Source organism: Electrona antarctica, assembly GCF_951216825.1.
Source record: "Electrona antarctica genome assembly, chromosome: 24".
NCBI classification, from domain to species: domain Eukaryota; kingdom Metazoa; phylum Chordata; class Actinopteri; order Myctophiformes; family Myctophidae; genus Electrona; species Electrona antarctica.
Window position 1 is genome coordinate 23573417 of NC_136803.1, and position 143565 is coordinate 23716981.

The window sequence follows — 143565 nt, forward strand, 5'->3', positions numbered from 1 at the left end:
GTCAACTCTAATGTGACACAGAATGATGAGAATGTCTCCACCAGGGCAGGTCAGGTTGTGGCCTCCTGGTGGCGCTATAATAGGCCAATGTGAAAAGGGTGCCATTTCTTCTTATGCCTTGGATGGCAATTGGATGATTTGAGGCATTCTTTTTTTTTTTCTTTTTTTTTTTGCGGCTTACGCCTTTTATTGGTTTTTGAAGGGACAGACAGTAGGCTGACAGGAAACGGGAGAGAGATGGGGGAAGACATGCAGTAAAGGCCGTGTCGGGCTCGGGAGTCGAACCCGCGGCACACTGCGACTGGATTACCAGTCGGGTGCCCAGACGGTTACGCCACCGCCTGGGCGATTTGAGGCATTTTGTTCCAAAAATGTGTTTTTGGACAGAATCTGGAGGAGTAATAGCAAAAAAATTGTTTTTTAAAAGTCAGCCTCCTGGTGGCACTATGGCCGTTCTGAAGAAATTGGGGCAGAGGTTCATTGTTGGCATCCAGGGATTGTGTGTGCAAAATTTGGCATCGACCAGGTTAACGGTGCCGGAGATGCAAAACATACTCTCTCCCCATGCCTTTGGCCTGGTGGAGACAAAGATGGCTATAGCTGAGAGAGAGAGAGGGCAAGAGCAGAGGAAAATGGAAAACGGAAGAACAAATGAAAAAGGATGGAAAAGCACTAAGATGTCCGGGGTACGTTTGGGTTGGGATTAACAATTTACACCCTAGTATACTTCATCAACCTCTATACTTGGTTTCCCCCTCACACCTTTCTCTGGTGTGGCTCACAAGCTCACAAATCGAGTTTGTAGATCTGCTATTTTCACTGAAAGGTTACCCCAGAAAAGGGATGCTGGGGCGCCCGCTGGCCTATATGGTCCAGGCGCATGCCACATATAGGCTCTGGCCTGACAGCACGTTGCGTGTTCGAGTTCGACCTTTGCTGCGTCTCTCCCCTTATCTCTCTCTCTCTCTCTCTTTCTCTTTCCTGTCTATCTTCACTTGTAACTATCAATAAAGGCAAAAAGCGAAAAACAAATCTTTAAAAATAAATCAGACACGTCTGAAGTGAGTGGTGCAATAGGACTCAGCTTCCCATCATGCACCTGTGCACAGTGTGACTCTCAACAGCGCCACTTTGAGGGACGGACAGACATACAGTAGCTGGGCATTGGAGTGCTGCACCCTATGGTTGCACCAATCAAAAAAAGAAAAGGGATGCTATTGAGCAGTGAGAAGTTAATCTTAATGGACATGGTTCTTTGCCTCCTAAAGCTTAGTTGTCCCAACTCCCGAGTCCCAACTTGTGTTGTGCTGTGACTGCACCATTATTATGTTTAATCAGAACACAACTTTATTTCTTTTTTTGTATTCTTGCAGCTGGCTGCCATTATTGTTAGTTCCCTTTTTGGTCATTTTGATCCTATAACACAGAGGGACGGGTGTCTCTGCTGTTTTGATTTCGATCCCATAACCAGGAGGTTGCTTTCTAATTGACGAGTTGGTTGTCAAGCAACAGCCCAACAGGCCAACAACAATTGACATTGACAGAAAATACATATAAAAATAAGAAACAGTCAGAAGGCAGTGTCTCTGGCATAGACTACTGCTTTAAGAAATGATTATCATTTTAGGGTACAGTACATTTATGCTATTTAAATCCTGCTCAGTGTAACTTTAAGCCGTGGTTGCCAAGTGCTACACACAAAAGGCGCAGCAAAACCAGAAAGCAATCCTAAAAGAAAAACAGAACGTGCTAAAAGCAAGAAGAGGACCACAATGCGGCACACAAAAAAAACATGAAACAATGCCATGAGATACTGCAAAAAAGCGGTGAGAGAAGGTGCGCCATTTCCTGCTATTGTTGGCGAGGTGTAATTAGATTTTCAGCTCTAATTAGAATTAACCCATTTTGGCCCGACGTCGAAATTAAAAAAATGTCTTCTAAATCCTGACAGTTTTCTGAAAAACCTCATGTTTCTATATCAGTGGTTCTCAATATTTTCATGTCAAGGACGCCAAAAATTATCTGTATTTGGCCGCCGACCCCCATCTGAAAATATGTTGTTCCAGGGACCTCCCCAGAAGCAAAGATTTGAGTTAAAAACTCACTCTGAAAGAATATATATATTCAAAGATTTCAGGCACATTTTCAAGATTTTTCAAAAATAGCAGACCTACAAGCTCGTAGCGCGGCACTCGGTGCCGCGCTATGAGCTTGTAGATCTGCTATTTTTCAATAGCTAAAGCATAACATAATGCCAAAACCAAAAGGAGTTCCCGCCCAAAATGGGTTAAGCCACTTAGTATATTGTAATGATGTTTGCCTCACGGAGCAGCCCAGATGCTGTCCATCAGTGAAATTAAATATTAAACTTACCCCACTGCTGTATTAGTAGCAGTGCATTGCACAGCCCCTGATGTGTGTGAGTGAGTGTGTTTGTGTGTCCAATACAGTAGGGACCTCTACGGTTGTGTCTACAGACAGTCAACATAATGCACTATGGAGCCTTATTGTACTTTAAAGACACATGCACGCACGCACGCACGCACGCACGCACGCACGCGCGCGCACACACACACACACACACACACACACACACACACACACACACACACACACACACACACACACACACACACACACACACACACACACACACACACACACACACACACACACACACACACACAGGATTCTCATACTGCCACATATGGTAAGCATTCGCACACAAACATGCACGCAAACACCACACGTGGACACAAACACACAAAAATAAATGACCTATTTTCACTACACACACTGTCAGGAACTGTCAGGAGTGAGGACACCACAACAAACAGAACCACAAGGGGGGGGGGGTGGGGGTTGCGAGTGTAAAACGTGCAGGTGTGCACTGGGGCGTGAATCTAATGCAAAAAATTAGTGTTATCGTCACGGCAAATAATTCATGATCCCCGTCCGTCGTCGACCATGAGTATATCTCTCTCCGCTTGGGAGAAAATCTCCTCGTTCTCTCGGTCTGCGATGTGTCACATCCTCCATGATAGAAATGGCCATGTTTTATTCAGAATGTCACAGGGCGCAGTAACAAGTAAATAAGAGGCTTTCAGGTCTTTCTTTTTTTTCTTTTTTTCCGCTTTCACCCCTTTGACTGCATGGCAATTATGGTTTGATCAGGAATGTGTGGAGATCAAGGTCATGAAAAAAAGGGAAAACTCACTGGTTCACTGGGTGTATTTGTGTGTCAGTCAGTCAGTCGGTCCGCACGCACGCATGCGTGCGCGTGTGCGGACGAAGGCTTTGTGTGCACACCCAGTAACTATAGCCCTAGGGCTCCTAGCATAAAAAAACCCTAAATAATATGTCTACATTTAGAGAAATCAATGGGTGTCGCTGGCCTACGGGGCAATCAGACATCACTCTGGCTAAATATTTTCACAAAAGAGCAAACAAACAGGGGTGGGAGACAAAAGGAGGCCAGGCCCACGCAGGCGTCTGTGGCCGCACGGCCGCAGCGGAATCTTGGCCGGGGAAACGGTGACCAGCATTCGGTTGGTTCTTCTCGTTCGCAAACGTACACGCACACGCGCGCGCGCGCACACACGCGCAACGAGTACCGACATCCTCAATCTGTGCCTGTGCTGCATGTGTTTTATGTCTTGATGGGGGCTTAGATGTCTGGTTGTGTGTGTGTGTATGTATATACAGCGAGTGTGTTTGTGGGTGTGTGTGTGTGTGTGTGTGTGTGTGTGTGTGTGTGTGTCTCATTATTACTACCTTTGTATGACAGTAATGACACAATAAAACTAGAAAAAAAACAGACCTTGTCGTGGTCCCCATGAGGATAAGTGTAACTGTTAATAGTTTTTTTTTATTGTATTTATTCAGTTCAATTCATTTGTCCCAGACGGGCAATTGCAGAGGCACGCAAGGCGTGCCTGGGTGTCGGGGGGTAAGTTAGCTGCGTGAGCAGAGAGGGTCAGGGACGGTTAGAAGTAGGTGGAGGAGCTGGACACTAGCCTTGGGGACAGACTGACTGGCTGCCCTTCTCCTGAGTCTCCTCTGTGTCCTACAGGCAGTGCTGGAAAGTAACTAAGTACATTTACTCAACTACTGTACTTAAGTAGTATTTTGTGGTATTTGTACTTTACTTGAGTATTTCCAATTTTCAATACTTTCACTTTCACTCCACTACATTTGTTTGAAAACTTGAGTTACTATTAGTTACTTTGATTATTATTACAGAACATATAGGCCATCCATCAAACCTCAGCCATGTACATTTCGGCCATTTGAAAATAGCCGATCTACAAGCTCACAAGTCACAATGCGTCGTGATGTGAGCTTGTAGATCTGCTATGTTCAAAAATTGTATACATTTTTAAATGGGACATTCTTCATAGTGAGTACTTTTACTTTTGGTACTTTTAAGTACATTTTGATGGCAATACTTTTGTACTTTTACTCAAGCACAATTCCGAACGCTTAAGTAAAACATTTGAGTACTGTTTCTACCAGTGCATCCTGGGCAGGGAGGGAAGCCGGTGGGCAGGGGAGCCTCTCAGATGCAGCAGGGAACAGGACACGTCCTACCAGCTGACCTTAGCATCTGCCACATGCATGGGGCGGAGAGGGGACTCTGACATGGGAGTCCGGTCCCCTAAACCTAACCTATAGGGCGGAGAGGGGACTCTGACGGGGAGTACGGTCCCCTAAACCTAACCTATAGGGCGGAGAGGGGACTCTGACATGGGAGTCCGGTCCTCTAAACCTAACCCATAGGGCGGAGAGGGGACTCTGACGGGGAGTCCGGTCCCCTAAACCTAACCCATAGGGCGGAGAGGGGACTCTGACAGGGAGTCCGCTCCCCTAAACCTAACCCATAGGGCGGAGAGGGGACTCTGACATGGGAGTCCAGTCCCCTAAACCTAACCCATAGGGCGGAGAGGGGACTCTGACAGGGAGTCCAGTTCCCTAAACCTAACCCATAGGGCGGAGAGGGGACTCTGACAGGGAGTCCGGTCCCCTAAACCTAACCCATAGGGCGGAGAGGGGACTCTGACAGGGAGTCCGGTCCCCTAAACCTAACCCATGGGGCGGAGAGGGGACTCTGACAGGGAGTCCGGGCCCCTAAACCTAACCCATAGGGCGGAGAGGGGACTCTGACATGGGAGTCCAGTCCCCTAAACCTAACCCATAGGGCGGAGAGGGGACTCTGACAGGGAGTCCGGTTCCCTAAACATAACCCATAGGGCGGAGAGGGGACTCTGACAGGGAGTCCGGTCCCCTAAACCTAACCCATAGGGGGGAGAGGGGACTCTGACAGGGAGTCCGGTCCCCTAAACCTAACCCATGGGGCGGAGAGGGGACTCTGACAGGGAGTCCGGTCCCCTAAACCTAACCCATGGGGCGGAGAGGGGACTCTGACAGGGAGTCAAGTCCCCTAAACCTAACCCATAGGGCGGAGAGGGGACTCTGACAGGGAGTCAGGTCCCCTAAACCTAACCCATAGGGCGGAGAGGGGACTCTGACAGGGAGTCCGGTCCCCTAAACCTAACCCATAGGGCGGAGAGGGGACTCTGACAGGGAGTCCGGTCCCCTAAACCTAACCCATAGGGCGGAGAGGGGACTCTGACAGGGAGTCCGGTCCCCTAAACCTAACCCATAGGGCGGAGAGGGGACTCTGACAGGGAGTCCGGGCCCCTAAACCTAACCCATAGGGCGGAGAGGGGACTCTGACAGGGAGTCCGGTCCCCTAAACCTAACCCATGGGGCGGAGAGGGGACTCTGACAGGGAGTCAAGTCCCCTAAACCTAACCCATAGGGCGGAGAGGGGACCCTGACAGGGAGTCAGGTCCCCTAAACCTAACCCATAGGGCGGAGAGGGGACTCTGACAGGGAGTCCGGTCCCCTAAACCTAACCCATAGGGCGGAGAGGGGACTCTGACAGGGAGTCCGGTCCCCTAAACCTAACCCATAGGGCGGAGAGGGGACTCTGACAGGGAGTCCGGTCCCCTAAACCTAACCCATAGGGCGGAGAGGGGACTCTGACAGGGAGTCCGGGCCCCTAAACCTAACCCATAGGGCGGAGAGGGGACTCTGACAGGGAGTCCGGTCCCCTAAACCTAACCCATGGGGCGGAGAGGGGACTCTGACAGGGAGTCCGGTCCCCTAAACCTAACCCATGGGGCGGAGAGGGGACTCGGAGTCGGAGTGCAACAAGTTGCACGATGGAGAATGTCACGACACCCTCAATTAAGCCTGGGCACCTGCAACTATTGATGAACTGTGATTTCAGTGTGTGTGTGTGCATGTGCATGCGTGCGTGCGTGCGTGCGTGCGTGCGTGCGTGCGTGCGTGCGTGCGTGCGTGCGTGCGTGCGTGCGTGAGGTTATGCTTTTAGGGATGGGAGGTGTAATGTCAGTGGAGGCGGGATGTGGTGTGTGTGTGTGTGTGTGTTCTTGCAGGGAATTGTGTCTGTGGATGTTGGTGATGAGAAAGCAGCCGAGTTAATGATGAGTTTCTCTCTCTCCCCGTTCCGTTTGGCGCCCCGGCTCTCCACCGTCAACTACTGCGCTATAAGCAGACCCCAATCAAGTTATTAAGGCATCTGACATATATGGTTAATATATACTATAAACTTAAATTGATTACGTCATCCACATACTTCTTTTAAACATTTTACATAAACACACATAGTTATGTCATCAGCCAATCCCTGATTGGCCGAGCAACGTCAACACAAGAAGGCGATCCAAAGGGTCAAAGGGACCACCGACATACGCAGCAAGCTGCCAACTCGCGCGCTCTGATTGGCCGAGCGACGCACCGACGTACGCACGCAGCGCCCTGATCGGCCGAGGGCGTCACCGACATACGCAGCCGAAAACAGCACTTGAGCGCGCTCTGCTCGCACAAGTAATAATAATAATAATACATTTTACCAGCTTCAATGCTCGAAGTGAGACCAGTAGACAATACAAAGAAAACTGACATTTAGAAAGCCAAAGTGAATGAAAACATTCAATTGACAACAAGTAGTCAAATGTCTTCTGATAACATCCTGATTATACCTGCTGCCATTCACACAAAGTGCTGTCCATAGAAGACCGCTATAAGGTAATCATTACTTATCTTGTCTACAGTACGCATATGGGCCTCATAAACAGCATTGATTGTCCAACTTGTCCTCAAGTGACACTTGAAAATATGAGGTCAACGTGACACCTGAGAAAGCATGTTTATCAGTCAAATGACAGGACCACGTGAGTCTTATGATGAGCCATGTGTCCTATTATTTTTATGGGACTTTATAAAGTGTAAACGATTTGATCGACAGCGGTATAGCTCCAATGAAAGAAAACAATATTCAGGATGTAATGACAGAGAAAATTATTATTATTATTATCCAAATTATTATCATCTGGTAGTGACAGTGTACTGTATATGTATATCACTGTCCTTATTGACCTTTCTGCAGCCAGACTCCAAAATATGTAACACCTATACATCTTTTCCCTGCCGTTTGTATGAACCTGAGCAAGACACTGAACCCCTAATTGCTCCTGACCTGATGTGCTGGTTGGTCGGTGCCTTGCATGGTTTCCGCCGCCATCGGTGTATGAATGTGCGTGTGAATGGGTGAACGCACAATCTATGTAAAGCGATTTGGATAAAGGCGCTATATGAATGCACCATTTACCATTAACTCTGTGATATTTTATAATACAGACAGCAAAGCAAATGACAGGATTCACAGCCTTCATGACTTGGTTTGAGTTCCTGCCCATCTTTCCATGATATACAGTATATGTGAATAATATAAATTCAGTTGTATACATTATAGCTTCACTGCCCTCTATTGGTCAATGACACAACAGCATCTTGTGATCCACAAACTGATGCAACAAAACTGAACGGCAAAGAAGAACCTCCTAACCCGAATGCAAGGTACATACAACCACAATCTAACCCGAATGCAAGGTACATACAACCACAATCTAACCCGAATGCAAGGTACATACAACCACAATCTAACCCGAATGCAAGGTACATACAACCACAATCTAACCCGAATGCAAGGTACATACAACCACAATCTAACCCGAATGCAAGGTACATACAACCACAATTTAACCCGAATGCAAGGTACATACAACCACAATTTAACCCGAATGCAAAGGTACATACAACCACAATTTAACCCGAATGCAAGGTACATACAACCACAATCTAACCCGAATGCAAGGTACATACAACCACAATTTAACCCGAATGCAAAGGTACATACAACCACAATCTAACCCGAATGCAAAGGTACATACAACCACAATCTAACCCGAATGCAAGGTACATACAACCACAATCTAACCCGAATGCAAAGGTACATACAACCACAATTTAACCCGAATGCAAGGTACATACAACCACAATCTAACCCGAATGCAAGGTACATACAACCACAATCTAACCCGAATGCAAAGGTACATACAACCACAATCTAACCCGAATGCAAGGTACTGTACATACAACCACAATGTATTCCTATCCTATACCTCTGGCCCACAAGCAGCTCCCACAGAGAGGGGTCTGGTGAAGGTCTCACGGACAGGGGAGACAGCGGAGACAAGAAAGTTCACCTAAAGTTTAGAACAGCTAGTGTTCTTTTTCTCTCCCACAATAATTACAAACATGAACTAGAATCACTAAATGAATGAGTGGTTGGTAGTTTGAACGGTAAGAGGGCTGCTTCTCTAAACCTTTACGTTAGCAGCGCCACCACCCGCACTTTGCAGGGAATATCTGTCCGCCATGGTATTGGAGCCATGGAGCAGGCATCGAAGGGCACATATGATCTTTATTTCCTTCTGCTAAACAAAAGAAAAGTCAAGGGGGAACCTATTCGATGAGAAAGAACTGATTGTGTAAATGTTTCTCTGATATCCTAAACATTCGCACAATCAGAGGCTCACGTGCATATACACGTATGGTATGTATCCATGCACAGTTGCACACACGCACGCACGCACGCACGCACGCACGCACGCACGCACGCACGCACGCACACACGCGCGACTGAACCGATCATATTTACCAATAAAGTCCTGTGATTGCAACCTAAACAAATGAAGCACAAGGGGAGGTCTGACGCTTGCAGTCACCTGAGTGTTCACAGACATGAGGGCGTGTGCACTTTGCCAGTGTTTCCTTGTATCCAACCAGCACACACACGCACGCACGCACGCACGCTCGCACGCGTGCATTTGGGCGTCTGATCACCAAGACGCGTGTGCAGAAGCTGCACACTTAAAACAGTGGGCTTCTGTCAAGCTACAAAGACTGATTCGTCCTTTGGAGCATTTTGCACAACCCCACACATTTAAGGCTGATGTTGCTCGCTGCCGTTATAGGCAGTGAAAATAGCAGCTCACGACATGTCAAAAAGAAACATTGTACTTTTGAGTACTTTTGAGACATTTCTAGGAAAGGACACAAACTTGGGGGGACCCAAACATAATTATTATGATTTAAAAGGTTTGAAAATGTTGAATTTTCCTTTTTCTTTACATTTTGGGGGAAATATCCTATATTTCAGTACATTCAATGCATTATATTAAAAAGAAAACTTACTTTGCGATTTGTACCTTCGAATACTTGAGTATTTACTTTGTCCACCGCTGGCCTTAACCCGCTGGCCCCTTGAGAAATAAATAAAGCTTTTATTCCGTGAATAACAGATGAGGGAAAAGGACAGGGGCACAAAAACGATGGACCGAAACCGCTGCGGAGCACAGTAGTGGTCAGTCAGACCCACCACGCCTCAGCAAATGTTTGTCCAAACCTGTTATTTCTGGTATTGTACTCCCTCAAAGAGATCATTTTATTCTCTGTGAGGAATGTTGCCAGCTATAAATAGCCCATAGATGAAGGAGGGGAAATCAGAGATTTGTAGAGTAATGATAGAGTACATCGCAAACCCTCATTTTTCATCAAACCCTGTCTCCACTGTCTGTCAGTCTGTCTGTCTCTCTGTCTGTCTGTCCTTCTGTCTGTCTGACTGACATGCACTGAGAATGCACAAGAGTGTGTGTGTATGTGTGTGTGTGTGTGTGTGTGTGTGTGTGTGTGTGTGTGTGTGTGTGTGTGCGCGTGCGTGTGTTGGGGACCTTCTCTTGGGGGCTCAACTTCCTTTTTGAACTTGGTTTTGCAATGTATAACTCGGCAGCAGTGGCCGAACGGTTTGCGGAGCGGTCTTGATACCGGAAGGTCGCCAGTTCGTATCCCCGGACCGGCACGTTAAAATTACCACCGCTGAAGTGCCCTTGAGCAAGGCATTGAACCACTACCATGAAATGTTCTATGAGCAGGGCCTGGCTGTAAACAAGTATCTGATGCTTAGTCCAGTTACCCTGGGTAAATATAGTAACTTTGCTTTGCTTCTCTCCCTTTGCAACAGTTGAGGGTACTATACGTGAGGAGCATGTTGGGTGTTTGGAGGCACAAAAAAAATAAACCTGCCGGAGAGAATACTTGTCCATCAAATTGAGCCACATTGTGCCAGGAGCAATTTACTGTCACACCATAGCAATTTTGCCATCATGCTTACCACTTTCAACGCGTGAGACGCGAGAAGTGACCAATCGTGGCTACTTATACTCTCCCGGTGTCTTTGGATATACCATCTTCTGGGGTGGATATATAACAAGCTCTGTGCAATTACATACTGTATTTTCTGCCATCCCTTTCAATCAAACCTTGTGTTTTCTCTGTATGCGAGTCAATCACTGCGTCGTCCACCGCTGCCTTTTGTGTCTTGCGCTGAGAGGAGGCATAGTGGTATTGGGTTCATTAAGAAAGACACGGAACTAAAGTCTCATCGGGAGAAAATCAGACAGAGCAATTTAGCGCTGCAGGGAACCACTGGACATTTATGTCTTTTGTTGCGAAGAGAGCGGTCTGCTCTGCATGTGTGCGCGTAGTTGTACGTGGGCCCATATCAGTGAATGTAAAGCTTTGTTCAGACCAAAGACACGCGAGGAGGCAAAGCTTCAGTTAATCCATTTTGACCTGAGATCAGATTCTAAAAATGTCTTCTAAATCGTTCTTCGATTTTTCAAAAATAGCAGACCTACAAACTCTTAGCGCGCCACTCGGTGGCGCACTATGAGCTTGTAGGTCTGCTATTTTTCAATAGCTAAAGCATAACATAATGCTAACACCAAAAGGGGTTCCCGCCTAAAATGGGTTAAGCTCAATGTATACTTTGCCGAACGACAAACAATGTATCGTGGACAGGATACGTGACATTGTAAGCTTGTTGTTATTTTTTATTTTCAATATATATATGACGAAACATAAATTAAGAATTTGGGATGTTAAATACAGAGAAGAATCTGAATTTTACTTAAGAATTTTTGAGTGTGTATGAATTACACCTACTACCCCAATGGACATTTGTACTTAAATATGGGTTTCATTCATAACTGCAATATATTCCCAAGTACACCCAGCGGCTGTATGATTAGTTGAGAATGCATTTCAAGATGTAGTCGATGAAACAACCTTTGTCTGTTATGACTCTTAAACAGTCACCATGCACCCTACTTTGAATCGGAAGGGAAAAAACAGGACCCTGCAGGCAGCTATATGGCAGCCAGTCAGTGGTAGAAATGAATTGCTGTTTGCTTATCTTGTTGTAATTGATTAGCCAGGACCGCTTCGCTGTCAGGGCCGTCACAGACCGCTCCAGACATTAACCAAAGCTGCAGTCTCCAGAGACAGCAGGCCTGAATGGGGGACTCGCTGCCACTGGATCCATGGCCTGAAACAGCCAATGGACGCACTCCCCCGGTGGTTCAGCGTTGGGGCACCGGCGTGATTTGGGGTTCTGGTCATCATACACGTAGGACCTCCTATTTCCTTCATATGCCGGCTTCATTGCATCATTACTCATACTCTGACACTTGGCGTAAACAGTGAGGCAAACGCAGTAGTGTAAGACCGTGCTATCACACAAGGAGGGGGTGGCCACTGTCAGAAGCAACAAAAGGACATGGTTTTTATGTACAACAGTGTGCAGGAAATATACACACAGTTGCCAATTGCCATACTTAGGGAGTGCAACGAACCATGTACAACCCAGATTCGGCACAAACAAGGGACTAAATTCTTTTCGCTCCTATGCCACCAAAATGTGGAACGCCCTACCAACAGTCATTAAGACATGCAAATCCCTTGACTCCTTCAAAACCGCTCTCAAAGGGCACCTACGGACGGCTGCAATTAGAAACTGGCCCCCGTAAAAATCTGAATCCCCCCACCCCCCCCCCCCTTTTTCCCCCTCACTGTATATGTTTCTTTTCCCTTTTTACCTCTATGATGAATTCCTGTTCTGTTCTTTGACTATATAGAAGTGTCTATTTGTACGTCTCTAAATGTTTTGATGAATTGAACATGGTGGACCCTCTTGTAAACAAGTGTAATGCTTAATTGGGTCGTCCACTCACAGTTAACAGTCTTTGTATTTCAATCAATCAATCAATCAAAAACTTATGCTATTTTCCTTTGCCCACCGTGTTCTCGCTACAACATGAAGAATGCTGTTTGTTTTGATGGACTTGCGGAGGCAAATAAGAAATGTGCAAAGATAGTGAACCCTTTTTTTTAATGAGTTAGGGTTAGGGGTTTTGTATCTACAGGTACATCTATGTTTTGCCTGTTCATGTTGACACTCAATTCATGCTTCACCTTTTTTCTTTGTTACCCTTTATTACTGCAAGCCAGAAAACAAAACCCAAATGGTACTCCACTGTACTTTTGCTCTTCTTCTGACTAGACTAACATCTACTCTCCTTTTCTTTCCAGTATAGCCTTTCTCTCAGTGGTGGAAAAAGTACTCAATTGTTTTACTTAAGTAAAAGTACCAATAATGCAATTTAGAAGTACTTCGTTACAAGTAAAAGTACGGAATTGAAAATGTACTTGAGTACATGCCGATACAAAAGTATCGGCATCAAAATGTACTTAAAGTACTAAAAGTAAAAGTATTCATATTGCAGAATGTCCCATTTCACAAGTTCAAAATGTGTACAAAATCTATTGAAAATAGCCGATCTACAAGCAACGCGACGCATTGTGAGCTTGTAGATCGGCTATTTTCAAATGGCCGAAATGTATAGGGTTGAAGTGGTTAAAATGTATGTCTTCTAATCAAAATTAAAATCGCCAAAGTAACTAGTAACTAAAGTTTTCAAATATTTGTAGTGGAGTAAAAGTACAAATGTTGTCTCTGAGATGTAGTGGAGTAGAAGTAAAAGTATTGGAAATTGGAAATACTCAAGTAAAGTACAAATACCTCAAGATTGTACTTAAGTACAGTACTTAAAGGTATATTCAGTGATTTTACTTAATTCAAATATCACTTATTTTTTCTTTTTTTTTCTGGATAATCCTCCCTACTATAGAGTGTGCTGACCATATAAGGAGTTCCTCCCTGTCCCCAGTGAGCCCCTGGGGTCAAAAAAACCCTAGTTTCAGTTTTGGTGGCGGGTGGCAAAGCCTTCATCCAATCAGGATGAGAGGGGCCTTCTTCCAATCATGATCGAGTGGGGGTGGGCCTTGGTGCACATACTGTTGGCCTGTTGCACTTCCCCCCACTGTAGAGCGTGCATGTGCACATTTTGTTACCGGGGCGGACTGGGTGGTTTTCCAAATCACCCAAATCACTGAATGCTCCGTTAAGTACAAGTACTTAGTTACTTTGCACCACTGCTTTCTCTTTTAGGCATACGGACTGCTCGTATATGCTTGCATTGTAAATGCTCTTTGTGGGATATAAATAGACTCGTCTGGCAGATTGCTGTCATTATCACGAAGACCCATCTAATTTTACACAGTGAGAGACCTCTATTTGGCAAATTCATCCAGCAATTAACCAAACCCAGAAGTGAGCGGCAAGTGGGGCCCACCACGGTGAGTTCCTGTATTACCAGGGTAAGACCAAACACTGTAGATGGAGTCTGTAATAATGACAAATGCAACAGGGAGCATGTGCATATAATGTGTCTGTCTGTGTCTGTGTGTGTGTGTGTGTGTGTGTGTGAGAGAGAGAGAGAGAGAGAGAGAGAGAGAGAGAGAGATAATAGAAATGTGTGTGGGTTTGTACAGTTGCGCACGCATCAAAGATGGATAAGAAAGTAAACTTGGGGATAAACATGAATCTTCTGCGTGACATTTCAAGCTGTAATTGAGTTGCAATTAGCAGATCAAATGGAGCATACATGTCATGTATACTGTTTGCCATGCCCATTGGCCATGTATAATATCATACAAAAGCAAGTATGTTATATTCAAAAACCTTTCATGAAATCAGTTGATCTTGATACACAGCAGGTGTGTGTAATTTAGGAAGGAAACAAACCTATAAGAAACTCTGTCTGAGAGTCTTCAACCACTTAAACTCATAGATACTTCATTGACCGGGGTCCCTCAGGGGTCCGTACTCCATACTGTACTTGGCCTACTTTTTTCCACTCAACACAAAATGTCTTTGATGATCAAATTATTTTGTGCAATTAAATCGGCTAGATAATGGTGAGTATTGATATGATATTTCAGGATATTGTTTACTAATGAATTACAATGTTTCGGTACTTTGGTGTTTAAACTTTATCATTCCTACTTCATCTAGTGTAAACTCTAAACAACTATCTTCTCTCTCTCTCAATTCAATGCGGTTACCGTTTATGTAACCCTAAATGCTTCGTTAAAGGGGGTCCCCCAGGGGTCTACACTTGGACCCTTTTTTAGTTTTTACACTCTACACCAAATCTTTTTTCCACAGATGGCGGCCGTTCTACAAGCCATTTGCCTTTGCTCGCCAAACAAATATTATTCCCAGAATGGGGACGCTAGGGTCTAGTGCTGTAAAAGGGCTGCCTTGCTCTGTAGGAGACACTTGGCATAATTCACACCGTCCCTTTGTTGTGCTAGGGGTGGGGGCGGATGGGAGGTTAGATGCAATTTACAGACTTTCAGAGCACTCTGTCTCCAATCATCGAGAAATTATAGCTCCATGAGACAGACCTATAATCAAAGTCTAAAGTGGCTCCTGAGGATCATCTACAGTAAACCGGAGCAGAGAATGCAGAGTAGGTGTGGGCTGACACCCCCCCCACAACCACGCGTGAGGCCACGTTATGTTCCTGCTGAAGCTTCCTTTACCTGAGTCACGGCCAGCACATTCAGTAAGAGTTGCAACAGTTAATGAAACAAATCAATTTAATCGCCTTGAATTCATAGGCGGGTTTTTTTTTGTTGCATTCCTAAGCCAATAATTTGATGACCGCCACAGTAAGCAAAGCAAAAGCAAAGTTCTTTGTTTACCCAGGGTGAATGGACTAAGCTCGAGATGCTTGTTTACAGCCAGACCCTGCTCATAGAACATTTCATGGTAGGGGTTCAATGCCTTGCTCAAGGGCACTTCAGCGGTGGTAATTTGAACGTGCCGGTCCGGGGATTCGAACTGGCGACCTTCCGATAACAAGACCGCTCCGCAAACCGTTCGGCCACCGCTGCCCAGTGCCCACAGTCTCCGGTAGAAGCCTCGGAGAGTCTCCGACCTACTGACCGATGACCCGGTCATCAAATGATTGGCTCAGGAATGCGACATAAACTAAAAGAATCTCCATGAATTCAATCAAGGCTTCATGGGGGGGGGGGTGTATAAGACATTTTTTGGGTGAACCACCCCGAAGAATCAAAAAATTAAGAACTTGATGAAAGGTATTAATGCAAGACCCAAATGAACAGAAAAAAATAGATAATAGATAGATAATAGATAGTCCAAAACACTGCTCATATGATGACTTAAAGTCTGTTGGAAAAGGTTACTGCATGAAAAAATCACACCCGTGTGAACTGAGTGGTGCTAGGTCTTATATAGCCTGATCAGCTGTGGTCTGACGTAATGTCAGTGACCATAGTAACCATGCTCATTCTTTTGAGGGACAGGTACACAAACACACACACACGGGTACTAACAAAGCCAGTTGTTGGAGTGGTTTGCACCACTCAAAAATAAACAAAACAAACTTTTAAAACACCTACACTAAAAGGGACAGGCACTCTGACAAAGCCCCCGACACGATGACTCAGACATATTGGTCGGATCGGCGGTGCGACGTAGTTGTGAGGGTGGCATAGTCAGTGGGCCGAAGTCTATTATGAGACGGCTGTTCGGGCCTCTTAGCGACTTGTAGACGTGTTTCTTTATTAACAGTATGATGACAAAGTACCGGTATATTTGGCTTAAATGGTTAAAAGTAGGGTTGTCCCGGTCCGATCACGTGATCGGAAATCGGGGCCGATCATGGCATTATCAAATGATCGGAATTGGATCGGGAGCAAAAAAAGAATGTGATCGGGACATCATTAGTATCAATATTATATCCATATCGTTATTAGACTGGATATTGTCTGTAATTTTGGATATTTCGGATATTGGTATTATTGTGATATGGCATAAGTCCTGTATCGGCAGATACTCAAAATCAAATGATCGGAATCCGATCGGGAGCAAAACAGCGTGATCAGGACATTCCTATAGTTAAAAGGGAGAGGAATATGGAGCCCTGCGATGAAGGCTTTTCACCTCTGCAGATGAATATCTAGCAATGAAAAAATGCATTCCGGTTTCTACCAAAATGTCAAAGTCAAGCTAAGCGACAGTATCATTCAGTGTGTAGTTCTGGTTTTATGCTGCTGTTTTCAAGTTATCGGAGAATGTTTTGTTAATTCACCTTTGCAAACAAGCCAGTGGGCATTCAGTTCATCAATTTCAGATAGCGTTAATTTTAATTGATATATCAGTCTAGTTTGTACTCTTTTGGTTCTGTGTAGTAAAGTGTCATCACATTTATATTACTATAGACCAATACTGCCACTCTGTGGTAGGTTTTAAGTACTGCATACATCTAATTTAGATTTAGACCAAAGTTGAAATTAAACCATTTCAAGAGTCACCACCCTCAACGCACTGAAATCAGCCAAGGATGCTTCCTCAAGGTACTTATCTAGCACATACATGGGCAACTGGCGGCCCGGGGGCCACATGCGGCCCCCACCTTCACTTAACCTTCAGGTTTGTCAGAATACTGATTTCAGCTGTTACAATCCCAACCATGCAAACATGACCCTCTTAACTTACTTCAGTCTATATATGTAGCTTAATGAGTAGTATTAGAATTGTATTGTCTTTTTTTATGTCCAATGTATTTGTATTTATAGTTAAGTTAACATAACTATAACTGAGTGCATTTGAAATTAAATAAAAAGGTTACTTTGCAGGATTCCAATTCAACAATAGCAATAAATAATTCAGATATAGCAAAAACAGCTGATCAAAACGTTTTGAGTTTGTAGATCGTCTATTTTGCTATGAGAGTAATATAATATGCAATGTGGCCCTCTGGAGTGAGTGTGGGAATATAGTGGCCCTCTCCATCGCCAAAGTTGCCCACCCCTGATCTAGCATATCCTATGCTTCCTACTGTAATGAGACAGAGTAAGCGGACATATATTCCAAGAAATGCTACAGATACAGGTGAACTCAACAATCAAACACAGGTAATGAGGGACTGAAAGTGTAGCAAGGACGGCATCCAGAGGATAGGCAAGGGAAATCATGACACAGTACCCCCGCCCCAAAGCACATGGTGCTGATATAACATGTCGACCAGGAGAGGGTGCAACTGAAGCCGGAGAGGGGGAGCCCGCAGAACAGAGAGGGAGAAGTGAAGCGCAATGGACATGGTGGCCCATCATAGGTACTACAGCGTATTACAACTGGGGCCAGACTCATGAACGAGCTCAAACGGTTTCGACCAATTGGCTCAACTCACAAGCTTGTGCACCTTGTTGCGCACTGAGGTGACACTACTGCGCATGCGAGACCATAGATATATTTTTAAATCACACCTGTGTGAAGTCACCAAGAATGGTGGTCCCTAATTGGCCAAGGATTTCCACCGGCATACCGGCGCCTGATTTGCTGAGACACATATGACGTAAATTGTCCATTTATTGTCAATGGCATTTAATATTTGTGTTAAGACAGAATCTACACTATAACTGTTTATCAAAAATAGATGCCTCATTGGCCGCTGCAGTGCTTTGGAGCCATGTGTATCGACGGGCGGGCGGAACAATTTACACTCTGGGGCGAAAGTGCGCCGGAAGTGTGGAATGCACGCTACGCCACGCTGCCACTCAAGTGACTACTGGCCAATCACAGTGCATCTATTCCAGGAATTGTGAGACCCGAACATCCGCTCTGTGACGCACACAGACGTTTGGCAAGCTTCCGCTCATGCTTCGCAAGGAATCTTGGGAAAGCTTTGCCCCTCCTCTCGAGAACACACGCCCCAGAGACGGAAGAGGCGTCTACGTTTATATGTCTATGTGCAAGACGACACACAGAGGCCCCATATAGACCCCGCCCGTCAAACTTTCCCAACAGTGGCGTGCACAGACATTTAGAGGGGCAGGTGCTCAAGTTAAAAAAGGGCACCTTGTGCAGCGCGTGGAACCGGCCGGTTGCCTTAATCTATTTTGGGCGGGAACCCCTTTTGGTGTTAGCATTATGTTATGCTTTAGCTATTGAAAAATAGCAGATCTACAAGCTCATAGCGCGCCACCGAGTGGCGCGCTACGAGCTTGTAGGTCTGCTATTTTTGAAAAATCCAAAAAAAAAAGAAATAAAAAAGTTTTTTTTTTTTTTTTTTTTTTTTTCAAAAGGGCACATTGCCAAAAGGGGCACATTGCCAAAAGACACTAGGGGGTGCTCTAGCACCCCCTAGTGTCTATCTGTGCACGCCACTGTTTCCCAACTCAGAAGAAGGGGTGAAAAGGGAGTATGCGCTGCGTGAGCAACTCCACACAAGTGAATGGGTGGGGATTTCCGGTTCCCTCTCTATTATTTGTAACTATGTGAGATGGCTGAAAACTTTAAAACACGCATGCAGAGGACATACAGAGAGGTGCTGAGGGAATCTATATAGACAAACTGGGGTGCGGGAACAATTCTGCCCTTGAGACTGTGATGAAGCACAGAGGGAGAGGGCCCCATAATCTAGCCCTTCTCCGTGGCATTATGTGCACAGGAAACAGAGCGTGCGCAGAAGACCTTGGAGACAGACCCCATGCAGGAGATTGAGATTGCGCAGCGACAATGTACGGATCGGTCCGAATGGTCTCAAGGTGCTTTGACAGAGCCACTCCGACCAGCAAGAGCATCGAAGCTTGTGCTCTGAGAGCTGCAGCTGAAAACCTCCCGCACACTTTCAGAGAGATCCCAGAATGGCTGAACCCTCTCCTATGCAGCCAAGACTCAGCCAAACGTCTCACTCGCAGTGGCAATGCTCCAGCAGAGGAAAGCTAGGCTGTCAGGTAACAGGCAGGTCAAGGTAAGGTGAAACATCAACAGCGGTAGGCTGGGTAGTATCCATTCACTTGGGTCCATGGATAGGTTCATAGTTCATACTGTTAACTGTTATGACTGCATAGGTAGAACCCAAGCACAGATACGTAGCAGGCAGGAGAAAGTGAATCATAGAACCCCAGAGGTGGGGGAATAAATAAAGCTACTCTGAGAGAGAACTAATATATTTGCACACAGAAAATACATTTTGCATTTTTTCTGAACCAAAGACTAACTGAAGGCCCTATATTGTGTGTCTTAAGTACAAGGTCTTATGACTTAACTTAAACCTGGTACTTGTTCTGGCACTTGTTCTGGCATGTTTAACCTATTGACTGCAAAAAGAAAGAAAGAATACAACTGTTATCTGTGGAAAACCCAGCATGTGTATAGTAGCTAGACAGAGTGGCGAGCAGGATAATATGACTTATAGGGTTAGTTCAGATTTTTGGACAAAACCATAGTTCCATGTGACAGGGGGGGTGAAAGTTGAACTATATGATAGAAATAGGTCAACAATACAAATTACACTAGTTTTGTGGATTAATTTATTTTTAATGCGTGGCCCCGCAGTGACCCAGGCAATCAATTAATACCTTCACAACCAGTACCACTATAATAATGGCAAGTATTTCCTACTGCTTTATGTCCAAAAAGCTGAACTAACCCTTTAATGTCACAAGCTTACAAACTGGCCACATTTACATGCAGACATTCATTCGGAATGAATGGATTCATTCCAGTCATGAGAATAAAAATGCTCATGTAAACACCTCAATTGGAATAGAATATCCCATTCCGAATGAATTTTCATTCGGGTCTGAAGGGGTGGTATATACCGTTTGCATCGGTATAGAGCTACCATATAAACACCTTATTCCGAACGCTTCCCCGTTTGGAATACATGAATTATTTTGCGCATGTCCATGCTGTGACGTTAAACATAAACAGGAAGAGAAACAGCAGCACATGGGCACAATAATACAAGCTGACACTGGACTGGAGCACTGGAGGATCGAACAGAGAGGACAATTCTCATTGTTCAATCCAAATTTCCAGAATAATGTTTAGTTTAAACAAAATGTGTGTGGACACATAACTAGTAACATTTCTGCACTTGCGCAGGAAACCAGGTTCAAATCCGGGGTAGAAGAGGAAAGTTACATTGTCCTGCTTTAACATCATAGCATTAATCATAGCTGGTAACAGACGGACGGACGGACGCACACACACGCTTGCTTGCTTACTATGCACGCACGCACGCGCGCACGCACGTGCACACACACACACACACACACACACACACACACACACACACACACACACACACACACATCTAATTTATATGCGTGTTTGCGGGAAATAAGGGTGCTGCGGAGCGCGAATTACGCACGGGGAGCAATGCCCATTCGATTCTGTCAACTGCAGGTTGTTTATAGCAGAAACGAATATCTCATTTCTTTGGTGGGCACAAATCAAATAAAATAAAAAGAATAGGCCAGCCTACATCATTTAGTAGTAGGCCTAGCCTAGGCTACTATAGCGTTGACGAGGTTGTTGAGGAGGAGGAAGATTACGAGGGTGACAGCTATCTGTATGTTCTGAGATGGACTGCGGTCACCGCAGTTATACCCAGGGGGCAAAGTGGTTTTACAGACTTGGAGCGTTGTAAAAGGTTGTGCACCAGAAATGATATCTAGGACCATCACTGATCACAACCTAGGTGGACAACCTGGTCAACTAGCTACTGGAAAGCTACAGGGTGGGTTCAAACAAATCCCACCCCAATCTCTGAAAAGGCAAATCCGAATAGGGCAAAAGAGACAAAAAAAAAGCCTATAACTTGATAATGCTCACTCTTATCTTCATCAAATTAGCTGTGGTATGAACCAGGAGCCTACCCTACATCACCAAAGAGTCAGAATGCAATTTGCCATATGAAATACTGAAATATTCCCCTTTAAACATGTTTTAGTTTAGGCGGAAAATGATTTTTTGTGGTTAGGATTTACTTTCTCTCATTTACAAGAAAAACAGATTTACAGTACTCAACTAAGCTGTTACTGCATTGCCTAGGGTGCTATTAAACAATAACCAGTGGATGTGTGGAGATAACTATTACAATTTTATTGCAAATCAGATTTCTTTAGACACATTGGTATTTTAGGACATTTTAGGCATTTAGTCTTAGTCTTATGAGTCACTGCTGCTATCACTGCTCTCAAATGTGACAGTGTGTATCCGCAACGACACCCTATGTAGCATGGGACAGCCTTCTTTGCACATGAACAGTTCTTCTGGCAGCCTTTGACACATCCACATGATATCATCTTGTCCATTGACACAGGCCAGGCTGGCTGTGTAGATGGAAGTGGAACTACATTTCCCTTATCCAGAAACCAACCAAATTCTGTAAATGAGGGAATTTGTGGTTTGGCGATGTGTGCACTCTTGTCAATGAGTGTTGCCAGAGCAGCCCTTTTCAGGTGCAGGAGAAATGCATTCTCTGTTGGAGGTAGTAGCTTTAAGAGTGTTGATTTGTTGTTCAGGAACTTGTGTGCTCTTAGTTTGCCTAGATCAGCACCCTCAAAGTGATCAGCTGTGGATGTGTACACAGCTATGGTGAGGTCCCTTGCCTGATTGAGGAGGTCATCTGTTATGGCATCGTCAGGGTTCTCACCAAACTCTTCAAGTGCAGGTATATCCAGCTTCATGCTGCTCTTGAACCATGCCTTCTTTCCAGTGAAATATGGATAACTAGTGATATCTCTACCACTCAGACTGTGGACGAAGGGCATGGCACAACACTGTGAATGTCCCAACGCCACTACCATTTCATGTATAGGCAGGTATGCATTCTGGGCTGTTCTTACCCACAGCTCTGGGAGGTCGCTGAGGTATGTTGCACCATAATACAGGCACAAGTTAATGATGTCGGTGTCATTTGCATGTATGTCAACTCCTTCATTCTTGACACTGTAGAGGGTGTGGAGTATTATCCTAGTGTCTGCCTCCTGCTGTGTGGATTCCAGAGCAGGAACATCCATAACTGAACCTGCTGTGAGCACCACACTCTTTGTCTCTTCTGTGAATCCACCACCCAGATAGAGATGGGTTGGGCCAAGAGCAGGCTCCAGTTGCTCATTCTCACACCATTTCTCACAGAGGAAGTTGAGAAAGTTTGCTTTGTTAGCTGACACTGCAAAAAACTCCTTTGGATCAGGAGCTGTGTACTGCTCACTGACTTCATATACTCTGGCTGATTTTGATGGGCCGTATCTCTTTTCCTGTTCAGCTGACTTAAGACTGGATTCACTGTACCTGTCACAACAAAAGTGTATGATCTCAGAGCCAGCAGGCACATCATTCAGCAGCAGGTGTTTGTATCGCTCAGCAATGGTTCCAAATCTTTCACCTTTGTGAAAAGACCATTGTCGAATCGCACACATAGCATCAACGACTATTGCTGTCTTTTTGTCATTTTGAGGTAGATCAGGGATGCTTGTAACTTTTGTCTCCTCTTTCAGGATCTTCACTAGGCTTGCTTTGGTACCCGTTCTCATACCGCCATCTTCCTGGAAGAGGGATGGGGGAAGGTCACTGCATTCATGGTTGCCTATGAAGTCAACAATGTCCAGTTCTCCACCACTGGCAATGATCTGTGTCATGCGAAGAAGGGCAGTAACTTCATTGCTCTTGCCAGGTGCAGAAGATTTCCCCCTGGACTTCTTTTGCTTCATGTTCTGTGTATGGAAGGTGTTAAGCTTCACAATATGTGTCTTCTTCTGTTCACTGGACAGTGAATCAGACAGTGCCTTCAGACCAATTACTTTCACGCTGGTCAGGTTGTCCTTGACTGTGGAATTTGCACACTGTCCAGTTGATATGTTGATCAGTGATGTTGAGGCTGTTGTGAATGGATTGGTCTCTACTGCTGCCATGACCTTGACTACCATCTCTGCATCCCTGGTGACACGTCTCAAACCAGATTCATGGTGTGGGCTGGAGGAATGGAGGTGCAGCATAGACTTCAGCTCTGCAGAGACAGCTGCAGTGAGTGGTTTTGTGTAGACCCACTTCATCCGAGCAGCAGGATTTAGGGTAATGCCATCCAGACCACTTGCCTCTTTGGCATCTGCATTATAAGTCTGCTCCAGAAGCATGTCAGGAGAGACCCCATTGTGGTTGCCATTTGCTCTTCTCCCAACAAATGCACCTGCCATCAGTGCTTCATGTACCTCTGGAGCCGTTTCTGGCAGTCCCTTCATCTCTGCCAAATACAGAGGCAAAGACTGCTGTCCATATTTGTAGTGCCCTGCTGCAGTGAGGTATGGTAGCATCCGTGCTGATTCACAGAGATGTCCTACCCAGTTACCCTCTCGCTGGTAGTATATAAACCTGTGCAGAATGTCTGTCATCTCCAGGAAGATTGACCAGAAAACTGCTGTTGGCTGGTCATTCAGTGATTCCTGGAAAAGCTGCCCTCGTAGGACTGATAACTGTGGACTTGAACTCTGGATGATCTCTAACTTCTGAGTGGGAGTGGTGTCTTTGTCAAACAACGTCTTCAAGACATTTTCCACCTGTGACTGCCAGTGTGTTTCTCTGTCTGCTGCCCAGGCTTCAAATGCTTGCCAGTACAGTCGCCACATGGCCTCACTGAGGATTCTGAGGGCATGCATGGTTTGGTAGTAGTCAGCCTTCTCACCAAACATCTTCTTGGCAGTCCCTTCCTGACACAGATAATGTCCTTAATAATCTAAGCAGCTGAGGCTGCTTAGATTATTAAGGACTGCTACAATACACCAACTGGTTATTGCTAACAGCATCCTGGGCAATGCAGTAACATCTTATTTGACATAAATTTATGTTTTTCTTGCAAATGAGAGAAAGTAAGTCCTAACCACAAAAAAACAATTTCCGCCTAAACTAAAACATGTTTAAAGGAGAATATTTCAGTATTTCTTAGGGCAAATTGCATTCTGACTCTTTGGTGATGTAGTGTAGACTCCTGGTTCATCAGCTAATATGGTGAAGATAAGACTGAGCATTATCAAGTTATATATTTTTTTTGTCTCTTTTGCCCTATTCGGATTTGCCTTTTCAGAGATTGGGGTGGGATTTGTTTGAACCCACCCTGTAGCTTTCCAGTAGCTAGTTGACCAGGTTGTCCAGCTAGGTTGTGATCAGTGATGGTCCTAGATATCATTTCTGGTGAACAACCTTTTACAACGCTCCAAGTCTGATTTTCCAAAAAATGGGACTTTGCCCCCTGGGTATTATATTTTATTTTCCAAATGCTGCTAATGTATTTTAGTGTTCTGACGGCCAGGCCGCTGTGACAACTGACTGCTGCTGTAAATGTTAGGCTATATGGGAATGTGTTGTTGGGATGGAAATGTATAGGCTATTATATCATTGGTTATATTTAGAGCCTATAGGCTATTGTGTGTAACGTCATGGTACATACAGTATATAGTTAGTTTCATTCCAAATTATTTTGGGCCTGATTATGAGAGGTTACCTACCAGCACCTGTCATCAACCACAGCTTGTACCCATCTGAGGGAGGGAGGATAGGGATGTGTGTCCCATCTATAATCCCCATAATTTGGGGAATGCGGTGTGCTGCCTGGAACCGCTCCGCTATTGCCATGGCCTCCTCCTCATTTGGGACACGGACAAGTTGTCGAATCGGCCCACCCAATCCCCTTGCAAAACATGTATGTGAATTTATGGACTGTGCTTTTGTGTATGCCGAATTGATTTGCTACTAGCCTGTATTCCCCACAGCTCCCTAATTTATAAAGCACTATGGCCACTCGCATCATTAGAGGAATGGGCGCTCTGACCGTAACCTCGTCAGGGGCCATATATCTCTCCATTAGTGTGCAGAGTCTGACAAAAGACGCACGTTTCATCCGAAAGTCATTTTTCCATTCGGCGTCTGTATATTCTAAAAGAACTATACGCTCCCACCAGTCTTGGCTTCGGACTTTCATCCATTCTCTCCTGCTCTTTCTTGGCGGTGGGGGAAGAGGCTAGCCTGACACTCAGCCTGAATTTTCATTTCGTTTCACCTGAATCGCCTGAATATATTTTTTTAATGGGCGTGGCTAGCGATTCAGGGGCTGGAGCCAGGCTAGGAAGAGGCGCAACTTGCCGGGGAAAGTTTGTCGCGGCTAAACGCAATAACTGGTGACGTTTCACCCGACTCTTTTTTTTAGCCTGAAGTAAAAAAAAATAGCTGTTCAAATTGCTGCTTAACTAAAAACAAAATGTCAATACAAATGGCAGTAGCCAGGATACGCTGTCGTGCGTCCATCTACATTCACTTCACTTCCCTGTCAACTCAAATGTCAAACTTGTCTTGAGCAGGTTACACCCCAAACCACTTACTGCGCATGTCCAAAGTTATTCGGAATGAGCATGCATGTAAACACATGAGGAATGAGGAATACCTTTATTCAAGTTCCATGTAAACAGTTGAGTATGAATCTCTGTTCGGAATGAAGTCATTCATTCTGAATACATTTTGTGCATGTAACTGTGGCCAATGTTGTTCTGAGCTTGTAGATCTGCTATTTTATGTGCAACAGCAACTCCAGTAATTCAAGCTTCACATGATCATGAAGTACGGATAAGCAGACACAGACGCATCTGTCTGAAAACTAGACGGCACATATTCCATATTGCGTTTGTCTCAACACATCACTATAACAAAAAAACATTGCATGGATGCACCTGGGACGTATCCTCAGTGATGTATCCTAAGGTCATCAGGGTTTTGGGTCTCTCGAACATCATACCCCTCACTCAGGCGACCCAGCCGGGGTGATCAAGTCCCGACTTACGCCCCAGTAGCTACCCTCAATCAGTCCCATTAGGGAAAAACCAGGGCCACACAATCCGTTGGAACTACTCCAGAACTACTCTGCCAGGGCTGGGAGGTATGCTTCTGGCGCAATGGAAGGACTAGGCTCTGTGGGTTGACTCCTGTCCGGGGCCCCTCCTACGTCTCACCAGGTCCACTCCTGCTCTCACCAGGCCCAGGACCTGTGCGTTGCACCAGAGTCCCAGCACCAGACACTTCATCACTGCTATATCTAGTAATACTAAATTCACTTCCGTTATTCTTAAATTTACTAAATTCAATACAGAACAATAGTGCTTCAAAAACCTACACACAGTCATATATTCTCAATCCAGCTACTTAGAGAGCAAAGTTATATAAGCAGTCCTTTCCGAGATAACATAGACTTTCACGGTTCAATAGACCGGACACCGGCCTACTCAGGGACCACGCCAATCAGGAATGATGTAAATTGCGAACGATGCAAGTTGGGAATACATGGCGCCACACCCACTTATGCAATACCCCTTGTCCCTGTTGTCAGAGTACTCACCAGTCGTTTCTTGGAAACCATTGGCCTGTCCGAATTGCCACTGGCACTAGTGCACTCCCCCAGGTATGTAGGGACACACGTGCCAAGTTCGAGGTCAAACTGTCGTATGGCGCCAGAGTCCAGGACAGACATGCCTACACACACACACACACACACACACACACACACTTTGAGAAGAGACTATACAATCTGCATCAAACGGACAAGCGCTTCAGCTTTCCTGAAGTCATGTTCTGTGACTTTTCAAGTATCGTTTATACATTATTAAGTTATCGTTATATAATTTGTCTTTATCATGAATTCATGACAATACTGAAATACAGTACTTTCAAGTAATATGGAATTCATAAAATGTTAAAACTACATTATCGTAACTATTAACCAACGAGAGGATTTTATTGACCTTCTCTCTTCATGGCTCATGGGTCCATGAGAAAGAGTTCCAGTCGCGTCCTCACATGCAGGATAACAGAATGTTGATGCAGGCCTGAAACATATTATAAAGCATCCCCCAGGGGGACCCGGACCCCACTATTGAGAACCACTATACTATGTATAGTACCACGATACTATGTTTTAAATGCCATTTATCATTTAAATCTTAGTGCTTTGCCAATAATTAGGCGTACTTCCCCTTTTCAACCCAATGTTAAACCTGCTGTTAAACACCATGACATTTTTCAAATGAGCAAAATGGTAAAAAGTGGAATCAAAACATAACAAACATAAGCCTGTAATCAAAATACAAATTTGTATTAGAAGAAAGAAAATGAGGTGCTTGGTTACATGATATCACGGAATAATTCAACGTTATTTCCACACAGAAATAGCCACAACTCAACTGTCATATTGTAGGCTATAAAGACACAAAGGTAACCGACCAACAATGTGCCAGTGAGGGAATTTGCTGTGAAGCTTTTCCACCGCGTGTGTTTACTTGACAGTAAGTAACCTAAGCTCTTCTCTTCTCTGAGTGCGTTTAAAAAGTTGATTTGGTGATGTGAAGATGATGATAGCTTTAAAACAAAAACAAAAGTGGGGTGGCCTGCTGCCTATTCAGTGGATAGCCTGCCAAACACAAACTTGTGTGACAACAAGATAATAAAACGAAAACACTGAGAAACTGAACAAATGATATGATGAGTGTAGGGTGTAGCCTCAAAAAATGTGGCTTGGTCTTGGTGTCCGGGCCGGGGGTGAAAAGCCTGGTGACGCGAGGTTAATTCTGATTCCCTGCAGCTGTGCCAGGTCTGTGACGCGGCGACGCCTATATGCGTCTCGTATTCATATTAATATAATACACAATTACATCGAATTGGCTACAACAACACATATTATCACACTGCAACAAGGTTTACAACATCCATGAACACCACCTAGTACTAGTAGACTAAAATACTACTTTTGTATGGAAAGAAATAACATGTATTTGTAATACCCACCCAGAACGTATTCTTTTTCTGCACCATCCGACGCAGTTGCGCCCCAGATCCACCAGGTGGGCTCATAACACATAGCAGTGGTTTTCAACCAGTGGTCCGTCCCCAGCTAAATGGTGGAGAGTTGGTAACAAAATGAACCCTTATACATCTTTAACTCTTGAGTGTAAAATTAAACCAAATGGACCCGTAAATTATTGTTAAACATCTGAATTTATGGTGGTCCGTGGCTCAAATGCTGACTAAATAATGTCCCTTGACATAAAAAGGGTTGAAAACCACTGAGTTATTTGACCAGACCCCCAAAAATAAAAGAATGTCCCCCACCACCCCCACTCACTGCAAGGACTGGCCACTGTGTTGTAAGATAAGACTCTTCCTGATTTGGAAAATATATATATATAAAATAGAAAACGTGATTTGAATAGCTTATTTTATAAATGCAAGAGTCAAGACATACCTGACACCGGTTAACCTCGCCTCATAGGCCGTGAGCCAGGACCCCAAATCTGGGGTCATCTGTACCGATGGGGTGAATAAGTCTCATAGTAATTTTTGGGAAGGTTTACATCCCTAGTGCTAGGAAAAATGTGATAGCATTGCATCTGTGGTAGCTTTCTGTGTGTTATCACTCCATTTATAACCACATGCCAAAACTCAATTTTCTAAATCCGAATGGAACATTCTACTTCAAACTGATGGTTCTCTCCTATTATTGATCATATATCTTTGAAGAATGGTTGGGATACAGCTCATACTATATATTTCTCTGAAAAGTTGTTAAAATTAGCACATCTAGAAATGTTATCTATTACAGGAGAGACAACATATAGGGACTATATATTACATGAGACGTACTTCTGTTTTCATGAAAGATGCAGCACAAAGGTTCCCGGATCTGTAAATAACTGTAAATATTTAAAACCATCTTAGAACATAAATTCTAATGAAATGTTTTATGAAATTCAATAAACTAAATATAGTGTAAGTGTACAGTGTAAGTAATGCATAAGATAACTTTCCGTTCACCATTACATCACCTTTTAGTCCATTTGACACTTCTATCTGTTCAATACCAAACCTAATAATGCTGTTTCATATTACGTTTTTGTTGTTTATTTGTATTTGGGGACAATTTTAGCTTGGTTGCCCAAACTTTGGTAATTGGCATAATCAAAAAAGGCCTTTATATCAGGTCAATCTCACATGTTAAAGGTCTGGTCAATGAAACAGAAACAACTATTTATATTTCTATAACAACTTATACTTATACATTTGTAATAATAGCATAAGAAAATATGATAATATTTATCTTTTGCAACTACATTCAATATCTGTAAGCTTCAACTCATAATCAGGAACATAAAATCAACCTACCACATCCCCCTAGCCCTCCTGATTGGCAGCAATATCTTACCCAAATCCTGATCTACCTCATTGTCAAAAGTATATCCTCTTTATTATCAACATCACTTCTCATTTGTAGCTTCAACATCTCATCAGGTGTCAGGTCACCCTTAGCAAAATGTGGATCTCCCATCCAAATTGTGTGACATCACCTGAACTTTCAAATTGAGCTTGGTGGTCTGCCACATTCCACTTGTATATGAGTACAACTGTCGTGGTACAACAGCAGCAACAGATTGTTACATTGTGACACCCAACTCACCCAGCACATCAGGGTAGTCTGGGAAGTTCCCTGCCAGCAAAGTATTTTGTGCTCTGATCTTGCCTTTGCACATGGATATGAGGTTGCACAGGACTGTCCCATTGAAGGTCGTTAATGTCATGGCAATTATGTTTATGCACTGTCAAATAGGTCTACATCTATTCTATGGTAACATATAGCTGTATAGTCATATTATCCTGCTCATTACTGTGCACAAATGTATACATCTTTGTTTGTGTTTGAGCACAAATGCATTTTGAGAACCCCCACATTTTCAGTAAAGCGTGCACGCTGTGCGGCCCCCCACACACCATCATTCTACAGTTCAATCTAGTTGAATACCCCTGCTGTAGGTTACAACAACAAACAGCTGCATATCAATGGTAAGGTGAATACTGTGCATGTCAACCAGTGACCATACTGTTTCTGCTGCATGCTTGGACACACCTGCTTATGAGACAGACATTGACCTGACCTTTAGCACATAAGATTGACCTACTTATAAGAAATTGATTTTATGTGACAGTTATTCTGTTCATTTTGTAATTGTATTGTTTTTACATAATGCAGTACAATAGAACATCACTTTGGGTGTGGTATGGACACCATTTTGGAATTGGCAATACATAATTAACTAGTGATGGGAGATTAATCGGCAAACACATCGGTTTGATTAATCAGACCGATTACGTTTTTCAATAAACTTTTCCCTACTCCTTTTTCGAACATAGTAACTGCGAGAGTGAGGTCTAGCCAACACCAACTCAGGATTCCTGGATCGCTGCCCTCCACAATGTCCTATCCAACATCAGGTTATTGAGCTCTGCAGTGTTGTTAGCCAAGCTGTCGCGCCGCAGCATGTCTACATAGGTGGTACGCTTCTTTCCCCCCCTTGGCTTTGCCCTGGGTTTGGCTCCCATAGTCAATTTACTTGCCTCAAGTTCTGGGTACCTGACGCAGTGCCCTGCCAGCCTCATCCTTCTCTCTCTGACTTTGTCCGTGACCCGTGGTAGGTCCCCATAGAAGAGGTCCACATTTCTGATGTGACACCTAGTGCCATTCGTAGCATTCTTGTGTAGACTCCATCCAGGGATTTTTCCTGTTGTACTGTGAGGGTCCATGTCTCGACAGTATCTATGAACAGCCGCCTCTTAAGGTCTTCTCCCATGTCTGATTTTCACACTCTCCTCATCCTGTGCAAGGCTTTCCAGGCAAGTGCTCTCCGAACCTTCAGATCCTTTTCAGTTGAGGCAGTCCAGGCCGAAATTAATGAATCGGTCTGTCTTTACAGATAAACAAGCCCAAAGTAACAGTTTGAACAGATCTACAAGCTCACAATATTATAAAGGTATTTAAGTTAGATGTGACTTGCCTAAGCCTGCAGTGCAGACACCCTGTTACATGGATTTTTCAGAATGGACAAAATGATAATCTCAATACAGAATGAGATCGACATTGGTAATATTGGTTATCGGCCATAACAGCAATTAATTATATCGGATATCGATATCGGCCAAAATGTCTCATCGGCACATCCCTATAATTAACTGATCACTTTCACTGATTCAGCCACATTCCTTTAGTCCTAAACCCCCAAATAATGATGAATTAGTATTAGTTATAGCCATGTTAAGCTCCTGGCAGCCATATTGGACGCCATCTTGAAAATGACGCCTTTCCAGAACATATATTTTCCTATATTTTCAGTATATTCTTAAGCATGCCTAGAGGTACCAGAACCAATTGGAAAAACCTTTTCTATCATTTTTGGGGGGTGTATTACTATTTTTTTTTCCATATTGATCCATGCAGTGCAGTGTTATAAAATAAAATGCATGATAGCACTCATAAAGCTACCACGGGTGCAATGCTATCACATATTTTCTAACTCTAGACATGTATACCTTCACAAAAATCACTATGAGCCTTATTCAGCCAGATGGTACAGACCAACCCCCCTGGCTCACGGACTATCACCAGGCTTTCTAGTTTCCACCACCTCGGGCTCGGAGGAAAAGATACCGGTAGATTAGATATAATAGCGATAATACCATATCTACATGGCAATCGGCCTAGCCCTAGAATGGCTCTGTTGTTACATACAGTATATACAGTATATACATGAAAATTTACGAAGTTAATTAAATGATCACAGGCATTCTAGGTCTAGCAATCGGCCCAGCCAATCACAGCGCGGCCTGGAGTTATTGGACGTAGAATAACCTTTCCCTTTGGGGGCATGCAGCGGAATCTCCGACTGAAGCCATTACCAGGTATTAGTTGTGTGTATTTGTCTCTTTTTGTACCGTCACCGTGTACAATCTTATTTATGTTTGCATTGTAGATAAATTGTCAAATTGCCAAGCATTGGTTAGTTAGTAGGCTATTAGTGTGTGTTTGTGGTGGACCGTGTGGAAGGGACAGATTGTAAACAGTGCGGAGTGAGTCCATCATCATCATCGTCTTCTTGTGTTTACAAGTTTTAAGCCTAATCATAGTAGTTGATTTTACTGTCTTTCGCCTGTTGTCGTTTCTAAAGATCCGTTTTAGATTATTTCACCATAATCGACGCTGACTCTGAGAGCAAAGAAAAGTTTGGCCAAATTAACTTTTTTCCATCGATCGATGCGATTGCGTGCGACCCCCTTAGCCTTTTCGTCGTACGACGGTATCGCGTGTAGAAAACATCCGATTTGCAAGCTCACAGCGCGTTACATCCGCAACGCGATGTGAGCTTGTAGATCGGCAATTTCTACGCTCACGTCACACCCTACTAGCCAAAACAAATGTCAACAACACTCGGCTAACTTAAATATTGACTTTATGATTAAGTTTACATTATATGAACTTCATCCCTGTCGACATATGGACGGACCCCTGGCCCTGGCCCTTTCACTTGTCATTATGTTAAACTTAAACTATTGAATCCTAGCAAGATAGGCCTAGCAGCATGTTGGAACGTTCATCGAAAATAGCAGATCTACAATCTCACCATCTGTACATTGTTCATTTTCTTATTCAGAAGTCTTTGTGGATTACAGTTTTAGCCCATGTGTGAGCTTCAGCCTTTCAGCCAGTCTCCACTCTCCTGCCGTGCTTACAAGTCATAATGGTAAGTAGGCTACAGTACAACTTATTCACAAACACAAACAATATATATATATAGTTAGAAAAGCTAACAAATCTCTTTTGTGTTTCATCATAACGTGTCTTTATAGTTCATGTCTGCCTCTGAGACTGAGACCAGCAGGGGTCCAAGACAGAGACCAAGACAGGAGTCTTGGTCCCCTGAGCCAATGGATCTGGATCAGGAGGAGCACACCAGACCCTTTGCACACCGCCATGCAGCCAGGGTCCCATACTGTGACGATCCTTACTACCAGGGCACCGTCATCCCCAACCGAATCTTTGTCGGTGGAATAGACTCCACTGTGAGATTTTTTTAGCATGTAGTGGGATTTAGTTTTGTTGTTTCTTTTGTGAGCTGTCATTTTATTTCGACAACACATTTCGTCTGGTACCAAGACTTTGTGTGTGTGTGTGTGTGTGTGTGTGTGTGTGTGTGTGTGTGTGTGTGTGTGTGTGTGTGTGGTGTGTGGTGTGTGGTGTGTGGTGTGTGTGTGTGTGTGTGTTCTCCAGATTCTTGAGAATGACCTGGGGCGTTTTTTCTCAGAGTACGGTCAAGTTAATGAGGTGAAGATTATGACAGATCCCTCAGGATGTCCTAAGGGGTGAGTTAATTCATATTTCTAATATTTGTATTAGCATTTACTCTACTAATGACATAACCGTCTTCTGCCCATGTGTTGTCTAATCATCATTGATCAATAATACCATTGTGCTAGTGTTTTATAATCTTAGTGGCTGTGCACGTAATGCTGTACTGCTCAACAATGCAACACTTTTAGACTGTTTTTTGTAATTGTAATTGCAGCCTATTGTCTACGAAACAGCACTGAATGTGTCTCTTTTGATTCTTTCTATCCATCAGATATGGGTTCGTCAGCTTTGAGACAAGAGAGGACGTACAGAGACTCCTTCAGAATGTAAGTATTACGAGTGCCCCGTCATCCTCACTCCCTCTCTATACCTTCTGCTAACCATCTTTATGTATTGTTTGCTATATTTCCATCTCATCCCTGCCTTCACTTAGAACGCTGACAGAGTCCAATTCAGAGACAAGGTTTTCTACATTGCCCCGGCAATCCGCAAGAAACAATTTCACCAAAGTAAGTAGTGAATTTGTGCTGAATTGCATTGATGTAGTACCACCACAATAATACGAAAATATCAAAAAATCACACCTGTGTGAAGTGAGTGGCGCTAATATATTAAAGTCTAACTCAAGTTGATTAGGTGATGTAATGGTGATCTAAAACAAACGGTGCCAACAAAGAGACAATATGACGTACATTTTCCCTTCATTGTCAATGGCGTTTTTAAAACAAACATTGAACTAAAAACAAACATTAAACCTGTATATAGGAGGGGCTAGCACCCCTCAAAAATATATCATTTTCGGCCAAATGAAAATGCGCTGGGGGGTAGGTCAGCTAGGTCAGGAGGTAACAGCGAGCAAATAGACAAGACGGATCTTGGCCACACCACTCGGACTCAGACCTAACCATAAACAAACCCAATGCGCCTATACTGTATCTAGGCAGGAGCACACTAACCATGTCACCATGACTCGGACAGAACCATAAACACGCCCATATACTGTATAGGCAGGACCAGGGGCATGTCACTATGATTCAGATATAAACATAATGTGTTTCTCAGTCTCAAATTTTCACCTGCAAGTACCTTTAGGCCGTACGGAGGTGATAAGAGATCCATATGGGTACATGACTCATTTGTATTTTCCCAGAGAGAAGTTACGAGGGTCATACCCGCAGCTACAATCCCAGGCTTCCCAGCACGCCCGTGCCAGTGGCTCCCCCACCAGTACCCTGTCCAGCACCCTGTCCCTATGGGCCCGTATACCTAATCTCCCCCGATGGTCTCCATTACACCTACCACAATGGTGTGGCCTACTTCCAGATGCCTGAAGAAGACATCCAGTCAGCACACCACTGGACTTCCAGCTCTGGTACCCATCATGCATATGTACGTAACACACCAGTTCAATGAAATGGTATTATGATGTTTCTTTTGCTCATTTTAGGCGTTGATTCTCTTTTCTTTTTTTCATTAAGTAAGCACTCTACTACACACACAATCTTGAGTGTTGAGTTGGCATGTGTGTAAAAACTACAAACATGTGTTTTATCGGTCTCTGTACCAAATGTTAATAAAATAATATTTGGTATATTTTGCAGTTGAACTCAACCAGGACAAAGATGAGTGAGTTGCAAACACCTTTATCTTTTATTTTCAGCCTCCAGTGATTCTCAGCCCCCCTCCCCAGTTTCCCCCTCAGCAGCCAGCCTATCACTATTACCAGGTCAGCGGTAACCCACCCAATATGTACATATGTATGTTATAATGATAAAATCACACCTGTGTGAAGTGAGAGGCGCTTTACCAACCCTCATCTTACATCATCGCGATATCATAACATAACATCATATGCCGATTTGCTCAGTGACAGACAAAACAAACATTAAACTCTGTCCATTGTCAATGGCATTTAATGTTTGTGTAGACAAGACAAACCTTAAACCTGTATATAGGAGGGGCTAGCGCCCCTCAATAATGATCATATGAAAACACTTTTTCATTTGTTAACCACCGTCAAGCTCACAGTCTCAACAATCAGATTAGGGCACGTTGTGGCCAAGTATTGTTTTTGAGTGGTGTAAACCACTCCTACGACTGGCTTTGTTAGTTTACGTGTCTTTCTGTCTGTCTGTGCTCAAAAAATGAGCATGGTTGCTACGGTCACCCAGTTCACCCGGGTGTGATTTCATTACGTCAGACCACAGCTGATCAGGCTATATAAGACCTTACACCACTCAGTTCACACAGGTGTGATTTCTTTGAGTGGTGTAAACCACTCCTACGACTGGCTTTGTTAGTTTACGTGTCTGTCTGTCTGTCTGTGCTCAAAAAATGAGCATGGTTGCTACGGTCACCCAGTTCACCCGGGTGTGATTTCATTACGTCAGACCACAGCTGATCAGGCTATATAAGACCTTACACCACTCAGTTCACACTGGTGTGATCTTTTATATATATTTTGCTTGTACTGACATGCCCATAATATTGACACTGGTCAGCGGGTTTGACTACAATCTTGATTACAAAATTGGGCACGGTGGCACAGTTGGTAGTGCTGTCGCCTCACAGCTAGAAGGTCCTGGGTTTGATTCCCGCTCGGGGCGCTGTGGGTGCTGGAGGCGTGTTTCCTCCTCCGCGTCAACAGTGCCCATACCCGAGGCGGGGTTGGCGAAAGGGCCTTTCTGTGTGGAGTTTGCATGTTCTCCCCGTGTCCCCTAGGGTAGGTAGGTACCCTCACAAAAAACATGCAGTAATCCTGGTCTCTAAACTGCCTCCCCCTGGCCAGCCGGGGCGTCTGATGGAGGGGAAGGAACTCCCCCCTGTCAAGTGTAAAGGAGCAACTTGGACACTCAGGCATGAAGGAAGCATGAGTTCAAGTCTGTTGCTCTCCCTATGTCCCCCATATATGGGGACTAGGTTGGCGGAGGGTGTGTAGAGCCCAGGATCACATTAGATAATTGACACAGGGGTGAAAAATGGGTTACAAAATCGTGGGATAAAAATTATAAAAAATAAATAAAAAAAAACGAGCAATTCCCCTCCTCACGATCTCAGCAGCAGGAAACTGATTCATTTTACAGACTGATTTTCCGTGATTCTCTTGCTATTCCAATGATCTTTATTTATTTTTTGTCCCCATGTGTGTGTGCGTGCGTGTGCGTGCACGCGCGTATAGTACATGCAGGAGGAGTACTTGCAGCACTCTGTGTACCTGTACCAGGATGTAGAGCAGCCCAGGGCCTCAGGGGGCTGGGTCCATCCATCTGTGCCTTACCCTGCCATATCAGAGGTACCCACCAACAAACACTTCATTTAATGCCTGTGTAGTTTGTCGTATGACAAATCGCAAAAGAAATAGCAGATCTACAAGTGCATCGCATGGCAACACATTGTGAGCTTGTAACAATTGGTAGGCTTATTACATCACTAAAAGGTGAAAGGTGAGATCAGTCATTTATTTGATCAGAATTCACCTTTAGCAAAGCCCTGCCCTCTCCCACTTACACTCGGACACTTTCCAGCCAGGCTCATTCATTCTAATGGATTTTACACATTAAATGCTGGTTCATTTTTGGAACCAGACCTTCAAAATCTCTTCCAAATCCGTCAACAAGGCCTGCCACATGCACTAGAAAAATATGTGCGTGACATTTCTTTTTTAAAACAATGTTTTATCATAGGGAAACTATTGGTGTAGAGGTTTCTCTAAACCCATGTTATGCTTAGCTGTGATTGGACCATAGCAGTTTGGGGAGGGGCTTAGCTATAGGTCAATTGAGAAATGAAAAGAAACATAAAATGTAGGCATGGTTATGTTGCTGTGGGGGATGGGGAATCAGATCTAAAACTAGCTGTTACAGGTGTAAAAATAATAAAGATTCCGCAATTTCATGGCATATTTACACCTAAAACCGTATACGTCGCTTACAAACAAGCCGTCAAAGATTCTATGGGCCTAATTTTCTGCTGCCCGTACTATGAGGTCTTTCGACCAGTGTTTGATCCGCTGGGGGACATGCGGAGCTGGGAGCTGTCAGCTGTGTGTGTGTGTGTGTGTGTGTGTGTGTGTGTGTCCGGAATGTGTATGCGGTGTTCACACACACACAGACACACACTCACATGCACGTTGCTTTTGGCGGAGAAATGTCTGTTTCAAGACAAACTTAAGAGAAGAGAACCAGTAAACTGAGGAAGCTAACCAAAACACGGAAGCGGCGGAGCCTGTCTCTATCAATATTAATTAGATATGCCTACGTCACGTCGTAGAAATCAAACACATGTAACTAATATTATGTAATGAGCTGTGCCAAATGTTTATTTTCCACCCAGAAACCTGGAAATACACAAATAGCTACAGAAACAGCAGAAAGCTCAGAAACCAGAAGCCTATGAGCAAGTTGTACTATATGATTGCTCCCTATCACAAAGGACAAAATTATTTTGGTTAAAATCTAAGAAAAAGTGATTTGGCGTGTCCCGTCCCTTTTAAGCATTTTTCGAGATGTCTGTTTGGCTTCAGATAGCTTCACTTTGCTATCTAAATACACTAGACCTGCGCATGTTGGTGTCATAGCACCCGTTTTAACTATCTGTCTGTCCATTTTGTGCCCATACTGTATATGGAGATCTCTGTATCTGTCTGCCTGCCTGTGTCTGAAGAGTGCAAACTGACTGTGAAAAGTCGACTGGTTAAGTAATAAAATGGCAGGTGTGGGGTCGCCATGGCAATCAATTGGCTGAGGCAGAGGCTGGGAATTCTACAGGTGAGGGGACTTAGGCTGATTAGGTCCACTGGCAGAGCCTGACCAGAGCCTTTTGTGGCGGTGGTGGAATGCGTGTCAAATTTGAAGTCGGTGTGGCAAACGGTTCTCGAGTTACGTTGATTGTATGTGTGTATGACACAAGGGGCGACTGGCTCAAGAGGTAGAGCAGGTCGTCCAATGATACATGTCGAAGTGTCCTTGGGCAAGACACTGAACCTCAAATTGCTCCCGATGTGCTGGTTGGTACCTTGCATGGCTTCCGCTGCAATCGGTGTATGAATGTGTGAATGTAATGGGTGAATGTAATGCACAATCTATGTAAAGCGCCTTGGATAAAGGCGCTATATAAATGCACCATTTACCATTTACCACAACACACAGAGCAGTGGAGCATTTATTGTTAAGATAAACGGCTTAACCCCAGCATCTCTCCCCTCCAGGAGCAGACCGTTCAAGACCGTTCAGTGCCACGTATAAAGGCCAGGCACAGCAGGCGCTTCAGCCACAAGCACAGAGCGGCCCCCATGGCGTACATACCGGAAGTCTCTGAGCCGGAAGAGCCCTCCGAGCCACCGGTCACACAAGCAGTTGAATAGACCTAGACCTGGCCTTCGTTCTAAGTCCGCTGCAGGTGTGATTGCTCTTTGGTGTAATATGTGGAATATCTTAAAATTTGCACTACTGCACACTGGGTGCTGAAAATTATATTAAGTTCTCAGTTATGCACAGACAAAGAAACAAAATGTAAGTGAGCCTAGAAGTACTCAATTTTCTGTGGACGTGGATTCTTAAAGCAGTGCTGTCCTCTTTTACTGCAGCCTTATTTTTATTTTATTTATGTGGAACGTGTATTTTACTGCACAGTTGAGCCTTAAGGCAAATTGTTAAAGCCAAAGTTTACAAACACTATTTGTGCTTTTAAAGTGGAATTTTGTTTTTCTGTACCTTTTAATATATTAAATTGATTGCACTATTGTTGTAGGGGTATTGTTCAAAAGCAAAAAAGGATCAGTGAGTGACACTGACCTCCCCTACTGTTCTCAGGTGTTTTACTGAAACCGTATCAAACGTTTACAGACTTATTTGTATTTTTTAAATTGATTGTATTTGATATTTTACCTTTTTATATATTACTAGATAAATATAGTATTATATAAGTGTTGTGGTAGTGCCAGCCAGTTCTGTTAAAAGGCAGACCACAGTCAGTGAGTGACACTGACCTACCCTGTACTGCTTTCTTAGGGTTTCAGGGTATAGAGCGTCGCAGTCCCGCCCCCTACCAGGGCCCAGGAAATGATTCTCCGTTCATTTCAGAAAGTATTTATTTAAAGACGTTTACGCCACGGACAAAGCCAACTCTTGTCGTGACAAATTATGACAAACACAATTTTTCGGGCCAAACAAAGAATTAGAAAGTAGAAAAAAACGGCAGGTTACAATTTGTTTGTTTTTCTTCTATGTAATTATTTGTTTGGTCCAAAATATTGTGTGTTGTCGTCATGATTTGTCAAGACTCGAGTTGGCTTCATACGACGCTTAAAAGGTCTTTAAATAAATACTTTTTGAAATGTCTATGGGAAAAATGCATTGTGATTCATTTCCTGGGCCTGGCGTCGGAAAGGGGGCGGGACTGTGACGCTCTATTCTGATACACTCACTGTTTAAGAGTGTGTTCAGTCTTGCACCTTGCATAATTGTTTTAGCCATGCTGGAATTGTTGAATGCTTCTTGTTGTGCCATTTTGTGTGTTCTGATGGAAATAAAGGTTTCCTTGGTGAACTGGATTTGGAAATTGCACTGTAGTTTATTAACCATCCTAAATCCTGTGTTGGGAAGTTGCCCACACCTTTAGTATTTGTGGGTCAAATAACAACAGTATGGACGTTTCGGAGATTACGATGAGGAAGGCCTCTGGGCCGAAACCACCATACTGAGTGCTTGCTTTTGCTTTCTTCTTCAAATACCTTTTTTACCCATGATTCAAAAATCCAATGTTTTTAAGCTCATAACTTGTATGAATTTATAACCATGTATTAAGTGTTATCATACATTATACAGCATTGTAAGCCTGTAGATAGATTTGGCATTTTATCATGAATAAAATGGTGCATTTATATAGCACCGTTATCCAAGGCGCTTTACATAGATTGTGCATTATATTCACACACACTCATACACCGATGGCGGCGGAAACCATGCAAGGCACCAACCAGCACATCAGGAGCAATTAGGGGTTCCGCGTCTTGCTCAACACTAACTCTGGGGGAGCCCGGGTTCAAGCTGGCAACCTTGCGGTTACCACCCAGCCACTCAACCACTGAGCCACCGCCGCTCCCCCTCATGCAAGTACCCTAGTGCTCCACATAAGTACCCTAGTGCTCCACATATAAGTACCCTAGTGCTCCACATATGACGCAGGCCAGAGATGTAAATAAACAGTATCTGGGTTTTAATTAGAAAACATGAATGCGTGTCCACCAGGGACCAAAAAAAAAAGAAAACATTTACATTGGTTTGATGTATGAGTAAAGAATTAATTATCAAATATGAATATAGAATAAAATGACACTCCAAAAGCACGAGTCAGTGGTTCTCAAACCTCTTAATTTCAAAGGACCCCATAACTGAGTTTACAAATGGACCCAATTTGAGAACCACTGCTCTAAAGGCAATTGTGATTGATTATTCACCTCAAGAAAATGTAGAATAAATAAATAAACCCTCATCATGTACAGTAACAGTATGCTGTCTGGAGGAGGGAGTCTGGGTTGAGTTTTCGGTCACAAACATCCCTCTCACGTCCTGGATAACTGCAGTGTTAAGCCTGATTTATACATAGTTGTGCATGGTCTCGTACGGATCTACAAGCTCACAACGCATTTGTGGTCAATATTGACATTACTAACAGTGAAAGACAGTCCCTAGACGGGGTGCATACTTAGTTTAGACTAGTCATTGGTTAGACATGGGTTAAGGTTAGGTTTAGGTGTGCTGCCCCGTGGGAGGTTAGGTTTAGGGTGAGGGTTTGAGATAGGTTGTAGTTGTAGGACTAATGACTGGTCTAACCAATGACTAGTCTAAACCAAAAACTGTCTAAACTAAGTAGCGCCTCAGCTGAACACATGAAAACACAAGCTGATGTAGAAGACTGTGGGAAAAGAAATCACAAACAACTAATGATGACCAGCGCCCTGAACATGTGGAAGGACAAAGATTGTCTTTGAGCAACAAGATGTACCTGGAATCATGAAAACAAACCCACACCATGAGGTCACAGTGAAGTAACATTTTTAGTTGTGAGCTTATATTTTCCAGTGTTTCAGCACAAGTACAGTATAAATCAGACTTTACTGTAGGTTTCACCAGTCAGTGTAACCGTTGTATGTCTGCTGTCAATGAAACAAATATAGTACATTTCATCATGAGACACTATTAAGTTTTGATTAAAAACTAAAAAAAACAATGCCATCAAATTCCTTCCCGATTTCCGTCAGATAAATGTTATCTTGCTGTGAAACCAGTGACCCGGTTAAGAAGCCACCTGAGATTTAGTGAAGTAAGAACATTGATGAAAAACCTAGCCACGTCTGTGTATAACAATATAAAAATAAGATTTACTTTCTCCAGCCAGGTTAGATTGGATTTTAAAAGCAAATGAGCATATACACATGAGTTCCCCCACACCAATCTGATACTTAATAAACTACGGTAAAATGGGAGCATGAGAATATTTCAAGAGCAGGGCCACACGCTTTGGAAGAACATGCCATGAGCTGGCATCGTTTTGAGGTAATTGGAAAGCCACAAGAAAATGTGCATACCAATGCACAATTCTCACCTCAAACCTTGGCATGAATGTTTATCCAAAACGGCACATGAATGTACTATGCATTTAAGTGGTTTAGCTGTGCTATACCCATAGAGCTATAAGAGTCAATGGCCACCTATGGGTTGTGGCTTTCCAGATGTAAACCCCCCAAAACAAATACTGAGCCAAGTAACCAAATCACTTTTCAATAATGTGCCACCGTGTGTACATTTCTGAATCCCTCCACAGCATTGGAAAAATAGGTTTGTCATGAGCATCGTATCTATAATAGCACTATAAAACATAATCGCTAGTGCATTCTAATGAGCTACATGTCTTAGATCTCTAACACTATATATATATATATATATATACGTAAAATTACAATATTTTTTGGCTTGTTCATTTTGGCATAATATTGTGTGTCCATCAAATGTGGGCAAACAGTATTTGCAAAGTAACTTCTGGGTATTTGTTTTGACCTACAGTAGGCACGGATGTGGATTGGAACAGATTGGAATTCAGATACATTGTTAGCCACAGGAAGGTACACTAAACTGGTTTTAAATACTTGCCTGTAATAGGCTGAACCTTACCATTAGAAACAAACTCAACAGAGAGACCATCAAAAGATTTGAGGAGAAAGCCTGGGAGAAGAGAGAAGAGATACTCAACACAGCCAAAGGGTGAAGAATGACCGACCACCCTTCAAACCATTGGATTTTCTAATTTTAGCAAAGCCCACCACTCACTGGCACCTAGGTCTAAAACAAAAAGCCAGCCAAAAATATTTTGCAAACAGCCTTCGTCCCCCACCCCATCTACGGTACTTATTTGTGTGTGTGTGGGGCTGGGTGATATTGACAAATTCAAATACCTCAATCTCTCCATTCTGACAACATTGTATTGCAAAAATAGCAGACCGGCTACAAGTCACGATCACAATGAGTTGTTGGGCTTGTAGATTGGATATTTTCACTGACGAGTATAAAACAATGTTTAAGTGATTAAAACCAGGAAAAGATAACGCACATCAAGCCATATCACACGATATTTTTAGTCTCATTTGACAATATCGCCCAGCCCTGTGTGTGTGTGTGCATGTGTGTGTGCGTGTGTGTGTGAGAGAGAGATGTGGCCCAGATGAGTCGTCAGTCTTCACTCTCTGCTTCTTCTTCTTCTGCGTCATTCTGAGTCTCGTCCTCCATGATGGGCACTATGAGGTTGTCCTTGGACATCAGGTTGTATTTCATGACGAAGCGCGTGAACCGATGACATAGGAACGTCTCGTTCTAGAATGCAATCAGATGATGTACCATTAGAATCTAGTCTGCAGTATGTACGCAGCGCACTCGTGAAGTGTTCAAAGAAAAGCAAGAATATATACACAATATATACAGAAATACATGAATATATACACTTTTAACCACTTAAATACTAATCCTATATACTTCATAAACAGACCAGGGACCCAAGGGCTCTATATTTCACCTTCCTTTTTACTCTACACCAGTGGTTTTCAACCAGTGGTCCGGGGACCACCAGTGGTCCTTGAGGAGGTTCCAGGTGGTCCCCAGCTAACCACCCGTACAGGTCCATTTGGTTTCATTTTACGCTCTCAAGAGTTACATTATTGTTAGACATCTGCATTACTTCATCTACACAATTAGAGAATGTAGAATAATTGTTATTTTGATAAACGTTTGTCAAAAGCATGGAATTGTAGACAAAATCTTATCCAACGACAACAAAATATTTAGTTTTGGGTCTGAGAGGCTAAATTTCATCAAATGGTGGTCCGTGGCTCAAAAGACGAGTAAATAATGGGCCTTGAAATGAAACGGGTTGAAAACCACTGCTCTACACCAAATCTCTTTGCTGAAAATAACCGATCTACAAGCTGACAACGTGTCACATTGCAGCGCTTTGGGAGCTGGTAGACCTATTCGCCTATTTTTGCTGAATGCCTATTTAGAAGAGTCCAGCATAGGGACGCTAGGGTTCATGTTGTTAACCCATTTTGGGCGGGAACCCCTTTTGGTGTTTTAAAGCATTAGGTTATGCTTTAGCTATTGAAAAATAGCAGATCTACAAGCTTGTAGGTCTGCTATTTTTGAAACATGGCGAAAATGTGGCGCAAATCTTTGAATATATTCTTTCAGAGCGAACGTTTTTAACTCAAATCTTTGCTTCTGGGAGGTCCCTGGAACAACATATTTTCAGATGGGGGCCAATTATCATTTTTGGGGTCCTTGACATGAAATATGGAGAAACATGAGGTATTTCAGAAAACTGTCAGAATTTAGAAGACTTTTTTTTAATTTCGACGTCAGGCCTAAATGGGTTAAAGACAGTCTTTGTTATCCCCCAATATAACGTATATCAAACTGTACATATGCCATGCTGTACTGCCAAACTGTACATATGCCATGCTGTGCTCAAGTCTTGTGATGTTTGACTGCATAGTGCATCTTAAATGTTTCAATTGTCTAAATTCACTCAGCCTCTAACAAATGCAGAACACAGAACATGTTTTTTCTACCTCATATTTGTCGAAGATCTGACGATGGTGAAAGTATGCGTGGGAGAAGATCCTGTAGATCCTCCGACACACTGAACCCAGCTTCGCTACCGACGATTCTTTGATGCTCACCCTGTAGAGACACCACGGTATCTTCACAAAGTGTACGTACGTTCATTACACTACTAAGGATTCTTTATACTCTACCGCAGAGATGCACGACTGCTTACTTCATTACAAAGAAGAAATGAAGTGGTACACCAACCAGAGAGACTGAAAACATTTTTATATTTTCCTGTTGATCTGATCATCAAAAATGTTAAACCACCCCTCCTCCGCAGTCTCTTCCAATAGAGCCCCGAAGTCTGACGTCGATATCGGTAGAGGGCGCATATCCACAGGTTTGTGTACTTTTTATTTGCGTTGTAATCCCCATAGGGGGATTTTAGATCGCCTCATATATAAGGACTGTGTTTGAAAAATAAACAAATCATCCAGGCCGCTTCACTCATATGGATATGAAGAATCAACGGACTGCGAGAAAACTATTGTTACTGCTAACGAATTAGTTACATTTTCGCTAGAAACAGACTTATCATATATGAGTGACTGACTGTTGCAAACGATACAGACACCTCCCCGACAATAACGCTGAGACAGCTTGTTTATTTTTGGACCACAACGCTTATATGAAACGATTTTAAGATGAGCCCATGTTATTCTCCATAGAGAAATGACTTCCGTGAACCAAGGGGAATCGAGGGGACGAGCGAGTGACGTCAGGACTTCGGCGCTGTATTGAGGCGTTTACAAGGGGTATATTTATTCTGATCATTCTATGATCATTCAGTTGATTAGTGGTCCATGAACCCAAATTTGGACCACATTCATTTCAGTATAATTTGCAATAACTTGAATGGCCTAATACTGTACATGTATCATGTTGGGTGAAAAAGTTTGAGCACCACTGATATTGCAACACATGCTTTTCAGAAAGCGTTTTGGATTTAGAAGACATTTTGTAGAATCGGCTTCGGGTCTTAATGGGTAATGCTGTTGGTCAATGCTTTTACCTGCTGGGAAAGTACTTGTTACTGTTGAGGAGGCAAGCAGCTCCGTCTAGTGTGTGTCGGGTGTAGTCAATGGCTGGGCACTGCAAAAAGAAAACAAATTAGAGCCATGAACCTGTCGTGATTTATAATAATCCATAATCAACTTTCCATGGGAGGTTTTCCACAGTCTTGTCATCATTTCCAATTGAACATTTCCAAGTCAAATAGAACAAAAGGAAAATAAATATCACAGGAACTGTGATTGAACAGTGACTTATTTTGACATTCAGAACTGGATTTGAGTTCCAGGTAGGGCTATCACCATCTTTCTTTTTTTTTAAATTATTTTCTAACAAGAGATGTAAATCACCAATGCACATAGGTGGTCTTACACAGGGACAGCTAATACAATGAAACAAAGACAATAAAAAGGGGGGGGGGGGGGGGGGGGGATGGAGAAAAAAGAACCGTTACAGACAAAAACAAAATCGATATTCATATATAAATATACTGTAACTTGAAAAATATAACAGGATTTATTTTTTATTTTATTTTTTAAGAAAAAAAAAGGGAAAACAGAAAAACAATATAACAAATACAAAACATACAGACACTACAGACCAGTACAAGACAAACACAAACAAACACAGACAAGGAGACAAGACAAATAAGACATGTACAGTACAAGGGCTACAGATACAGACAGGGGAGCCAAAAGCAAACCGTTGGTCACGTCATATCAATTAAATAATGAATTGAACTGCGTCAAGAGCTTTGGACCAGTTGTTGTCCAGTGTCCGCTCTGGCGCCATTCATCTTGGCAGTAGAACGCTCCAGTAAACAAATATCAGAAAAGCAATTAAGCCAATTTCTCTTCAAGTTAACAGTCGGTTCAAACCCGTTTTTGATAATTGTTTTCTTAGCAGCAGTTGAGGCAGCTAATAATATGCGTTTGTCCTGAAAGGTTAATGCGATGTTTGGGTTATAACCAATAAGAAAGAGGGCTGGGCAGCTGGGAAGAGCTTTACCAACAATGGTTGCTACAATCTCCTTAATCCAATTCCAAAAACTTTTGATAGAGGGGCAATGCCAAAACATACAGTATGCAAGAACAGATGGTACATAAGTCTGAATAAGTCTGAATAAGTCTGAATTGACTAATTTACATCATTTAAATCTATGTAAAATGTATGTATAAACTTATAATGAATAATCTGGTGAGCTGTATTTTTAGATGAGGAGAAAATAATATTCCAAACAGAAGGCCAATCCCAAACAAAATGCAATGCCTGGAAAATCCTTTCCCAACTGTTTGTGACTAAAAGTGGTTTGGTTACAGAAATAAGTTAATCATATATTGAGGCTACTAATTTGCTTTTGGTTGTGACTAATTGTACCAAAGGGTGTTGGGGTAAAGCTGCAACCCAGGGTACACCATATGTTCTCAATGCTGTGCGGAGCTTGAGATAGAAAAACGATGAGGAGCCTGGAAGAGAATAATCATCTTTCAGGACCAGAGACATTGATTGTTAAAGATATCGCCTAGAACATGTCACCATCTTGACATTATACTTGATGATTAACTTCACCCCTCCGTGGACTCGTCTATAGCTGGAAGCCTGGACGAGAGGGGCAGTGATTTGGACAATCACTGCTCGACCCACCAACTGGAGAGTGTAGTTGTAGTTGTAGACCCTCTAGTGAGTCTTCCAGGGCAAGGCTTCATCCATTAGAAATGGATTATAATCGCATCTTTGATGTATTTACAAACTGCGATTTCACCCTTTGTCAGACTTCTGATTGGTCCCTGACTGACTAACCAGCAGGCTCTTTCTGCCTTGTTCCGCCTTGTTTATGTTAAATTTGCCAAAACATCATTTTTGGAAAAAACTAAAAACAAACATGATATGCCCAGTCACCATGCTGCACCTGTGAGGTTCCTTTTTACTGACACCAAGTTCAAAATAAGAATTGAATGCACAGAATATCAATGCGAAGCAACCATAGACTGTAGGAAGCAACTGAAAAACACGTTATTTCAATGGTAGTGGATGGAGAGAGAGGATTTGTCCAACCACGAAAGGGCAACCAATGGGTGCGAAGAGGGGCACAACCACGGGCTGGACTTGACAAAGGGTGAACATTGACTATTGGAACAAAAGAAAATTTGGCTTTTGGGCTTTGTAAACAAAATTTGCACAGTGCAGATATGACAAATAACTTAAATATAAAAATAAACTTAAATATAAAAAGATTACAGTCCAAATATCAGAGGATGGTAGTGGTGGTTGTACCTCTTTGGGAGTCTTGTGGGCTGCACAGAGGAATATCCACTGCTCTGTCGCTGTCATCTGTGTGCATGTGTCTGGGTGGCACTCTCCCTGTTCCAGTAAAGAGCACAAGTTCTCATTTTTTTCATAATTAATTGGCATTGTATAAATTACCAAAGCACCTGACCACTTAATCCACTAGACTAAGTTGTAACTGTACTTGGACCACTCTTTTCCGTCACAAATCTGTACAAGCTCACAATGCTTGTAGATCTGCCATTTTGGGGCGACTGTTCACCCGAGAATAGGGATGCTGGGGTTCAAGAGGTTAAAAAGAATGTACTAAGAAACCTTTTAGCACCCAATTTCTCCTCTGGGTTAAGCAATGCATTCTTTTTCATTTGGTATAATGTCTGTGGTAGAATATGATGAGGAAACGTACCTGCAATTTGACTGCGAGGCCATTCAGCTCTAAACAAAACTGCCTGAAACAAGAGAACAAGAAAACAACAAAACAAATGTATCTGTATTTAGCAAACTGGCAAGCTGGTGTTTCCATTGAATGACCACACATTCATTCAGATTTCAGAGTGATCAAATAACACCCTTAAGCCAGCGCTGGCTCTTTTCTATGTTGATGAATAGATAACCAATCCACAAGCTCACAGTGCATTGCAAAAAACACATTGCGAGCTGGTCAGGCTACTACTTGGCCTCACTCCCCGAACCCACCTCACCGCTGCCCACGTTGACAGGCTGAATGGCTTGGGGTTGACGACAGAGTACAGCCATCTTGCAATGGGTCTGGTCCACAAGATTTGATACACCACCAAGATACCCATGTACCTGTCTAAATACTTCCTTAATGTCAACGAAGTCCACACCCACAACACCAGAGGGAGCTCAACAAACCATGTGACACCAGATTTGGCACAAACAAGGGACTAAATTAATTTCACTCCTATGCCACCAAAATGTGGAACACTCTACCAATGGTCATTAAGACATGCAAATCCCTTGACTCCCTCTCAAAGGGCACCTACGGATGTCTGCAATTCGAAACTGGCCCCCGTAAAATCTGAATCCCCCACCCACCCCTTTTTCCCCTCACTGTATGTTTTCTTTTCCCTTTTTACCTCCTTTATGATGATGATTTCCTGTTTTTTGGCTATATAGAAGTGTATATTTGTATGTCTCTAAATGTTATGATGAACTGAACAAGGTGGCCCCTCTTGTAAACAAGTGTAGTGCTTTATTGGGTCGTCCACTCACAGTTAACAGTTTTTTGTATCGAGTTGTGCTTGAAATGTACTGTAATTCTGCAAACTGTTAATACACACTTCAATCAATTATCAATCAAAGATCTGGTATTTTTGCCATTTTGGAAAATGTTAAAAAAATATATATATATTCACTTTATACAGCATGACATGCCAAAAATAGTGATGCCAGGATATACCGTATAAATGGCATCCTGTCTCTAAGACCTCTAAGACCTGTGGAAATGCTAACATTATTATCAGTTGCAGGACACACTTGTCAACCATCTACCAGTAAGACGCCTGAGGGCGAGGTCGCTTCTCGTGCATGCATCCGCCTGGGTGACAGCAGACTATGGGCGAGCGCTGGCGCTTTGGAATGGGGGGTCAGATCAACATATCCGCCTGGGTGACAGCAGACTGCTGGGCGAGTGCTGGCGCTTTGGAATGGGAGGGTCAGATCAACATATCCGCCTGGGTGACAGCAGACTGCTGGGCGAGCGCTGGCGCTTTTGCATGGGGGGGGGTCAGATAAACATATGGAATTAATTCTCTACTGGCCACGTGTTTTGAGTGTACAGGGTTTGATGAGGTCAGATCAACATATGGAATGTCAGAACAGGTCAGCTCCATATCTGGAGATCTAAGGGTGGCAGCAGGGTCAGTATCTTTAGTGTACAGGGTTTGATGAGGGCCCAGGTAGGGCCGGGCCTTAATTTTCGGGCCTGTTGAGAACTCTAGTCTTCACCGGCTGCACTAATAACTTTGGGGCAGGCCCGTCTCTACAGTATGAATGGACAGGTATCAGTCAAAAGGGAGGCATCGAAGAGGAAGGATGGATGGGGAAGGATCAACATATGGAATGTCAGAACAGGTTCTGACATAATATCCATATATGGAGATCTAAGGGTTTGAGGTCAGATGTAGAGTTGCTGGCCAATATTGATGACATCAGGGATCTCCATATATGGGCTTAATGGAAACAGCAGGTCACAATTTCTATGACATCAGGGATCTACATCACTGATGATGTCACGAGACCTGGGCACCATATATGGGGGCTTTCCCATGGTATGGGGATTTTGAGTGATACACTGACTGAAGGACGGACAAAAAATGTATGATTTCATAGAAAATGCGTCCTGCGGTCCAAATGACATGCTGGGTTTGGATCTTTTTTAATTACCTGAGATGTTCATACTTCCAGACTCCTTCATCTTGACCTTCAGGTGGCTCTAAAATCTTGTCAATGTTGGCGCAGTCCACTCTAATGTTCTGCTGGATATACTAGAAAGAGACGACGTAAATAGTGTCAGTTTAATTTGTACAGCACATTACATACACAAAGGCAAGTCAGACTTGGGGTGCTTTACATGCATTTGGGGGGGAAACTGCTAGGTGGAATTGGTCTCAAGTCTTAATGGGTTAGTCTTGAAAATCTGTTACACCATCATCCTCTCCACTTGTCTGATGAGTGGTAATGACAGTTGTACACACACACACGTCATTTATATGATCTCTCTCACCTGCTGCACAGCCAGTGTGCTGTCCATGTCCTCGAATGACTCATCAGGCCAGTTGTAGAAGTCCTACAACAACAAAACAATGGCGCGCGCGCGCACACACACACACACACACACGCACACACAGATCAGATGACACCCACCACGGATCCATTGATATCCTACCTGGATCAATGGGGCGATACGAATCCTGTTATAAGATTATTGTGACTGACTGACTGACTGTCAGTGGATCAGCTGTCACAGTGATGACAGCTGCGCCGTTAGCCTGCGTGCTAACGTTAGCCGTGGATGGCGTCTGTCTGCTCTGGTATTAAAAGTCAGTCGTCTCATTTTACTCCAGATGAACCGCGTCTTCAACAAGCCATTCGGATAAACTAAACTACGCGAATAGTACTGGTCGTTCTTGTTTTCTTTCTTTCTATTAGAAGAACGGCGTACTCTTTAAGTCCCAGCGCTGCTAACGATTAGCTAGTTACTACTAGTCGGACTTGGTTGTGAACCAGCTGTGAATGCGATCTAGACTAACTTAAAACACCCGAATCGAAAGAAAGTGGACGTGCACGGCGCACCCGTGGCTAAGTATTGAATGTACCCATTGAGAGAAGCCCCCCCGGGCCGGTTACCTTGGCTTTCGTCCCCGGTCGATTCCTCCTCAAGACGGCTGTGCCCTCCGCCATGACCATTGCGCCTGGAACCCGGACGCTGGCTTTGCCACCGTCGGGCTCCCAGGCGCCTCCAGTGGGCAATGTGTGTATTTGTGCAACCACAGCCATATGAGCAGTGATTCTCTAGTCCAGTGGACCAGTGGTCAACCTTTTTCATGTCAAGGACCGCCAAATTGACACTTATTAGCCCGCGGACCCCCATATGGAAAGATATGCCAGGCAGGGACCCCCATAAGAGAAGATGTTTACGGCTTTAGCAGCAATTCTTGACCTGTTTAATTTCAAGGACCCGCAGTTTGACATGCACGGACCCCCCATTTAATGCCATTTCTATATCTGGGACCCCCAATTTATATTGTAAAATCAATGTTAATTTAACTCTGAGAGTTCCACCCAAATAGACCCATAAGGGTCCATTTGGTTACAAACTATCATTTAGCTGGGGAGTGGGGACCCCTTGGAACTCCCTCAAGGACCCCTGGGTGGGGCTAACGCTCCGATGTGGTCTCTATCCTTTATAGCTATTGGTGGGTACCCACTACCAGTCTTTGGGAAACAATGCTATAGTATACCACCAAGATGGCCACCAGGGGAAATTACAGGGGGCGCTCTTAGGTCACCCAAAGGGCAAGTTTCTGATAGTAATTTCTCCCCATTATGTTCCGTTATGTGTGCTTAGAGATGTTATTCATAATTTAAATTATGAATTATAATATTTCTTGCATTTTTTGGTGAGCAGGGAACATAGAACCTTTTTTTAGAGCTAAATGGGGAACATAACCTTTTTTAGTTGAGTAGGGAAACATAGAACCCTGGGAAAAAAAATTGGGTAAGTGGGGAACATAGAACCTTTTTTGCGGGGGTAAGTAGGGACCATAGAACCTGGGGAACATAGGTACGCTCCCCGGAATGTGATGATGTATGACGATAAGAGCGCCCCTCACTTCACACGAGTGTGACTTTTTGTTTATGTATGTCTGTCCGTCTCCATGGGCACAAACACCTTCAGTTGATTGCACCACAAACCTGCAACAAATTAAAACACAAACGGGGGTCAGAGCACAGCACTTTAAAAGACACCGCACAAATGCGCGAGAACACGTGTTCCACTTATAAAGACACATGGGAACACAGGTGGCACACACACACACACACACACAGGGCCGGTCCTGAGCAATCTGGCGCCCCAAGCAGGATTTTACTCTGTCCCAAAAATTGAGGAGACACTGTGGAGGCACTGGGGGGACAGTGGGGACACTGTGGAGGCACTGAGGGTCCATTGGGGAGGCACTGTGGGGACACTGGGGAGGCTCTGTGGAGGCACTGGCGGGACACTGGCACTGGGGAGACACTGGGGAGGCACTGGGGAGGCACTGGGGGGGCACTGGGGAGGCGCCCCTCCCCCATGGCGCTCGAAGCCGTTGCTTCGTCGGCCTGTAGGAAGAACCGGGCCTGCACACACACACACACACACAGATGGGGTGGCAGTGGCTCTGGGGTAGAGTGGCCGGTAGAATGGCCGGATGGGAAAACTGTGAGGTTCCCAGTCAGGTCCTAGGGCTGCACGACAGGCATTAGTCCAAACCCTTAACCTAACACGAAGCCACGGGTTAGTTTTAACCTGTCACGGGTTAGTTTTAACCTGTCACGCATGTCGGGAGCCATGGGTTAGTTTTAACCTACCACACAATGGCACGCGTACGTGTCAGGAGCGACAGTGTTGTCGGACTAATGCCTGTCGGACTGTTAGGATGTCTAACCAACGTATGCAACCCCCATCCTGGGCTCTCCCAGAGTTAGTGTAGAAGTGTCCTTGAGCAAGATGCTGAACCCCTAATTGTTGATGTGCAGGTTTGCATGGTTTCGTCCGCCATCGGTGTGTGAATGTGTGTATGAATGGGTGAATGTAATGCACAATCTATGTGAAGCCAAAGCGCTACGTAAATGCACCATTTACCACACACACAAAGTTGTACTGCTGGACATATGCATGCACATTGCACATGCACGCTGCAGCACGCACGTATAATGACACCATACAGCAACCTATTTGCCAATCTGGGAACCCATGCTGCAATTTTTGCAAAACCTGTGTGTGATTTTCTTCAAGTGGCCTTGGTGAGAACGAAGCCTGCTTTACATTGAAATTGCATTCCAAAACAACATGCTTTATTCGTGTTCTTTAGTCTTCCCCAGTTTCCACACCCACCATTCTGTCATATTTTGCCCTGTTTAAATGTTAACATTTTTACTTGTTTGAACATGATGGAACTCTGCATAGGTAGACATACAGCTCTACATTCCAGTTTACATCTTTATTTTACCTCTTAGTCTACACTCTACAGTCAAACTCTCATTTCAAGGGACTACAAAGTGTGTAAGTTGTGATGACCTGTGAAACATTCCACTCCCTAAACATGTACAGTATCCCTTACATTGTGGATTAGTGAATAAAATGTCTCCTGGTGGCCGACATACAGTATCAAAAGACGGGGGGGGGACAGTAATGTGCCAGGCTAGGCCATTTGCATTGATGAATCAGGGTTTTTATCTGTATGGACAGGATCAAGTCCTTGGCAGGGTGTCCAAAGCCTCAAATCCCTGCTCATTACAATAACAAAACATCTAATCCAACAACCTTTGATTTGGAGGTTTATAAAAGAGGCTGCCATCGCTCTGTTGCAGATACCGCTTCAGTTATCTGTTCAGGATGAGTAAGGTAAGAAGGGAAATAACTTGTTTTGGAACTGTTTACATATAATTTAGTTTTGGGGGGGCAGGTATTTTGTCACTCTTTGCAGTGACTATTGAAGGTCATTGCATAGGGTTGGAGAGTAAAATATTTATTATATAAAGCATACTTAACTTCAAAGTTACCTTCATATCATGACATTAAAATGTCATTGTGGAAATCAGCTAGACTAGAGTCAAGTTGATTGCACTATATGCACCCTGTATTCATCTTGTATAACTAAATCAATGTTCCATTGCTAAACCTTTTCCCACTATGGCGCTTTAGATAGTATCTAAAAAGAGTCTAAACGAGAATGCACTCAATCAAAGGATGTATTTTTTGTTTGTTTACAATTTCCTAACGCCAGTTTGGAAATTGCATTCAGGACGGCTCAAGTCACACACAACACAATTAAAGTGTTCATTTATCCATTTGTAACTCGTTTTGGTTATACACTTGTACTGTTGTACAACTCTCTCGAGTTCAGGAGGATCTTTACAGCGACAGGCATTTGATCTCCTTAAATCTGTTCCCACATTCAGATCACTTTCTACGAGGAGAAGAACTTCCAGGGCCGCTCCTATGAGTGTGACCAGGACTGCCCGGACATGCACCCCCATTTCAGCCGCTGCAACTCCGTCCGGGTGGAGAGTGGCTGCTGGGTGCTGTACGAGAGAACCAACTATGCCGGCTACCAGTACGTCCTGACCAGGGGAGAGTACCCCGAGTACCAGCGCTGGATGGGCTACAATGACACCGTCCGATCCTGCCGTACCTTCTCCTACGTGAGGAAATCCTTCAACACAAAGTGTCAAAACATCAGTATTCATTTAACCCATTTAGACCTGAGGCCGAAAAAAAGGGTTTTCTGAAAAACCAATGTTTCTATGTATTCATCACAGAGTGCATTTAGATAAAAAGGCATACATTTGCCATTTGGGATAATGGTTGCAAGTTGCAAGGAGTTGAGTCGCGAATCATAGGTGTGGACTGGTCTTTAAGCCTCCTGTGGTGTCTTATACCACTGGTTCTCAAAGTGGGGTCCGGGGACCCCTAGGGGTACTTGAGGGAGTTCCGGGGGGTCCCTACTAGCTAGATTAGAGATAGGAACCAAATGGACCCTCATGGGTCTGCAACTCAGAGATTAACAGTGATTCTACAATATAAATTGGGGTCCCAGAGATAGGAATGCCATTAAATGAGGGTCCGTAGCCTAATGCATGTCAAACACGTTTCAGAAGTCGTAGTCGTAGAAGTCGCTAGAGCCGTACAGATCTTCTCTTATGGGGGTCCTTGGGGCCTAAATGCGGCCTAAATTTGGGGGTCCTTGCCATGAAAGTCTGAGAACCACTATCTTATAATGTACACCTCTTGTCCAATGCAGACTAGCGGAGGGCCCTACCGCATGAGGATCTACGAGCGTGCCGACTTCCAGGGACAGATGATGGAGTTCGCCGACGACTGCGACTCCGTGCAGGAGCGCTTCCACAGCCGCGACATCTTCTCCTGCAACGTCATGGAGGGCTACTGGACCATGTACGAGCACCCCAACTACCGCGGACGCCAGTACTTCATGAGGCCCGGCGAGTACCGCAAGTTCAACGACTGGGGCGCCACCTGCGCCACCACCGGCTCCTTCCGCCGCATCACAGACTTTTAGAGAAACAACCGTTCAACCTCACAACTTAATAAAAACGACGACAACAAAAAAAGAACGATGCTCCCAAATGGTCCCTGTTTTCTGACTTTTATGTGTGTGTGTGTGTGTGTGTGTGTGTGTGTGTGTGTGTGTGTGTGTGTGTGTGTGTGTGTGTGTGTGTGTGTGTGTGTGTGTGCGCACGCGTGTTCGTGAGATCGAGATGTGTGGTTGAATGGCCTTAAAGGACCACTTCACCACTTTTCAACCTATCTTCATATAATTGGTCCTCACTAATGTTCATGATAAAATACGACAATTCTTTTCTACTCGGTCTGTGTCTCATAGGAGGGCTGTGGACAGTTCAGAATCCCGTCCACCAGTGACATCATCATTAGGCAGACTTTTATTATCGTGGGAACGATTGGCTTCCATTTTCGCATTGCAACTTTTCAGGAATAGAAAGCCTGCAGTTTCTATTAGCTTGGATTCCCATTCGATGATGTCACTGGTGGACGGGTTTCTGAACTGCCCACAGTCCTCCCATGAGACACAGACCGAGTAGAGAGAAATCGTGGTATTTTATCATGAACATTAGTGAGGACCAATTATATGAAGGTAGGTTGAAAAGTGGTGAAGTGGTAAGTATGCAGACAGTGATGCTCAGAGCAACTTCTTTGGCAGCTGTGAGGGGAAACTAGAATCTAGCCCCAATATGTTCCCTCAGTCCCTACGCTCATTCTGTAGCTCCGAGATGAGGTCACACCCACGGCAGATCCCAGAAACGGCGCATGTTTTCCACAAGGATCGCTTCTTACCCTTTTCTGCACAATGAATCCAAAAAGTGAAGGGCTACTAGCGTGATAAACTAATTTAAACTTAGGAATGGCCAAGAAAATCCAAGTTTAAACGGTTAAACGAGGTTGTTTAGCATGTTTTTCAAGGAAGTTGAAAAGCTTTAGCGTCTCCCCGGCGCCTCCTCTGGTCGAATATGTAATTACATTTTCCAACTGACTTCAGTTCACTCGACATGCACGCGCACGACTTCCTTGATAAACATGGAAGCGGCTGACTAAACAACCGATTTAAACACTCGTTTAACCGTTTAAACTTGGATTTTCTTGGCCGCTCCTAAGTTTGAATTAGTGTAAAACCTTCATGGCTCTTGACTTTTTGGATTCATTGTGCAGAAAAGGGTAAGAAGCGTTCCCTGTGGAAACATGTGCCGTTTCTGAACCGCAGTGGGAGGTGCCGTGGGTGTGACCTCCTCTCGGAGCTACAGAATGAGCGTAGTGCTGAGGGAACATACTGGGGCTAGCTAGAATCTATCTTATAGACATATCACTATGGTAGGCCTTATATGACAGTGGTTCACTTTCTTTTTCTTTTTTTTAAATAGATTTTATTCAAAGAGTATGACATCATATGCAAGTTTCACAGAAAGGAAATACAACTCTTTGTTTTTATATTTTCTCCCACAACTCCTTTCCCAATCCTCCCCACCCACCCACCCACCCACCCACCTGTGGTTCACTTTCAATAGTCAACAATCAACGTAGCCCAAAATTTGCACAGTGGGCAACCAGAAAGGTTCATAAACAAAGCTCTACTAGAAGGAGAGATTACCCCTTTGTCTGCACATATAGGAAAACCTCTGTTAGACTGATGACAATATTGATACTGGCAACATGTTAGGAGCTGTGAGTTGAGCAAATGAAACATTGTGTTCAATAAATATCGATTATGGCAGATTTGGATTTGGCAACCATTATTCACCAATGACACAATGAATATTAGTTACACAAGTTACGTTCTACCATCGATATTGCCTACTCTGACTGAGGTTTCATGACATTTGTGTGACAACTGTTGTCCAAAAGAGAAGATACCGGTGACCACTGTGCTGACTCACCTACCTGCTTATTTGAATGACAACAGCTGGCATCACACCTTTGCAAAGCTCTAACGTATATAAGTATCCTTCGTCCAGGCAGTGACACCAAGGAAAGAAGCTCGCAACAACAGCAACCATGGGCAAGGTACATGTTCACTTTGTACACTAACCGAGGGAAATGGTATATTTGCGAATACATTTCATGGCCCAGATGGATGTGTTTTCACCCATTTTGGGCAGGAACCCCTTTTGGTGTTAGCATTATGTTATGCTTTAGCTATTGAAAAATAGCAGATCTACAAGCTCATAGCGCGCCACCGAGTGGCGCGCTACGAGCTTGTAGGTCTGCTATTTTAGAAAAATCGAAGAACGACTGACACAGAAACATAGCTTTTTCAGAAAACTGTCAGGATGTAGAAAACATTTTTAGAATCTGATCTCGGGTCGAAATGGGTTAAAGCCAAAGTACAAAGTAAAAATGTAACTCACAGTTGACTAAACTTGTCTGACATCTGATGTATTCTGCAAAATACTGCTTCACCTGTATACTGTAGGCCCTATATTCCTCAATCCTCATACAGGCCTCTATGGGTGATGCTTAACCACTTCTTAAACCCTACTTTGCTGTATGTAAAATAACTGCTATTTTTGCCTTCTTCCTCTGTCCTTAGATCATCTTCTACGAGGACAAGAACTTCAGCGGCCGTCACCATGAGAGCATGAGTGACTGCTCCGACCTGCACTCCTACTTCAACCGCTGCCACTCCATCAGGGTTGAGAGCGGATGCTTCATGATCTACGACCGCGCCAACTACATGGGCCACCAGTACTTCATGAGGAGGGGCGAGTACCCCGACTATATGCGCATGATGGGCATGAACGAGTGCGCTAGGTCCTGCCGCATGATCCCCATGGTAAGGAGCGGTTGGGACCACACAGTGCCTCGATCCACACGAGCTTGGATTTTATGAATGTTTCGTAACTGAGCGAAGGAATTGACTTTGTGCGCGAAGTTCAAAAAGCTTTTTTACCTCAAGCCTGAAAGAAGTCTGATTTTTTCCTAAGCCAAGTGTGGATTCCCCTTTGGGTGTTTGTAGATGCTTGGTTTCCCTAATTTGAATCTGGGCAGTTACACATATCAACATTTGTGTTGAAAGACATGTGATGCAACTGGACGATACGTTGTTTTCGTTTGGGCTCTTGAGACATTGACTTTAGAGATGCAACGTTTTCATCTGACAACAGAATCAACAAGGAAATGCTGCACAGAAACGAGGCTCCACACAGCCCAGGGAGAACTAGAACAAAATGTGTATTGTATCCACAAAATACAATGACTAGTAATAGAGAACAATTGTCAGTTGTTGAATTGTAGGTTTCTAGAACAGTGGTTCACAAAACTGTGAAAAGTCCAGTGGTGCATTGGGATTTTGTGACAACCACACATTACTATTGCAATATATACAAAAAAGTTATAAATACCCTTTTTAAATGTACTATATCAGTCCCAATACAGGCAAATTCTGTATCCCCCAAATATCTGAACAGGAACCCCTTTTGGTGTACTTTAGCTATTGAAAAATCGTAGCGTGGCACTTGGTGCCACGCTACGAGCTTGTAGATCTTCTATTTTTGAAAAAATTTGTAAATGTGGCACAAATCTTTGAATTTATATTCTTTCAGAGCGTTTTTAACTCAAATCTTAGCTTCTGGGAGGTCCCTGGAACAACATATTTTCAGATGGGGGTCCGCGGCCAAATACAGATAATTCCGGGGGTCCTTGACATGGAAAGGTTGAGAACCACTGACATAGAAACATAGGATTTTCAGAAAACTGGTTTTTTTAGAAGCCTTTTTCTTTAATCGGCCTCAGGTCTAAATGGGTTAATTGCTTTCACCTGGTATCCCATGGTGTGCCAGGGGCATAACACATTTGAAAACCACTGTTTTCAAACCACACAGCAGAGAAACAGCAGCCACTGCATTTAATAGTACAAGCTCTAGTTCATGCCGGGGGCCACATATGGCCCCCACCTTCACTTAATGCGGCCCGGGGGCCACATACGGCCCCCACCTTCACTTAATGCGGCCCGGGGGCCACATACGGCCCCCACCTCCACTTAATGCGGCCCGGGGGCCACATACGGACCCCACCTTCACTTAATGCGGCCCGGGGGCCACATACGGCCCCCACCTTCACTTAATGCGGCCCGGGGGCCACATACGGCCCCCACCTCCACTTAATGCGGCCTGCAGGTATTGGAATACTGATTGATATATTATTGATTCACAAATCCTGTTACAATTCCAAACATGCAAACTAATTACTTCAGTCCATATTAGTAGCTTTTTTATGTCCAATGTATTTGTATTTAAGTTCATAAAGTTAACATAAGTAAACTAAATGCATTTGAAACAACGAAAAATTATTCAAGATTTTAATAAAAAACAATCACACCCGTGTGAAGTGAGGGGCGCTCTTATCATCGTACATCATTATGTAAACTCTCCATTCATTGTCAATGGGAATTTAATCTTTGTGTAGGACGAAAATAGCCGATTTGCTCGTCCACATATGACGTAAATTCTCCATTCATTGTCAATGGGAATTTAATGTTTGTATAAGTGTAAGACGAACATCTACACTAATATAAAGCAAAACTAAATATAGCAAAAAAAAGCTGATCTACAGTACAACTACAAGCTCAAAACGCGTTGCAATGTGACACGTTTTGAGCTTGTAGATCAGCTATTTTTGCTACTTTTGTGTCATAGAAAGAATGACAAAGTAGGGCATTAATTACGAGAAAGAAAAGGGATACAGTATGCAACGTGACCCTCTGGAGTGAGTGTGGTAATATATAGTGGCCCTCTGGATCACCAAAGTTGCTCCACTCTATGGTTTATAATAACCTGCACGCTTTTGTCTCGGCTTGCCTCCACATGCAGCACCGGGGCAACTTCAACATGAGACTGTACGGCAACAACGACATGAGCGGCCAGATGATGGAGCTGAACGACGACTGCCCCAACTGCATGGACAAGTTCCGCATGTCCGACTTCAACTCCTGCAACGTGATGGACGGCCACTGGATGATGTACGAGCAGCCCAACTACAAGGGCAGGAACTACTACATGAGGCCCGGCGAGTACCGCAGGTTCAGCGACTGGGGTAGCATGAGCCCCCGGGTCGGTTCCATCCGACGCATCATGGACCTTTGAAGGGGAGGAGATCCTCATCAAGTGTCTCCTGTATGCCTTGTTTCACACGTTGAATAAAATGGTATCAGCCCCTCGTATATGTCGTTGTGCATCTTGCTTATTTTGCAATTCATACATTGTCCACCCACACACACACACACACACACACACACACACACACACACACACACACACACACACACACACACACACACACACACACACACACACACACACACACACACAGCAGGGAGGGAATCAATGCCATGAAAATCCACATTTTAACAAAAGGTTAATTCGAACACACACAAGGCCACCTCTGCAGCATTATGATTGATTTGTATTGATTGTGTCACAAGGACCTTTATCCTCTTCATAATGTGGATTTCCGTCATCCTATAGTGGTTATGGTGGTCAGATGTTTGTTACAGATGTATATCTATGACATGATTTGATTTCCTGATCAATATAGACTATTATACGGTGGAAATTTAAAGTAGTAAGGGATAAAATACAGCTTTGTTACCTTAATCTTGTTTATAATGTGATATTCATATGTGTCTGTATTTCACTGTACCAAGGTCCAACAATCAGTGTTGTTTTGGCAGCAAATTTTGATTATTCATAGTCTTTTGAATAGTTTATTTAGTTTTAGTCAAATTTTAGTCACCTGGAATGTGTTAGTGTTAGTCTAGTTTAGTGACTAAATGTCATGAGATTTTAGTCGACTAAATCTACAGTTGATTTAGTTTATTAAAATGTATTTTGGCGGGACTTCGCAATGTCGCAATGACAGATTTTACAAAATGACAGATTTTACAAAATACACAGATTTTACAAAATAGCAGATCTACATGAGTGTATGACCTACATGAGTCATACAACTACCTAACCTAGGGCATAGATTTAATATCGCAGGGGAATGGAAAGAACAGGTTGAGTACATAACATCCGTATACAGCTATACAGCTAGGCTGAACCTGATTGATGCTTCACCACTACCACTGCTGATGAAGTTGGAGGCTATTAGGCAGGTTGCCCTGACTAGAGTACAACACCTCTTCTCCAACGTTCATCTAGCATGTGTAACACCTGTGTCGTAAAGGTAGTGTAGAACAGTTACCAAATTACAATGAAGGGTTAGACGTTGGACTAGTTAACTGACTAGGTTCAGTTAGGTTCGTCTACTGGAGCCAGAGGGGTAAATAATGAGACCAGATGCAAGTCACCGAGTTGGCCGGCTCAATATTTTATATATAATTGAAATAGGAAACAAAACATAAAACATGTGCACAAACATACAGTATACAGTAAGTACAATAAATGAAATAGGTACCTTGGTATCAATTAAACCGTTTCTCAAAATGTTCAATCTGAGGGTTTTTAAATCTTAGGGTTTCTGAATCTGTGGGTGCACCCAACTACTCTGACTGATGAATACCTTATGCAATTCAATTGCAGTATTTAAAACCAGTTCAGTTAGTATTAATCCAAATTTCACAATCAATTGCGCTTTTGAATTTTAATCCAAAAATAATCACTTCACATAGTTCAATAACCAAGACAATAAAACAAAACACATCAATTGACAATAACCCTTACACACCACTTAGTGGCTATGAAATAGTCCAAAAGACACAAAGTGTCTACACCTTAGTATGAGTGTGTGTGTCTACTGCTCCTTGCAGGGCAGAGAGCTGTCACGTGTCAATCTTAATTGTCCAGTTCTGCACTGTTCCTCACAGGGCAGAGGGTGTAGTGAGTATGCGTATGACAATGTCCAGTTCTAGTGTGTGTAGTCTGTGTGTATCACCGCCCAATACTGCACTGCTCCTTGCAGGGCAATGTATGTGTGACAATTTCCTACCACACTGGGGGGAACAAGGCTACGGCTCTGGGTCTGTCCCAAGGAGAATTCAGCAGGGTCTGGGTTCTTCCAATCACGGGTAGCTCGCCATCCTTGGGCCGACCAGAGTCGGGCTGAATCAGAACAAACGTATCCAAACCAAAAAACCTGACCTGCATAAAGCAAGGCCAGAGGCATCTCTGTGTTAATGTCTAAAACAATACCTTCATTTACACAATTATGTATGCGGTTTCACTTCAAATACTTATTGGAAATAAATACAGCAACCTTTCAAATACACAGTAATGTAACAATTACAATTCAAATCAACAGTAGTCCAAACAAAACAAAATCAAATAAAATAAATCTTCCTCTCACCGATGGTGGTTGTATTCCTTACACTCAAATTAGTAACTGCAGGGTCCAGCAATTGTGAGTGAGACACTACAAATAAAAATGAATGACATTGAGTACACATTCTTTTTACCAAAATAAATTATAATACATCTTAGTGCAAAAACGTTTTTAGCTGAACACCAAACAAACAGTAAATTACAGTTGCATTACTTAATTCTTCATTTGAACAAACAAACTAGTCACAGCAGTGCTGGGACTTCACTCATGTTAGCCACCTAGCAGCTAATGCATCAAACACTGTTTGTCACTCACCAGGGTAAATGAAATCAGCACATCAGTGTTGCTTTAGATGACTCAATGCTGCTCCTCACAACAGCTAATGTCATTAATGCTGTGTTTTGTTGCACACAACTGACGTTTATTATTCTATATTTTCTTAAACAGAAGTTTAGCTTTTCACCCTGTCTGCAGCTCTCCTCTGTTCTCACTCTGCTGTCCCTCTGCTCTCTCTCATTGATTAGGACTTGTTTCACCTGCTGTCCCTGCACACAGGCAACAGGCTCAATTGACACTTGTTCAGACCAGTTTGGGCAATGTCTCTCATCTAATAAATCTAATAAGGATGAACTGATCTGAGGGGGTTTTCTGTGTACATTTCAGTGTAGTGAGGGGATATGAATGAATTGTCACTTGGACTTTTAACAGTTATTTATTTATTCATATGCAGGATGAGTTAGCCCATTTTAATCCATTGTATTTATATATTTATTGTAAAGGGTGATTTAGCCCATTTTAACCTATATTCTGGACCTGGGTTACACATGTTAAACACTTAGTGATCTAAATGACAATGTAGTTCACTTTGTGAGGAAGTGGTCCGGGCTTAACCCTAGGCTATAAGCCCCAACAATGCTTCTCGGTAACATTTTTATTTTAATGAATGACTTAATTCATATTTTTTTTCTGTTCTTTTTTCACCTAAACATCATCATTGATGTTCATTGTTTAGTCTTGCAATGCCATTGGTCATGATATTTGCATATAAATACCCTCCACAGAGGCACAAATTTACACAACTTCAAAATCTCTTTTAATCTAAATTGACCTATGACCTTTAATCTTTAACCCTGATAAAAGTGACTAAAATGCATGTAATACATATATTTTTGTGATCATTAGAATGTCTAGAACATGTGTTATGTATTATTGTGAAAGATATCCACCGAATGTAAATTATTAATTTATAATTATTATTTTAATAATTATTATAAATGTGCATAACATTTTCATAAAACTTTATTTTTATTTTTTATTTTACATAATTTCCTCTGCAAAGTCCTAGTAGTACAAAGTAGTAGTAAGGTTGAAATCTCTTTTTTGCAAGTAGAAATATATCCGGGTCTTACAACACCTTAGAGTATATATGAATAGAGACGGCACCCGGATGAAACCCTGAGGCGAAATGGACATAGTGGCCGAATTTGATATTGCAGCGTGGGCCCAAACACATGAACGCGCTGGTCCGTTGACTATCATTGTGCACGTTCACGATGACACGTGAACGCTGAATGCCTGCAATGATAGTCAGCGGCAGCACGTTCATGTGTTTGGGCCCAATCCATCCCAGAATGCACTCTGTTCCTACCCAGAATGCACAGTGAAATCACCTCATGCGCTTTTGAGCAACTTAATGCAAGTGGATGGGAGGAGAACTCGGGTGCCGTCTCTATTCATATATACTCTAAGGTTAACACCCACACCACCAGAGACATTATTTTCCAGTCCAAACAGGACGGTGGGTTTGGCGTGCCGAACGTGGAGTGGATATATAATGCCACAAGGCTGGCTCACTTGATGTTAAACAGTGATGACACGAGTCACGACTGTCAGGGAACTTGCTAGATCTTCTCTGTTTCTAGATATGAAACGGCGTGAAGTGCCACTGGCAGCAGAGGGCGAGCCAAGTTTCTTGGGGTTCAGAAGAAAGCCCAACCTTAAAATGGACTCACATGCTACTGGGTTTGGGGTGTCGTCAGATTGGCCTGACCTCAATGACCTCTGTGTGAGAACTGGAGTATCCCTGTGCTGGGTTCGACCTGACTCTGAATCTGTAGCAGTTTCTGAGGACATTATTACCAACTGTTTGATTTCAGTAAGGAGTACTGTAATTGATACAGAACACCATTATCACCATGCATGGATGTACCTTGTAATGTTACAACAGCAAAAACACTGGACTGGTTTAAAACTACAGGGGAAGCTAGCTTGCCTTCCGGATGCAGACCACACCGTATCAATATTCAAGAATTATGCAGTTGATGAGGATATATAGTCACCTTTGCAGTCAAAGCCAGATTACAGGTCCTTCCAACCAGACTCAATCTCTCTCTGTGGTACCCTAACACATTTCCTCCTCATTGTCTGCACCATGACCACACACAGTTACAGAAACAGTCACATATTCTTAATGGCTGCTATGTATAAGGGAATGTACATTGCTAGGCACAACAGAATTGTTGAACTATTAGCTAAGGACATGAGTTTATATGTTTCATCATCCCGACAAAATGTATAAGAACTGACGTGTTTCAACTGCCATGTTCATGCACAATAATGAAAGTGATGCCTTTTCAGATGTCACAGCTAATACACCAGATATTGTTGTTGTTGATGAGGACAGTAGAGAAGTGACCATTTTGGAAGTGGCATGTACATTTGACCACAGTCTGGAAGAGGCATTCCTTACCAAGGTGCTTAAGTACCAGCGTCTTAAGGATGCTATTACAGCTTGGCTACAAATGTAAACTACTCCATATTTGGAAGTCTCGGTAATGTCCATAAATCAGTCGTGAGGGGCCTGCAGATTGCAGGCATGCCCATGCAAGCCAAGAGCTAAGACATCGGCAACATTCTGTTCAGTGTCTGCAATAATTGGCAGTCGCCATATATGGAGAAGGCGATGCTTTCTGTACCCGTGATCTGTATCATGAAGCAGTTTGCGCATCCACTATTGTTTGTGTTCAAGAATTTCTTGTTAAATGTGAATGCAAATAAAGATGTTAAATCTTTTCTTCTTATCTTAAATAAATGTGTGTGTGTGTGTGTGTGTGTGTGTGTGTGTGTGTGTGTGTGTGTGTGTGTGTGTGTGTGTGTGTGTGTGTGTGTGTGTGTGTGTGTGTGTGTGTGAGTTTCATCCTCTTAGCAGATTTTGCATTGACCTGTACACTTTCGTTTAACTGTACCCATTCTACAAGCTGTTAATGAAATCTTCAATCTTCATTCTTCAATGCGTCAAATGAAAAACTTCTGGAGTCTGTACCAACAACTCTTAGTACGTAACAATTCAAAACAAGGAATATTTAACTTTACCCACCGAGTTTCAGTGGTATAAATGCTCAGTTGCTCAACATATAAAAGTGCATAAAGGAATATGGGTTCAAGCCAGGGAATGCTTTTTGTTTGTTATTGCAAACAACACGCACATTGCTGCCATGTTGTTTTGCTGATGCTGCATATGTAAGCGTTGACCACCTGGGTCAGTATGGTGTTTTGATCACTCGTGATGAACAAAAACAGTGACACATCACACGTGAATAGGCTACTTTATGCTGCGCAATCACATCACACAGCAGCTTTTTATATAAAAGAGAGAGACATGGAGAGCATGCATCCAGTATCCATCCAGCATCACCTGGGAAGCGACAACTGTCTGTAACAATGGGAAAGGTATGTTTGATTGCCATCGTTAAATGCTGTAAATCAGTGGTTTTAAACTTTTTTCATATTAAGGTCCATTATTTATTATTCGGCATTTGAGCCACGGATCAACCTTTGATGAGATTTAGGGCTCCATTTTCGTCACCGCTAAACCCCTTACCCCTAAACTTCTTTGCCTTTTTTTTACTAATTTGAAAAACATTTTTGAATAGTTCAACTAGCCAATCTACATTGACACGTTGTGAGCTTGTAGACTGGCAATTGTAACTATTCAAAAATGTTTTGCAAAATAATAATAAAAAAAAGGAAAAGAGTTTAGGGATAAAGGGTTTAGCGGTGACGAAAATGTAGCCCTTAGCCTCTGTCCACAATTCCATGCTGTATTGATGTGGTGCCATATAGGAGAGATAACAGGCACACGTTGTTCATAACAATTCTTCTACATTCTCTAATTGTGTAGACGTCCTGTAAATTAAGTAATGCTGATGTTTAACAATAATTTTACTCTTGAGTGTAAAATGTATAACCAAGGGTCCATTTGGTTATGCTCTCAAGAGTTAAATGTATCTACATATAAGGGTTCTTTTGGTTACCAACTCTCCATCATTTAGCTGGGGGACCACCTGGAACCCCCTCAAGGACCACTGGTGGTCCCCGGACGACTGGTTGAGAACCACTTATGTATATAACAGTAATTATATTAAACAATCAATACACTATAACAATCTCTTGAATGAAACCGAAATGATAATCAAACCACAGCAATGTGTATTGTAACCAAGGTTGACGCAAATTATCCTTTCACAGATAATCTTCTACGAGGACAGAAATTTCCTTGGCGCGCATCATGAGTGCATGAGTGACTGTGCCGAACTGCTCACCTTCTTCCAACGCTGCAACTCCATCAGGGTTGAGAGCGGCTGCTTCATGGTATATGAGAGGCAGAACTACCAAGGCAGCCAGTGCTTCCTCAGGAGAGGCGAATACCCCGACAACCATCATGCCGGCGTTGAGGGTTCCATCCGCTCCTGCCGTACGATACCCGTGGTAAGTCTTTGAGGCGGCATTGAGTTGAAGTGCATTCAATAGGCTCTATGCACAACATATGCCATTTTTCTAAGAACTTGGGCCCCTTCCCTACTTCCTTCTCACAGGTGTTACCGATGATACTAATTAAGGCTCTGTTCCATTCTGTTCAAACAGAGTCGAGGATTCCATTTGGTTCCATTTGTACACTCTCAGTGTGATGGGGGTCGTTGAAATTAAAAAGAGAACCACTGTACACTAAATGGAACAGAGCGGTAACACGGTAAAGTAGGGAAGGCCGGGGCCCGGAAGTAGGAAGTATTATTCTGTATGCAATATGCATAGAGCCCATTGCAGGTATTGACAATATTTATGGTCTACTGTCAAATGTAAGTGTGAATGCTTGTGTAGCAGTACGCGGAAGCGGGATGGAACCCGGGGCTCCCACTCGCCATACCAACGCGCAACCTACCGTGCCAATAGGGCTGTTGCGGGCTGGGTCTTGGCTGGGGGCTACACTTGCACATTGGTGAGCTTAATTGAGAGCATACAATGAAACCAAATGGCCCCTTACGGGTCCATTTGGTTTCATTTCCTGAAAAATTAACATTTTGGAGTTAGGTGGTTTCATTCGTCCCGACAGCAGAGATATATATATATTCTTGTCTACTGTCTAGCTTCTATACTTTTGTAATAATAATAATAATAAAACTTTATTTGTATAGCACCTTTCATGACATGAAATGCAGCTCAAAGTGCTTTACACAAAAAAAGAAAAGAAAGGCAGGGCATAAACAATACAGTGAGGACATGAATAACATTTTTTTTAAAAGACAAATAAATCAATTAAAAGCAAGGGTGTAGAAGTGGGTCTTGAGCTGAGCTTTAAAAATGTCTACAGAGGCTGCCTGTCGAAGGTACAGTGGGAGTTTGTTCCACGCCATCGGCCCGTAGAAGCAAAAAGCTGCTTTGTAGTGAGTTTGACATTGACTGGGGGGTATCTTCTCCTCCTGCAGCACCATGGCTCCTACAAGATGAGGCTGTACGAGCGCCCAGACCTGAGCGGCCAGATGCAAGAGGTGAGCGACGACAGCCCCAACGTGCAGGAGCGCTTCCGCATGTCCGACATCAACTCCTGCAGCGTAGTGGACGGCCACTGGCTGATGTACGAGCAGCCCAACTACAGGGGCAAACACTACTACCTGAGACCCGGCGAGTACCGCCGGTTCAGCGACTGGGGAGCCGTGAGCCCAAGGGTCGGCTCCGTCCGGAGAATCACCGACAACTAGAAGTCTTCATAATACCTCCTTCCTCTGTCCATTATGAATAAACATGCTTGTTTTAAACTTCTGCGTCAAGTGATCACGGTTGAGGGAGTGCATTGTGTTGTGTGTGTGTCGATTACAGGGTGTCTGTAGATTCCATTGGGTTTTTGTTTCTGCGTCAAGTGATCACGGTTGAGGGAGGGCATTGTGATGGACGGCCACTGGATAACGTACGAGCTGCCCAACTACAAGGGCAGGAACTACTACATGAGGCCCGGCGAGTACCGCAGGTACAGCGACTGGGGTAGCATGAGCCCCCGGGTCGGTTCCATGCATCCGACGCATCATGGACCTCTGAAGGGGAGGAGATCCTCATCAAGTGTCTCCTGTATGCCTTGTTTCACACGTTGAATAAAATGGTATCAGCCCCTCGTATATGTCGTTGTGCATCTTGCTTATTTTGCAGTTCACACATTGTCTATGTGCGCGTGCGCACGCACGCACACACACACGCACACACACACACACACACACACAGAGAGAGACTTTCAGAATATTGTATACTTACCTATACATATACCTATACATTTTAGGCTAATAGGCTAATTTCTCAAACATGTTCATGTTGAGGAGGCCCCCAAATTCATAATGTATAGGCTATTAGAAGGATGAATCATGTTCATGTTCATGTTAATTTATTTGTTTGTCCCTGAGGGGCGATATGGTGTACAGCATCATAACAGGCAGACAACATGAATCACATAAAATACAGTAAAGGCACATGGTACACATAAAAACAATAAAACAGGATGACAGTTCAAGGTATCAGTGTAGCATTGGAATTCATATCACATTGCAAGAACAGTTGTATATTAATACATACAAGAAGCGACAAAGTTACCTCCTCCTCACATTTAAGGCCTGGATAGATACAGGCACGAAGGACAATTCATATCTATTACTAGAGGCCCCTGGGACCTTTAGGCGGAGGCCAGAAGGGAGCAGCCTGTATTCAGAGCTGAGGGGATGAGAGTTGTACATACAAATGGACTTGGCTTTCTTTTAAGCACCTGTTTTTGGAATATTTGATCCAGGCTACTGAAATTTACAATTTTCACAATCCTACTGAGGTGGTTTTTGTCCTTTAGGTTCAGGTTTCCATACCAACAAATTATGGAGAAGGAGATAACTGACTCAATGAAAGCACTGTAGAACAGTTTCATTGAAGATTTATCAACCTGAAATTTGGCAAGCTTCCTCAAACAAAAGAGGCGTTATTGACCTTTCTTACACAGCATTTGACAGTTCACATCAAATTTCAGCTTGCTGTCAAATGTAGTGCCCAAATATTTGTAAGTGGTCCCCAGGTCAACTTGCTCACCATGGACAACACTGGGGGGGATCTCCTGAAGTCAACACACATCTGGCCATGACCAACTTCATCATCATCAAGCAGGCTGACCCAACAGACCCAATAGGCCATTGTGAAAAGGGTGGCATTTCTTATTATGCCTTGGATGGCAATTGGATGATTTGAGGCATTTTGTTCCAAAAATGTTTTTTGCAAAAATCCACCTGTTGGTGGCGCTATAACAGGCCAATGTGAAAAGGGTGGGATATATTCCTCAGCCTATTAGGAAAGTCTGTGAAAGATTTCACGTAAATTGCATGCCCTGAGGCATTTTGACAGCAGAAACTGCCTGTCATCATTTCTCCCCCCTCCCTATTCCAAAGCCCCCCCAGGTACATTATATATTTAAACTATTTTCAGCAATGGTACACTTATTTTTTCAGTGGGTAGATCTTGTTGAGCTGGTCATTTTGAAAGTAGATCTCACGTCATAAATGTGTGGGCACGCCTGATGTAGGACTAGTAGCATGCCAAAGTTTGTGCTATTGCCATTGAGAATGCATTGGGCGTTTAAGTTAAATAACTCAGAAACTACAAATCATTTCAAAGTAAAAAGTTCCAGCATGAGTTTCTAGGTGAAAGTAATTTTTTGACGTGCCATAGAGCTGCCATTGAGCCCCATTATAAGTTTCTCAAATTTGAAAGCACTATATTTCTAAAACTATGAAACATTTCAAAGATTTATTTTCAGGCAAACATGTCCACCGTAAGATGAACCTAAATAGGTTTGAATGGGGTTTCTAGGTGTAAGTATGTAGGACTAGTATGTAGGACTGTATTAACAATACAGTCAAAATAGCACTAGAATCTGCACTGCCAACTGTCATCACTCCTTTCAATAACTATTCTGGATCTCTCGACAATTTCACAAATGGGTTCAATAATGTCCTCCTCAATGCTATAGATTCCATCGCCCCCTTCAAAACTATAAAACGCACATCACAGAATATTTCACCATGGTTCAACAATAATACAAGATCACTCAAACGAACATGTCGAAACCTTGAACAAAAGTGGCGTAAAACTAAGCTCGAGGTATTTCATTTGGCATGGGATGAGTCAGTACACACATATAAACGTGCTCTACAAGAAGCTAAAAACACATACTACTCCACATTAATAGCCAACAACAAAAACAACCCCAGATTCCTTTTTGACACAATCGCCAACCTCACCAAAACCACTCCCCCAGCTCCCCCCCCCTTCCATCAATCCACTAGATTTCCTTACATTTTTCAACAACAAAGTAGAGTCAATTAGAGAGCAGACTAAGAGCACTGCTACCGCTTCACCCACAACCGCCTCCCAACCTCCATCTTCCACAGCCACTCATTCCAGCATCACCCTATCACATTTTGATATAATCTCCTATGATAATCTCATTAAACTGGTCTCCACATCAAAATCCACCACCTGCCTACTGGATCCAATCCCCACCAAATTATTTAAAGAGCTGCTTTCTACACTGGGCCCCCCGCTTCTTCATATCATAAATGAGTCCCTAATTAGTGGCACCGTTCCAACAGTTTTCAAAACCGCAATAATCAAACCCCTACTTAAAAAACCTAGTCTAGATCCACACACATTAGCGAACTATAGACCAATATCCAATCTCCCATTTATGTCAAAACTGCTAGAAAAAGTTGTTGCCAGTCAGCTTACAGCCTATCTCAGCAATAACAATCTTTTTGACAATTTTCAGTCCGGTTTCAGATCCCACCACTCCACAGAAACCGCTCTGGTTAAAGTGTCAAATGATCTGCTAATGGCAATGGATGCGGACAGGACCTCTCTCCTGCTGCTCCTCGACCTTAGTGCCGCATTTGATACGGTCGATCACTCAATTCTCCTCGATCGTTTAGAACATCTAATTGGTATCAAAGGTCCTGCACTCGATTGGTTCCGCTCCTACCTCTCACATAGATCTCAGCGTGTGCTCTTCAATAACTCAATGTCCGATTTTTCCAGTGTTAATTACGGTGTCCCACAAGGCTCAGTTCTTGGTCCAATCCTCTTCTGTTTATATATGACACCATTAGGCGACATTTTTAGAAAGTCTGGCATAGAATACCACTGCTATGCAGACGACACCCAAATTTACATCCCCATCACAGCAACTGACCCATCCAACATTCACAAACTTGAAATCTGTCTAGCCGAGGTCAAGAAATGGATGAACAGCTACACTGGCTACCCATACAGGCCAGAGCCGACTTCAAGATACTCCTCCTGACCTATAAAACTTTAAATGGACTCGCACCACCTTACATGTCCAGTTTAATAAATATATACATCCCTCCAAGACCACTACGCTCTCAGGATGCTGGAAAACTCACAGTCACAACACAAAAATAACGGTTGGGGGCAGAGCTTTCACACACTGTGCCCCCTGTCTCTGGAACGCTCTCCCTCAGGATGTCAGAAATGCACACTCCCTGGACATATTTAAGTCAAGGCTAAAAACACAAATTTTTTCTATACACTACGGTTCTGCTTAGTTTTAATCAGTATGATTCATACAGCTATGCACATTTTACCATGTTTTACTATGTTTTTATTGCTATGCTATTTGTGTTTGATTTGTTTTTTGATGTATTAATGCTGTAAAGTGCACAGAGACCCCCTGGGGTGATTTTGTACTATAAATAAAATAAACTGAACTAAAATAAACTGAACTAGCAGCATGCCAAAGTAAGGTATGTGCAGGTCCTTGGATTGACGTGTTGCATATGAATGAATATTTGAATTAAAAGAAAAGAAACAATGAAAACCATTTGGATTTTGATATTCATAAATGCATTTGTACACAAATATACATATCTGTAAAGAATTTACGTCATGGAGACAGACAACATGTTTAATTTCTTGAAAAGGGAGCAGATGGTTCGAATCAATCTAAGTAAAATATTCTTTTGAAGATAAGATGAATGAGTGCTGGCCCATATTATATTACAGTAAGATATGTAAGGAAAATCTAACTATAATACAGGGTTAAAAAACAACTTCTATTCAACAATGTACACACCTTCCTAATTATGCCTACAGACTTCATTGCTTTTTTACAAACATGATCAATGTGTTTTTTCAGTTTGCCATCAACTATGATCCCTAAAAACTTTGTCAAAGTTACTTGATTGATTTTGGTCTCTTTGATTGATTGATTGATTTGCCTCCTTTTTGAAATAACTCTTACCTTCATTACAAAATAAAATACAATTAGATTTCTCTACGTTTAATGACAGCTTAAAAGTCAAAGTCGTACGATTTGTCACACACGTTACCGCAGTGAAATGTGTTCTCTGCATTTGACCCATCTCTTGGAGCAGTGAGCCGCAGCCAAGGAGCGGTGAGCTGCAGCCGTGCCTCACTCTGGAATCAGTTTATTAGTCTGGAACAAGACTAACTGTCTAGCTCAGTGGCCTTAGATGGTTGGTTAGAGTGTCCGCCCTGAGACTGGGAGGTCAGGGTTCAATCCCTGGCCGGGTCATACCAAAGACTCTGGGACTCTGGAAAATGGGACCCAGTGCCTCCCTGCTTGACACTCAGCATCAAGGGTTGGATTGGGGGTAAGTCCCTGCGACATACTAGCATCACGTCCAGGGGGTGTACTTGTACATCAAGCTGCCTCACACTACAGAAACAGGAGATAGGCTCCTGCCCTATGGGCCTCATGGCTCGGCAAGGCTACTTACTCACTTACTAGATTTAGTCGACTAAAATCTTGACATTTAGTCACTAAACTAGACTAAAACTAAATGAAAACTATTCAAAAGACTATGACGAAAACTAAAATTAGCTGCCAAAACAAATCCACATTATGAAGAGGTCTTGATAAAGGTCCTTGTAACACAATCAATACAAATCAATCATAATGCTGCACAGGTGGCCTTGTGTGTGTTCAAATTAACCTCTTGTTAAAATGTGGATTTTCATGGCATTGATTCCCTTCTGTTCTGGCAGCGGTGGCCGAACGGATTGCGGAGCGGTCTTGATACCGGAAGGTCGCCAGTTCGAATCAGTGGTCCGACACGTTAAAATTACCACCGCTGAAGTGCCCTTGAACAAGGCATTGAACCACTACGATGAAATGTTCTATGAGCAGGGCCTGGCTGGAAACAAGTTCTTGAGCTTAGCCCAGATACCCTGGGTAAATATAGTAATCATTTCATTTCATTTAATTTCCCTCTCTGCACCGCACAATGTATGCGTGCGTGTGCGATTCATCCTCTTAGCAGATTTTGCATTGACCTGTACACTTTCGTTTAACTGTACCCATTCTACAAGCTGTTAATAAAATCTTCAATCTTCATTCTTCAATGCGTCTTCTATAACAAATGAAAAACCTCTGGAGTCTGTACCAACAACTCTTAGTACATAACTCAAAACAAGGAATATTTAACTTTACCCACCGAGTTTCAGTGGTATAAATGCTCAGTTGCTCAACGTGAGGAACATATAAACGTGCATAAAGGAATATGGGTTCAAGCCAGGGAATGCTTTTTGTTTGTTATTGCAAACAACACGCACATTGCTGCCATGTTGTTTTGCTGATGCTGCATATGTAAGCGTTGACCACCTGGGTCAGTATGGTGTTTTGATCACTCGTGATGAACAAAAACAGTGACACATCACACGTGAAGCGTAGCTGCTTGGTGTCCCTATCTGTTGATAGAAGCCATTTGAATGACAATAGGCTACTTTATGCTGCGCAATCACATCACACAGCAGCTTTTTATATAAAAGAGAGAGACATGGAGAGCATGCATCCAGTATCCATCCAGCATCACCTGGGAAGCGACAACTGTCTGTAACAATGGGGAAGGTATGTTTGATAGCCATCGTTAAATGCTGTAAATCAGTGGTCTACTTTTTTCATATCAACATCCATTATTTATTATTATTCAGCATTTGAGCCACGGATCACCATTTGATGAGATTTAGCCTCTGTCCACAATTCCATGCTGTATTGTGTGGTGCCATATAGGAGAGAGATAACAGGCACATGTTGTTCATAACAATTCTTCTACATTCTAGACGTCCTGTAAATTAAGTAATGCTGATGTTTAACAATAATTTAACTTTAAATGTATCTACAGGTTATTTTTGTTTACCAACTCTCCATCATTTAGCTGGGGGACCACCTGGAACCCCCTCAAGGACCACTGGTGGTCCCCGGACTACTGGTTGAGAACCACTTATAATTATATTAAACAATCAATACACTATATCAATCTCTCGAATGAAACCGAAATGATAATCAAACCACAGCAATGTGTAACCAAGGTTGACGCAAATGATCCTTTCACAGATAATCTTCTACGAGGACAGAAACTTCCTCGGCGCGCAGCATGAGTGCATGAGTGACTGTGCCGAACTGATCACCTTCTTCAACCGCTGCAACTCCATCAGGGTTGAGAGCGGCTGCTTCATGGTATATGAGAGGCAGAACTACCAAGGCAACCAGTGCTTCCTCAGGAGAGGCGAATACCCCGACAACCATCATGCCGGCATTGAGGGTTCTACTATCCGCTCCTGCCGTACGATACCCGTGGTAAGTCTTTGAGGCGGCCTCTCAACATTGAGTTGAAGTGCATTCAATAGGCTCTATGCACAACATACGCCATTTTGCTAAGAACTTGGGTCCCTTCCCTACTTCCTTCTCACAGGTGTTACCGATGATACTAATTAAGGCTCTGTTCCATTCTGTTCAAACAGAGTCGAGGTTGCTGCTATTGACCATTTGCAGACCGCGGCCAGAGTTTGGAAGCCCTCGTTTTCAGTAAAGCAATGTCCTGCTGCCTCCTGCATTATGTGCAAATTCAAAACAGGTGGTACGCAGGGCAGTTGAGTGATATCTAACGAGCACTTCCAAACTGCAACACTTAGAAAAAGAATCACGTGCAAGGACAGAAAGTAGCTCATAACATGTCTACAGTGGATTTTTATGAAACAAACACTTTGAGGATAGAAATAGAATAATTCAAGCTTTTCGTACAGCTGCAATGTTGGCGAGTTTGACGTTGTGTAATACAATCAGACTTTTCGGTTTCGATGAATGGGCTGTCTATGGGAAGTTGCACCTTGTTAGCACCTTGCCATTACCTTATATGGTAACATTGCCGCGGTCTGCATATGGTCCATTGTGCATGTTGGCCCTTAGAGGTCAAGTTGGTTCCATTTGTACACATTTGAGTGATGGGGGTCCTTGGAATTAAAAAGAGAACCACTGTACACTAGAACAGAGCGGTAACACCTGTGAAGGAAGTATAGGGACGGGGCTCAGAAGTAGGAAGTGTTATTCTGTATGCAATATGCATAGAGTCCATTTTGCTAAGAACTTGGGCCCCTTCCCTACTTCCTTCTCACAGGTGTTACCGATGATACTAATTAAGGCTCTTGTTCCATTCTGTTCAAACAGAGTCGAGGATTCCATTTGGTTCCATTTGTACACTCTCAGTGTGATGGGGGTTGTTGAAATTAAAAAGAGAACCACTGTATACTAAATGGAACAGAGCGGTAACACGGTAAAGTAGGGAAGTAGGGTATTATTCTGTATGCATAGAGCCCATTGCCGGTATTGACAATATTTATGGTCTACTGTCAAAGTGTGAATGCTTGCATATTGGCAAATGTAACACCTATTATGCAGCTCTGCTCGCGGAGTACTTTACAGTGTAGCAATTATCATTTCTAACCTTTAGAGCAGTATAAACAATTAAATACGGTAAATAATAATTATCTCCCGCGGCGAGATAATATCGCGACCGGTCGAGATAAAATACATTTTCTTCCGTGGCCATTCTCGGGCTCCGTAGGTTTTCAACCCTTTTCACATCAAGGTCCATTATTTGTTCGGCATTGAACCAAATGGCCCCTTATGGGTCCATTTGGTTTCATTTCCTGAAAAATGAACATTTTGGAGTTACGTGGTTTCCTTCGTCCCGACAGCAGAGATATATATATATTCTATATTCTACTGTCTAGCTTCTATCCTTTTCGGAGTCACGTGTAGTGAGTTTGACATTGACTGGGGGGTATCTTCTCCTCCTGCAGCACCATGGCTCCTACAAGATGAGGCTGTACGAGCGCCCAGACCTGAGCGGCCAGATGCAAGAGGTGAGCGACGACAGCCCCAACGTGCAGGAGCGCTTCCGCATGTCCGACATCAACTCCTGCAGCGTGGTGGACGGCCACTGGCTGATGTACGAGCAGCCCAACTACAGGGGCAAACACTACTACCTGAAAACCGGCGATTACCGCCGGTTCAGCGACTGGGGAGCCGCGAGCCCAAGGGTCGGCTCCGTACGGAGAATCACCGACTTCAACTAGAAGTCTTCATAATACCTCCTTCCTCTGTCCATTATGAATAAACATGCTTGTTTAAACTTCTGCGTCAAGTGATCACGGTTGAGGGAGTGCATTGTGTGTGTGTCGATTACAGGGTGTCCATTGGGTTTCTCATGCTGAAGCTGTTTTCCTCTGACATTCATGACACATTTAAGCCTACCCAGCCACGCATGGGAAAGATCAACAACAGGGTCAGATACGATAGCATTGATTGTGAGAACTCCAAGTGTCAGTTTTGCACATTGGTATAACTTTTTCTTTCTTTCTTTCTTTTCTTTCTTTTGCATATGGACATTACATAAATGCAATGTAAATCATTTTAACATTTGAGTACCACAGACGAATAACAGTCTAAGTCCACACTATTGATCCATAATATATAAATGATAGATAAGGGTTCAGGACAACAAGGCCTTTTCGTGGAGGGGTCAGTCTGAAATTTGGACTTAGACTGTTTTTCGTCTGTGATACTCATGATGCCTGCTCATGAACTTTGACCATGTCAAGCAGGAGCCTTGACTAAAAATACATCGCATGACTGCACCTGGGACGTATCCTCAGTGGTGTATCCCAAGGTCATCTGGGTTTCGGGTCTCTCGAACATCATACCCCTCACTCAGGTGACCCAGCCGGGGTGATCAAGTCCCGACTTACGTCCCAGTAGCTACCCTCGATCAGTCACATTAGGGCAAGACCAAGACCACACAATCCGTTGCTCCGGAACTACTCTACCGGGACTGGATGGAGGATCAGCAATCTGGCACATGCAGAGACTATGTCGCTGTGGGTTGACTCCTGTCCGGGCCCCTCCCACGTCTCACCAGGTCCACTCCTGCTCTCACCAGGCCCAGGACCTGTGCGTTGCACCAGACTCCCAGCACCAGGCACTTCATTCAGGAGTGGTGGATTATAATGGCCCTCCTAAAGGCCTTCACCCGGGTGTCGTCTACATTCCGGCTGTCACCCGTCTCTCCAGGCGTCACCAGACTATACCTGGTTGTCACGTAGAATATTCCTATGAGTCACTATAAATAGAATAACTATAACTAAAAATGAATTACAATACATGGAAAGGAAATGCAAAAGGCGGCCCACTGGGTATCTGAACACTTTTTTATTAACATCACATTACATGAGACCATTGGGATCCCTTTCTTCACATGGCGATGCGCTTGATGGAGCCCACCCTGGCGCTCATGCTCCCCCACTCGTTAAACCTCCTGTACTCGCCTGGGCGCATCAGGAACTGGCGCCCCCTGAAGTGGGGATGCTCGTAGAAGATCCAGTGGCCTTCCATCACGTTGCAGGAGTGGATGTCGTTGAACTGGAAGCGCTCGGACACCGAGGCGCAGTCGTCGCTCATCTCCATCATCTGACCTCCGAACTCGCTGCGCTCGTAGATCTTCATCTTGTGGGAGCCGGTGTGCTGTGTGGGGGTGGACGAAATGACAAGGAGTCGTGTTACCAGAGAACTAGAGGCAGCTGGTCTTCCATCCCTTTCTTTCATTCTCTCTAATAAGGCCTATACAGCTGTGAATCCGTTATACAATAAGAAAATATACCACGACTTCAAGGATGTGATTCCAGCAACAGTCAGACACACCATTAGTCAGACGCCCTCCCCAAAATCCTAACCTCACAGGAAGCCAGGGGTGATTTTTAACCCGCAGCACGGATTCGTTTTAACCCGCCACGCATGTCGGGAGCCACGGCTGATTTTTAACCGGCAGCACGGCTGATTTGTAACCCGCGGCACGGGTGATTTTTAACCCGGGGCACGGGTGATTTTTAACCCGGGGCACGGGTGTATCCGACTAATAATGACTGTAAAGACCGTTTGGCACTATTTGTCTAACCAACGTATATGCACCCCTGCAGGGTAAGCTGATCTTTAACATACAAGCTGACATTATCATAGTGTAGTTGTTCCAAGATTGTCTGACATCACCATATACAGTTGATGACTTTATATACAGTAGGGTTTTCTAAGAGGATCACTATAGCACAGTTTGTGACATGCCTCAGCCCTAGATCACTCAGATCATGCATGCCTGAGCCTGACTGAAGCTTACAGGGGGGATCATGCGGCAGGAACGGACGCAGTCGTTGAATCCCATCCAACGCTGGTAGTCGGGGAACTCGCCCTTGCTCAGGTAGTACTGATAGCCCATGTAGTTGGGCCTCTCGTAGACCATCCAGCCGCTGCTGTCCACCCTGATGGAGTTACAGCGGCTGAAGTGGGAGTGCAGGTCGTTGCAGTCTCCATCGCACTCGTACGAGCGCCCCTGGAAGTTGCGGTCCTCGAAGAATGCGATCTGAAAACAGGTCAAAATTATAGTATTTTTTTAATAGATGTGCAGGTCAAATAAGGAGACCATGCAGGCAGACTTTATCACATGACAAAGGGATAAACGATCCCTGTTTATTGGTTTCGTTTCAACAGCCTGTGGAGGTACTGTACGCAGACAGGCACAAAAGATGCATAGAAAAACAACCAGCCTTACCTTTCCCATTGTGTCGGCAAATGTAGCACCATGCAGCCACCGGCGTGCCCTGCCTTTATAACCCACAGTCGACCTGCAGCTTTGTCATTCAAATCATGGCTGTCACGTCAGCTTTTTTCACCGAACAATGTACTTTACTTTTGTAGTGAACAAAGCAACTATGAACCAATGAACTACTAGGGAGTTTGGGGTTGTTTCAATATCCATTCAACTCACAAATATAATATACGTATAATGGAAAAAAAACAGAACAAAAATATATTGTCTCTGTTGGGTGGAAATTAAGAAACCTCATATGTCCAAAATGGTTACTTTCCAGGATAAAAATAGCAGATCGGCAAGCTCAAAACGAGTTGCTTCGCACTGCATTTGAAGCTTGTGGATCTGCTATTTTTTAGGCTTTTGTGTGATGCTGTAGTGGGATGATCAACTACTGTATAGGGCATTCATTTACGAAAAAACACAAGTTAGAATATGGAGCAAGCAACAATCTAAACTAGAAATGCACTCTCTCTCTCTCTCTCTCTCTCTCTCTATGCCAACTTGCACTCAAGTAGGCCATGTATGGCCTACTTGTGCGCAAGCAGAGCATGCCATGAGGTATGCTCACAACTCCTAGGGGCAGTATTATGCGTGTCTTAAGTACCAGGTCTTATTACTTAACTTAAGACCTGGAGGCGTGATCAATGCCATTTGGCTATTCTGAGTGGCCAAACAGCATTGGCCACGCCTCCAGGTCTTAAGTTAAGTAATAAGACCTCGTACTTAAGACGCGCATAATACTGCCCTAGAGTCCTAGAGCTGTTAATCCTATAGACCCCTTATTGACAGACAGACAGACGCGTCCAGTCATTGGAGCGGTTATAGGCACCACTCAAAAAAGAGAAGAACATAGAACAAGACAAAGAAGACTATAGGACAACAACAACTAACTGTAAGACTACATGCATTCAATTCAAATCCATTCAAAGTGCACAATACACAGATAGATGAGTGTAATAATTAAAATTGTCATTCGTGTCAGCACACCCACACAGAGTTTTACATATATGTTTGTTCTAGGAAAAATATCCTGGACAAATGGTAAAAAATGAAATGGTAAAAAGGAAAAGAAAAAAAGACCAATACAATCAAAAACAGTCAGCTTTAGCCACTTACCAGGTCCCCTGGTTCTTCCCCTCTAGTTAGTTAGTAAGTTAGTTACTTTATTGACAAAATACATTGGGTCCAAACAATCACCGAAAAGGCCCATGAATAAAAGCATTGAAATGTACAATGAATTAAACTATATAATACACAACACAAAATCCCTTGACTCAGACAACAGGAGTTTTCTGTCAAAAGTGATATAGGCAGGCATATAACTCTGTTAGCCCACAAAGCTCAGATCAGTAAACTCATGTCCATATTTCCCTCTGATGTCTTGTGTGAGGGGGGACCCGCCGGTATGTGCCGTTTGTTTTGTTGTATACCACACCATGCAGTCTCACATTGACAAATAGGCTGCCCATGTGGTATGCGACTCCACCTCCCCATTTCCACAGGCTGCCTATATATGAGAGGCCAACCGAAACCGTGTAAAGGTTATATATACTGTGTGTATGTTTGGTATAGAGTGGATGAACAGCTCATTCTGGGTTGATGGCTTGGTATAGGTCTTATATCTTGTTCCCTGGCTCTGTTTGGATTGGAGTTTATGAATCAAGTACCGCAATTAAGTCTCTCAATATGATCTTGTTTCTCCATAATTAAATGGGAATAGATGACTTGTTTCTCCTTCTTTAGACATTGAAAAACATACCATCAAGTTGACGCTGCTGTATTCGTTTTACACAAAATGGAGTCATCCGTTTTGGTGGACAGCTGGATAATCAGTTGAGTGCTTTGTTTCAGGCACTTCTTTCTGACACAATGTCCATGCAAATAGCCTAAATGCCACAATGTGTTCAATGCAGCTTCTCCTAGGTTGAGCTCCTGTCTGCTCTCAGAATGTCTTATAACAGGACAGAATGAGTCTGTTATTAAGCATATAGTCATATAACTTTGCTGCATTATTGATCTCACATATCCCCCGGGAATTGTCGCAATCAAGTTGGTTACCTTTCTTGGGGCCAAGCTCATTGGCTAGCCAGTTACAATTACAAATATGGTGTGTGTACATGCTGCTTATCGACAGAAGTTTGATCACACCTGCCTGCTCCTTTTCCTGCCTTTTGCTGGTGGTCAATCATGGTGGACTTCTGCCATTGTGATAGGGTCAGCTAGAAGTGGAATGTTGTGACATTCCAGTCCTCCATATCATCTATATGTAGTGGGGTTTCTCCCTCACCTCACCAGCATGGTGTGTTCAGCAGCCTCTCCATGCATACGTTCGTGGAAGTCACTTTCAGAAGACATCTACACCAATCTCTTCGACCAAGAATAAGGATTAGGGACGCAAGGGTTCATGAGGTTAATGATAATAGCACATATATATACTTGGATTAGGTTTCAGATTAGGAAGAGGGTAGGGTATTATGCTCTATCAAACCCCTACAACTAGGTTGTAAGGGGTTTGTACAAATTAGGGTTAGAACTCCTTGTTTTATTGTATCACTAGGCTACTTATTTTGACAGTTTGTTCACATAATATGTGAACATATGTATGATATATTGCTATGTATCTGCCTATCGTCACCTTCTTAAACTAATGACCCAAGTCATTTTTTTAACCCATTTAGGCCTGAGGCCGACTTCTAAAGCCTGACCTAAGTTTTCTGAAAAACTTCAAATATTTATATAGCAGCATCAAAGTTTTATTTATTTTTTTAATACTGTACTGTACATACTGTACAGAACCCCAAAATGGGTTCCCGGCCTGAGGGGGTAAAACACCAAAAGGGGTTCCCGCCCAGAATGGGTTGGACAAATATTTTTAAGTCAGCTCTTCATGACACTGCCCATGCACCTCTGGTAAAGTAATCAAAGTCCTAATTGAAAATGATCATGTTGATCCCGCCCCTTTTAGTAAAATGGCCTATCTCAAGAGTGTGAGTTATAGGCCAAAATAGGCAATTCTTTGGCCTAAGTCACATGGTTTTGTGACTCAGGTTTAATCCTATTTAATTCTATTTAATCCTTTTATGCATACAACACTGTATATTTTAAGTTAAATAGTCATACATTATTTAAAATGATTTTGGTGAAATTATTAAAGAATATCATACAGTTTCGTTTTGGATCCGTTTTTTAGTTTTCCTGAAAAACTTTACAAAAAATAAAAATAAATTACGTAGGCCATTGTTAGGCCTATGTTATTTAAAAAGTATGTTAAGATATTTACCTGCTATCCCACTTTGTAGCAGTTGACAGAATTCTTGCCATCTACTTACTTGACCACTGTCCACTTCCCATGTAGTTGGTTGACCTCCATGCCATTTACTCAGACCTTGCACTTGCGTAAATTGTGCAGAATAAAAATGTCTGCTAAAGGCCTACATCTTAAATTGTAATTGTAGAATATATTGTATATCTGCACTATAATTTAAAGCAATTTGGGACTTAATATAATGAATAAAACACTATTTTAACAAATCTGTATAAAAAGATAAAATATAGGCCTACTGTATTTATAACAATAAAAAAACAGTACAAAGGTAACAGTATATGTCCCCAGTATGTGTGTGTGTGTGTGTGTGTGTGTGTGTGTGTGTGTGTGTGTGTGTGTGTGTGTGTGTGTGTGTGTGTGTGTGTGTGTGTGTGTGAATTCAACAACAAACAGATGGTCTCTGAGTACAATGAAATCCATTAAGGACAAACTAGGTGTGTGTCCAGCTATAATCTCACACGAGCCACTAGATCGATCCTTGTCAAATGTTCGGTCAAAGAAATCAATCCCCCAATAATTCTCCAAACTTGTTAATGGCAACTTGTGTGTGTGTGTGTGTGTGTGTGTGTGTGTGTGTGTGTGTGTGTGTGTGTGTGTGTGTGTGTGTGTGTGTGTGTGTGTGTGTGTGTGTGTGTGTGTGTGTGCGCGTGCGTGCGTGAATTCAACAACAAACAGATGGTCTCTGAGTACAATGAAATACATTAGGGGCAAACTAGGAACTATAGGCTGTTGAATGTTGAATAAAGGAATATGATTATGCAATATGCACCATATTTGTATTCCAGTCATAGGGCTTTTAATTTCCACAAGTGCCCAAAAGAAGTTAGGGCACTAACAACTAAAAGTTGCATATAATGATGCATTACAGTTGCTGTTGAGGGTACCAAAGATGGCACATAGTGCCAGCCAGCTGTTTGTTAACTTGGGGGTGCCTACCTGTCAAGCCCCTCTTAAGAAACTTAATGTATAAATTCATGTGTCGGTTAGAAGAGTCTGACAACTCTGTCATTATGATTTTAACCAACACTGTGAAGAGTTCTAATCGGTTCTCTTCCATGATTTGGAGACATTGGCGTAACAGTCTCTACACTGTGAGCATTTTCTTTATGGTTTTCATATATCGTTGTCTTTTTTTGTTTGTTTTTTATTATTTATTGTGTATTGTTATTTTGTATGTGATATGGACCCTGAGTCTGAAATAAAGACTGAATTGAATTGAATTTTCGAGCAATTGTTCTCCTTAACGTTTGCCAACAAAATGATATCAACGGAATTCTCACATACAGGTTCACAAGCCTTTATTTAAAAAAAGCTATCGTTCACAGTCAACGGGCGAACTAACAGGTATCCACGATGCGTCGGATGGAGGTGAACCTCATCTGGGCGGCCTGTCCCACCATCTCCCTCATGCTCCTGTACTCTCCGGGCTTCAGGTACATGACCCTGCCTCTGTAGCTGGGCTGCTCGTACAGCAGCCAGTGGCCCTCCATCACGTTGCAGGACTGGCAGTCGGACATGCGGTAGCGCTCCATCATGTTGTCGCAGTCCTCGTTCATCTCATGCATCTGGCCTCCGAAGTTCTCTCTCTCGTACAGCCTGACCCTGAACTGGCCCCTGTGCTGCAGAGGGAAACAACAGGCATCACATTTTTGAGTGGTGCAACCACTCCAAGGAACAGCAATGTCTGTGTTAACCTATGTGACTATGTGACTATGAGTAGCAGTAGGGGCAAAAGTGGCGCTGTTGTGCCAGAAACAGAGAGATAGTGCTGCACTGTTGCCTGCTAATGAGAGACAGAGAGAGAGGGGGGGGGGAGTTGCACCACTCAGTTCACACGGGTGTGATTTTACAATAAAACCACTTAAACCCTATACGCATTTATGTAGCCGGCAGGGACGTGCAGAGGGCACTTTTTTCTGTTTTTGCTCTACACTAAATATCTTTGCCAGATATTGCCATTCTGCATAAGTCACTACGCAAATGTGAGCTTGTAGATTGACTATCTTCACCTGATGTTCACCCCAGAGGGACGGTATAAGGCTCAATTGGTTAATTATCATAACACAATTCTATGAGGCTATACTCCTGAAGTTAGACCACGTGCCTGCTGTGTAGAGGAGGGTTTTCAAACCTTTTTCACTTTCCCATTCAAACACTCCTGTCACTCCCAGAACCCCACGTTGTATTGGATTTGGTTTGCTGTACATTTAGGGGCTGTACTGCTGCATGCGGGAGCGTCGGATATTGGTGTGTGGAGTGTATAAAATGTGCTGAATCACAGGGACGTTCACACATAGACATCAACGGGGGCTTCAGCCCCTGCCCTTTTACCCGTCGTGTAACGAATGCAGCATTTACAACGGTGGAAGAAATGCAAATGCCACTCCTTTCCATGCCATATATACCAGAAGGCAGCATTCAGGAGAATTGCTTTTTTTCCGAAGTCTCCTGAACATGGAACGCACCATTTTGCGTTGAACAAATTTGTATCGAAATCCATGTCGTACTCCGCATCTCCAGTAGATAAAGAGTGCTGGGTTGCGCCCTGGAAATAGCTGATCTACAAGCTCTCAATGCGTCGCAGCGCGATACGCTGAGAGCTTGTAGATCTGCTATTTTCGCTATTTTTGTCCAAAAGTGCCCTCTTTTCAGCCCCAGCCTCTCTCTCCCTCCCTGAATAAAGCCATGCTACCAGACATGATTGGACTGGAAGGTTTGCCAGGTTTACCATGGGGATGGTGCGGCAGGACCTGATGCACTCAGTCATGCCCATGCGCTGGTAATCGGAGTACTCGCCCCTCCTGGCAAAGAACTGGTTCCCCAGGAAGTTGGAGCGGTCGTACACCATGAAGCATCCGCTCTCCACTCTGCAGGACTTGCATCGGGTCAGGAAGGAGGTCAGCTCGGGGCAGTCGCTGGTGGTCTCATAGGAACGACCCGCGAAGTTCCTGTCCTCATAGAAGATTATCTGTTGGACGAAAACAAGATGAAAAGAAAGAATATAATGCATATGCACGCATGTTTCATTTTAGATAATAAGATGATAAATGTAAAGGTTTGAGAAACACTGGTCTAGAACAGGGGTTCTCAACCTTTTTGGCCGGGGACCCCCGGAAATGCTTTGGCAATGTCTCGGGACCCCCGCCCCGCCCGACCCCCAATATAAATTGACTGCTACAATAACCTTAACCCATTTTGGGCGGGAACCCCTTTTGGTGTTTTAAGCATTATGTTATAATTTAGCTATTGAAAAATAGCAGATCTACAAGCTCATAGCGCGCCACCGAGTGGCGCGCTACGAGCTTGTAGGTCTGCTATTTTTGAAAATTTGGCGACCCCCCGAGGGGTCGCGACCCACGGGTTGAGAACCCCTGGTCTAGAACTCTGATTGGTTGTGCTCTAGAATATACAGCATACTGTACTGTCAGAGTTACAGACTTGTAAGGGTCCATTTAGAACCCCTCGCAAGGAACCCTTGAAGATTCCCTGGACCCCACTTTGAGAACCCCTGTTCTAGACCACCGATTCCGGACGTTTTGACCGACATTTTCGCCAAAAAGTCGAACAATTTGGATTGATTAAAGCTTCAATATTGAGAGCATTTAAATTAAAAGTAAACAAACTCATACAAATAGACATAAATAAAGTTTTGATGGATGCATTTTTAGACTTAAGTATTAAACTTCAATATATGAAAAACATTTATTTACAGCTCTACTATGTAGAAGCAAACAAGTCAATATAAAATACGGAACACTATACACACATAAACTGAACATTATTTCTTATTTAAACACTTAATAATTCCTATTCAAAATATTAAAAAAATAGCCAATCTCCAAGCTCACTGTGAGCTATTTTTAATGTAAAAATCAATATACATTGGCTGCATATTACTACAGATATGTCATAAAAAACGTCAAATCGAACCTAGAAATCGGTCTATAGCTCTATTTAATTTGAATTCTTCGCTGGCTACACCTCACCTTTCCCATGGTCATGATGATGATGAGGATGAGTTGCTCGTCTGTGGATGGATGTATGATATTTGGACAGTAATTGTAGAACCAATGCACTGTACGGGGTACTTTTATACAGCCACAGAATCTCTATTCCTATTGTGTAAAGTTCCTGACTGGACAGTATAATATGGAGGGCCTCGTATAATGACACCGACGGGTTTGTTATTGGTCATTGTGTGCAGCTGCGGTTATTCTACATTCGCTATTGTGTATCATTCAAAGGCATGATCGAGAAGAAGAATATTCTCAAGCTATTAAAATTCTCTGGTGCATTACATTACAAAATGCAACACATGTCAGATGAATCTGCTGCGGGCACAGAAACCTGCACAGTTGTATAAGCAAATACATACACGTGAATGAAACAAAAGTCCAACCCATTTTGGGCGGGAACCCCTTTTGGTGTTAGCATTATGTTATGCTTTCGCTATTGAAAAATAGCAGATCTACAAGCTCATAGCGCGCCACCGAGTGGCGCGCTACAAGCTTGTAGGTCTGCTCTTTTTCAATACACGACTGACATAGAAACATAGCTTTTTCAGAAAACTGTCAGGACGTAGAAGACATTTTTAGAATCTTATCTCAGGTCAAAATGGGTTAAGCATTCGAATAATTTTTGCAGTTTATAGTGCAAGTTGCATACTTGAGTCCTGCATGTTGCAGATACCTTGTTTAATGTTTCTATTCTCTCACAATAGCCTCTTCATTGCTGAGAGGAACACCTATTTCCTCTTGGTAACGGAGTCATGAATGAAGTCGTGGAATTTGGTGACGTGAATGCACTTCCTTTGTAGGCTCCCAAGTCAACAAGCCTGTCAAAACATAGTTCCATATGTAACATAAAATCACACCTGTGTGAACTGAGTGGTGCAACTCCCCTCCCCCCCTCTCTCTCTCTCTCATTAGCAGGCAACAGTGCAGCACTATCTCTCTCTCTCTGTTTCTGGCACAACAGCGCCACGTTTGCCCCTACTGGTACTCTACATTGCTGTTCCTTGGAGTGGTTGCACCACTCAAAAATAAATATACACGCGTATGTGTGTGTATATAGGTATGTATATACTAAATGTATGTATTTTTAATTATTTAATTAATAATGAATAATTCATTAGTTTAATTATATACACACATGTATCCTCGTCATCTAACACACTGATAAAGCATTGTTTACAACAGGGTCCACCAATTCATCAGAACATTTAGAGACGTACAAATATACACAAAAACAGGAAATCACGGATCAGGAAGAAATCAAGAACTGATCGGTGGATGAAATGAACTTTTGGGTCAAAAAGGTCAAGGTCACTAGAGACATAGAAGAAGAGTGCCTGGGCAAGGCTTGCACCCCAGATGCTTTTGCTTAATTTCAGTTTGTCGTATTATAGTTTGGAAGGACACCCCCTTAGGAATACCACCTATCCTTCAAATTACAGGGCGACTGTGGCTCAGGAGGTAGAGCAGGTCGTCCAATGATCCATGGGTCGGCGGTTCGAATCCCGGCTCCTCCTGTCTACATGTCGAAGTGTCCTTGGGCAAGACACTGAACCCCAAATTGCTCCCGATGTGCTGGTTGGTACCTTGCATGGCTTCCGTCGCCATCGGTGTATGAATGTGTGTGTGAATGGGTGAATGTAATGCACAATCTATGTAAAGCGCCTTGGATAAAGGCGCTATATAAATGCACCATTTACCATTTTACATAATTATACTGTTTTTTTAAATCAGCTATGCAATGAAGGCTCCTTCAAATCCCCTTGCAATGCATTTACATGCACTCTAGTGAAATGCAGCGAGCTCCTGAATCTAAAATACACTCAAGAACAGATTGCTTTGGGAATGCCTTCCCTTTACGGTTCCAGTTAACCCATTTAGACCTGCGGGAACGATTCTACAAATCTTCTAAATCCTGACAGCTTTCTGAAAAGCCCTATGTTTCTTTGTCAGCCGTTCTCAAACATTTTCATTTTCAAAAATATATTTAATTGGCTGCCGACCCACATCTGAAAATATGTTGTTCAAGGGAAATGTGCCAGTCCCATGAAGCGTTTTAACGGCTGGTTTTAATGCATAGTCTACATAACATTCTGGCATAATTATTGTGAGTTCTGGTTCCATAAAAATGCATGCATACTTATCTTTAGTTTAAACACTTTAGTAAACTAATACTTAGTATATTCTTTATGGTGTCGTCCACAGTTAACAGTTTTGTATTGAGTTGTGCTTGAAATGTACTGTAATTCTCCAATCTGTTAATAAATTCTTCAATCAATCAATCAATCAATCAATCAATCAACGCGACAGATCTTCTATTTTTGCTAAATGTTAGCCATAGATAGAACAGGGATGCTATAGGATTCAAGCTTATATTTGACTCTTTATAAGGGTTTTACTCAGCCAAAAAGCATTTGATATCAAACCAAAAAGTCCTCCTGCTCCTCCCCTGTGTTTGCCAGCATGCTCTCCAGCATCCAGTAGCTCTGGGATGCTCTGCACTTTTTCCGTTTGCATTGTCTAGAGTTGGTGGCTCCACTGATTCAGAACAATGCCTGGATAAATATTTGAATCGCGGATTGAATTATCCAATTCAACTGGACGTGAACCATGTGCTTGGTGTTATTGTTCTTGTCCTGTATAAAGAGAATATTGCTGGAGCCTACTTGAATGTAATAAATGTAACGTCACGTGTGAGACCTACTCTTATAAACCATGGCGAAGGTAAGATTCACTTCATGTACATGTCTGATGTTTCAACACATACTGCATCTAATCTGCAAATTACTGGACGTTTTGAATATACTGTGCAATATATTGTCAAATGCAAATTAATGCACACAAATGATTTATTGTACAATAATTGTTTTGTGTATATCCATTAATCAGTTCTGCTACAACTAAGTAGACAAGACAAAGCATCTCAATACTGGAAAGAATTTGTTCGATCCAATAAATCACAAGTGAACAAAGCATGCAGTAGAATAGAGTAGGCTGTGTTTCAATGTCATACTGTATATATTTGAAGGAACTTGATTCTTTCCAGATCATCTTCTTCAATGACAGGGACTACCAAGGACAGCGCCATGAGTGTAATGGTGACTGTCGTGACCTGGAAACCTATCTGAGCCTCTGCAACTCCATCCAAGTGGAGGGCGGGTGCTGGGTCATCTACGAAAGGCCCGACTTCGGGGGATACCAGTATGTCCTAATGCCAGGAGACTATCCCAACTACCAGCACTGGCTGGGCTTTAGTGACACAATCAGATCCTGCCGCATAATCATAAATGTAAGTGAAATATTGTAGGCCCTGAAGCCCTGATAGTTCTTAAGATACATTTCTCACAAAAGTTTATATTTTGAGGCTCATTAAAATACACAAATGCTTGTTCCAGTTTCATCCACACAAATCCTATACCATCCCTATTCCGGGATAACTATCGTTAGAACATTCTATGAAAATAGCAAGATTCTACATTTGGAGTTTGATTTGATACAGAGGAAAAAAACGAGGGGGCCAAGCACAGACCCCTGGCAGACCCTGGTCAATGAAGTAGGGTTGGTCATGACGTTCCTCCATTGTTTTCCCCAACAACACATTGCATAATTTGTCCTGATGTTTGTGCAACTTTAACTAGTTTAGCGATTTATCCCGGCCGGGAACAGGTGGGGAATTCCTGGCGACTGAAAGTGTTCGAGAGGGTTAACTTCGAAGGCCAGTCCATGGAGCTGACTGACGACATGCCGGCCTTCCAGGAGCGCTGGCACAACCGAGAAGTCCACTCGTGCATGGTGTTCGAAGGGGCTTGGGTTTTCTACGAGCACCCCGACTACAGTGGGAAACAGTACCTGGTGGAGAGGGGCGAGTACAAATGTTACGCTGAGTGGGGGACCGTGCAGGCGAGCGTAGGTTCCATGCGAAGGGTCATGGTGTACTAATTATGTCCTATCCATGGGGAGATATGCATTGAATTGTCCAGGCAATAAAAGCTGCAGCGTGTGACAATAAATCTTCCTCCTCTGATCTCAAATTATTTCATTATGATCTGCGTTACAAAAGCGTTACCCACCCTGCATGCAGTAATGTTTGGCAGGGTATAGAGCGTCGCAGTCCCGCCCTCTTTCATGACGACGCCAGGCCCAGGAAATGATTCCCAATGCATTTTTCCCATAGACATTTCAAAAAGTATTTATTTAAAGACGGTTACGTCGCGGACAAAGCCAACTCGAGTCGTGACAACTCATGACAACAAACACAATATTGTGTAACAGTGTTGTAACCTGCCGTTTTTTTCTTCTTTCTAATTATTTGTTCGGCCCAAAAAATTGTGTTTGTTGTCATGATTTGTCACGACTCGAGTTGGCTTTGTCCACTGCGTAAACCTCTTTAAATAAATACTTTTTGAAATGTCTATGAGGAAAATGAACGAAGAATCATTTCCTGGGCCCTGGTAGGGGGCGGGACTGCAACGCTCTATTGTAATGGGTCCTGTCTGTCCTAGGCTGCCCCTAAGACAAAATTAACTTGTCAGGTCAACGTCATACTTCAAAAGGTCAAAGGTTCACAGAGAATTGTGTGCACATCTTATGCCTGTATTGAGGCCAGGTGCTGGATATCAAGGCATCATGGCGAGAATCAAGGAGAAGAAAGAACATCTTGCACACTTGTTTTTTCAGCTCCAAGGACTTACTTGCACAATTGAGAAACACTGTACAAGCAGGGTTTGCATCGCTATAAGAGTCATGAGGGACGTTGTAAAACAGGGGTGGTGGGCAACTTTGAAGATGGAGAGGGCCACTACATTTCCACACTCACTCCAGAGGGCCACATTGCATACTGTTGTGCGACGCGTTTTGAGCTTATAGATTGGCTATTTTTGCTATGTTTGAATTGAAATCCTGAATTATTATTTTTTGCTATTTTTGAATTGGAATCCTGAAAAGTAACCTTTGTATTTCATGTCAATGCATTTATAGTTATGTTATGTTAACTATATGAACTAAATACAAATACAAAAAAAGACAATAACATTAAGCTACTAATATCTAGACTGAAGTAATTAAAGCTGGTCATGTTTGCATGTTTGGAATTGTATCAGCTGAAATCAATCATCAGATTTCTGATATTAACCTGAGGGCCGCATTAAGTGAAGGTGGGGGCCGCATGTGGCCCCCGGGCCGCCAGTTGCCCATGCATGACTAAAACTAAATGTAATTACATTTTCACCACAAACCTTCAGTAACTGCCATACAACAACCAATTATTTCTGTTCCGTAATCTGGCACCATGAACTCTAAAGCACAGCATAATACTGCACGTATTAAACATGAAAGCAAAGCAAACAGCATCAGCTGTCGACACCCTCATTTGAATGACAATCATTCTACTGTCAATGCGTTTTATTGTAGGCCTACTTCATATATATATATCTCAACCATGGTGTGGTGTCAGTGTGTGTGCCGTGTTTGTGCCAGGGGGCTTAATTGTACCGAGTGAGGACGAGCAAATAAAAGTGGAACAATGGAGCGCATTGGGAAGGTAAGTAATTACTTCTTGGACAAAACAATTTGCTGCAAGGTAAAATAAATAAAGAAAGAAAAAAGAAAAGAAAAAGAAAAAAAGATTTTGTATGCATTTAGTTTGAATTTTTATTTTTGTAGACTTTGTAGTTAGAGTGGATTCAAAGAGTAGACCCCAAACCAGTATTCACATCTTTATATACTTACTATATTCTTTGCTTCTTTTAGCCTCATTAACCCTAGTTTCATTATTTTGGGCATCAGAAAAATAGAGAGGGTCCAAGTATATAGACAAATGGGGAACCGTCAACAAAGTATTTTGGGTTTAAGTTGTTAAATCACTTTTGATAAACTTTACCTATCTTATTTTATTGTAGGTTTATGTTATTATTCATGTCATCAAATTATTCTTTATTATACACTTGGCAATGTATAGAATTGTCTTTTCTTAATTGTTAGTTTGTTGTAGAAGTAGTTAGTAGTACTTAGTAGTAATTATTATTGCCTACAATCTGGTGTGATATGCAATTTATTTATAAAAAAACACATCTCCCCGTTTCTTGCCTCCCTACACTGGCTCCCTGTGCGTTACAGGGTTACAGGATCCAGTTTAAGATTTTAATGTTTGTTTTTAAGTCTGTAAATGGGTTGGCACCAGTCTATATATTGGAACTTGTAGCTCCCAAAGTATCAACAAGGGCCCTGAGGTCGACTGACCAGTCACTTCTCAAGATTCCTAAATCAAAGCTGAAATCCCAGGGGGATAGGTCATTTTCCGTTGTAGCACCCACACTGTGGAATGAACTTCCACCTCATGTTAGAGCTTCTCAAACCTTGCCTGTGTTTAAATCACGTCTGAAAACTCACTTGTACTCCTTGGCATTTGAACATACTAGTTGCTGCTTCCACTGCATTAGGTCCTTATGTTGCCCTGTTTATGTATTGTTGTTTTGTCTTTGATATTTTAGTATTCTTTGTGTACAGCACTTTGTTTCAACTCTGTTGTATAAAATGTGCTTTATAAATAAAGTGGATTGGATTGGATTGGAAAACCTTAAATAAATTGCACAACTATAATTACACTAATTGTATTACGTCATTCACTATACTGTATCGATACTCAAATCTGTCATGGGCTATACCTACTGTTCAACAACTAATACTGCAATATCTTCCATGCCAGATCTTCTTTTATGAGGACAAGAACTTCCAAGGCCGGCTACATGAGTGCACCAGTGACTGCACCGAGCTCAGCTCCCACTTTGCTCACTGCAACTCCATCCGTGTGGAGACCGGGGCCTGGGTGATCTATGAGAGAGCCAACTACATGGGGTCCCAGTATGTCCTGATGAGAGGGGAGTACGCTGACTTCCAGCGTTGGAACGGATTTAATGACACTATCCGTTCCTGCCGTCTTGTCAGACACGTAAGTGTTAAAGAACAAGGCTAAAGAGTCTCGAAAGGAGTAGGAGGAGTAATGACTCATTTTCTATCTATTACACACTCCATGAAGGCTTGAATTCATGAAGATAATTTTAGGTTTTGTCGCATTCCTGAGCCAATAATTTAACTCATCCATCGCCAAGGACTTATTTAACTTCTTTTTCATGATGTCCTGGAGCGCCAAGGAAGTGTTTTTCGTGTTTTATAACATGGTAAAAAAATAAAAATATATAAAATAAAATAAAATATATATGGTGGCGGTCTGGGCCTTTTGGCGCCCCCTGGTGGCGATGAATGAGTTGTTAATGTCTTGACTTCTCCAGTCATCAGATCTTCAGTCATCAGAGACTTCTCCAGTCTCCTTAGGCTTTATGCCGTGCTTCTCCTTAAGGCCAGGACACACCAATGCAACTCCTTGCAACATGCAACTACTTGAAACTATTTGCAAATACTTGAAACTATTTGCAAATACTTGAAACTATTTGCAACTACTTGAAACTATTTGCAAATACTTGAAACCATTATCCCCAATGGCAGTTGCAAGGAGTTGCATTGGTGTGGACTGGCCTTAAAACTTGTTGCAAGGAGTTGCGACTCGTTTCATTATTCGTGTGGTTTAGGCCTTTTACATCCAACCATGCAGGCCAAGGTGGTGTGAACCAAAGGACATTACCGTCCATAGCGCCACTTATATTTCTATTGCAATGAAACTCTGACTAACAGTCTGGCACGACCACTCTGTGTCTCTCAAGGTGAACTCCAGCGCGCACAGGATCCGCGTGTACGAGCGTCCAGATTTCAGCGGTCAAATGGTTGAGTTCAGCGAGGACATGCCGGCTCAGACAGAGCAGTGGCACCACCGGGACATCTGCTCCGCCCACGTGAAGGACGGCGCCTGGGTCTTCTATGAACATCCAAACTACAGGGGTCGCCAGTACCTGCTGGAGAAGGGAGAGTACCGGCGCCACGGCGAGTGGGGGGCCCTCCATGCTGCCGTCGGGTCTTTCCGATGCGTCCATGGATTTTTAAATGACACCTAAGCGTCCTACTTATCCGCTTCCCCCAAACACCACTGCCTGGTTCTGTTTCTAACCTCACCCCTCCGCTCCCTTCTCCCTAGCTTGGGTCGTATTATCAAATAAAAATGCAACTCATATATACTGCATGCTGAGTGGGTCTGTTTCTGCCTCTCCGACTATGAAAAATGGTGTCTGATGTATTGATCGGTCCGGCAGGTCTAGAACCACCTCCATTATGTCTGGAGGTTTGTCTGAATGTGTGTATGTATCTCTCATACTCACATATACTTTAAGTAAAAGTATCAATACTGCAATGCAGAAATACTCTGTTACAAGTAAAAGTAAAAGTCCGGAATTCAAAATGTACTTGAGTAAAAGCCAACAGTATTGGAATCAAAATGTACTTAAAGTACCAAAAGTAAAAGTACTCATTATGCAGTACGCATTCATCGCATTGTGAGCTTGTATATCGGCTATTTTCAAATGGCCGAAATGTAGGTCTGAGGTGTTATTACAAAACATACATGTATGTTTTGTAATAATAATCAAAATCTACAAAGTAACTAGGCAAATGTGAGTGTAGTGAAAGTAGAATATTTGCCTCTGAAAGTGGAAGTAAGTAAGTACAGAGAATTGGAAATACAGTTAAGTAAAAGTACCTAAACATTGTACTTAAGTACAGTATTTAAATACCACCGTTGGTAATGTGTAGGTATTGTTGACAATATGCATATCTGGGCTTTTGTGAGTATGTTGTGCTATATTATAGCCTGACACTCAGCCTGCATTTTCATTTCGTTTCACTTCATTATTCGTACTTATATTATAAAAAATAATAATTATGAGCGTGGACAGTGATTCAGGGCTGGAGCCAGGCTAGCTATATTATGCAAATATGGAAAGATAACAAACATAATAAAATATTTTAAAAAGGTAACAGTCTAGGAGGGGCAGAACAGTTCCCCGCCTATAGGGTGCCAGGTTGCTATAGGGGCGCTGTGTAGCCCTCAAAATAATACAAATAATCACACCCATGTGAACTGAGTGGTGCAACTAACATATTTATTGTTATAGTTACTGTACATTAGAACCAGGAAAGCATCTGTGTCATAAGTACTCTCCGCATGAATTCAGTCTCAACAGTGTCATTTGAAGTCAGTGACGTCACATACTAACCAAGGCAAACAATGCTCGTTTTTTTGGTTGCTAACCATAGCAACCATGCTCGTTTTTTTGGTACGAACAAACACGGGTACACGGGTACAAAGCCAGTTGATGGAGTGGTTTGCACCACTCAATAAATACAAATAAAAATGAAATATGCATGTGCGGGGGGCGACCTCTACTAATCTCGCATTGGGCTCTGTAAATCACAGTTGTGGCGTGGGTTAGGGTTAGCATACAGTGCAGCCATCTACAAGGGCCACGCACCTCACATGCACGTGTCTGTGCACATGTATGCACGTGTCTGTGTACGTGTATGCACGTGTCTGTGTACGTGCATGCACGTGTCTGTGCACGTGTCTGTGCACGTGCATGCACGTGTCTGTGTACGTGTATGCACGTGTCTGTGTACGTGTATGCACGTGTCTGTGCACGTGCATGCACGTGTCTGTGCACGTGCATGCACGTGTCTGTGTACGTGCATGCACGTGTCTGTGTACGTGCATGCACGTGTCTGTGCACGTGCATGCACGTGTCTGTGTACGTGTATGCACGTGTCTATGCACGTGTCTGTGTACGTGTATGCACGTGTCTGTGTACGTGTATGCACGTGTCTGTGCACGTGCACGCACCACCGCAGTTACAGACATCAGCTGCAGTGCTGTGTTTATTCTAGACCACAGAGAAGTTTCAGGAAGAGCCACAATATTATCACACTGGTGGTTTGATTGGGGGTGAGAGGGTGCAGCGGGGCAGGCAGGTGGCGTTCAATGGGCACAACACAAGCTAAAGCCTCGAAACAATAGGCCCACAATACCAGGGGGATTTGCCAACAAGAATCCACAGCTTGCCAGCACCCATTGTGCTGAGGCAGCCTGTGCCAGGGATCACTGGAAAAAGAATCGGGGTCGGGAGGGGGGCTTATTAAGCAGCCCCAACCAGATACAGTGCTACACACTGCACTGTACGTCCTAGGTTGGCCCAGAGGTTGATTTGTGACCTATGTTCACTCAGCCCTGTTCCCTTCAACCTTAACCCTGAACCTAAACGTATCCACAACAACACTATAGCCATGCATGTTCACAAGCATGACACTCATCTGTCATGATTATGACATGTCATGTTTCAGGGCTACCACACACAACACTATAAGTTCTAACACGCATACCCTATAACGCCAACCCCAACCCTAAACTGAGGAACATCGGGCTGACCTCATTTTAACCTTGCGTCACCTAGACCAGAGGTTTCCTGGTACTTGAGCCCCCCTCTGGTGGTACACAGAGGAGTCGCCCCAAAAAAGGGGGAAAAAGACAAAAGTGGTTAGCAGAGATGGAATACTTGTAGAGAGGCTGGGGAATTGGGAATTGGCTATACTAAATTGGGACTTGAAGGGGACAAAAGAAAAATGTTTTTCTTTTGTCTTGAAGGGGCATGTTTTGCACAATAACAGTCTTTTCATTATGTCTGCCCACGATCTTTGTGATTCATACAGTAGGCTACGTTTGTTTACTTCAGTCACTGATACTAAAATCTGATATTTTATTTTTTATTTTTTCTATGAACCTGTGACTTGACACCCATACTGTTATAAAACGGAAATAAAAATATTTTGAAAAGAAAAAGACAAAAGTGGAATGAAATATTTATATTACTACAGGTAGTAGTTCTGAACAAGCAATTGGTCTCCAGCCGTGCTGAAATGAGCATGACAGCACACCTAGCCGTTAATAGAAGATTTGAGAACGGATTAATCACATTAGAAATATCATCAGTTGTGCTGATTAAGTGATTAGACAGAGTTTTGTCAGAGCAGCAGCATTATTGGCTTAGGAATTTATTTTGGGTCATTCTGAGTCCGGTTTGGTGGTTCCAGACCTATATTATAGGCAGCTCTGTGTTCCAGCCCGGTGACTACAAACCAGTGACTGCAACATGACGTAACTAATTAAGTTATCATCCGCTTCCGACCGGATCAGAAACCCAAAAATGGTTATGGTCCCAGGCTAACCTCATTATGTCAAATTTCAGGCAAATAAAGTGATGCAATGTTTGGTATATTGGGCTGATGGGCTCAATCCCCGTCAATAAACCAAAGAGTGACCTACATATTTAGAAAAATAAATAGAAAAATCAGAATTTATCTTGGTTGGAATGAATGTGTTGGAGGTGCATGTACCTTGACATGTCCAGCGGAGGGCAGTGTTGTACACAGTTCTTTCTTCTAGGGTCGATGTTTACACTTAAATCCATCCATGGTTGGTTGGTTGTTTTCAAGTCTTCAAGACATGCACGGCTGCACGCACATTACTCACTGTAGAAGCCTTGTCACATTCTGTAATAATATGAGGTTTGTATATTACAATTACATAGAGATGTTATTTCTTCTAAAAAATAATGATACATGTGAAACCATTTGGCTCTATGGCAAAGAATGTGGGTTTTGGTGACGTAAAGGGCCATGTAAATGGTTCGATTTTCAGATGCAAATTATGATGGAGTGAAGAAACTTCGGGTTGCTATCTGCTCTCCCAATGCAGAGAAATGTTGAACCAGTTCCAAACCAAATTATCCTCATTCAGTCCTCAGTGTGAGAACCAGCAGGCCATCTATCCTTAAGTGCAGTTATGATGAGACTAAATAAAGCTGAGCTGAATATAGCAGCCTGGTTTGAGGCTGTTTGTGGGGGTAGGCAAAAACTGAAATACTTCTCCATAATGCTTAATTTATGTCGCTGTTGTGACGTCAATGTTGTACAGTACATCTGAGTCACTGTCTCTAACACTACTTACAGGCGTATTATTATTAGTTCAAACTAGACCTGTACGTGCCCGTCAGCCACCAGCCTACTTGAGAACGATGCAACTTTGGAACCTAATAATACCTGTTGTCAACTTGTCATAGCACCCATTTTAACTGTCTGTCTGTGTCCCACATGGAGATCGATCTCTGTTGACTGACTGTGAAAAGTGGACTGGTTAAGTAATCAATTGTCAGGTGTGGGGTTGCCATGGCAATCAATTGGCTGAGGCAGAGGCTGGAAATTGCACAGGTGAGGGGATTTAGGCTGATTAGGCCCACGCATGGCAGAGCCTGAGCAGTGCCTTTTGTGGTGGTTCTGGAGAACCGTGGGTCCGGCCGACTCGATACCGGGCACTGCACTCCCTGCGGGGGTGTGGAACGCGTGTGTCGAATTAGAAGTCGATGGGGCAAACGGTTCTCGAGTTACGTGCATTAAAACTGTACACACACACACGCACGCAGAGACAGTAGGAGGCCATACATATTTGGCACCACACTGGTGCAGTACAAAATGTAATTAGGCTATTTGTTCTATTAAAGACAGAGAGCAGAGATATCAAGACAAACTCTCTGTGCTGAGGATATCTGACAGCCCACGCTCATCCTTGTTCACTTTGTCGGTCATTGTTTTATCAAACCAGAGGGAGAAAAAGAACGAAATAGATTAAGTCCACGTGTAAGGAGTGTGACTGCACTGCACAGAGAGGTAATTCAATGATTGTAGGCTACTTGTCCTTGGTATTCTCTGATTCTCTGATTCTCTCTGGAAATGACAGCATGGTCACCTGTTTTTGATGGCTTTCAACCTGGTATATTTGGGCATTTTGAGCATTATTGTCTATAGTAGGCCAAAAGTAAAAGATTCAAGAATGTTCTTACATTAAAAAAGAGGTTTCTTAATAATATTTCTGCCAATTAAGCAGTTCAACACAGTGTGAGTCAGTCATTCACAGGAGGAAGTGTCTTATTAAAGATTTAGTTGCACATTCACATCTACTATTATACTTTGACCAGGGTCCCCCAAGGCTGGCAGCGGTGGCGGTGGCCGAACGGTTTGCGGAGCGGTCTTGATACCGGAAGGTCGCCAGTTCGAATCCCCAGACCGGCACGTTACAATTACCACCGCTGAAGTGCCCTTGAGCAAGGCATTGAACCCCTACCATGAAATGTTCTATGAGCAGGGTGTGGCTGTAAACAAGCATCTCGAGCTTAGTCCACTTCCCTGGGTAAACAAAGAACTTTGCTTTGGTATGCTCTTATTTTTACCTCTACTACACCATATCTCTTCACCAAAAATAGCAGATGATGACATAAGCATGTAGATCTGCTATTATTATTGTTTTTGCCAAATGTTCTATTATGAAATGCCCAGGTATAGGTCAGAGTATAGGTGCATTCCATACAGACATACATCTCAGACATCTGCACAACCAAGTCTGCATGCAAATGACTGAGGTTGTGGATAAGGAACTGAATCAAGAATCAAGATGGATTTATTTGTCCTCACTCAAGCGAAATGTTGGTGAAGGATATGTTTTCAAGACTAAGCAGCAAATTATGCAAAAAATATATAAACACTACACTGGGTTTTAAGAAACAAATAAGCTAAAGACAGTACAGTACAGTACAGTACAGTACAGTACAGTACAGTACAGTACAGTACAGTACAGTACAGTACAGTACAGTACCTCCCACACACACACAAAGGAACTCGAGCTGCAGATAACCTTGTCAGCACATGGGCAATGAGTGGGGAAGTGGGAGGTGTCAAAATCAAATCTAGGATTTGCGATAATATATAAAGTTTAAACATCTCTGATCCATTGATGTGCCAATACGTATTATGTGTGTAAGCAGTAGTAGGAATTTACAGCAATCATCAATAGAGAAAGCATGTACATCTTTACATTCAATCCAAAAACTCACACTCACACTCACATGTGTTTGGTTGTTTCACTTGTTTGTCTAAACTGGGAAGTGGACAGACTCCTTGGTGAGATCAGTTTTGCCCAACTCCACCCCAATGAGCATGCAGTAGGGCTAGGGGAGTAGGCTACATGAAACCTTGGCCCATATCAGCAGCACCCACAGAGGCACAGACGCCCTTCTCTTTGGGTCAACTGCTGTTGTTTTTAAATGTGCTATATAAATAAAATTGACTTGACTTGACTTGACTTATCCATAGTCATTCTGAGCATGTTAGGTGAATAGAGAGTGGACAGGGTTAACAGAGCTATAGGCTACCCTTGTAGATAAATGGATAGAAATAGTGTGTGTGTGTGTGTGTGTGTGTGTGTGTGTGTGTGTGTGTGTGTGTGTGTGTGTGTGTGTGTGTGTGTGCGCGTGCGTGCGTGCGTGCACAGGTAAGCACAGCAACATTGATTAACAGCTGACTTTGTTGTTATATCCACAACAGGACAAGATGGATGCTATATAATCAGTTAATCATTGGTCATCTTGGAACACCTGAGAGAAGGCAAGGACATATGACTCATTCGGCTGTGGAAATAATTTATCTTGGACTTTGTCACAGCCTCAACCTCAGCTGGTCCTGGATTAGTTACTGATTGTTCTCAACTTCTCACTCAAGTTACCCTCTAGTCTAAAAGTATCCCACATTTTCTGCAAGTGCAGTTGCTTATTATGGCATCCGCGGAACAACATTGAAGAGTGGGTTAGATTAGAGAGAGGACTGGGTTAGAGTATTGTAAAAAATCACACCCGTGTGAACTGAGTGGTGTAAGGTCTTATATAGACTGATCAGCAGTGGTCTGACGTAATGTCTGACGTAATGAAATCATAGCAACCATGCTCATTTTTTGAGCACAGACAGACAGACAGACACGTAAACTAACAAAGCCAGTCGTAGGAGTGGTTTACAGTGTAAACCACTCCTACGACTGGCTTTGTCGCACGTCTAATTAGACGTGTGACAACAACGACGCAACAATAGGAATCCTGCAGCTTTCGGGGAGGGTTAGTGTTATTTTCGGTCAAATCAGGCGGCACACCTGGACACATCAAACGGCACAGTAAAGTGCCGCGGCACACAGGTTGGGAAACACTGGTTTACACCACTCAAAAAGAACAAGGAGACAGATGGTCATAAATAATGTACAACCACAGGGATCTCCTTTATACAGTATGTGATGTCAAATGCTCCCTTGAAATATTGTAACTGAAATCAATCGGTTTTGGCTTCATTTATATTTGTATTAATATTATTTGTATACATAGATTTATATAAATGGAAATATGATACTGCTTTTCTTGCAGGCTATGGAAACACAGCAACAATGACGTGACTGTCCTGTCAAAAATCACAGTACAGGATGTGTGTTAGATAATAGCAATCATTTATTTGGCCCCACACAAAAAGCAGGAAGTGTAAAGATAACAGTGACCGCATCATGGTAGTTGACACCTGAGAGAAGGATAACAAGAACTTCTGTAGTAGGCTAGATCAATAACCCTAGATCAATAACCCTAGATCAATAACCGGACCATGTTACTACATGGATTGGGCAGTAGTAGGGAATGAGACATTGCCCCAGGTGAAGGAGTTTAAGTATCTTGGGGTCTTGTTCACGAGTGAGGGGAGGACGGAGAAGGAGATCAGCCGGAGAGTCGGAGCAGCAGGGGCGGTATATTGCAGTCGCTGTAGTGCACTGTTGTGACGTCAAGAGAGCTGAGCCAGAAGGCAAAGCTCTCTGTCTACCGAGCAATCTTCGTTCCCCACCATAGGGTCATGAAGTGTGGGAAAGAATAAGGACGTGGATACAAGCGGCCAAAATGAGTTTTCTCGGACGGGTGGCTGGCATCTCCCTTAGAGATAGGGTGAGAAGTTCAGTCACGCGAGAGACTTGGAGTAGAACCGCTGCTTCTTCGCTTGGAAAGGAGCCAGCTTAGGTGGTTTGGGCATCTGGTAAGGATGCCTCTCGAGCATCTCCCTAGGGAGGTCCTCGACGCACGTCCCACTGGAAGGAAACCCCTGGGCAGACCAAGGATCAGATGGAGGGATCATATCTCCAAAATAGTCTGGGAACGGCTCAGGATCCCCCAGAATGAAGTTACTAATGATGCTCTGGAGAGGGAAGTCTGGAGCTCTCTGGTGGAGCTGTTGCCGCTGCGACCCGACTACGGATAAGCGGTTGAAGATGGATAGAGGGATGGATGGATGGATGTTACTACACACTGCTAATAGTTGTGTTCAGCTCATCAGCTGTTCTATGGTTACTGTACTGATCAAGCATTTACATAAGCAACACAATGCTGAACAGTACAAGACACATACAGTATGCATCATAACAAAATTATGTTACATGTTCACTGTTGAGTCCCAATATTGGCAAAAGGCATCTGTTTTGTGTGTCACCCTAAAATCAACTTTCAAAGCCAATGCAAAAGAGAATCACCGTGTGAGCTTTTACAGCCCAAACGCGTAGGTCGTTATTTATAATGCTCTTTGCCATAAGGGTTAAGGCTTTTTGACTTGACTGTAGCAGAGTGCCTTGGACCCCCTTTTGTTTTCTCACCTTGTGAATGGTTTGGAATCTAATTGACAATGTTATGTTGACTGCTTTTATGAACAGCAACATTTTAATGTACTAACATTTTTCCATCCACATGTACACATGTACACCAACAATGTACTGTCAATTTACTGTCTGTCTGTTCCTCTCTCCATCCATTAATTCTTTCATGAACCATTCATCTGTCCGTACGTACGTCCGTCGATCCGTCCATCTCTCTGATCACACAGTATGGAAATGATACACACCTGTATCACATCACCATTGCATTAACCCCCCCCCCCCCCCCCCCCCCACACACACACACACAAAACAAGGGAAAAAAATACATTCTGGCCATCAAACACCTTTCCGTCACACGCGCACACACACACACACACACACACACACACACACACACACACACACACACACACACACACACACACACACACACTCTTCAATTTGATTATCCAAGGCTTTTAAAGCATCCGAACAGTGTTTTTTGCATGTTTAGTCCACTGACTATGACATAACTTACGAATGTGAAATCCAAAAATAAAGCCATTCATGGCAAATAGACTGGTCATTTGATGATAACCTGGAGAGGAATAAAGGAATTTACTTCAAACCGATAAACCTCCATTTGAACATAGAAGTAATGTTTTTTTAGGGGTGCATGCTCCCCCACAAATAAGGCACAAACAAAAAGGTTTCGAAGGTATGCAGTGTGTTCTGCTATGTTAAACACTGGTTTAACACCGAAACAGCTGCCTGAGGGTAGTTGCCATTATCAGGCCTGAGGGTGAGGTATTACCTCAACATAGACCTCTTCTAAGCAATATCGTCAACCTCATTGATTTTGGGCATGTCATAATAGATAACGAAATCTTCCAAAAATAGCAGATCTAAGCTCACAGAAAGGTACTACACTCGTGTGAAATTGTTCAATGCAGTTCACTGCACTCTGATATCTATTCTTTTATTTATTTTTTGTTTATTTGTCATAGGCATCACAAAGGTATTGTTGTTACACTTTAAAGCATTTATAGAACTTTGGTAGAATGTTGTGTTGTGTAGCTACCTGGTCATGCTATAAGTCAATCTATTGTTGATCATCTTGATCTGTTGCATCTGTGTGTACATCTGTGCTTTGTGAGGAACCGGAAGTCATATGGAGAAACAGGTCTGTACTCTGAAGTTATAACTGTACAGGAGCTTCCCATGTTGCGGTACCTAAATTAAACACACCCACAATTCCACTACGGAAAGGCTCTATCGACCATGTTGGTGGGTGGGAAGTCCCCCAGGGGATTGTGTTCTTTGTCACTGCACCCCTAATCCTTTCGTTCCTGTTTGTGTTAGTTTCAGTTGTTATGGTACCGGTATTCCATAATTGTGTACCTTCAATTGAAAAAGATGACCAAAAGTCGTTCTACACTGCGTAGTGTCAGTGAACAGCAAAAGATTGTAATGAATCATTATAATTACTGGAACAAGTTTAATTACAGAAATTTGTCAATTTGTTTTTGTTTGTACTTTTATACAAATTATGCTATGACACGATTGAACTGAATACCTAGACATTTTCTCCATGTACTGTATGTGTGCTGTTTATCTAATAGGTTATTTGTTTACATATCAAAGAAAGAGACAATTATAGACCACATTAAGCACAGAATTTCAATCTCAGTCATTAGTGAGTGTAGAATTCCGAGCTATACTGTAACATGTCTGTACTTGGCTGCCTTGCTCTTCAGATAAGGCGCGCGCACACACGCACGCGCACGCGCACGCACACACACACACACACACACACACACACACACACACACACACACACACACACACACACACACACACACACACACACACACACACACACACACACACACACACACACACACACACAATCGACACACACACACAGCCCAGGCGTTTGTCTATTTTTAGTGTAGTCCGACTGAGAGAGACTGTTCTGTGCACAAATATAATGACGGCAAGCAGAGTATTTATATTGGTTCCAGTGTATGATTAACTACACATGGGGAGCCCATTTAGCTGAATGAACATGAAAGCTAGTTATTAGACTAACAACATGCTGTCTGCACATGGTTTGATGGCTTATTTTTAATAACTTATTCTGCAATGAATCCTCTTGCTATTTATTTGATATAATATGTTGATCTGAACATACACGCCTGTGTGTTAGGATTAGCACGCCCCTTAGCTAACTAGAAAAATACTCAAAACCTGAATACTGGTCTAGATTCTAGGCCCTAGAAGACCAGAAATTCAAATAGCAGTGCATAATCAGGTGGCAAAACCCATCTTCCCCTGTGAAACATCTGGCAATTGAAGTGGATTAAGTTCAAAATGGGATTAAAAGTGGAAAAATGGAGTGCCAAAATCCCTGGAGCCAACCCCCCCAGCCCCCCCCTCCCCCCAGCCCATCATGTGCGATATGGCTGGGCGAGTACTATCAAAGGGCCAGGACAACAACCGTTACAAGACAGTAAAGATGTCTGTTTGCACTATAGGCTTTGTATGTACGGGGCTCAGACAGTGAGAGAGAGACAGAGAGATTTTTTGGACCAGAAACTATACAGCCAGCAGTATTCCAGTTCGACAATACATAAGAATGTAGGTACTTGATGTGTTTAGTAATGCATAGTTTTAAATCCCACCCCCATGGAACACCACATACTATTGTGGGTGGGAATCAACAAGTAAAGAAGAAGTGTGCAGGCTGCCCAGGCGGTGGCGTAACCGTCTGGGCACCCGACTGGTAATCCAGTCGCAGTGTGCCGCGGGTTCGACTCCCGAGCCCGACACGGCCTTTACTGCATGTCTTCCCCCATCTCTCTCCCGTTTCCTGTCAGCCTACTGTCTGTCCCTTCAAAAACCAATAAAAGGCGTAAGCAAGTGTGCAGGCTGCAGCAATAATAGTTTCTTATTATTTCAATGAACAATCCGCTTTTTTCCCGCACTTTTTTCAACAATATATTGGCCAATAGACTATTTCACAGAGGGCATTTTGACATGTGTTCCATTTACATACAGTAGGTGTTTGTTTCTGTGTGACAGTGTTAAATTGCACAAGAGTCCTCCCTGCTGGCAGACATTAATAACGCCTAAATGAAACACAGACCCGCCGTTATTATTATCACCTTCAGCTGCGTTTACCATGAGTCTACAGTACACCATTCTACTCATCTATGATGGTGAGTAGACTACCATGTGCATCCTTTGAGACACATGCAGTGTCCATTTCCTCCTGACAGCTAAGAGCTTCAGTGAATGTAACATGTGTCTGGCTAGGATTCTATCCTTACTCGTAACCTTTTTATGTCTGTCTGTCTGTCTGTCTGTCTGTCTGTCTGTCTGTCTGTCTGTCTGTCTGTCTGTCTGTCTGTCTGTCTGTCTGTCTGTCTGTCTGTCTGTCTGTCTGTCTGTCTGTCTGTCTGTCTGTCTGTCTGTCTGTCTGTCTGTCTGTCTGTCTGTCTGTCTGTCTGTCTGTCTGTGCATGGCATGCAGCTTACACCCTTGATGAACTTCTGTAGTAACCAGGTGTTCAAAGGATATTACTACGTAGTAGAAAGAGTACTCCAGGCCCTGGCTTTGAAGAATGCCTCTATGAATAATGGATTATACAAAGATAAGGTTGGAGCACTCTCACGAAACAGGTTCCCAGTTCATGTATCATACATAATGCATTGCATATTGCATGCTGAGCATAGACGAGCCATCAAGCATCAAGCTCCAAGTCTTGTAGCTAGGAAAGGCACCACTCATCCTTGAATACGGGTTATGCAAGACATTGCAAAGACCAAAATAAAATGAAATAGTCTCACGGCTTATTACGTCATATCACCACACATTCTCATACCCTACTCAGTTGCTTGGTCAAGTGCCCCCAGGCGTCCCTTTCCAAGCCTGTGAATGTCCTCTTACGTCATGTGTAGAGAGTATATAGTGTAGACTAGAGCAATGGTTCCCAAACTTTTTCATGTCAAGGACCCCCAAATCGACACTCATTAGCCTGCGGACCCCCATTAGAAAATATATGCCAATCACCCCCAAAAGAGAAGATTTTTACAGCTCTAACAGTGATTTTCAACCATTTTAATTTCAATGACCACTCCAGGTTTGACCTGAATTAGGCTACGGACCCGCATTTAATGGCATTTCTATCTCTGGGACCCCCAATTTATATTGTAAAATCAATGTTAATTTAACTCTGAGAGTGTATTGGACCCATCAGGGTCCATTTGGTTCCATTTGTACACTCTCTGAGTTACAGACCCATAAGGGTCCATTTGGACTAGAGGACACCAATACACTATTAGAACGCCCACGTCTGAAATAGACGCCTCAGGCATGTGCTGTGATGAAGGAATGCAGACTATATAGACTCAACATTGAAACAAAGGCCAATGATGGCATTCAAACCATTGAAAACAGCTGGTCATTAGTCAAAACTGACAAGATGACATGTACGCCTGGTCCGTGTTTTGTCTAAGGAGGTTATAGAGTTTGTTTGATTGATTGATTGATTGGATTTTTTACTTCACAGTATGCAGAATGGGTACATTTCAAAGGAAAGGCACAATGTCAATACAAAAAAAAAACTGTTACTTTGTGAATGATCCAGGGTACACCGTTTTCAATTCATCAAAACATTTATAGACTACAAATACCGGTAGGCCTATACACTTCTATGGAAAAAAAACAGGAAATCATCATTCATCATATAAAGAAAGTAAAAAAAGGGTCAACTCATAATGTCCACCAAACTTTTTTTGGCAGTCCTGGCTCGAATCAGACAGTGTGATTTGAGTCTGGCTTATTAGCCAGGCTAGCTCTACCTCCCCCCAGCCCCATGACACGGTAGTTATCTATCTGGCTAATACTGCAAGTCAAGACTAACCTTATTTCAATGCATTACTAGTCAGTCACCACACATTATTGTCTGTAAATGTAGGCTACATCATAAACTTTAAACTGAATTCATTAAATGTGAGAACCTTGCTAAGCTGAGTAGATAAACTGAGTACATTGTGTGTATGTGTGTGTGTGTGTTTTTAGGGCAGGCTACTGGGCAGGCTACCTTGCCCGAACACCCCTATTAACATTTTTCGCATTTTCATGAATACTGTCTGGAAGCACATTTTGTTTTCAATTTTCAAACAAAAGTGAAAACAAACTGTACCGTCGTGTCCCTTTAAGAGAGCTCTCCAGAGACATGAATGAAACGGGGCAGCCATTCATAAAAAAAAACATCAAGGGGGGGTGGGGGTTTAATGGCATTCTTGATGGGGATTGGCTATGCCTTTGAATGGCAATACTCACCAGCCAATGGTTGCGAACTAACAGGGAGCCGTTTGCGCTCGAGGGGACCGCAGACAGACAGACCATCATTCCATTGAGAAAATCCACAGTCAAGTTGCGTGAGAGAGAGAGGAGGAGCGCTGCTTGCCTGCAGGGAATGTAGAGAGAGCGAGAAAAAAGGTTGCTGCTTGCCTGCGCGTGAATATTTGTTGTTTTTGTTTTGACTATAGGCCTACTGTACTACTGCCGAGAAAAGTCCACACAGTATCAGAGTGAGTTGTGCACTATTATTATTCTAACGCTGGTAATGAAGCATGGATGTGTTTTTTACTCGGGACTGGGACCGTGGATTGTTGTAATTGCCGTAAAACACACGCTGGTGTTCTCGCTGTGATTTGGATGGATGTCGCGCTGTGTGGACTCAGTGCTCGCGAGGAGAGGAGAGCTAGGGGAGAGAGACTGAACGCCATTTTATGAGAATGAAATGCTACAGAGAGAGGCAGTTGTTGTTAGTGCGTCAATTTCCCCGCATTTCCGATGTATTGTTTTTTTTGTTTGCAGTAGTTCTCTAGTACGCTTCTGTTTTGTTGCGTGTGTTGAGTGATCCCAGTTCCTTATCTGTGTCCGCTTGGAAATTTATGAATGGCATTGCGCGAGCCCCCCCTCCCCCCTTGGTGCGCACAGCACACGTAGGGATCAAATTTCACTTCATTGAGAAAAACAAAGTCCCCGGGAGGAGAAGGAGGAGGCCCCATGGGTGATTGTACAGTTTGGAAACTTCACAAAGCTTAAGTTAAAAGCGATCACCCCCCCCCCCCACCCCTACATTTCATAGACTGCTAACCGGTGTGTGTATATATATATGTTTTTATTAATGATGTTCCTAAATAGGCTATATTTAATATTATATAACATTCGACCCTAAACCCTAAAAGTTATATGCATCCGTTCCGTTACATCGCCGTTCGTGTCTTTTTGCCTGTTAGTCCGTACTTATGGTACGGTCGACTCGGATCCCATTCCCCGAGTTTAGCCGTTATGCAACTCCATATGACACGCTTTCACGTCTGAATGGTAAAGCCTCAGGGAGTTGATCAACACACTTTTAGCCAAGCTTGTCAACAGCTTTGTTGGATGTTTTTTTTGTTGGAACATATTATGCAATAATTGGGCTACTGTAGCCTGCATGCACGAGGTAGGCGGTAATATAGGCCTATAGTAAAAGTAGTTAATCTGATCTTTTATATATCTACCCATGTGTGTTGTCACCCATACGGCACGGGGTGATTAGGTTTCTATGCACATTTTCGACTGTCTTTTGTTTATTTAAAGCAACAGACTGTTGCTTTAAATAAACAAACTATATGTTACAGTTAGGCCCAATTGAAAACCTACTTTTCAATTAGGCCTAACTGTATACAGCCGGAAATATATCTTATTGGGTTTATTATGACCTTGCCAGAATGTGTCCTAAACCGACAAATGACTCAATGGTACAGTAGTGATAGTGACTGGTTATATAATTGTACTACTAAAATTCATATGGGTTCAACATAAGTTTTAATTGATTGGCTTTGGACTCTTCTGATATTTTGTCACTCCAAGTGTCACTGTTTTGCAATGTGCAAATCCACGAAAATGAGGGTTTGGCAACCTGTTTTGGCGGTTGAGGTTAATTTCACGTGTCACATCAAATGTATGGCCCACACACTTTGGTTCTGTCAGAAAGAGACTGTTTTAGGATGCTATGCTTTTAAAGGTCACCGTAAACTGCATTTTGAAACGCACACATCACTTCCCCATATGATCGTTACTGACCACGGTAGCCTAGGTGAGCCTGATGACCACATTTTTATGACCTCACCTCACGTGGCCTGGTTTCTTCATTGGTCCATCCCAGCTGACACATACGTGGTGGTCTTACGCAAGACCTGCACTCCCGGTGCTTTGCCGATAAGGTTTTACGAGCTCCGCTGGTTGTTAAACAAACACAACCCGATGCACTGATTAAGGGGGTGATTGTGTCTAATAATAGATGGGCAGTGAGTGTGAGATATGGCTGTCGTTGATGCCAGGTAACAGGTGATTATAATATATTTTGATGGCTGTCGATGCCAGGTGATTCTAATATAGGTTATCGTCTCTCCACAGCAGCACGGGGTCGGTGAGGGATCTCCCGTTGGACGGCCCTTGGCCCCACAGAGACACTGCAACATGGACGGCTTTTATGATCAGCAAGTCCCTTACATGGTACCACCGAGCGTGAGTGTTTTGTTGGCCTGGACTGGACCGGCCTTTTCGGAAGTTTTCCCAGATTTCCCAATGGTCAGCACGTCCCTGAAGTCCCCCCCTCTCACCACCTCTCTCCATTGTCATTCCAGAAATCTCAGGTAGTCGAGGTCGAGGAGCAGTTGAACAGACCACTCAATGACAGGAAGAGGAAGTTTGTGGACACAGAGCTGGCTCTGGACACAGAAGGTAGGTTACAGTACAGTCCCAATGGGTGGAACACTCTTCAGCTATGATATGACTGGGTGGAACATAGTGCCCATATAAGGGGCACTCAACTATTAGTATGAAGTAAAGTGAAAAGGGGTGCAGGGGTACAGAACTCGCCTTTCGGCTCGTTCTTGCAGCAACGCAGGCGTGCCATTAATGACAGTAACGCACACCCTCTTGTGTAATATTGCTTAAACATACTAATAACACAGGACACAGTGTATTTGTGGGTGGAGAGAGCACAGGTGTTCACAGGTCTTAAATAGTCTTATCCAGCCTATCACCAGAAGCTAGGGTGATTGGCAGCCAGCAATCAGATGATGTTCAGACTCTGGAAGTGAACACTCAAACTCACACACATTGACACAAAACCCCCACACACACACGCCACCCAATCACACCATACTCACAACCGTAACATCAACAAATCGTGAATTTATGGGCCGTAGGTATGATTTCTTTCTCCTCTTGTCTAGAGCTCTTTCAAGATCTGAGCCAACTCCAGGAAATATGGATTGCAGAAGGTGAGCTCCGCAAATTAATGAGAATATCAATAATATATATTTTTAGAATGTCCCCCTTTTTAAACAATCTCCCAAATCCTCTCCTACAGCCCAGGTTCCCGACGACGAGCAGTTTGTCCCCGATTTCCAGTCCGACAACTGTAAGTACAGACACCACTCCTGTAATATTTATGATAGAGCGGAAAGAAAAGAGTGCTGCGACATGGAGTCACATTATGCATAATTACATGCATTGTTTATTTATACGTCCATTTCCCAAGGACTACAATGTTCCTGTGCACGAAAGCATGGAAACAAAAGATCATTCCGTGGCTCCAAAATAAGTGACCACCTTTCTTGGCCTGTGTCGGGATTAAGTCAACGTGCCTGTGTTTTTCGTGTTGGTTTACCCATGCTGCATGCATAGTGCAGAATGAGCGGGTCTTGTGCTCGTGTCTGTCTGTCCAACTGGCTGTTAGGGCCGATTCATACTCCTATTTTGGAGCCGAATAAAAGTCGGTTCGGCTCTGTAGAGCCTACAATGTGACGTCATTTGAGGTTCGGGGGGGCGGGTACCGTCCTAAAGTCGGCTCTTTGGTGCTGCTGAAAATTTCTGACGAGCCGAAATCATTTCGGCACTACAGCGCCGAAACAGCGGTAAAATAGGAGTATGAATCAGCCCTTAGGCCTCCACCAATATCCAGTTGCTTCCAGAGCTGAATCTGATTTGGAGTGGTAATTTAAGCCAGCCACGTCCCTAACCACCACTGATGGACCACTGGAGAAGGTCTTGTTGTTGAGTCCCAAGCAGTTGGCAGCCGGAGCGTAGCTGCTGGGCAGAGCTCCAAATCCAACCATGCTGTGTTGGCTTTGTTATACTTTGTCTCTATTTGAAAGTTCTCCACAGCCACCGCTTTTGCCTGCGAAATATGGACTTCTCCATTAGCAACTTAAAGGCTAGTTTACTTTAGACTCTGTCGCATGGCCGTGTCAGATATTTCAGTGTTGCAGTTGTTGGCTGCTGTGGCTGGTGCACTTTAACACTGGGAAGCTTTTACTCTGCCTGAATAGAGTATGCTGCAGGAGTGTGTGTGTGTGAGAATGTAGTATTGGCATGGTGCCAGCCATTATTACAAGCAGTTGCTTCATTTACGAACCTCAGGAGAGCAGTATGGCTGACTGTGTACGACTAGAGGAGCATTTAAGTGACTGACTGACTGAGTCATTCAGTGTTTTTCTACCACTGGTGACTGAAGATGACAAAATGGGTAAATGGTGCATTTATATAGCGCCTTTATCCAAGGCACTTTACATAGATTGTGCATTACATTCACCCATTCACACACACATTCATACACCAGGAGCAATTGGGGGTTCAGTGTCTTGCTCAAGGACACTTTGACACTAACTCTGGGGGAGCCCAGGTTCGAACTGGCAACCTTGCGGTTACCATCCAGCCACTCTACCCCTGAGCCCGACAACTACATTAGGTGAAACGTAATGCCTCACTTTCATACAAGCTAATTTCCTAAACCAACATTCGCATGAAGTTTCATGAATCACGAATGATTACAAAGTTGACTACAGGTGGTCTCAGTAATGGGCCCTCCGCTGGCTTTGTAACTGGCTGAAGCAAAAACCTTGATGACGCAGGGGGGCTTTGTGCGTCAGTCATGGTCTTAAGATAGATAGATAGATAGATGGATACCTTATTATCCCACAGGGGAAACTCGGTCACCCTGAGGCGGCACAGCAGTTAAGGTTACAACATACAAGTAAGGATAAGACCGATTAAAAAAACAAGGGTACTGTAGTATATAGAAGAAACTAGGCAGAAGGAAAAAGCAAGGTGCATCAAGAAACAATAATGGTAATAATAATAATAATAATAATAAAAGTAATAAACGGCAAACAAGGATAAACAAACATATACAGTCGATCAGTGCGTCTTAAAATGGCAATTTTAAGTTTAGGTGCTTTTTGGGTGTGTTATGTACATACAAGTACCTTACATTAAAGGAGAATTCCATACTAGAAGGCTTTCTTACCTAAAAAAATAATGTATATATCCACTCTTCATAATGTAAATAATATCCCAAGCGGCACACTTTACTACTTATTTCGATGGAAATGAGCGAATTAGCACAAAAACCCAACCCCCATTGAGGGCTTATGGTAGGGGAAATAGCCAATAATGCACTTTTGCACATAATAACACCTGGACCTCTTTGGTGGGGACGTAACAACTACAAATAAAGGTAAGAAAGCCTTCTAGTATGGAATTCTCCTTTAACAGCGGCTCAGACGCAGCGAGTTCCTGCAAACATTAGCTTTCGTGTTGTGATTAGGGATGTGGCCTGGAATCTGGATGAAGTAGGCGTGTGACCAGAAGGTCACCAGTTGAGCAATTCAAATCTGAGTGATGGAAGTGAATGACTAATGCCCTCTGTTTCTGCAAGACCGGAGGACAACACTGGGTATTCCCCAGTTGCCAATTTATGAATGAGTAACCCCCCCCAACCACAGCTGCCTCAGGCATTATTGTAAATAAGAATGTTGTTGTTATCTTGCCCTGTTGACTATGGGTTAAAAAAAAAAAAAAAAAGCTAGCCGTGCCGTGGCATAGTACCATCTGAATGATGGCAGTTAATATGGCACAGGAAACAGCGGGGGCTGTTAGAGCAGGCAGAGACCCAACCTCCGACTTCCTACCGTACCCCGCTGTGCCCTGACAATACTCATGTCATAGATAGGGGAGGAAGTGGGGAAATATTTGCATGTTTGGCCTTTTATTCAAGCAGCACACAAAGATGTCTCTGTGTGTGCCAATGTCTGTGTATCGCTGCTTAATAGCTGCCTCAATGAAATGACTCTGTGTGGAAAATGAAGCTGTTTACACATCTGTGGTCGACCATACTGCCATTGTGTACACAGTTATTCCCAACAGGACAGGCATGTTGAAGGAAATTATGCTTTTGTTGCTAAATTGCAGGAATGTTGACTTTTCAGTTTTTCCAAACGTACAATTCTCTTTTTCATTCGAAATTGGCACACGCTTGCTTTAAAAAAATATATTTTATTTAAACAACATTGCATCTCTCTATTTGTAAGTACATGATTTGATAGTTGGTTATTGCATGGGGTGGGCACAACCCTTAAACTAATATCTCACTCCTAGGCAAAGTGCTTTTGTTATATGTAATTAATTATGCATATTCTATTCGTCGTTTCTGATACTTTTACACCAGAATATAATTGGTCATATTTCAATGGTAAGCATAAGTGTGTGTGTGTGTGTGTGTTGCAGTGATGTTCCATGGACCACCGGTCAGTAAAGTGAAACGGGAATCCAGCCCATCCAGAGAGCTGTCACCCTGCAACCAGGAGCAGAGACTCACACAGTACAATGATAAGTGCCTTTACAGCTACAGGTACGTGTAAAATCACTACACCCACCCAGACAAATATGTATTAATTTTCCTATTGTCTCCAATTCTACCTTTTTCCATGACACAAACAAGTGGTCTCTCTCTAATAAGTCATCTTCTTTCTCTCATTCGCAACTCCATCCCTTCTGCTTCCCCCAGTGCCCAAGTCGGGGTCAAATCGATGGCTCCGCCTGCTGCGCCTGCCCTGCTGTGCAGCTCTGCCCACCCGGCAGGGACACCACCCTTACAGAGGCAGGTCCCTGGCCCACAGCTAAGCCACGGCTGTCCTCCTAACCAGGCCCCCTCCCCACGCCAACACCACAACCAACAACCTGGCCAACACCACAACCAACAACCTGGCCGACACCCCCAACAGGCCTGCCAAAGTCAGCGTTTTGCGTTGCCACGGCCCCCTGTCAGTCGGCCAGACAGCTCCTATAGCTCAGAGCACAGGTGAGTTGGGATTTAGGCTGTACCAAAAGCTTACAGTGTGTGTACAGTATATATAAAGATGAGTGACAGCCACTATGCACCCAAAAACCTTTGCGACCAATATTTCTTTAGGAACATGACAAAGTTGACATACATGCTTAGGTTCAACTCGAGACCTGACAAATGTGTGATTTTAATGTCCGAGTTGTGAGCGGTGATCATGTACAATTGTACACAAATGAGACCTCGGAGACTCAAATGTGCCAAATTGTCTTGAGTGAATCACATACTGTCTGAAGTAATCAGAACGTCACACCTGCGCATGATCTAATGTTAGCCTGAAATAATCTATCTTAAAGGAGCATTCAGTGATTTGGGTGATTTGGAAAACCACCCAGTCCGCCCCGGTAACAAAATGTGCACATGCACGCTCTACAGTGGGGGAAGTGCAACAGGCCAACAGCATGTGCACCAAGGCCCACCCCCACTCGATCATGATTGGAGGAAGGCCCCTCTCATCCTGATTGGATGACGGTTTTGCCACCCGCCACCAAAACTGAAACTAGGGTTTTTTGACCCCAGGGGCTCACTGGGGACAGGGAGGAACTCCTTATATGGTCAGCACACTCTATAGTAGGGAGGATTATCCAGAAAAAAAATAAAATAAGTGATTTAAGTCAAATCACTGAATATACCTTTAAATTATAACGGTCTGTTTTCCACCCCCTCGTCTGCAGGTTCCATCGGCAGATGTCGGAGCCCTGCTTGCCACAACCCCCTCCAAAGAATGCAGTCAGGCCATCCTACCCTTCTCAGTCCCACTCCCACCACCGCCACCAGCCACCCACCCAGGACGGCCGTCCCATATACCAGCGCCACCTCTCGGAGCCTGTTGTCCCCTTGTCTCCACATGGGTTCAAACAGGAGCTGGTGGACCCACGCTACCCAGAGCAAGGGGCCCCTGGTATGGGTCCTCTGCCCCCCCGGACGACCTCCTTCCACCCCGTCTCCATCAAACAAGAGCCCAGAGACTACGGCTTTGACTCAGGTGTGTGTGTGTGAGACATAGAGCTGTTGTAGTTTAGAGATCCACCGATATGGAATTTCTGTGCGATATGACTATTTTATTTATATATATACAGTATATTATATCTCTAATATATTGTTGGTTCTGATCACTTCCCATAAAGGAAGGTGTTTAGTTTAGTGCAGAATTCTCTAGTATCCATGAGATTAACAAATGACAGTCGAACTCTTGATCTGTGTTCTTTCCACTTTCAGGGTCAATCCTATTAACATTATAGCTAGCTGAATGACGTAAATGGCGTGTGTGGTACAAACAATGATCCCATTTGACTCCTAAAAGGACCATACCGGTAGTTTGGGATGTTTAGCCTATTGCCTAGAACTTACATTATTGAGTTGGATCCCATGTATTTCTGTACGGTATGGGATTGCTGGGATTTGAACCTTGCTTGAGATTTGTAATAATAGGTAGTCGACCAGCACACTAAATATCATTGCGTGGTTGTTTGCTTTTTGTCAAATGATTATATCATTTATCATTGTGCTTTTAAGGCATTTTAAAAGGTGGGTTTGATTTTAAGTTACGTCTACCCAAAAGTAGAACATTTATTTGAAATTCAAACTTGATGATGTTTAGCCAATATTTACTCAATTATTCGTATACATTCTGTAACGTTTTAATGACTTTGGAGACGTCTTTATCTTTTTTTTTTTTTGAAAGATGACAAATGACTAGATGTCTTATCATTTCTTTCAGCTCAATCCAGACAACTAGATCCGGACTAAAATCCTTGTCATAGGTCCTGAGAGCTTGTTTCTTCAAATTAATCTAACACCTCTCAAAAAAAGCATGCATGCCTTTGTTTCATCCTGTTTCGATGAATGCGAATGCACGGTTTACCACCTGGTGTCTATGCTCGAGTTAGTACAAAATGTGTCTGCCAGACTCTTAACTAATAGGTAGACGTAGGCCACCTATTACACCAGTGTTTGGCTGCTCTTCAATGGTTGCCCATTGAATGCAGAATTGATTTAAAATCCTTTTACTCAATCTACAAAGCACCATCTCTGAAATACTGCATCCGCTTTAAAGTGTGATATTTCTCAGATCTTCTGACCAAGGCCTTCTGGCTGTCTCAAAGATTAGACTCAAAACAAAGGGTGACCGGACAAATGTTGCAATGGTTGCGCCCACTCTCTGTTAGTTTAAACAAAAAAGGGTAATTTGACTGTTTCAAGGTGCATAGATGTGTGACGGCAGTATGGTCCTTTCAAATCGCAACCGTCTTCTAAGTGCTTGCTATTCTTGTGTCTTACAGAGGTACAAAACTGCCAGTCATCATTTGGCAAATCTTCAGCATTCTACCAGAATAACAATGAGGGTGAGTTCCCATAATGAGATTTGATTTGATCTACTACTTATCTTTCCATTGAAATGTATTTTTCATGTTCATTAAGACTAAATGAACATGAAATAAAAAATCACTCTACTTTAACTGTCTTCATTTGTCAGGTTTCGTTTATGATGGCGAGCTGTACTACGATGACACATGCGTTGTACCGGAAAGACTGGAAGGTAAGTTCCTTTTTTTTTGTTGCCAAACTCTACTGTGTGAGAAATGTTTTTGTGGATGTTGACTGACTGTTCATGTATTGTAACCTCGCTAACTTTGGCCAGGTAAAGTCAAGCAGGAGGGGCTGGTCTTCCGTGACGGCCCGCCTTACCAGCGCCGCGGCTCCCTGCAGCTCTGGCAGTTCCTGGTCACCCTGCTGGACAATCCAGCCAACAGCCACTTCATCGCCTGGACTGGACGCAACATGGAGTTCAAACTCATCGAGCCTGAGGAGGTCAGTTGGGCTTTAGGGGGTTAACTGACACAGACTTCATTGATGTCTAATTATCAGTACTGGAATTGCTTTTCAGATGTCTTGCTGCTTTCAGGATTAAGTTAGTTCATTAACAACCTTGATTAACCAATTATGTAAATAGCTTAGTGACAGTGGTCTACCTGGAAATATAGCACATTGTTGAATATGCAAGGTATTCAACAAAGCCCCCCCCCCCACTGTTTCACAGGTGGCCCGGCGATGGGGAATGCAGAAGAATCGCCCCGCCATGAACTACGACAAGCTGAGTCGCTCCCTGCGTTACTACTATGAGAAGGGCATCATGCAGAAGGTAAAGGCAGGTCACGTTCCAATCTTATTTTCACTCCCATCACATTTTTATAGTGCGTTAGTGTAAGGCCTTTTCAGAGTGGGATTGCATAGTTCAGTGGTTCTTTAGCCTCGGTGCCCAGGCTTTTATTTTCGTTCGTATTAGTGGTTCTCAAGAACATTTTCATCTCAAGGACCCCAAATTGATATACATGTATTAAGCCACAGGAGCCTTGTTTGTAAAGATTATTTATACAACTGTCGTCTCTATACTTTAGGTGAGGAGAAAGCTATGATCTGAATAGACAATACCCGGTGAAATAATGACATTAATTAGACTTAGACTGACTTAGACTGCTGGTATATACAGTATTTAAATTATATTTTATGTCATTAATTAATTCCAATCTTTCTTTGATTACATCTATCTGCCTGAGTTGACCTCTAATCCTCTGGCTCTTTTTATGGCAGGTGGCCGGCGAGAGGTATGTGTACAAGTTTGTATGTGACCCTGAGGCGCTTTTCACCATGGCCTTCCCAGACAACCAGAGGCCCAGCTTGAAGGGGGATCCAGATGTCCTCATTCCTGCCGCCAGGGAAGAGGACGGCCTCCCCATGCCTCTCTATGAGGATGGGGGTCCCTACCTGGCTGACGGAGGGGAGCAGAGTGTCACCGGTCTAGGCTTCCCTGACGGCTACCCATATTAATCTCCATGCCCGGGGCTGGGTTTTGAATATAAATATATATAATTAGCCTTTTTCCCTAACCTGGCCATTTGTCATGCTGGCAGACACGGGACTCACTCGTTGAGACTGAGACGGGTAAAGCTATTTCACGTGCTAGCATGAACATTGAGCAGCCCCCATATATCGTGTACACCTGCGTTTAGCCAAGCCCTCACCAATGGCCACCTCGTAAGCTGATTTACCATGGACATAACTAACCTTTCAAACTGCATGCCAGAGCGTGAACAAGTTCCCTCAGACAACCAACCCTACTGCACTGTCGGCCGCCTCGAACCAGGTTTAACCGTTCCAACTTTCGCTTGAAGTGGACAGGATTAAGATGCATGCCACAGTCACATAAAAAAAGCCAAGGGGCGTAGAGCCGTCCCCATGGCCGGTATTTGCCAAGGGATCAGATGGTCTGGTTTTACCTCGTTCGAACCGCAACAGCATGATGGCACCTGCTAAAAAACCCACATCGCAACAGACGACTACAGACTATTGGTTCGACACCATCTCTTCTGTTTGGAGATGTCAGTTTTATTTTATAGGAGCTGGATAAGAATGCCATCATCGTGTTGCATGTTGGCAGGGCTTACTCAAAAAGCCCTTAACATAATTTGTAGAAGTCCTCGATACTGTTCCCATCTTTGTCTATGTGAATACTGGATTTCGCGCCAAACATTCTACATATGTCACGACTTGCCATGACTTTTCACTTTTTACTGACATACTTCAAAAGTAATGTTTTTTTTTTTTTGTTCTTTTGTAATGTTGTACCTCCTGAAAGAAGGGATATGCATCTGTACTTTCTGGACGCTCCTGTATTTCTAAGATGTATATTGAAATATGTTTTATGTATGCTTTTTCCCTTCTGTAAAGCTAATATTTTTGGCACTATATGGACTTGTAAGGTTTTTTTTCTATGACTGGTTTATGACAACGGTACTGCCACTATCTTTCTCTAATGCTATAATACTGCCAATATTAAGCTAACAGTTTGACTTGACACCATGTTGCATGGATGTTCTTACAATTGACTTTACCAATCTATTGTACTTTCCTGCTTTTTTGTATAGTGTGTATTAGCTTCAGTGGCTGGAAAGTAAAATTATATATGAATATATTTTTGAACAGGCTGCATTTGTTCAACATTGCATAAACTGCAAAGCTTAGCCCGTTACTACTATATTGTATGCTACCCTCTTTCCCTAAAGAATGGGCTAGACACTCCCCTATTTTCTGACAGGCCTACTGTTTGATGGTGCATATATAAAATTTGTGTACTGCTATATTTTGCTATATGATCACAATGTAGTATGAATGTGGAATGGATGGGTGTCTATTTCGACAAGGATCACTGGTACTGGTGTGACATCTTCCCCAAATATGTGTGCCTTCTGTTGCTTTTGGTCGATCTTTTACTTGATATAATAAACAATCTGCTTTACTTTGTCTTGTGTGAAATTTGTTTCCAGTAGATAATCATTGCACTGCAATAACTGGTGGTGCCCTGAAAGTGAAGAGAATCAGGCTTGACCAGGCTGATTAAAATCTTCACAATGGCAACTCCCTAAAAATGAAGGGATAAAGTAGTGACAAAGTGACAATTGCTTTATTCTTATCGCCAGTTCTGTCAGCTAAGGAGACAACCCATGTTTTAATCGTATGATGCTTCTTCGTTCTTAGCACTTTGAGATTCCATGGTGCATTATAAATAAAATCCATTATTTTTGTTATGTGTGGACCCTTGACATATCTGGGCTGAAATGGAAGCGCCCAAAGACGAACGCAAAGGCAGCTGGCTACCAGTAGTAGGTCGGTGGTGGCTCAGGGGTAGAGTGGCTGGATGGCAACCGCAAGGTTGCCAGTTCGAACCCGGGCTCCCCCAGCGTTAGTGTCGAAGTGTCCTTGAGCAATACACTGAACCCCTAATTGCTCCTGATGTGTTGGTTGGTGCCTTGCATGGTTTCCGCTGCCATCAGTGTATGAATGGGTGAATGTAATGAACAAAGCGCATTGGATAAAGGCGCTATATAAATGCACCATTTAGGATATAAACAGGTTGACATCTCCATAAAGTTGATTCCTGGGCCTGGCAAGTTGCAACAATCATCCAGTCTGGTTTTGCTGGTTTTCCCCAATTTCAAACCAAAGAAACGGACAGTGGGCGCACAGTGGGACAAATGGCAGTCCTTTCATTTGATAAACATCGGTCTAAACAAGTCCATTGGAGGACAATTTGATTGCTCAGTGGCTTGGATATTAAAGTGACTGACAAACTGAATTGGTCTCGCACTGTGGCATAGAAGCGGCATGAGCACTTCGCTCTGGCATCGATATACACAGGGGCGGAAAGTAACTAAGTACATTTACTACTTAATAGTACTGTACTTAAAGAGAAACTTCATAAAGACCCCCCCAGGTAAGTGTTCTAAATCTTCTAAACGTCATTAATATATATTTTTGTGTGTCCCTTTAAGTACAACTTTGAGGTAGGCCTATTTTTACTTGAGTATTTCCAATTTCCAGTAGGCCTACTTTTACTTCTACTCCACTACACCTCAGAGGCACATATTGTAATTTTAGATCCACTACAATTATTTGAAAACTTTATAGTTACTTTATAGTTACTAGTTACTTTGTATACATTAACCACAAAATAGCCGATTTACCTGAAGATCTGGTACTTTACTTTTGGTACTTTTAAGTACATTGTTGTACTTTTACCCAAGTAGGCTAAATGTTGAATTCCGTACTTTTACTTGAGTTATTTCCCCACCACTGACTGGATATACAATGTTATTTCATTTGATGTGTTTATTTTGAAGGCAGGCGCTGTCACTGTGTCGTTGAGTGACGTCAGATCACAACATTGTCGTCCGAGAGAGAGTTTTGTTGTTGTTAGCAGCACGCAAGGTTCACCAGTTTGGTGACAGCTCAGCTGTGGTTTGGAATATTTCGTGCCACCATAACTCTGCTCTCTGGGACTTTGTCTCTCTACATTTGGTGAGTGAATGTCTTTATCGGCTGACATTGAAAATGAATTATCCCTGCGTAGTGCGTTAAAAAGTGAGTTAGCTGAGTGGCTAGCGGTAGTACCAAGCTAATGTTAGCTCGCCCTTCCGTGTTCGGGGGATTTTAAAGATTTTAAAGTCACACACGCATGTCATGTTTACCTCTCTCGTGTGTCGTTTAGTGAATTAGTTTGTGTGGGTCTGGATCGATCCCAGGGTGCACCGTATCGTATCATGAGGCCATGGAGCAGCGGAAGCTGAAGAGAAAGAGCCCCAGGCCCTCCTCCACTGCCACCCCGGCGGCGGGGGGCGCGACCACCGGCACTGCCCGCAACAAGACCGGCACTTCCACCGGGGGACGACATGTCGGCTACAGCCACAACACGGGGACTAATACGAGGACCAAGAGCAGGAGGTGTTTTTCTGCAGGACGGCTAATTTCACACAACACGCGTTGTACTTGTAATGATCTATTCGTTATATTACACAATGCAGCCTGTAGTGTAAGTGTAATATAATGATTGATTGATTCCCTGTAAGTTACAGGGAATTAAAGTTAAACATATTAAACTGGTTAATTCATTAACACCTCCTATGCTATAAGGGTACATACCTTAGATTATACTCTAAGGTACATACACATAGTATAGTACCTTCTCCACACAGCCAGGCTACAAATGACAGCTGAAACAGTCAGATCATCGTTGATGTCACACAAGCAAAACAAGCATTACCAATTTACCACACAACACCCTCATTCGAATGCCATCAATGCATTGAAAGGGACAAAATCACGTTTCATCAATGCATTGAAAGGGACAAAATCACGTTTAATCAGAGCATAAGGGACAAAATCACGTTTAATCATTGTATTGATGGTTTTCGAAAGTTTGAAACGGGTGCACCCACTCACGGATTGACCTGTATTGTTTCTTCAGGGGAGTCAGAGATAAAGCCCGGTCCCAAACGGGTTCTAGTCGTAGGCCGAACCAGAACCCGGCGGCACCCTCCTCCACCCAGCACTCCTTTCTGACCGACGTGTCCGACGTGCAGGAGATGGAAAATGGTCTGCTAGGTCTCCTCGATGACTTCCACTCAGGGAAACTGCAGGCCTTTGGTGAGCTGTGCATTTATGCCATTAAAACCTGAGACCAGATTCTACAAATGAGTTTTCTGAAATGTTAATATACCAGTATCAGTGGTCCTCAAACTATTTCATATCAAGGACCCCAACAATTATATGTACTACTAAAGCCTTACCCGTTGTAATGAACAGGAAATGATGTACAGTGTGGGTATTAATGCGATATAATGGGTCACATTGATTGGGAGGGAAATGTTAACGGGAAGTTGGGTTGGGCACAAAATGTATGTTACTGATTAGGAGGTATTCATTTTTTTTCGCCGAATGAAAATGAAAGCCTGGTACCGAGGCTAATTGTGAGGGAATTGTTAACGGATGAGCTTGGGAAGGGCACAAAGGTACATTATAATATTATTAGGCAAGTGGTCTTCGTGCGGAACATTCGCTGGGGGGGGCAGGCAGGCAGGCGCGTCACCACCATTCACTGCGAGTACACACACTTTTGACCACCCGCCTGACTATTTTCTTTCTCCCACTTGGACGTCAGCAACAAAGTTCTGTTTACCCTATATGAAATTCTATTGGCCCATTTAAGATTGATTGTATGGCGGCTCGCCGCGGCTGTGCTATTTTTGTCTTGCCAAAGCATGCCTACCTGGGAATTTTGGATGGGAATAGGCTAAAAATAGAACAAAAAATAAATAAAACGCCAAATTCGGAGCGTGGGCCTCGTCCCCTCCCCACACTCATCCCCCACCTTAATCAGATACCCTGTGACACCCCTGGTATGGCTCAGTATGGCTAAAGGCAGGTTAGAGGCTTGGGGACTGAAGGTGCGTGCAAAGTTACCTGAAGATATACCGTATATTTCCAGTTACTTCAGTCGCTTCACTTTGTTCGTGCAGGTCAGCAACTCAGCGTTGGTTAAAGAAAAGGGGAAAAAAAGGTCCCTGCGTGCCAGCTCACTCGTTTCCATGCAAGAGTTGTCAGCTGTGTTTCCCCTCCCTCGTGTGGTGGATTATATTATCGTTATATAATGATACAACGGATATAAAAAGCAGACCGTAATTAAACTTTGGGAGTGTATTGAACCAAATGGACCCGCTCATGCCAGCTCACGCGTTTCTATGCAAGAGCGAAGAGCTGTAGCTCTCTTTCCCAGGTGGATTTTTATTATCGAACCAAATGGACCCGCTCATTCCATTGTGTGGTCTTGAAACACCTTTAGGCTACTGGGAAAGTGATCAGACAGACATTCATTCATTCATTCAGACAGACATTCAGACATTGAGTATATTTTAGTTTGATTTGGTGGCCTATCCCCATCTGAAAATATGTTGTTCCAGGGACCCCCCAGAAGCAAAGATTTGAGTTAAAACGTTCACTGTGAAAGAATATATATTCAATGATTTCCACACGTTTTCACAATTTTTCAAAAATAGCAGATCTACAAGCTCGTAGCGTGGCATAATTTTCACCATAGTACCACGGCCATGCATTATCATCATACACTTCTGTTCATACACGTTGACTTTTTTCTCTCTAACTTGTCGGCATATGTGGGCAATGGGCATTGATCTGCAGAGCTCACAAAAGACCTCGTTTTTGGCTGCATCATAACCCAGCCAATTCCACCGGTCTCGCAATTGTGGCTTGAATTTTTTTTTTAAACTCAATGGTCGCCAAGGACTTATTTAACTTCTTTTTCATGATGTCCTGGAGCGCCAAGGACGTGTTTTTCGTGTTTTATAACATGGTAAAAAAATAAAAAAAATAAAATATATATGTTGGCGCTCTGGGCCTTTTGGCGCCCCCTGGTGGCGATTAATGTTAATATACTCCTTCTTTCTCTCACTCAACTCTTCCTGCTGACTTTCTTTTCTTTGCTGCGGTGATAGTGTTTTGAGCCAGGGACTGGGGGTTTCAGGAACATTTATAATTAAAACGATGAAGAGGACAGATGACGGCCCAGGCGGTGGCGTAACCGTCTGGGCACCCGACTGGTAATCCAGTCGCAGTGTGCCGCGGGTTCGACTCCCGAGCCCGACACGGCCTTTACTGCATGTCTTCCCCCATCTCTCTCCCCCGTTTCCTGTCAGCCTACTGTCTGTCCCTACAAAAAAACCAATAAAAGGCGTAAGCCGCAAAAAAAAATATCTTTAAAGAGGACAGATGACGGGAACAACAACAAAATGGAGGCACATGTCTTCACAGCAGCAGCGCAAGTGAACGGGGGAGTGTGCGTTCTGCGGGAGCGAGCGTGCTCGGCTGTGACCTGCTTGTATCCCACGCTGTTCCTTGTAGGCGGTGCGCAGGCGGTAGGCGACTCGGATTCGGGCAGGCCGTTCTGAAAAGTACAACCGGGACCAGTGGGCCATTTACAATGTCGAAGCCAAAGCAAAACGGCAGAATACTTTATTTCATAAAAATGATCAGTCAGTCATGCGAAGTCTTGATTCTTTGAATATTATCAGTTTTTGCTCTTAACCCATTTAGGCCTGACGTTGAAATTTAAAGAATTCTGACAGTTTTCTGAAATACCTATGTTTCTGTATCAGTGGTGCTCAATATTTCATGTCGAGGACCCCCATAAATATTATGTAATTGGCTGCCGACCCCCATCTGAAAATATGTTGTTCCAGGGACCCCCCAGAAGCAAAGATTTGAGTTAAAAATGTTCGCTCTGAAGGAATATATATTCAAAGATTTGTGCCACATTTTCGCGATTTTTCAAAAATAGCAGACCTACAAGCTCTGTAGATCTGCTATTTTTCAATAGCTAAAGTATAGCATAATGCTTAAAACACCAAAAGGGGTTCCTGTGAAATTGGATGCTGGCTACTGACAGAACCCTTCATGTTTTATTAAAAGCCCTGGTGGTTGTCCTGGTTATTTATCCAATCAATCAATCAATCAATTGTATTTGGTGCCAAATCACAAGACACCGCACATGCAAAGCAAGTTAAGTCCATACTCTAGTCCATGTCATTTGCCCACTTCCTTAAATGTTTTCATTTTTACTTCCCCATGAGCAAGCGAGGAGAGGAGAACAGGAAGGAGCCTCTCTTACAAATCCCGTCAACAAGGCCTGCAGTATCCACTGGAAAAATATGCGCATGACATTACTATTTCAACAAACAAAATGCAGGCAAATGATTAGCACTCCCAAAAAGTATCTAAAGCAAATCGACAACACAGTTGGCAACATGATCACTCAGCAAGAGTGTTTGTGTACCGCAGACTCAGTAAGTAAGACTACAAATAGTAACAATTAATAAATATTAAATGGACAAATTAATAAACGCTTTAACGAGCAGTACATTGCTCCATGATCTTGGTGTGTTGAACTTGAATCCGACCGCAAGACTCCTTTTGGGAGTCACCATCTCAATCACAAATACACATCTGCTATCCAAAATGCAAACGGCTTAACCCATTTTGGGCGGGAACCCCTTTTGGTGTTAGCATTATGTTATGCTGTTATCTGCTATTTTTGAAAAATCGAAGAACGACTGACATAGAAACATAGCTTTTTCAGAAAACTGTCAGGATGTAGAAGACATTTTTAGAATCTGATCTCAGGTCAAAATGGGTTAAACTGCACATGATCGGCATGATTATTTGATTAATCAATAGAATAACCGATGAGAAAATAATTGATAGTTGCGGTCAAGCCTAATCAGAGACAACTTTCTTTCCTTCCTTTCAATAGGTAACGAGTGCTCCATTGACCAGATGGAGCAGGTCCGAGAGATGCAGGAGAAACTGGCACGATTGCACTTTGACATGTACGGCGAGGTGGACGAACTGCCCGAGGATCAGAGGAAAGCGGCCTGTGACACCAACATGGACAAACTGTTGCTCAACGTAAGACTCCCCGCAGGGGCCTCCTGCCTGTTGCAATGCCTCTTATAATAGTAGAGAATGATAATTACCCACAGTGGGGCAGGGGTGGGGGTTCTCACTTCTCACATTGTAGCCGACAATGTCGGCTATTTTTAAATTTAGTCTCAGTCTTAGTCCAGTTTCAATCAACGTTGTTAGTTTTTATAGTATTTAGTCGAACTCATCCTATTTTTATTTAGTCACGTTTTAGTCGACTAAAAGTTGAGCATTTTAGTCTTAATCTTAGTCCAATAATCCGTACATTTATTTGACATTTTAGTCTAGTTTTAGTCTGTCAATTATTTAAGCCCTTTACTTTTTTGTCAGCCAATATGTTTCCATCTAATCTAAAAAACATATTTCACATTGTGAAAAACACAATTTTGAAAAACACAATTGACCTATAGTCGTAGGTCCTATAGGACCTGTAGTCGCGACCCGACTACGGATAAGCGGTTGAAGATGGATGGATGGATGGACAATTGACCTATAGCTAAGCCCCTCCCCAAACTGCTATGGTCCAATCACAGCTAAGCATAACATGGATTAGATAGACAAACCTCTCCATCAATAGTTTTCCTATTATGATAAAACATTGTTTTAAAAAAGTAATGTCACGCACATATTTTTCCAGTGCATATGGCAGGCATTGTTGACGATTTGGAAGAGATTTTGAAGGTCTGGTTCCAAAAATGAACCAGTATTTAATGTGTAAAATCTATTTTATTTACATTGGAATGAATGAGCCCGGCTGGAAAGTGTCCAAGTAGGAGTGTCTAAGTGGGTGAGGGCGGGGCTTAGCTAAAGGTGAATTGTAAGAAATACATCCAGGAATGGAACATGTTTTGATTGAAGCTGCAAATGTATTTGGAACCATAACCAGTCACAGAAATATCGATGCTTGCATCCTGTTTAACTAACTGAACCCAGTACAGTACAACAAGACAACACCAAATGATTGAACCAATGTCCAGTTCAACCAACTGAACCCATGCAGTAGCCTACTTCCAGGGTGGTTGGTTTACCAGGCTAGTAGCCTATAGACTAACAAGACAACATCAACATCTAGTTATAGAACAATGTCCAGTTCAACCACACTGACGTGGTTTCGTTAGATACAGTTTTTTTCTTAAATGATTCTTGTAACTTAGGGTCACCTTTTAACAATTCAAGAGGTGCAATCAGGTGCTCTGAATTTCAGGGCTGTTAAGCTCAGCAGTCCATATACTGAAATAAAATACTTGACCATTGATGAAGTAAAATCACAATCAGAAGAACATTCAGAAGCATTCAACCAAGCCATCTAAATGGTGTGCCTTTTATATTTTGAATAGGAGCACAATATTGTGCTTCAAGCGAGCATGATGGAAAACCTATTATAATGACTCACTCCCACTGCAATGGGTTCCAAAATGGATACATAATTGCTGTCCAAGTGTTCAGAATTCAGACCTCTGTCTCCCCATTCCCTGTCAGTCTACTGTACTCTATCAAATAAAAGCAGAAAAAATCCCCAAAAATATAAAATATCTTAAATACAAAAGTTTGAACGCAGACCATCACTATTCCAGTACCATGGTGACGGTGTGTTATGACGGTGCATACACTGGCAATTTATGTAATCTTTAGCCGGCAATATACTGGTATTTTAGTATAAACACAGCTTTTGTTGGCATCGTATATTATTGTTCAAATGATTAAAGAAATGTCTTTCTCTTCACAGCTGGAGGAGCTGAGTACTTCAATGTATCCTTTTATTAACATTTTAGTTTGTCTTTAAACCATCATATTGTGTTCTCACACCATATTATTAAGAATTACGTACACACACACACACACACACACACACACACACACACACACACACACACACACACACACACACAAGAAAGTCTTAAACCCCTGTGGTTCTTCAGTTTATTTTAGGCATATATGTAAGAGCCATTATGACTTAATGTTTTCCTGATTGATAATGTCACTGCAGCTTGGTCAATGTCAAGGCCAGCCCAGGTATTTAACCAGGCTCCTGATCAGGCACAGGTGTTGCCAGTGGCAGACGGCAGAGGCTAACAGTTTTCCACTGTGTTCAGGAGGGCTGGTCGCCTGTGTTTGTTAGTTTCTTTCTTATTATTTTATCTGTATGTTGTATAGGAAAATGACTGCAGAAAATAAAGCAAAGTTAAACTCAACGGACATGTTTTGGAGATCAGTTTGTACTGGCACACGTAAGAACTTCCACCTGGCCGTCGGCAACCAGTAGTGCCATGCCACTGGCAACACCTGTGCCTGATCAGGAGCCTGGTTAAATACCTTTTTTTACACACTCAAGAGTTACATTATTGTTAAACATCTTCCTTACTTAATTTACAAGACGTCTACACAATTAGAGAATGTTGAAGGGGTCTGAGAGGCTAAATCTCATCGAATGGTGGTCCTTTGCTCAAAAGCCGAATAAAATAATGGGCCTTGATATAACAAAAGGTTGAAAACTACTGCTATATAGCACCATTTGCTTAGTCTTAGAAGCCAGCCAACTATTCCACAATCTTGGAATGCAACATAATCTGTACTAGTCTGTCACCAATGATTCCTTGACTGTTGTTCCTCTATAGTCAGAAACTGAATTTAGCAGACAGCCAAGAGAGGACTGCCAGCCAAGAGAGGACTGCCAGTGTGTGATTCCTTTACCCCCCATCTCTCCTCTAATTTATGCCCCTTTTCTCCTTCACTCTTGGGGCATTTGTTTCTCCCTACCTCGAGGGCTTTGTGGGGTGACGTTAGAACAATTATGACAATGTTCTCCAGTATTGTACCACCGTATCACTGCCAGCACCGCTTAAAAGAAAGTAGACGTTAGTGATCTGATGCACTAAATACTGACATTTAACAACATTAATTTGGACTTTACGTACATCTTGTACCGTCCAACAGAAAATAATCTGATTCATTGATTTTCTCCATTACAGAGATCATTCAGTGTAAACCAACAGAAAATCAAAGGACTTTGTTTTGGTGTCGGCAGGTAACGTGGTGTCAGCCTTGTAATGGCTGATTGCCTGATAACAGTATTGATGCATCTCTGTTTGGTTGGCTGGTTGGTTGATTGATTTGATACATTTAAATACAATACACACATTGCATAATTGTACCTAATCTATCAGGATATCGCAATAAATTACTTATTTCCATTGTGGTCCTCTAGACTTGACTGGGAGGCAGTCATGAATACATTAGTACATTATAAAACCAACAGGTGTTCCATAGATTACACTAAACAAATGTATGCATTCTCAGATATTTAACTCGGGGGCCAATTTTTCTAATGTTTTTTAAGACCTCTTAGAATGAGAGATTTCATTTAATTTGGGATGTTATTCCATTATTCCCCACCTGAGTGGGAAAGAAAGAAATTGTCACATTTGAAGTTTACATTTGAGACAGAAAAACACCAAAGTACAATCTCATCTCGGTTCTATATTTTGCCATATCAGACTACGTACGGTATTATACCACAAACTTCTTACAGTATTTTTTCCCCCGAAGATGTAAGGTCATAGAGTTGCACTTAGTTTTGTCTATATCACATGTATTAATCACAAATGAAAATTACAGCCACTTCTGTTTAGTGCAAAGTTATGAGTTGAGTTATGGATCAAGTTGTGTGCCTGGTCTCAAGTATAGCCTAATGTCAATGTAGAAACCGCATGTAAAACATTTGTTAGGGTTCCTACAATCATGAACAAATGTGGAGGTTGTATAATCTGAGAATTGTGCTCCCTAGGGCTAGTCTAGGCCAGGAATTGATCAACAAAGGCACTGTGAATGTTAGTGTGTAATGTAGTTTGGTTACTACATCTAGATACCTTTTATTTGAGTGGTGCAACCACTCCAAGGAACAGCAATGTCCGTGTTAATGTGACTATGTGACTGTGTGTGACTATGAGTACCAGTAGGGGCAAACGTGGCGCTGTTGTGTCAGAAACAGAGAGAGAGAGATGGTGCTGCACTGTTGCCTTGCCTGCTAATGAGAGAGAGAGAGAGAGAGGGGGGGGGGGGGGGGGGGGGGGAGGAGTTGCACCACTCAGTTCACACGGGTGTGATTTTTTTTTGAAAGACTCAAAATGTATTTCCTGATAACGTAATTTCATATGCTTATCATGGCTAGCCAAAATAAGATGTCTATGATAATCATAAAAGCTAGGGGAAAGTCCCACTCAAACGTGTTTGGCGGTAAGCATTAAAGACTAAAGAGCATTGCATTATTTGTTTTGGAGAGCCGAGTAGGGAACCTGATTTGAAATTGTGCATGTAATTCCCTGTCCGTGGCCTGATTGTGATATCACCTGCAAGACTGTGTTTGTCTCGTGTTGAATGTATTTTGCACATGTCCATGCAAGCTGTGTAACACACTGCACATATCCTGTGTGTCCCTTTTTGCCATGGAAGACTTAATCATCCAAATGTTGACATCGCAAACCATGCCTTACCTTTTGATTTTTGATGCATTGTTTGAGATTTTATCTTAAATGACTGTGTATATTTTAAAATGTTACCTTTGTGACTTACTTTTTTGTATGGCAATAATCATGTTTGATGCTGCTTTGATTATAAATCAGTCCTTCCCCCTCCTTTTCCCCCCCTTTTTATCTAGGTGTAGTTTTGATTGCATAATAGCCTACTAGTGTTTCATGGGGGGTTTTAACTTTTGTTGTAATTAGAATGTCTGATTTTAATTTGATTTACTTGAAAATAACACAATAAATGTGTTCTTGTGTGATGAATCTCCTCAGTGTCTACCAGTATATTCTTTCGTTTTGTTAGTCAGTCACACAGTGAAGATAATTTAAAATAAATGCCTGGCTGTAGGCCTACAGATTGAAATTAGTCAGCAGGTGTTTGCAGATGAGAAAAGAGTAAAGACTGAAGGAATGTCAACGTGTGCGCCTCTGTTGATGTGTTTCTAAGGTTACTGTTCTGGAGACGAACAGAGTAGACCGCATTCCGGTACAGTGCCAGTGGCCAGTGTGCTATGCCATTAGAACCGTTACCTTACCTAGGCTAAACCTCGGAGGTGATCAGCTGACACTGACAAGTGACAGACAACATATAGCTCGATCATTACGTGGAAACGAACCACCTTGGAGAGTTTTTGACTGAAGGTAGGTAGGCCAAGCTATACTTTCACACCCAAATAGGAGCGGAGCGATGGAGGAGACGAGCCTGAAGTCTGCGGACAGCACGTCAACTCCGCATTCCGTGAAGCAATGGCATCTTCACGGCACAGACTACGAACCCCGGTCACCGTCCCAAGGGACCGCTGACACCCGCTTCAGCGCATGGACGCCTCTTGTTAACAAACCGTCCAACCAACAGGTAATCAATGAGAGTACCATGGCTGCTGCTGCTACGGTGTCCTGATTCCTGCGTTCAGCGTTCGCCGCTACATTTAATTAAATGCCGCAAGATGTCGCTATTGCTCAAGCTAACCATTACCGTTATCTTTCGAGTGGTTCTGATTGAATATACTTTTATTAGCAATTTGAAAATAAAGCACAGGAATGTAGCCTACTACAGTTTGTACAGCTTTCTTGTACAAGCCAGGCTTGTTTCCTTTGTGGTTATTTATTTTGCCTACTCAATTCATTGAACCCAGTTTGACATGCATTAGTCTACGGACCCCCATTTAATGGCTTTTTTTTTTTAAATCTCGGACCCCTAATTTATATTGTAAAATCAATGCTAATTTAACTCTTGAGAGTGTACAAATGGTATTTGGTTCCATTTGTAGTTACCTAGGGTCCATTTGGTTCCAAACTATCATTTAACTGGGGACCCCCTGGAACTCCCTCAAGGACCCCTGGGAAGGGAACTCCCAAGGAACACAGAGGGTCCCTGGACCTCACTTTGAAAGATATGTTTAGATCACAAGTACATAACATGAAAGGGTTTGCATTGTTTGATTGTTTGATAGTTGTTTGAGGAGCGGATGAATCTGCTGCTCCATTGGTTTGACCTGTGGACTGACAGACAGAGGAAACATCTTATGCACACTTTAATCAAACGATGCACTAAGTCACAGCTCAGGTAAGACCTTCTCTTTTTCTTCAGGAGAAGAAAATAGGGTCATTTATCTACACTAGTAGGCTATAGGCCTGAATGGACACAATTTACACAAATAAGGATAGTGACTTCAATCACTTTAGTTTTCATCTCTGACTCCCCCTTGTGGCAATACATTATATGATGGCCTGGCAAACAAATGGATTTAAAGATGTATTAAAGATTAAAGATTTATTAAAGTAGCTATAAGCAATAATATGTCAAAGTTCTACTGACCTTTTTTTTGGTTTGTTTAATATTCAGACAGCCAGCAATGAGTAAAACGCTCCCCAAAAAATGTAGTCTCTGTGACACATCTAGGGGCCACAATCTGCATTCAAAGTCGAAATGACTAACCAATCAGGAAGTAGACAGGCACATTGACCAATGACAAAGCATCTAGGAAAATCTTTGAATGCAGATTGTGGCCCCTAGATGTGTCGCAGAGACTAAATTGTTTTTGGGAGCGTTTTACCCATTGCTGGCTGTCTGAAATTGCTTATAGCTTATAGCAGCTTTAAGTGATTGTAATGTGTTCAAATAAGTGATAGAGTGTTTGTTCAGTAACAGGGGTCTCCCTGTCTCTCCCCCCACCTACTGCTCCCATGGTTGTATGAATACTGTATACTGTTAAATGCATAAAAGCTGGGCAAAAAGAAAAAAGAAATAGGTTTGGTTCAACCAGTTAGGAATTTAATTTTAAAGCGGTTTTCTGTTCGTCCTCCAACAGGTATTGCAGGGACAGGCTCATGGAGACGGTTCCAGTGACACACGTGGACTTCACGACCGTGCTGCCACGCTTCCTCTCTTTGTATGTGATGTCATTCCTGACCCCACGTGACCTCTGCTCTGCAGCCCAGGTCAGCTGGCACTGGAGGGTCCTGGCCGAGCAGGTAAGAGGCCAAAGGTCACAGGCTGGGGCCAAAACAAAAACATTTGCTTAAATTAGGAACAAAGTTTTTTGTACACTGATCAGGCTTGAAATGGGATGTATAACGCCATGACTGCATGATGGAAGCATGTGGAAATTGTGTGAGTCAACAGTCTGTCGAGAGAGACTTTGCTACCACCTGAATTCAAACCTGGGTATCCTGCATGGGCAACTAAACATATTATCAGCCTACTAAGCTTCTGGGATTCAGGAAACGGATACTCTGCTACTGGATTTCCCCTTTTCTCTCACCTTGACCCTTTCTCAGTCTTTGCCAAATGCTGCTGGTGTTGTGTATGATATCAAGTGTAATAGGGGTGCAACAGCTAATCGATTTAATCAATTTAGGGTATGCGTGTGACATCATCATCAAACCAGGAAGTTATGCAGGAACGCCTACTGAGTGGCAAAAAACTACTTTCTGGCCTTGACAGCCCATACATCCACACAGAAAAGTCTTATCTGATTGCATTAAACAACATTAAACAATGTTAAACACACTTTGCCTGTTGCTTTGCCACTCGATTTGCCACTCGATGTGCCATTCACTTTAAGCATACGCATACTCTCTATTCTAAAACACAAGTGGCGGTGCTGTGTTTTGAGCTTGTAGATAATTGGCTATTTTTTGCTGTTTTTGTGCGACACCTTGCATGACTAAGTATAAAGCCGCATAACTGGTTAATCAGACTAATCGATTTAGTCGATTAAAAGAACAAAACATCATGAAAAACATGTTAATTGTTGTAATAATGGCGTCAAAAGATCATTAGTTGCAGCCCCGACGTGTAACCTCTAGCCTCATCGTTGAATCTTTCTCTCCGTGTGACTTTCTCTCCCATTGTTCTCAACCTTCTGTCTCTTCCATCCCTGACCTGGAGGACTGCCTGTGGGCCGGCCGCTGCGTCCGTAGGGGCTGGTTCTTGCCCTACAGCCCGGGAGACAAGGAGCGCGGCGCCTGGAAGGCGCACTACGTCTCCTGCGTGTCCACCCTGGACTGGCTCACTCCCCGGGAGGCCGCCGAGCAGTACGGGACCCTCGATCGGCCCAGCGGGAGCGCCGGCGAGGAGGAGGCGGAGAGGCGGAAGGAGAGGATGATCCGACAGTGCATCCGAGAGAGACTGCAGGAGGAGAAAAGTGAGATGGCTGAGCGAGGCACAGTGGGATCAGCGTCTCGCTACTCTAATACAGGGGTTCTCAACCCATGGGTCGCGACCCCTCGGGGGGTCGCCAAATTATTTTAGGGGGTCCCCAAATTATTTAAAAAATAAATAAAAATCACGATTTTTCAAAAATAGCAGACCTACAAGCTCGTAGCGCGCCACCGAGTGGCGCGCTACGAGCTTGTAGATCTGCTATTTTTCAATAGCTAAATTATAACAATGCTTAAAACACCAAAAGGGGTTCCCGCCCAAAATGGTTTAAGGTTATTGTAGCAGTCAATTTATATTGGGGGTCGGGAGGGGGCGGGGCGGGGGTCCCGAGACATTGCCAAAGCATTTCCGGGGGTCCCCGGCCAAAAACGTTGAGAACCCCTGCTCTAATACAGTGGGTTCCCAAAGTGGGGTCCGGGAGACCCCCATGGGTCCTTGAGAGAGTTCCAGGGGGTTACCCAGCTAAATGATAGTTTGGAACCAAATGGACCCTTATGGATCTGGAACTCTACGAAAAGGTATGCCATGAAGAGAAGAAAACTGGGGGTCCTTGAAATTAATCACTGCTAGAGCCGTAAAACTCTTCTCTTATGGGGGGTCCCTTCATGGCATACCTTTTCAAATGGGGGTCCGCGGGCTAATTTGGGGGTCCTTGACATGAAAAAGTTTGGGAACCGCTGCTCTAATATACGAGTTGATTTTCTGGGGTTACCTGCATTTCACTGCTGTTGTTTTTCCCTGTAGGAAATGTAGCCTACTCAGGGGCTGTTTTATCTTTGTTGACCTTCCAGGACTGTCTCTGAGAACCAGGAGAGCCTGGGGGAGCAACAGCCAACTAGGAGCAACAAGGAGCGGCTGTACCCAGAGACGGGCGTCTGAATCTAGGGAGACCTTTCGCTTCAAACCTTCCCTCTCCTGGCCGCCAGGGGACGGTCACTTCTCCTCAAGCCTCTGTCTGAACGAGGAGCAGACCGGCCGTGCTCTGGCCTTGCAGAAAGCCAGGCCCTCCAGTTCACCCAGGTCCTTGTCTGACCTGACACGCAACACCAGTGGCGTGCACAGACATTTAGAGGGGCAGGTGCTCAAGTTAAAAAAGGGCACCTTGTGCAGCGCGTGGAACCGGCCGGTTGCCTTAATCCATTTTGGGGCGGGAACCCCTTTTGGTGTTAGCATTATGTTATGCTTTAGCTATTGAAAAATAGCAGATCTACAAGCTCATAGCGCGCCACCGAGTGGCGCGCTACGAGCTTGTAGGTCTGCTATTTTTGAAAAATCAAAAAAAAATATTTTATTTTTTTCAAAAGGGCACATTGCCAAAAGGGCAGGGGGTGCTCTAGCACCCCCTAGTGTCTATCTGTGCACGCCACTGCGCAACACTGTTTATATACCAGTGGTTCCCAAACCTTTGAGCCCGTGGCACAAAAGAGAAAGTAGATGTTTGCTTTCTAGTTTATTTGTTTATTTATTTGATTTTTCGTTTATTTCTTCATGAAATTACTGTAAAATCATTGACTTTTGTTTTTAATTCATGAAAACATTTGCTTTTTTGGGAACGTTTATTGACAATGTTTTAAAATAATAATAATTAAAAACTAAATATAGTGAACAAAATGGGTCCAATGGGTACAAATGGGTCCCCGCGACCCACAAATGGGTCCCGAACGATACACTGTTTGGTGCTATATACTATTTGAGCATGTGTCATATTGTTTATATCATACTCCTTTAAAGGAGCATTCAGTGATTTGGAAAAAAACCCGGTCCACCCGGTAACAAGATGTGCACATGCACACGCTCTACAGTGGGGGAAGTACAACAGACCAACAGCACGTGCACCAATGCCCGCCCCACTCGATCATGATTGGAGGAAGGCCCCTCTCATCCTGATTGGATGAAGGCTTTGCCACCCAAAGCCCAAACCGAAACTAGGGTTTTTTGACCCCAGGGGCTCACTGGGAACTCCTTATATGGTCAGCACACTTTATAGTAGGGAGGATTATCCAAAAAATAAGAAAAAATAAGTGATATTTGAATTAAGTGAAATCACTGAATGCTCCTTTAACCCATTCAAATTGGGTAAAGCATCTGTGCCATTTTGTTTTTTGTTGGCTATTCAAAAATAGCAGATATACAAGCTCACAGCGAGTCACTGTGTAGGCTACATCTGCTGTTTTCTAGTGTTTGAAATTTTTTGAATAATTTTGAATTAAGAAAGGGAATTTACGCACAACAACAATGCACTGGGAATCTCTCGCCCTGTAAAGCCTGTCCACATGTTCTGTTCTAGTGAGCGAGGGAGAATGGATGTCAGCCCACTGGCGGCCTTCACTCACAGGCTGTCCCATCTAGGTGACACCCGCCCTATGCCTCGTTCCTGTTGCACCCTCCTACTGCTACTCTCCAACAGAATACCCGCCTATGAGGTGAGAGAAAAGTGGACTGTCCTGGTTTTGTCTCTACAGTCGACCATCTTTGTTATGGGTGCTGTTTGCACTTTTGTAAAAGTGTTCTGAAATGGGACAATAATCAACGACTGTGTGTGTGTGTGCGTGTGCGTGTGCGTGTGCGTGTGCGTGCGTGTGTGTGTGTGTGTGTGTGTGTGTGTGTCTCTCTCTCTCTCTCTCTCTCTGTAGTTAGTGTTGAGTGGCGTGAAGGTGGATGTGTTGGTGATTCTGTACGACCACAGAGGCACTCTGCCAGCTCTGTTAGGCCAGGTGGAGAGGGCTCTCGGTGGGCAGAGGATCCAGAGGCTGGGCATTCTGGCTCCAGGTGGAACAGAAGAGGTCCGACTGCTTCAGAGTAAGAAATAGCCTACTTAACCCATTTTGACCTGAGATCAGATTCTAAAAATGTCTTCTACATCCTGACAGTTTTCTGAAAGATATGTTTCTATGCCAGTTGTTCTTCGATTTTTCAAAAATAGCAGACCTACAAGCTCGCGGTATGAGCATGTAGATCTGCTATTTTTCAATAGCTAAAGCATAACATAATGCTAAAAGGGTTAAACCCAAAATGGGTTAAATGAATGTGTAGCTAGATAGTTAAAAAAGTGCCATAACACTTATTTTAATTAAATATTTTATTTGAAAAGTAGTGACACAATATGGTCCAGGACTTATTATTTCCCTTGTGGTCCTCATACACATTGTACATACAAAACCTATGACAGATCACAATGAAAGGGCTAGTGTACTCCTGTATTTGTGCGTCTGAAGTATGGGTTGGATACAGGGGGCCTGTGGGGGGCACATCAAATTATTGTGTGCATCGGCTGCCACAATGGAATATGCATGGCATGGCAGTCCTCTTCCCTGAGCCAAACCTAAACCTGACCACATACCTCAGCATATGGATGTGGTGGAGCAGTGGCGGCCTGGCGGGGGGGCCATTCCCTGCCGCCCTCTGCAACCAGCCCTAAGATCCTTGCTTTAAACCACGCTGTGTCCTCTTTTCTGAGCCAGGGCCAGAAGCTTTTTCTGTTTTACCTCCTCGACCAGGTCTTTCCCCAGTCTTCTGGAACTGCTGAGTGGATGTTCCAGTCTATAACCAATTTTTGAGTGGTGTAAACCACTCCTACAACTGGCTTTGTTAGTCTGTCTGTCTGCAAAAAATGAGCATGGTGCATTGTGATTGGCCGGAATGAGACATTACGTCAGTGACCACAGCTGATCAGGCTATATAATACCTTACACCACTCAGTTCACACAGGTGTGATTTTTTGAAAATAAAAAGGTCCCACCTTATCACTGCTTTGCAGCAATATTTTTCTCTTTTGTTTTTGCTGTCAAATGAGTCGAGATTAACCTTATAAACTAGTGATGGGAGATTAATCGGCAAACCAATTAATGGGTAAAATAATCGGATTTAGCAGATATTTAATTGTATTACAATTATGAAAAATTGTGATGATTAAGGCTGCAAATTATGTTTTCTGGGGAAGCTTTAAAAAAAATAAAAATACATTCAAGCCGTTTGTTGGGATATGAGCCAACATTTCAATAACAGTGCATCCCTAGTTTTTGAATAAAGAGGCATTGCTTTTTTCAAATTCAGCCTTTTTCAGAATGGCCAAAATATATATTTTATAGGCCATAAGAGCAATTAATTATATCAGATATCAGCCAAATGTTCTCATCGGTACATCCCTATTATAAACCCCACTGAGTTTTCCCAAATCTCACCTGCACAACCCTATGTTGTTTCAAGTGCTGTTTTTAACAAATGTAAGTGTTGAGGGTCTAACTGCTCTGGTTAACTGAGTGAACATTTTAACCCTACAGAAGAGACCTCCAACTATTTGACCTTCAAAGTAACTAACCCACATAAGGTGGCTAAAAACAAATAAAATGTGTAACCATGAGTAATTGTTCCGTTCTGTTGTCCCATTTACCATTTTTATTTGTCCGTGTATTGTATGTAGGCTATGCGTTTGTATGAATAGTTTATCATCACTTATACATTGTTATACGAGTTATAAACATGGGATGCATAGCAAGTGTTAACCCCATACTAAAAATGGATTCCCATCCTTATGGGATTTACTCAACCGCAAATACAGTATGTTAGAGCTTGACATTTGGTAAATTGTCTCAAATTGTCACAAGAAGGGGGACCCAATGATGAGTTTAAAAACTTTATTCATTTCCTGGTGGTGGTGGAGGTGGTACTGCTTTAGCCTCGCGTTGCGATACTAATATACCACTGCGCTGGGCTCCGCCCACTAAACCCGCCCCCCAATAGGGGCGGGGTTAGGTTGGCTGCGCCAGTCTAGTACTGCTTCCGGTAGTGGTAGTACTCCTCCTGATCCTGGTGGTGGAGGTGGTGGAGGTGGTACTGCTTCCGGTAGTGGTAGTACTCCTCCTGATCCTGGTGGTGGAGGTGGAGGTGGTACTGCTTCCGGTAGTGGTGGTACTCCTCCTGCTCCTGGTGCTGGTAGTCCTGATTGATTGATTATTTTATTAGACATTAAAATTGCAAACAGCACAGTCAAGCATTTGGTCCAAAAGGATACCCCCGAAAGACCTAGTTTCCATTTTCCTATGCAGGGGGGGGGGGGGGGGGGGGGGGGGGGGGGGGGGGGGGGGAGTAGGCAGTGATGTGGAAGTAGTCTACTTGCCAGCCCATAGAGCCCTATTGTGTGAGAGTACCCTACAGTTGCTAGAAATGTTGAGTATGGGTCCCCAGCATTTAGAAACTGCCGGGCACCAACTTGCATATGTTGGGCTATTTATAAATGTACAATAATATATGTGACCATACCATTATCAATCTATCTATATAAAGGCAATTAAAACATTCAAAAAATCATCATGCTTTAAGTAGCATGTGACAATTGTGACGTGTCAAACTAGGGATTTTCATGATTCTGAATCCAGTCCAAGCAAATTAGTTTTGCACAAAAACACTCCTGGGCTAAAAACGGGAATAACCACTTGCCCGAATGTGCTGACCATCACATTTATGCAAAACTAATGCTTTGAATTGATTCAGAAGCATGAAAAATCCCTAGTTTGACATGTCACCGTACCTTAGTACCTAAAACATTTTTTTTGCCATATATGTTGTTAATGGATATCACAAATTGGCCAACATATGCAAGTTAGCATCCATCAGTTTCTAAATGCTGGGGACACATTCTTGCAAGTGGACTAAAGGTGAATTTACCCATATGTGTTCTAAAAGTGAGTGGCTGAATAAGGGCTCCAGCTAATGTCCCGAGAGCCCTTTTGTTAACAAAAGAGGAATTTGTACCCAAGAATCGTGTCTTTTGATTTACTCTTGTTTTGCAAACAGGAACAATTTGCAATTACAGGCGGTACTCATGTCGTTAATGTATATGCTTCCTTGGGGAACCCCACAGTTCACTGGGAGGACATGGTTCCGTTCATGTCAACCATTTGTTCTCTTCCCTCAATGTATGATGTACTATCAAAACCAATCGCCTCCAGAGTCTACCTTGATGTGGTCCTTCACAGCACCAGGGAATGGATCCGTGGACTGGTGGTGGTGGTAGTAGTGGTATTGCGAATTGTGGTGCTGCATATGCCATGCTTAATCCTGTAGACATAAGACATTCTGAGTTTTAATACAGCCAATTTCTTCACAGGGGAATAGTCAAATGAAGTCCAATGTTTTCTGGATAGCTCTGACCCAAAGCTTGTATACTGGAGAACCAAGACTGCAATCAAACCGGAGCAGTGGGGATGATTAGCTTCAATGCACATTTAAGTGCCATGTATAGGCTCCATGCAGCCACAGTGGAAAGAAAATGGGCCTCTTCCTCAACAGGTCTTACCAATTATACTAGCACCATGTTGTAATTGTTGTGTGAATAAAGTGTAAGTTTGGCCAATCTGTATGGTAGAGTATGTTAATACTATAACTTATCCAATCTGTATGGTAGAGTATGTAATACAATTGGGGTGATTGTATATTGGTAGATCATGTCAAAGGTCATGCATCTTCGTTCGCGAGGCATGGCCAAAGCATTTCCGGGGGTCCCCAGCCTAAAACGTTTCGAACCCCTGCTCTAGACCAGAAATCACACAGGCTATGCATCAACCAGGATACGTAGATACAGGAGACACTGTGTAGACATAGGATCTGACAGATTTTGACCTTATGGTCAAGATTACATTTGCAAACAGGCAGGCTTTTATAAAATTGTAGCACTTGCACAGGAAACTGTGTTCAAATCTGGGGTAGAAGATGATGGTTACATAGTGCTGCTTTAGGGCTCCAGTCCATTTATGGCAGTGGTTCTCAACCATTTTAAATTTCAAGGAGCCCCATGGAGTGTACAAATGGAACCGAAAATTACCTTTATGGGTCCATTTGTACACTGAAGTGTACAACGTGGGCCATTAGGAACCCCCTAAGGAAACATAAGGGTACCTGGACTGGAGTGAGCAAACGTGCACAATATCAGCACCCTGTCTCTTA

General features: G+C 43.1%; 12 protein-coding genes across 26 annotated transcripts in view; 9 read left to right on the forward strand and 3 right to left on the reverse strand.

Annotated features, from left to right (window-relative positions):
• The first annotated feature begins 19060 nt into the window (after positions 1-19060).
• Positions 19061-40257, forward strand: LOC306917312 (uncharacterized protein). Of its 6 annotated transcripts, XM_079495480.1 has the most exons (11): positions 32167-32266; positions 33013-33099; positions 33206-33418; positions 33627-33718; positions 33979-34033; positions 34141-34216; positions 34858-35096; positions 35368-35433; positions 36886-36999; positions 38914-39104; positions 39716-40257. In XM_079495480.1, exons 2-10 carry the CDS (start codon positions 33097-33099, stop codon positions 39067-39069), a joined length of 1014 nt encoding a protein of 337 aa, XP_079351606.1. In that variant the 5' UTR covers positions 32167-32266; positions 33013-33096; the 3' UTR covers positions 39070-39104; positions 39716-40257. The 6 variants fall into 6 exon arrangements, with proteins under 6 accessions (XP_079351605.1, XP_079351603.1, XP_079351606.1 ...); XM_079495479.1 differs by lacking the exon at positions 32167-32266 and adding an exon at positions 19061-19460 and having other exon boundaries at positions 33010-33099; positions 38914-40257; XM_079495477.1 differs by having other exon boundaries at positions 32140-32260; positions 33010-33099; positions 38914-40257.
• Positions 40258-40899: 642 nt separating this feature from the next.
• LOC306917316 (MOB-like protein phocein) lies at positions 40900-51664 on the reverse strand. The gene is made up of 8 exons (XM_079495485.1): positions 51533-51664; positions 50910-50972; positions 50570-50670; positions 48567-48609; positions 48149-48235; positions 45876-45955; positions 44824-44935; positions 40900-43573 (listed from the first exon to the last, which is right to left on the reverse strand). Exons 1-8 carry the CDS (start codon positions 51590-51592, stop codon positions 43433-43435), a joined length of 687 nt encoding a protein of 228 aa, XP_079351611.1. The 5' UTR covers positions 51593-51664; the 3' UTR covers positions 40900-43432.
• A 2620-nt stretch (positions 51665-54284) lies between these two features.
• LOC306917580 (gamma-crystallin M2-like) lies at positions 54285-61060 on the forward strand (the record flags this gene model as incomplete). Its single annotated transcript, XM_079495876.1, has 5 exons — positions 54285-54293; positions 54851-55093; positions 55693-55965; positions 58510-58752; positions 60788-61060. The coding sequence occupies 5 exons, from the start codon at positions 54285-54287 to the stop codon at positions 61058-61060; spliced, it is 1041 nt and encodes a 346-aa protein (XP_079352002.1).
• Positions 61061-66923: 5863 nt separating this feature from the next.
• LOC306917321 (gamma-crystallin M2-like) lies at positions 66924-69404 on the forward strand. Its single transcript, XM_079495494.1, has 3 exons — positions 66924-66968; positions 67767-68006; positions 69002-69404. Exons 1-3 carry the CDS (start codon positions 66960-66962, stop codon positions 69272-69274), a joined length of 522 nt encoding a protein of 173 aa, XP_079351620.1. The 5' UTR covers positions 66924-66959; the 3' UTR covers positions 69275-69404.
• Positions 69405-74942: 5538 nt separating this feature from the next.
• On the forward strand, positions 74943-77990 carry LOC306917317 (gamma-crystallin M2-like; the record flags this gene model as incomplete). Of its 2 annotated transcripts, none has more annotated exons than XM_079495486.1 (3): positions 74943-75031; positions 75970-76212; positions 77715-77990. In XM_079495486.1, the coding sequence occupies exons 1-3, from the start codon at positions 74996-74998 to the stop codon at positions 77988-77990; spliced, it is 555 nt and encodes a 184-aa protein (XP_079351612.1). In that variant the 5' UTR covers positions 74943-74995. The 2 variants fall into 2 exon arrangements, with proteins under 2 accessions (XP_079351612.1, XP_079351613.1); XM_079495487.1 differs by lacking the exon at positions 74943-75031 and adding an exon at positions 75257-75483.
• A 1174-nt stretch (positions 77991-79164) lies between these two features.
• Positions 79165-82879, reverse strand: LOC306917581 (gamma-crystallin S-1-like; the record flags this gene model as incomplete). The annotated part of the gene is made up of 4 exons (XM_079495877.1): positions 79165-79434; positions 80081-80323; positions 80513-80585; positions 82842-82879. 4 exons carry the CDS (start codon positions 82877-82879, stop codon positions 79165-79167), a joined length of 624 nt encoding a protein of 207 aa, XP_079352003.1.
• A 2317-nt stretch (positions 82880-85196) lies between these two features.
• On the reverse strand, positions 85197-87921 carry LOC306917318 (gamma-crystallin M3-like). Its single transcript, XM_079495488.1, has 3 exons — positions 87866-87921; positions 86608-86847; positions 85197-85498 (listed from the first exon to the last, which is right to left on the reverse strand). Exons 1-3 carry the CDS (start codon positions 87878-87880, stop codon positions 85217-85219), a joined length of 537 nt encoding a protein of 178 aa, XP_079351614.1. The 5' UTR covers positions 87881-87921; the 3' UTR covers positions 85197-85216.
• Positions 87922-90856: 2935 nt separating this feature from the next.
• Positions 90857-91831, forward strand: LOC306917582 (gamma-crystallin S-1-like; the record flags this gene model as incomplete). The annotated part of the gene is made up of 2 exons (XM_079495878.1): positions 90857-91195; positions 91450-91831. The coding sequence occupies exons 1-2, from the start codon at positions 90897-90899 to the stop codon at positions 91829-91831; spliced, it is 681 nt and encodes a 226-aa protein (XP_079352004.1). The 5' UTR covers positions 90857-90896.
• Positions 91832-93413: 1582 nt separating this feature from the next.
• Positions 93414-95895, forward strand: LOC306917583 (gamma-crystallin M2-like; the record flags this gene model as incomplete). Its single annotated transcript, XM_079495879.1, has 3 exons — positions 93414-93431; positions 94596-94838; positions 95611-95895. The coding sequence occupies 3 exons, from the start codon at positions 93414-93416 to the stop codon at positions 95893-95895; spliced, it is 546 nt and encodes a 181-aa protein (XP_079352005.1).
• A 13789-nt stretch (positions 95896-109684) lies between these two features.
• On the forward strand, positions 109685-121903 carry LOC306917309 (ETS translocation variant 5-like). 9 transcript variants are annotated; one of them, XM_079495469.1, is made up of 13 exons: positions 109685-109954; positions 111834-111944; positions 112064-112160; positions 112658-112705; positions 112795-112845; positions 115992-116121; positions 116272-116565; positions 117282-117592; positions 118890-118952; positions 119084-119146; positions 119249-119418; positions 119648-119755; positions 120199-121903. In XM_079495469.1, exons 2-13 carry the CDS (start codon positions 111897-111899, stop codon positions 120433-120435), a joined length of 1620 nt encoding a protein of 539 aa, XP_079351595.1. In that variant the 5' UTR covers positions 109685-109954; positions 111834-111896; the 3' UTR covers positions 120436-121903. The 9 variants fall into 9 exon arrangements, with proteins under 9 accessions (XP_079351595.1, XP_079351599.1, XP_079351596.1 ...); XM_079495473.1 differs by having other exon boundaries at positions 109685-109862; positions 111834-111950; positions 112073-112160; XM_079495470.1 differs by having other exon boundaries at positions 109685-109862.
• Positions 121904-123284: 1381 nt separating this feature from the next.
• ccdc28a (coiled-coil domain containing 28A) lies at positions 123285-130628 on the forward strand. The gene is made up of 6 exons (XM_079495170.1): positions 123285-123462; positions 123653-123885; positions 124409-124587; positions 128267-128421; positions 130163-130185; positions 130424-130628. Exons 2-6 carry the CDS (start codon positions 123713-123715, stop codon positions 130455-130457), a joined length of 564 nt encoding a protein of 187 aa, XP_079351296.1. The 5' UTR covers positions 123285-123462; positions 123653-123712; the 3' UTR covers positions 130458-130628.
• A 2800-nt stretch (positions 130629-133428) lies between these two features.
• The window catches only part of LOC306917584 (epithelial cell-transforming sequence 2 oncogene-like), a 32501-nt gene continuing 22364 nt past the window's right edge, over positions 133429-143565 (forward strand). The window contains exons 1-7 of the mRNA XM_079495880.1: positions 133429-133812; positions 134411-134523; positions 135269-135431; positions 136351-136606; positions 137415-137643; positions 138911-139046; positions 139257-139422. Of these exons, the coding sequence (XP_079352006.1) occupies positions 133645-133812; positions 134411-134523; positions 135269-135431; positions 136351-136606; positions 137415-137643; positions 138911-139046; positions 139257-139422 (1231 nt within the window). The 5' untranslated portion in view covers positions 133429-133644. The remainder of the gene's footprint in view (positions 133813-134410; positions 134524-135268; positions 135432-136350; positions 136607-137414; positions 137644-138910; positions 139047-139256; positions 139423-143565) is intronic.

What these genes read in the sequence shown, in the direction of transcription:
- LOC306917312 (XM_079495479.1), top strand. An exon ending in CTGGTACCCATCATGCATAT is followed by an intron (nt 35,097 to 35,367) that starts GTACGTAACACA and finishes TTTTATTTTCAG; the next exon opens with CCTCCAGTGATTCTCAGCCC. An exon ending in CAGCCTATCACTATTACCAG is followed by an intron (nt 35,434 to 36,885) that starts GTCAGCGGTAAC and finishes ACGCGCGTATAG; the next exon opens with TACATGCAGGAGGAGTACTT.
- ccdc28a (XM_079495170.1), top strand. Translation starts at nt 123,713, where the DNA reads ATGGAGCAGCGGAAGCTGAAGAGAAAGAGCCCCAGGCCCTCCTCCACT. An exon ending in TGGACAAACTGTTGCTCAAC is followed by an intron (nt 128,422 to 130,162) that starts GTAAGACTCCCC and finishes TTCTCTTCACAG; the next exon opens with CTGGAGGAGCTGAGTACTTC. An exon ending in GAGGAGCTGAGTACTTCAAT is followed by an intron (nt 130,186 to 130,423) that starts GTATCCTTTTAT and finishes ATGTCACTGCAG; the next exon opens with CTTGGTCAATGTCAAGGCCA.
- LOC306917309 (XM_079495465.1), top strand. Translation starts at nt 110,156, where the DNA reads ATGAGAATGAAATGCTACAGAGAGAGGCAGTTGTTGTTA. An exon ending in GGAAATATGGATTGCAGAAG is followed by an intron (nt 112,706 to 112,794) that starts GTGAGCTCCGCA and finishes CCTCTCCTACAG; the next exon opens with CCCAGGTTCCCGACGACGAG. An exon ending in CGATTTCCAGTCCGACAACT is followed by an intron (nt 112,846 to 115,991) that starts GTAAGTACAGAC and finishes TGTGTGTTGCAG; the next exon opens with TGATGTTCCATGGACCACCG.
- LOC306917321 (XM_079495494.1), top strand. An exon ending in CCTGCCGTACGATACCCGTG is followed by an intron (nt 68,007 to 69,001) that starts GTAAGTCTTTGA and finishes CTCCTCCTGCAG; the next exon opens with CACCATGGCTCCTACAAGAT.
- LOC306917316 (XM_079495485.1), bottom strand. Translation starts at nt 51,592, where the DNA reads ATGGTCATGGCGGAGGGCACAGCCGTCTTGAGGAGGAATCGACCGGGG. An exon ending in GACCGGGGACGAAAGCCAAG is followed by an intron (nt 50,973 to 51,532) that starts GTAACCGGCCCG and finishes TTGTTGTTGTAG; the next exon opens with GACTTCTACAACTGGCCTGA. An exon ending in GCCTCGCAGTCAAATTGCAG is followed by an intron (nt 48,236 to 48,566) that starts GTACGTTTCCTC and finishes TTACTGGAACAG; the next exon opens with GGAGAGTGCCACCCAGACAC.
- LOC306917318 (XM_079495488.1), bottom strand. An exon ending in CCTGCCGCACCATCCCCATG is followed by an intron (nt 85,499 to 86,607) that starts GTAAACCTGGCA and finishes TTCCCTCTGCAG; the next exon opens with CACAGGGGCCAGTTCAGGGT.